General features: G+C 45.2%; 1 protein-coding gene, 126 non-coding genes and 1 pseudogene across 128 annotated transcripts in view; 1 reads left to right on the top strand and 127 right to left on the bottom strand.

The window, feature by feature from the left end:
* Positions 1-15,458: 15,458 nt before the first annotated feature.
* Positions 15,459-15,576, bottom strand: LOC143137156 (U4 spliceosomal RNA; annotated as a pseudogene).
* A 3,108-nt stretch (positions 15,577-18,684) lies between these two features.
* Positions 18,685-18,825, top strand: LOC143137134 (U4 spliceosomal RNA). The gene has a single exon (XR_012989707.1). It is a non-coding gene; the product is annotated as a U4 spliceosomal RNA (small nuclear RNA).
* Positions 18,826-19,984: 1,159 nt separating this feature from the next.
* LOC143137125 (U4 spliceosomal RNA) lies at positions 19,985-20,125 on the bottom strand. The gene has a single exon (XR_012989699.1). It is a non-coding gene; the product is annotated as a U4 spliceosomal RNA (small nuclear RNA).
* A 583-nt stretch (positions 20,126-20,708) lies between these two features.
* On the bottom strand, positions 20,709-20,849 carry LOC143137016 (U4 spliceosomal RNA). Its single transcript, XR_012989595.1, has one exon. It is a non-coding gene; the product is annotated as a U4 spliceosomal RNA (small nuclear RNA).
* Positions 20,850-21,432: 583 nt separating this feature from the next.
* LOC143137154 (U4 spliceosomal RNA) lies at positions 21,433-21,573 on the bottom strand. Its single transcript, XR_012989727.1, has one exon. It is a non-coding gene; the product is annotated as a U4 spliceosomal RNA (small nuclear RNA).
* Positions 21,574-22,156: 583 nt separating this feature from the next.
* LOC143137148 (U4 spliceosomal RNA) lies at positions 22,157-22,297 on the bottom strand. Its single transcript, XR_012989721.1, has one exon. It is a non-coding gene; the product is annotated as a U4 spliceosomal RNA (small nuclear RNA).
* A 583-nt stretch (positions 22,298-22,880) lies between these two features.
* On the bottom strand, positions 22,881-23,021 carry LOC143137014 (U4 spliceosomal RNA). The gene has a single exon (XR_012989594.1). It is a non-coding gene; the product is annotated as a U4 spliceosomal RNA (small nuclear RNA).
* A 583-nt stretch (positions 23,022-23,604) lies between these two features.
* LOC143137013 (U4 spliceosomal RNA) lies at positions 23,605-23,745 on the bottom strand. Its single transcript, XR_012989593.1, has one exon. It is a non-coding gene; the product is annotated as a U4 spliceosomal RNA (small nuclear RNA).
* Positions 23,746-24,328: 583 nt separating this feature from the next.
* Positions 24,329-24,469, bottom strand: LOC143137103 (U4 spliceosomal RNA). The gene has a single exon (XR_012989678.1). It is a non-coding gene; the product is annotated as a U4 spliceosomal RNA (small nuclear RNA).
* A 583-nt stretch (positions 24,470-25,052) lies between these two features.
* LOC143137075 (U4 spliceosomal RNA) lies at positions 25,053-25,193 on the bottom strand. Its single transcript, XR_012989652.1, has one exon. It is a non-coding gene; the product is annotated as a U4 spliceosomal RNA (small nuclear RNA).
* A 583-nt stretch (positions 25,194-25,776) lies between these two features.
* Positions 25,777-25,917, bottom strand: LOC143137147 (U4 spliceosomal RNA). Its single transcript, XR_012989720.1, has one exon. It is a non-coding gene; the product is annotated as a U4 spliceosomal RNA (small nuclear RNA).
* A 583-nt stretch (positions 25,918-26,500) lies between these two features.
* On the bottom strand, positions 26,501-26,641 carry LOC143137146 (U4 spliceosomal RNA). The gene has a single exon (XR_012989719.1). It is a non-coding gene; the product is annotated as a U4 spliceosomal RNA (small nuclear RNA).
* Positions 26,642-27,224: 583 nt separating this feature from the next.
* Positions 27,225-27,365, bottom strand: LOC143137012 (U4 spliceosomal RNA). The gene has a single exon (XR_012989592.1). It is a non-coding gene; the product is annotated as a U4 spliceosomal RNA (small nuclear RNA).
* Positions 27,366-27,948: 583 nt separating this feature from the next.
* On the bottom strand, positions 27,949-28,089 carry LOC143137010 (U4 spliceosomal RNA). Its single transcript, XR_012989590.1, has one exon. It is a non-coding gene; the product is annotated as a U4 spliceosomal RNA (small nuclear RNA).
* A 583-nt stretch (positions 28,090-28,672) lies between these two features.
* Positions 28,673-28,813, bottom strand: LOC143137145 (U4 spliceosomal RNA). Its single transcript, XR_012989718.1, has one exon. It is a non-coding gene; the product is annotated as a U4 spliceosomal RNA (small nuclear RNA).
* A 583-nt stretch (positions 28,814-29,396) lies between these two features.
* Positions 29,397-29,537, bottom strand: LOC143137144 (U4 spliceosomal RNA). Its single transcript, XR_012989717.1, has one exon. It is a non-coding gene; the product is annotated as a U4 spliceosomal RNA (small nuclear RNA).
* Positions 29,538-30,120: 583 nt separating this feature from the next.
* Positions 30,121-30,261, bottom strand: LOC143137009 (U4 spliceosomal RNA). Its single transcript, XR_012989589.1, has one exon. It is a non-coding gene; the product is annotated as a U4 spliceosomal RNA (small nuclear RNA).
* Positions 30,262-30,844: 583 nt separating this feature from the next.
* LOC143137008 (U4 spliceosomal RNA) lies at positions 30,845-30,985 on the bottom strand. Its single transcript, XR_012989588.1, has one exon. It is a non-coding gene; the product is annotated as a U4 spliceosomal RNA (small nuclear RNA).
* Positions 30,986-31,568: 583 nt separating this feature from the next.
* Positions 31,569-31,709, bottom strand: LOC143137007 (U4 spliceosomal RNA). Its single transcript, XR_012989587.1, has one exon. It is a non-coding gene; the product is annotated as a U4 spliceosomal RNA (small nuclear RNA).
* Positions 31,710-32,292: 583 nt separating this feature from the next.
* Positions 32,293-32,433, bottom strand: LOC143137143 (U4 spliceosomal RNA). Its single transcript, XR_012989716.1, has one exon. It is a non-coding gene; the product is annotated as a U4 spliceosomal RNA (small nuclear RNA).
* A 583-nt stretch (positions 32,434-33,016) lies between these two features.
* On the bottom strand, positions 33,017-33,157 carry LOC143137006 (U4 spliceosomal RNA). Its single transcript, XR_012989586.1, has one exon. It is a non-coding gene; the product is annotated as a U4 spliceosomal RNA (small nuclear RNA).
* A 583-nt stretch (positions 33,158-33,740) lies between these two features.
* On the bottom strand, positions 33,741-33,881 carry LOC143137005 (U4 spliceosomal RNA). The gene has a single exon (XR_012989585.1). It is a non-coding gene; the product is annotated as a U4 spliceosomal RNA (small nuclear RNA).
* Positions 33,882-34,464: 583 nt separating this feature from the next.
* On the bottom strand, positions 34,465-34,605 carry LOC143137074 (U4 spliceosomal RNA). The gene has a single exon (XR_012989651.1). It is a non-coding gene; the product is annotated as a U4 spliceosomal RNA (small nuclear RNA).
* A 583-nt stretch (positions 34,606-35,188) lies between these two features.
* On the bottom strand, positions 35,189-35,329 carry LOC143137003 (U4 spliceosomal RNA). The gene has a single exon (XR_012989584.1). It is a non-coding gene; the product is annotated as a U4 spliceosomal RNA (small nuclear RNA).
* Positions 35,330-35,916: 587 nt separating this feature from the next.
* LOC143137142 (U4 spliceosomal RNA) lies at positions 35,917-36,057 on the bottom strand. Its single transcript, XR_012989715.1, has one exon. It is a non-coding gene; the product is annotated as a U4 spliceosomal RNA (small nuclear RNA).
* A 583-nt stretch (positions 36,058-36,640) lies between these two features.
* LOC143137002 (U4 spliceosomal RNA) lies at positions 36,641-36,781 on the bottom strand. Its single transcript, XR_012989583.1, has one exon. It is a non-coding gene; the product is annotated as a U4 spliceosomal RNA (small nuclear RNA).
* A 583-nt stretch (positions 36,782-37,364) lies between these two features.
* Positions 37,365-37,505, bottom strand: LOC143136998 (U4 spliceosomal RNA). The gene has a single exon (XR_012989579.1). It is a non-coding gene; the product is annotated as a U4 spliceosomal RNA (small nuclear RNA).
* A 587-nt stretch (positions 37,506-38,092) lies between these two features.
* On the bottom strand, positions 38,093-38,233 carry LOC143137073 (U4 spliceosomal RNA). The gene has a single exon (XR_012989650.1). It is a non-coding gene; the product is annotated as a U4 spliceosomal RNA (small nuclear RNA).
* A 583-nt stretch (positions 38,234-38,816) lies between these two features.
* Positions 38,817-38,957, bottom strand: LOC143137072 (U4 spliceosomal RNA). The gene has a single exon (XR_012989649.1). It is a non-coding gene; the product is annotated as a U4 spliceosomal RNA (small nuclear RNA).
* Positions 38,958-39,540: 583 nt separating this feature from the next.
* LOC143137096 (U4 spliceosomal RNA) lies at positions 39,541-39,681 on the bottom strand. Its single transcript, XR_012989672.1, has one exon. It is a non-coding gene; the product is annotated as a U4 spliceosomal RNA (small nuclear RNA).
* Positions 39,682-40,268: 587 nt separating this feature from the next.
* Positions 40,269-40,409, bottom strand: LOC143137071 (U4 spliceosomal RNA). The gene has a single exon (XR_012989648.1). It is a non-coding gene; the product is annotated as a U4 spliceosomal RNA (small nuclear RNA).
* Positions 40,410-40,992: 583 nt separating this feature from the next.
* LOC143137089 (U4 spliceosomal RNA) lies at positions 40,993-41,133 on the bottom strand. The gene has a single exon (XR_012989665.1). It is a non-coding gene; the product is annotated as a U4 spliceosomal RNA (small nuclear RNA).
* A 583-nt stretch (positions 41,134-41,716) lies between these two features.
* Positions 41,717-41,857, bottom strand: LOC143137070 (U4 spliceosomal RNA). Its single transcript, XR_012989647.1, has one exon. It is a non-coding gene; the product is annotated as a U4 spliceosomal RNA (small nuclear RNA).
* Positions 41,858-42,440: 583 nt separating this feature from the next.
* On the bottom strand, positions 42,441-42,581 carry LOC143137068 (U4 spliceosomal RNA). The gene has a single exon (XR_012989645.1). It is a non-coding gene; the product is annotated as a U4 spliceosomal RNA (small nuclear RNA).
* Positions 42,582-43,164: 583 nt separating this feature from the next.
* Positions 43,165-43,305, bottom strand: LOC143137067 (U4 spliceosomal RNA). The gene has a single exon (XR_012989644.1). It is a non-coding gene; the product is annotated as a U4 spliceosomal RNA (small nuclear RNA).
* Positions 43,306-43,888: 583 nt separating this feature from the next.
* Positions 43,889-44,029, bottom strand: LOC143137102 (U4 spliceosomal RNA). Its single transcript, XR_012989677.1, has one exon. It is a non-coding gene; the product is annotated as a U4 spliceosomal RNA (small nuclear RNA).
* A 580-nt stretch (positions 44,030-44,609) lies between these two features.
* On the bottom strand, positions 44,610-44,724 carry LOC143137252 (U5 spliceosomal RNA). Its single transcript, XR_012989820.1, has one exon. It is a non-coding gene; the product is annotated as a U5 spliceosomal RNA (small nuclear RNA).
* Positions 44,725-45,486: 762 nt separating this feature from the next.
* Positions 45,487-45,627, bottom strand: LOC143137066 (U4 spliceosomal RNA). Its single transcript, XR_012989643.1, has one exon. It is a non-coding gene; the product is annotated as a U4 spliceosomal RNA (small nuclear RNA).
* Positions 45,628-46,210: 583 nt separating this feature from the next.
* LOC143137088 (U4 spliceosomal RNA) lies at positions 46,211-46,351 on the bottom strand. The gene has a single exon (XR_012989664.1). It is a non-coding gene; the product is annotated as a U4 spliceosomal RNA (small nuclear RNA).
* Positions 46,352-46,934: 583 nt separating this feature from the next.
* Positions 46,935-47,075, bottom strand: LOC143137095 (U4 spliceosomal RNA). The gene has a single exon (XR_012989671.1). It is a non-coding gene; the product is annotated as a U4 spliceosomal RNA (small nuclear RNA).
* Positions 47,076-47,658: 583 nt separating this feature from the next.
* Positions 47,659-47,799, bottom strand: LOC143136997 (U4 spliceosomal RNA). Its single transcript, XR_012989578.1, has one exon. It is a non-coding gene; the product is annotated as a U4 spliceosomal RNA (small nuclear RNA).
* A 580-nt stretch (positions 47,800-48,379) lies between these two features.
* LOC143137251 (U5 spliceosomal RNA) lies at positions 48,380-48,494 on the bottom strand. Its single transcript, XR_012989819.1, has one exon. It is a non-coding gene; the product is annotated as a U5 spliceosomal RNA (small nuclear RNA).
* A 762-nt stretch (positions 48,495-49,256) lies between these two features.
* Positions 49,257-49,397, bottom strand: LOC143137087 (U4 spliceosomal RNA). Its single transcript, XR_012989663.1, has one exon. It is a non-coding gene; the product is annotated as a U4 spliceosomal RNA (small nuclear RNA).
* Positions 49,398-49,980: 583 nt separating this feature from the next.
* On the bottom strand, positions 49,981-50,121 carry LOC143137065 (U4 spliceosomal RNA). Its single transcript, XR_012989642.1, has one exon. It is a non-coding gene; the product is annotated as a U4 spliceosomal RNA (small nuclear RNA).
* A 583-nt stretch (positions 50,122-50,704) lies between these two features.
* Positions 50,705-50,845, bottom strand: LOC143137064 (U4 spliceosomal RNA). The gene has a single exon (XR_012989641.1). It is a non-coding gene; the product is annotated as a U4 spliceosomal RNA (small nuclear RNA).
* Positions 50,846-51,428: 583 nt separating this feature from the next.
* Positions 51,429-51,569, bottom strand: LOC143137086 (U4 spliceosomal RNA). Its single transcript, XR_012989662.1, has one exon. It is a non-coding gene; the product is annotated as a U4 spliceosomal RNA (small nuclear RNA).
* Positions 51,570-52,152: 583 nt separating this feature from the next.
* LOC143137141 (U4 spliceosomal RNA) lies at positions 52,153-52,293 on the bottom strand. Its single transcript, XR_012989714.1, has one exon. It is a non-coding gene; the product is annotated as a U4 spliceosomal RNA (small nuclear RNA).
* A 580-nt stretch (positions 52,294-52,873) lies between these two features.
* Positions 52,874-52,988, bottom strand: LOC143137250 (U5 spliceosomal RNA). Its single transcript, XR_012989818.1, has one exon. It is a non-coding gene; the product is annotated as a U5 spliceosomal RNA (small nuclear RNA).
* Positions 52,989-53,750: 762 nt separating this feature from the next.
* LOC143137085 (U4 spliceosomal RNA) lies at positions 53,751-53,891 on the bottom strand. The gene has a single exon (XR_012989661.1). It is a non-coding gene; the product is annotated as a U4 spliceosomal RNA (small nuclear RNA).
* Positions 53,892-54,474: 583 nt separating this feature from the next.
* Positions 54,475-54,615, bottom strand: LOC143137104 (U4 spliceosomal RNA). The gene has a single exon (XR_012989679.1). It is a non-coding gene; the product is annotated as a U4 spliceosomal RNA (small nuclear RNA).
* A 587-nt stretch (positions 54,616-55,202) lies between these two features.
* On the bottom strand, positions 55,203-55,343 carry LOC143137084 (U4 spliceosomal RNA). Its single transcript, XR_012989660.1, has one exon. It is a non-coding gene; the product is annotated as a U4 spliceosomal RNA (small nuclear RNA).
* A 583-nt stretch (positions 55,344-55,926) lies between these two features.
* Positions 55,927-56,067, bottom strand: LOC143137139 (U4 spliceosomal RNA). The gene has a single exon (XR_012989712.1). It is a non-coding gene; the product is annotated as a U4 spliceosomal RNA (small nuclear RNA).
* Positions 56,068-56,650: 583 nt separating this feature from the next.
* Positions 56,651-56,791, bottom strand: LOC143137063 (U4 spliceosomal RNA). Its single transcript, XR_012989640.1, has one exon. It is a non-coding gene; the product is annotated as a U4 spliceosomal RNA (small nuclear RNA).
* Positions 56,792-57,371: 580 nt separating this feature from the next.
* On the bottom strand, positions 57,372-57,486 carry LOC143137249 (U5 spliceosomal RNA). The gene has a single exon (XR_012989817.1). It is a non-coding gene; the product is annotated as a U5 spliceosomal RNA (small nuclear RNA).
* Positions 57,487-58,248: 762 nt separating this feature from the next.
* LOC143137062 (U4 spliceosomal RNA) lies at positions 58,249-58,389 on the bottom strand. The gene has a single exon (XR_012989639.1). It is a non-coding gene; the product is annotated as a U4 spliceosomal RNA (small nuclear RNA).
* A 581-nt stretch (positions 58,390-58,970) lies between these two features.
* Positions 58,971-59,111, bottom strand: LOC143137101 (U4 spliceosomal RNA). Its single transcript, XR_012989676.1, has one exon. It is a non-coding gene; the product is annotated as a U4 spliceosomal RNA (small nuclear RNA).
* A 583-nt stretch (positions 59,112-59,694) lies between these two features.
* On the bottom strand, positions 59,695-59,835 carry LOC143137061 (U4 spliceosomal RNA). The gene has a single exon (XR_012989638.1). It is a non-coding gene; the product is annotated as a U4 spliceosomal RNA (small nuclear RNA).
* A 580-nt stretch (positions 59,836-60,415) lies between these two features.
* LOC143137248 (U5 spliceosomal RNA) lies at positions 60,416-60,530 on the bottom strand. Its single transcript, XR_012989816.1, has one exon. It is a non-coding gene; the product is annotated as a U5 spliceosomal RNA (small nuclear RNA).
* Positions 60,531-61,291: 761 nt separating this feature from the next.
* Positions 61,292-61,432, bottom strand: LOC143137060 (U4 spliceosomal RNA). The gene has a single exon (XR_012989637.1). It is a non-coding gene; the product is annotated as a U4 spliceosomal RNA (small nuclear RNA).
* A 583-nt stretch (positions 61,433-62,015) lies between these two features.
* Positions 62,016-62,156, bottom strand: LOC143137082 (U4 spliceosomal RNA). Its single transcript, XR_012989659.1, has one exon. It is a non-coding gene; the product is annotated as a U4 spliceosomal RNA (small nuclear RNA).
* A 583-nt stretch (positions 62,157-62,739) lies between these two features.
* Positions 62,740-62,880, bottom strand: LOC143137138 (U4 spliceosomal RNA). The gene has a single exon (XR_012989711.1). It is a non-coding gene; the product is annotated as a U4 spliceosomal RNA (small nuclear RNA).
* A 583-nt stretch (positions 62,881-63,463) lies between these two features.
* LOC143137059 (U4 spliceosomal RNA) lies at positions 63,464-63,604 on the bottom strand. Its single transcript, XR_012989636.1, has one exon. It is a non-coding gene; the product is annotated as a U4 spliceosomal RNA (small nuclear RNA).
* A 583-nt stretch (positions 63,605-64,187) lies between these two features.
* Positions 64,188-64,328, bottom strand: LOC143137081 (U4 spliceosomal RNA). The gene has a single exon (XR_012989658.1). It is a non-coding gene; the product is annotated as a U4 spliceosomal RNA (small nuclear RNA).
* Positions 64,329-64,911: 583 nt separating this feature from the next.
* Positions 64,912-65,052, bottom strand: LOC143137150 (U4 spliceosomal RNA). Its single transcript, XR_012989723.1, has one exon. It is a non-coding gene; the product is annotated as a U4 spliceosomal RNA (small nuclear RNA).
* A 583-nt stretch (positions 65,053-65,635) lies between these two features.
* Positions 65,636-65,776, bottom strand: LOC143137056 (U4 spliceosomal RNA). Its single transcript, XR_012989634.1, has one exon. It is a non-coding gene; the product is annotated as a U4 spliceosomal RNA (small nuclear RNA).
* A 580-nt stretch (positions 65,777-66,356) lies between these two features.
* Positions 66,357-66,471, bottom strand: LOC143137247 (U5 spliceosomal RNA). The gene has a single exon (XR_012989815.1). It is a non-coding gene; the product is annotated as a U5 spliceosomal RNA (small nuclear RNA).
* Positions 66,472-67,233: 762 nt separating this feature from the next.
* LOC143137055 (U4 spliceosomal RNA) lies at positions 67,234-67,374 on the bottom strand. The gene has a single exon (XR_012989633.1). It is a non-coding gene; the product is annotated as a U4 spliceosomal RNA (small nuclear RNA).
* A 581-nt stretch (positions 67,375-67,955) lies between these two features.
* On the bottom strand, positions 67,956-68,096 carry LOC143137149 (U4 spliceosomal RNA). Its single transcript, XR_012989722.1, has one exon. It is a non-coding gene; the product is annotated as a U4 spliceosomal RNA (small nuclear RNA).
* Positions 68,097-68,679: 583 nt separating this feature from the next.
* On the bottom strand, positions 68,680-68,820 carry LOC143137054 (U4 spliceosomal RNA). Its single transcript, XR_012989632.1, has one exon. It is a non-coding gene; the product is annotated as a U4 spliceosomal RNA (small nuclear RNA).
* Positions 68,821-69,400: 580 nt separating this feature from the next.
* LOC143137357 (U5 spliceosomal RNA) lies at positions 69,401-69,515 on the bottom strand. Its single transcript, XR_012989920.1, has one exon. It is a non-coding gene; the product is annotated as a U5 spliceosomal RNA (small nuclear RNA).
* A 765-nt stretch (positions 69,516-70,280) lies between these two features.
* Positions 70,281-70,421, bottom strand: LOC143137100 (U4 spliceosomal RNA). Its single transcript, XR_012989675.1, has one exon. It is a non-coding gene; the product is annotated as a U4 spliceosomal RNA (small nuclear RNA).
* Positions 70,422-71,004: 583 nt separating this feature from the next.
* LOC143137106 (U4 spliceosomal RNA) lies at positions 71,005-71,145 on the bottom strand. Its single transcript, XR_012989681.1, has one exon. It is a non-coding gene; the product is annotated as a U4 spliceosomal RNA (small nuclear RNA).
* Positions 71,146-71,725: 580 nt separating this feature from the next.
* On the bottom strand, positions 71,726-71,840 carry LOC143137246 (U5 spliceosomal RNA). Its single transcript, XR_012989814.1, has one exon. It is a non-coding gene; the product is annotated as a U5 spliceosomal RNA (small nuclear RNA).
* Positions 71,841-72,602: 762 nt separating this feature from the next.
* Positions 72,603-72,743, bottom strand: LOC143137053 (U4 spliceosomal RNA). The gene has a single exon (XR_012989631.1). It is a non-coding gene; the product is annotated as a U4 spliceosomal RNA (small nuclear RNA).
* A 583-nt stretch (positions 72,744-73,326) lies between these two features.
* LOC143137097 (U4 spliceosomal RNA) lies at positions 73,327-73,467 on the bottom strand. The gene has a single exon (XR_012989673.1). It is a non-coding gene; the product is annotated as a U4 spliceosomal RNA (small nuclear RNA).
* Positions 73,468-74,773: 1,306 nt separating this feature from the next.
* On the bottom strand, positions 74,774-74,914 carry LOC143136996 (U4 spliceosomal RNA). The gene has a single exon (XR_012989577.1). It is a non-coding gene; the product is annotated as a U4 spliceosomal RNA (small nuclear RNA).
* A 580-nt stretch (positions 74,915-75,494) lies between these two features.
* On the bottom strand, positions 75,495-75,609 carry LOC143137365 (U5 spliceosomal RNA). The gene has a single exon (XR_012989927.1). It is a non-coding gene; the product is annotated as a U5 spliceosomal RNA (small nuclear RNA).
* Positions 75,610-76,371: 762 nt separating this feature from the next.
* On the bottom strand, positions 76,372-76,512 carry LOC143137052 (U4 spliceosomal RNA). Its single transcript, XR_012989630.1, has one exon. It is a non-coding gene; the product is annotated as a U4 spliceosomal RNA (small nuclear RNA).
* A 578-nt stretch (positions 76,513-77,090) lies between these two features.
* LOC143137051 (U4 spliceosomal RNA) lies at positions 77,091-77,231 on the bottom strand. The gene has a single exon (XR_012989629.1). It is a non-coding gene; the product is annotated as a U4 spliceosomal RNA (small nuclear RNA).
* Positions 77,232-77,815: 584 nt separating this feature from the next.
* LOC143137245 (U5 spliceosomal RNA) lies at positions 77,816-77,930 on the bottom strand. The gene has a single exon (XR_012989813.1). It is a non-coding gene; the product is annotated as a U5 spliceosomal RNA (small nuclear RNA).
* A 761-nt stretch (positions 77,931-78,691) lies between these two features.
* Positions 78,692-78,832, bottom strand: LOC143137129 (U4 spliceosomal RNA). The gene has a single exon (XR_012989703.1). It is a non-coding gene; the product is annotated as a U4 spliceosomal RNA (small nuclear RNA).
* A 583-nt stretch (positions 78,833-79,415) lies between these two features.
* Positions 79,416-79,556, bottom strand: LOC143137050 (U4 spliceosomal RNA). The gene has a single exon (XR_012989628.1). It is a non-coding gene; the product is annotated as a U4 spliceosomal RNA (small nuclear RNA).
* A 580-nt stretch (positions 79,557-80,136) lies between these two features.
* On the bottom strand, positions 80,137-80,251 carry LOC143137364 (U5 spliceosomal RNA). Its single transcript, XR_012989926.1, has one exon. It is a non-coding gene; the product is annotated as a U5 spliceosomal RNA (small nuclear RNA).
* A 762-nt stretch (positions 80,252-81,013) lies between these two features.
* Positions 81,014-81,154, bottom strand: LOC143137049 (U4 spliceosomal RNA). Its single transcript, XR_012989627.1, has one exon. It is a non-coding gene; the product is annotated as a U4 spliceosomal RNA (small nuclear RNA).
* Positions 81,155-81,732: 578 nt separating this feature from the next.
* LOC143137048 (U4 spliceosomal RNA) lies at positions 81,733-81,873 on the bottom strand. The gene has a single exon (XR_012989626.1). It is a non-coding gene; the product is annotated as a U4 spliceosomal RNA (small nuclear RNA).
* Positions 81,874-82,453: 580 nt separating this feature from the next.
* Positions 82,454-82,568, bottom strand: LOC143137254 (U5 spliceosomal RNA). The gene has a single exon (XR_012989822.1). It is a non-coding gene; the product is annotated as a U5 spliceosomal RNA (small nuclear RNA).
* A 762-nt stretch (positions 82,569-83,330) lies between these two features.
* LOC143137047 (U4 spliceosomal RNA) lies at positions 83,331-83,471 on the bottom strand. The gene has a single exon (XR_012989625.1). It is a non-coding gene; the product is annotated as a U4 spliceosomal RNA (small nuclear RNA).
* Positions 83,472-84,054: 583 nt separating this feature from the next.
* LOC143137045 (U4 spliceosomal RNA) lies at positions 84,055-84,195 on the bottom strand. The gene has a single exon (XR_012989623.1). It is a non-coding gene; the product is annotated as a U4 spliceosomal RNA (small nuclear RNA).
* Positions 84,196-84,778: 583 nt separating this feature from the next.
* LOC143137079 (U4 spliceosomal RNA) lies at positions 84,779-84,919 on the bottom strand. Its single transcript, XR_012989656.1, has one exon. It is a non-coding gene; the product is annotated as a U4 spliceosomal RNA (small nuclear RNA).
* Positions 84,920-85,502: 583 nt separating this feature from the next.
* Positions 85,503-85,643, bottom strand: LOC143137044 (U4 spliceosomal RNA). Its single transcript, XR_012989622.1, has one exon. It is a non-coding gene; the product is annotated as a U4 spliceosomal RNA (small nuclear RNA).
* A 580-nt stretch (positions 85,644-86,223) lies between these two features.
* LOC143137243 (U5 spliceosomal RNA) lies at positions 86,224-86,338 on the bottom strand. Its single transcript, XR_012989811.1, has one exon. It is a non-coding gene; the product is annotated as a U5 spliceosomal RNA (small nuclear RNA).
* Positions 86,339-87,112: 774 nt separating this feature from the next.
* On the bottom strand, positions 87,113-87,253 carry LOC143137127 (U4 spliceosomal RNA). The gene has a single exon (XR_012989701.1). It is a non-coding gene; the product is annotated as a U4 spliceosomal RNA (small nuclear RNA).
* A 583-nt stretch (positions 87,254-87,836) lies between these two features.
* Positions 87,837-87,977, bottom strand: LOC143137043 (U4 spliceosomal RNA). The gene has a single exon (XR_012989621.1). It is a non-coding gene; the product is annotated as a U4 spliceosomal RNA (small nuclear RNA).
* Positions 87,978-88,557: 580 nt separating this feature from the next.
* Positions 88,558-88,672, bottom strand: LOC143137363 (U5 spliceosomal RNA). Its single transcript, XR_012989925.1, has one exon. It is a non-coding gene; the product is annotated as a U5 spliceosomal RNA (small nuclear RNA).
* Positions 88,673-89,434: 762 nt separating this feature from the next.
* LOC143137042 (U4 spliceosomal RNA) lies at positions 89,435-89,575 on the bottom strand. Its single transcript, XR_012989620.1, has one exon. It is a non-coding gene; the product is annotated as a U4 spliceosomal RNA (small nuclear RNA).
* Positions 89,576-90,153: 578 nt separating this feature from the next.
* Positions 90,154-90,294, bottom strand: LOC143137041 (U4 spliceosomal RNA). The gene has a single exon (XR_012989619.1). It is a non-coding gene; the product is annotated as a U4 spliceosomal RNA (small nuclear RNA).
* Positions 90,295-90,874: 580 nt separating this feature from the next.
* On the bottom strand, positions 90,875-90,989 carry LOC143137253 (U5 spliceosomal RNA). The gene has a single exon (XR_012989821.1). It is a non-coding gene; the product is annotated as a U5 spliceosomal RNA (small nuclear RNA).
* Positions 90,990-91,751: 762 nt separating this feature from the next.
* On the bottom strand, positions 91,752-91,892 carry LOC143137040 (U4 spliceosomal RNA). The gene has a single exon (XR_012989618.1). It is a non-coding gene; the product is annotated as a U4 spliceosomal RNA (small nuclear RNA).
* A 583-nt stretch (positions 91,893-92,475) lies between these two features.
* Positions 92,476-92,616, bottom strand: LOC143137039 (U4 spliceosomal RNA). The gene has a single exon (XR_012989617.1). It is a non-coding gene; the product is annotated as a U4 spliceosomal RNA (small nuclear RNA).
* Positions 92,617-93,196: 580 nt separating this feature from the next.
* LOC143137242 (U5 spliceosomal RNA) lies at positions 93,197-93,311 on the bottom strand. The gene has a single exon (XR_012989810.1). It is a non-coding gene; the product is annotated as a U5 spliceosomal RNA (small nuclear RNA).
* A 774-nt stretch (positions 93,312-94,085) lies between these two features.
* LOC143137078 (U4 spliceosomal RNA) lies at positions 94,086-94,226 on the bottom strand. Its single transcript, XR_012989655.1, has one exon. It is a non-coding gene; the product is annotated as a U4 spliceosomal RNA (small nuclear RNA).
* Positions 94,227-94,809: 583 nt separating this feature from the next.
* On the bottom strand, positions 94,810-94,950 carry LOC143137038 (U4 spliceosomal RNA). The gene has a single exon (XR_012989616.1). It is a non-coding gene; the product is annotated as a U4 spliceosomal RNA (small nuclear RNA).
* Positions 94,951-95,530: 580 nt separating this feature from the next.
* On the bottom strand, positions 95,531-95,645 carry LOC143137241 (U5 spliceosomal RNA). The gene has a single exon (XR_012989809.1). It is a non-coding gene; the product is annotated as a U5 spliceosomal RNA (small nuclear RNA).
* Positions 95,646-96,407: 762 nt separating this feature from the next.
* Positions 96,408-96,548, bottom strand: LOC143137037 (U4 spliceosomal RNA). The gene has a single exon (XR_012989615.1). It is a non-coding gene; the product is annotated as a U4 spliceosomal RNA (small nuclear RNA).
* Positions 96,549-97,131: 583 nt separating this feature from the next.
* On the bottom strand, positions 97,132-97,272 carry LOC143137000 (U4 spliceosomal RNA). The gene has a single exon (XR_012989581.1). It is a non-coding gene; the product is annotated as a U4 spliceosomal RNA (small nuclear RNA).
* A 580-nt stretch (positions 97,273-97,852) lies between these two features.
* On the bottom strand, positions 97,853-97,967 carry LOC143137239 (U5 spliceosomal RNA). The gene has a single exon (XR_012989808.1). It is a non-coding gene; the product is annotated as a U5 spliceosomal RNA (small nuclear RNA).
* A 761-nt stretch (positions 97,968-98,728) lies between these two features.
* LOC143137036 (U4 spliceosomal RNA) lies at positions 98,729-98,869 on the bottom strand. The gene has a single exon (XR_012989614.1). It is a non-coding gene; the product is annotated as a U4 spliceosomal RNA (small nuclear RNA).
* Positions 98,870-99,452: 583 nt separating this feature from the next.
* LOC143137034 (U4 spliceosomal RNA) lies at positions 99,453-99,593 on the bottom strand. Its single transcript, XR_012989612.1, has one exon. It is a non-coding gene; the product is annotated as a U4 spliceosomal RNA (small nuclear RNA).
* A 583-nt stretch (positions 99,594-100,176) lies between these two features.
* On the bottom strand, positions 100,177-100,317 carry LOC143137077 (U4 spliceosomal RNA). Its single transcript, XR_012989654.1, has one exon. It is a non-coding gene; the product is annotated as a U4 spliceosomal RNA (small nuclear RNA).
* A 583-nt stretch (positions 100,318-100,900) lies between these two features.
* LOC143137033 (U4 spliceosomal RNA) lies at positions 100,901-101,041 on the bottom strand. The gene has a single exon (XR_012989611.1). It is a non-coding gene; the product is annotated as a U4 spliceosomal RNA (small nuclear RNA).
* A 583-nt stretch (positions 101,042-101,624) lies between these two features.
* Positions 101,625-101,765, bottom strand: LOC143137076 (U4 spliceosomal RNA). The gene has a single exon (XR_012989653.1). It is a non-coding gene; the product is annotated as a U4 spliceosomal RNA (small nuclear RNA).
* Positions 101,766-102,348: 583 nt separating this feature from the next.
* On the bottom strand, positions 102,349-102,489 carry LOC143137032 (U4 spliceosomal RNA). Its single transcript, XR_012989610.1, has one exon. It is a non-coding gene; the product is annotated as a U4 spliceosomal RNA (small nuclear RNA).
* Positions 102,490-103,069: 580 nt separating this feature from the next.
* On the bottom strand, positions 103,070-103,184 carry LOC143137238 (U5 spliceosomal RNA). The gene has a single exon (XR_012989807.1). It is a non-coding gene; the product is annotated as a U5 spliceosomal RNA (small nuclear RNA).
* Positions 103,185-103,946: 762 nt separating this feature from the next.
* Positions 103,947-104,087, bottom strand: LOC143137030 (U4 spliceosomal RNA). Its single transcript, XR_012989609.1, has one exon. It is a non-coding gene; the product is annotated as a U4 spliceosomal RNA (small nuclear RNA).
* A 583-nt stretch (positions 104,088-104,670) lies between these two features.
* On the bottom strand, positions 104,671-104,811 carry LOC143137029 (U4 spliceosomal RNA). Its single transcript, XR_012989608.1, has one exon. It is a non-coding gene; the product is annotated as a U4 spliceosomal RNA (small nuclear RNA).
* A 580-nt stretch (positions 104,812-105,391) lies between these two features.
* LOC143137237 (U5 spliceosomal RNA) lies at positions 105,392-105,506 on the bottom strand. Its single transcript, XR_012989806.1, has one exon. It is a non-coding gene; the product is annotated as a U5 spliceosomal RNA (small nuclear RNA).
* Positions 105,507-106,268: 762 nt separating this feature from the next.
* LOC143137028 (U4 spliceosomal RNA) lies at positions 106,269-106,409 on the bottom strand. Its single transcript, XR_012989607.1, has one exon. It is a non-coding gene; the product is annotated as a U4 spliceosomal RNA (small nuclear RNA).
* Positions 106,410-106,992: 583 nt separating this feature from the next.
* Positions 106,993-107,133, bottom strand: LOC143137027 (U4 spliceosomal RNA). Its single transcript, XR_012989606.1, has one exon. It is a non-coding gene; the product is annotated as a U4 spliceosomal RNA (small nuclear RNA).
* A 580-nt stretch (positions 107,134-107,713) lies between these two features.
* On the bottom strand, positions 107,714-107,828 carry LOC143137236 (U5 spliceosomal RNA). Its single transcript, XR_012989805.1, has one exon. It is a non-coding gene; the product is annotated as a U5 spliceosomal RNA (small nuclear RNA).
* Positions 107,829-108,589: 761 nt separating this feature from the next.
* LOC143137126 (U4 spliceosomal RNA) lies at positions 108,590-108,730 on the bottom strand. Its single transcript, XR_012989700.1, has one exon. It is a non-coding gene; the product is annotated as a U4 spliceosomal RNA (small nuclear RNA).
* Positions 108,731-109,313: 583 nt separating this feature from the next.
* LOC143137133 (U4 spliceosomal RNA) lies at positions 109,314-109,454 on the bottom strand. Its single transcript, XR_012989706.1, has one exon. It is a non-coding gene; the product is annotated as a U4 spliceosomal RNA (small nuclear RNA).
* A 583-nt stretch (positions 109,455-110,037) lies between these two features.
* Positions 110,038-110,178, bottom strand: LOC143137026 (U4 spliceosomal RNA). Its single transcript, XR_012989605.1, has one exon. It is a non-coding gene; the product is annotated as a U4 spliceosomal RNA (small nuclear RNA).
* Positions 110,179-110,758: 580 nt separating this feature from the next.
* On the bottom strand, positions 110,759-110,873 carry LOC143137235 (U5 spliceosomal RNA). Its single transcript, XR_012989804.1, has one exon. It is a non-coding gene; the product is annotated as a U5 spliceosomal RNA (small nuclear RNA).
* A 752-nt stretch (positions 110,874-111,625) lies between these two features.
* On the bottom strand, positions 111,626-111,766 carry LOC143137025 (U4 spliceosomal RNA). The gene has a single exon (XR_012989604.1). It is a non-coding gene; the product is annotated as a U4 spliceosomal RNA (small nuclear RNA).
* A 583-nt stretch (positions 111,767-112,349) lies between these two features.
* Positions 112,350-112,490, bottom strand: LOC143137135 (U4 spliceosomal RNA). Its single transcript, XR_012989708.1, has one exon. It is a non-coding gene; the product is annotated as a U4 spliceosomal RNA (small nuclear RNA).
* Positions 112,491-113,046: 556 nt separating this feature from the next.
* On the bottom strand, positions 113,047-113,161 carry LOC143137233 (U5 spliceosomal RNA). Its single transcript, XR_012989802.1, has one exon. It is a non-coding gene; the product is annotated as a U5 spliceosomal RNA (small nuclear RNA).
* A 762-nt stretch (positions 113,162-113,923) lies between these two features.
* LOC143137024 (U4 spliceosomal RNA) lies at positions 113,924-114,064 on the bottom strand. Its single transcript, XR_012989603.1, has one exon. It is a non-coding gene; the product is annotated as a U4 spliceosomal RNA (small nuclear RNA).
* Positions 114,065-128,343: 14,279 nt separating this feature from the next.
* The window catches only part of LOC143136459 (N-acylneuraminate cytidylyltransferase-like), an 11,677-nt gene continuing 9,877 nt past the window's right edge, over positions 128,344-130,143 (bottom strand). For both annotated transcript variants that reach the window (XM_076297181.1, XM_076297182.1), the window contains exons 7-8: positions 130,108-130,143; positions 128,344-129,802 (exon numbers count right to left, since the gene is read on the bottom strand). The exon at positions 130,108-130,143 is cut by the window's right edge and continues 130 nt beyond it. In XM_076297181.1, coding sequence (XP_076153296.1) covers positions 129,594-129,802; positions 130,108-130,143 — 245 coding nt within the window. In that variant the 3' untranslated portion in view covers positions 128,344-129,593. The remainder of the gene's footprint in view (positions 129,803-130,107) is intronic.

The raw sequence follows: 130,143 nt of genomic DNA, 5'->3' as shown, positions 1-130,143 counted from the left end.
GAATGAATGGAGTCGGAGTTTCTTTAATATCGAGGCGTCATATTTGTCCGATGGCCTGCTAGGCTAGAAAAATGAATTGCGATGTCTGTCTGAAAAAGACGCGCTCGTGCAGTCAAAATGAATGGGAGTCTTCAGAACAGGCTTGTCAGTCAACCTGACATAACAGTGTGTAAAGTAGCCTATAATGTGAATGACTTGTTATTTTATCAAGGATTTCTTTCTTTTTGCAAAAAATAAAGTAGCCTACAATAGGCATTAATTAGTAGGCCAGAATTTATGTGGCTGAAATTATGTGGCAAATTGCGTTTTTAATTACAATGATAAAATTGTAAAAGGACGTGACCGAAGCTGAGGCAAGCCAGGCAATAGGCCTATAGGCCCGACGGTAATTGTAAAGCAATTTACAAAAGATTCACTGAACAAAAATGCTGATGTGGTACATGAAAATGTAGCTAAAAATGTGGAGAATGCAATGCAATCAAGCATTTTGGACGATATATTGTCACAAGCTGGCAGAATAGGCAACAGGCCGATGTGCGTTTTATTTGGAGACTGTTTTGCGCGACAGAGACTGAGTTTGCTGCTGATATTCTGGGGATAGGCCTAGCCAATGTACGACTTTTGCCTTTTAATATATTTGCTGCATTAGATCAGTCTTTCTAGAACAGGCAAGGGCTTTCTAGCCTCACGTCAGCAGCGCTGCATCACCCATATAGCTTACATTAAAACAACCAGCGGATGGCGGGTGCAGTTTTGAAAATTGGTCAACAAACTTTAGTGCTGATGGATGGCTGATGGATGATAAGTTTTGCTATGCAGTTATGGTTGAAATAATAGCCCATCAGCGCATCTCTAGTGTGTGTGCCTCTCTCGCTCAGAGGGGAGGGAGAGGCTGAGGGTCGATCCAGCATGGATTCTAAACTCTGTGGTGGATAGGATCTACAATTAGGTGTTAATAATATTATCACGCTAGGTCGAAGTACTCCCAAGTGCTATTGCGCCACACATTGTAGTTCTCATGTTTATTCGCTTGGAAAATTGTCACGTTTCATGTTGTGTGCCCTAACATTTTTCATCAACTACTCGTGCAACTGTATTTAAGTAGGTAAAACGTGGAGGTGTTTGAATACTGCTATGTGCCTCTCTCTACGGCCACGGCAGAGCCCGCTAGCATAGCAACATGCTAACACATTCGCGCCGCGCGACAGAGCGTTAGAGTGCACCTACCGACGCGGGAGAGGTACGACTCAACTCGTGAAAGTTACGGTAAGAACATATATCACTACTGATTTTGGTTGGCGTGTTCCTTTAACTCCTACTGCCATGAACGCTAGGTTACACATTAAGTGACGTGAATGACGCGGAATGATGATGTTTTCACTCGGAGAAAGGTTTTTCCAAAGCACATGAACGCTAGGTCACTCTTAGTTTGGGAGTTGTCATTTTTCCTTACTAAGGGACTGTACGATATTTAGGGGGGGGGGGGAGGGCCGGTCGCCAGACGATCGGGTTAAAAATGTTCTGCCTGGCCCTCCCCCCTGGTCAAATTTTTTTTTCCAGGGGCCTCCCCCCGGCTCAAAAAAATTCTCCTAGGCCCTCCCCCCTACGTGAATCAAATAAAACTGGTCGAAAAATGACGTTTACAAGGTTAAAACGGCCAGCAAATGTCATAAGCACACACACATACACACACACGGGGCTACAAACCAGTGTTGCACGGGTTTGGTCACAAGCGGCCCACGGTCGTCCGATATTTTAATCAACCCGACCGCAACTCGGACCGCGAATATTAATTAGGACAAAATTATACCCGACCCGCGATCCGACCCGCTTATTTACAAAATGTGTGCTTTTGGTTATAGCCTGCATGCAGTAGTCCATTTCTGTAAAACAAACTAATTTATTTGCGAAACTTTATCCAGTAGAACTACACGCAGGCATGCAGGACATAATGTTTGCGCAGGAGAGAGAATGAGAATAAGAGCGCAAGCACGCACGCAACCACCAAGGATTAGAACACTAGGATAAGATTTGGCCACGGACATACTTCTTTTGAAAATAGAAATGGGGAGGCAAGGTAGGCAAGAGAGATACATTGCTGGTCAAAACGTTAGCGTAAGAACTGGTTTAAAATGCTGAATGAAGCACAAAGCTTTACTAAAGCACATCCACTGTTTAAAGTCACAAACACAACGAACTAAGGTAACTTTTATGCATGCGCGAACCTATACATACCGGTAGATATGGCTGTGGTCTGTGCCATAAGATTTATTCCTGCAGGCTGCCCGTTTCGGCTGTCATACTTTTAAATGGCTTCGCAAGAAGTAGGCCTACATAGACCATAACTTGTACTGTCATCTTCTTTAAGAACGTTTCCCAATATTTCCCATAGCCTATATCGCTTTTCCTGAAGGAGTGTCTTTATTATTTTAACTCACGTCTTCAGCTTCTTTACTGTTGACTTACTGTATTGATGCTTTACTGTATTGATGCTAGCCTTCTCGTGATATTTTAAGTAGGCCTATTTGTAGAAAATATATATTTAATTATTTTTAACTGACCCTCCCGCAAATGACCCGAATATCATTAAAATATTTGGTTTATGACTCATAACCGCGGGTGACCTGCAAGCTTACGAGGGGAGTTGTGGGAGATTCAGGTACAGTACTCCTAGTGGTAAGATAAAAGGCTTTGTGAATACGGCCCCAGAACTCCAAGAGGCAGCTTTGATGCTACTGCACTAACATTCAAAGTAGCCAGAAAAAAACATTAAATGTGAAGAAAACTTCCATTCTGAACTGTTGATCATTCATAAAGAAAGCTACATGAAAAGTTTCCCCACAGATGCCACCTCAAAGTGTCCTGATCCTGAATCAAAATGCAGACACACACAAACACACACACCCATCCCTGTCTCCAGTCTGGGTTTTGCTTTGCCCTGACTACTGATTTAATTCAGGCTACTCAAGCGGAACAATTTAATCAACTCTGAACTTTTCAGGCAACATGTTCAAGGTTTCCAAACACGGAAGTTAATCAGTTGAAGACCTCTGAAATCATATGCAATGTGCAAGGTTCTGCTCGGGCTGCCACAGGGGTCCCTAAGCTCTGAGGGAAACCGTTTTCAATTATTAACTTTGCAACTTTGCAGCTTTTCTCTAACCAACAATGTAAGAGACAACGGTGACATGATTTTTCTTGGAAACCGGCAGCCAGTGCAGGGTATACAGCACTGTATGTGAAAGCTGCATTAGGCTGAGGATATACTAGCTCTTCATAGACCTCTGAAGTTCGCCTACAAAATCACCATCTTTGCCCACATAAGGAGATCCGGTATCTTGAGAATTTTCCTATGGGAAAATAACATGGGGATTTTGAATCATCACACCTGTTAAACTCTTCGAGTGGATACTGTGATCTTCGGTACATGAACAGACACACTTTGATCTTTGCTACCCCCAGAGCTAACTTACAATGCAACTTGCCATAGGTAGTTAGCTACAATTAACACCCGGATCTCCTTATATGGGCAAAGATGGTAGCTTTGGTTTCTTTTTGTAGGTGAACTTCAGAGGTCTATTCCCAATGCAGCCGGTTGTGTACACAAACGTACGTGAACGCTTGCATGGTCTATCTCCAGCCAAGTATATCCTCAGCTTTAGTGCTGTGTCTCTGGCTAACTCATTCTAGACTCCACCGCAGAGGTTCAGACTAGGAGTCAATTCCCATGTGGTGGTACTGAATTACTGAATTACTAATGTTCCTGATTGATTTATGCAGCTGAAATGTTTGAAGATAGTTACTTGAACTGAAAAGAACCCTGGGTGATTTTTTTTCTCATTCTCAGAACAACTTTTGTCATGATTGCAATCAGACTGTTAATTTAGCTATAGTGCAAGTATTACAACAGTAATCTCTTCCAGCAGCTTTTAGAGTCATAATATAAAGGAGGCTTTTGTCCAATGGTCCTCAAACAAAAACCATGCCATTGTCATTTTCTTTCCCTGAAATACTGTTCAGTAAAAAAACGTGATGAAAGCCCCTTATTGAGCAACAGTCAGAGGGTAATAATCAACATTATTGGGTTGTGCGGAGCGGGGCTGAATTATGAATAATATAATTGATTTTGTCATCTGCAAAGATAATTTTGTTTACATAGTCTTAAGGCCTTCATCCAATTAAGGAACTCACACTCAGGACTCTTTGTTCAAGTGAATGTTTCACCATATCACTGCTGATTAGGCAGGATTCAGTTTACTTATGAGTGTCATTGACATGTTATAAGTAAACTCACAAGTTTATTTATGAGTGTCATTGACACTCATACCCTGGCATGTCAACTGGGTGACATTTTATGGGATTAAGATAAGACCGGCAAAAAAGTCATCGTAGCAACCACCAACACACAGCACAGGGTGCTAAAACACCTCCTCTCAAAAGCAGGGAGTCACGAACACTAACGCAAACGCTCTGCTGCCTGTCACGCTCCCGTAAAACTCCACACCTCTGACTGTGAAGTACGAGGCTGTCAGTGGTAGGTCCAAATTGAAAGTGCGACCTCATGGGGTCTGAAAATACCAAAGGCTGCCATAACTCACCCTGGACAGGAGAATCATGCCGAGGCCACGGAATCAGAGATTGAGGGGGAGGGAGAGGGGAGCCCATTTGCAGCATAGATAAACAATATTCACTGACAGAGGATTGACTTACAGCATACACATTTCAGAATAAACTGTTGCGTTAGCTGCAGATATACAGACATACTGGACTGGTATGTTGTATGTCATTATGAGCACAAAACACAATTAGTAGTTCGGAATAGCCTACTGTAAAAACAGTTTCACTTCAAAGAACACCCTCTTTTACTCTCTACTGACTACTTACTTTCAGTAAGGGAAATCCAGGACAATACAACACTATACAAACTAAACAAACCAATATTTCACTTCCTTCACTTCAAAAACAACCCTTATACGCGTCAATGCCCACGACCACCATAACAGCAACTATACAAAAGCAGTCAAGAAAACGCCATACCCTTGCCCCTTAAAGATATCCAATGCCATTTTTTTATCTTTTCTTTTTTTTTTTGCTACTGGTCTCCCTTTGCAGTTGTGGAGTATTTGTATTTTACAAATGGCAGGGCTGCAAGGCTGCTTATCCGCAAACAAGTAAGATTTGGCCCTATTACGACTTAATTGTTATATTAAGTATATACATAGTTTTTTTAGAGGATCCCTCTGTGTCTTCCATTAAAACTTGAATGTATATTGGACCAGTACTTTTGAAGTACACTACCACCATGCTACATCAGATTCAGTAAGACAGTATATGACCCATTTTTACTCTCAGCGTGGGAAATACTGGAAAAAAAAAAAACAACACCAACTAAACACTTCAGTGTCCACTACTACCATAATACTAAATTAACAAGAACAGTCACACAACTGCAGGCCTTTGCCCCTGTCACAAATATTTCAAGTGAAACCAAATTCCAGTTTTTGTCTTCTGAAATATGATGATCATCTGCCTTGTATAGTAATTTGAAGTACATCAGAGCAGTAGACAAGATTGCATCAGTTATATTATGAATCAGCCAATTAATAAAGCGTTTTGGTTTAGTATTTTTCATCGCTTCTGGGATTTGTCACTTTCACCTTCCTACTGTGTTGCAAGTTTGAAGAACGCCGAACTCTTCCTGCTTTGGGGCAGCCGTGGCCTACTGTTTAGTGCTTCGGACTTGTAATCGGAGGGTTGCTGGTTTAAACCCCGACCAGTAGGCACAGCTGAAGTGCCGTTGAGCAAGGCACCTAACCCCTCACTGCTCCCCGAGCGCCGTTGTTGTTGCAGGCAGCTCACTGCGCCGGGATTAGTCTGTGCTTCACTTCACTGTGTGCTGAGTGTGTTTTACTAATTCACGGATTGGGATAAATGCAGAGACCAAATTTCCCTCACAGGATCAAAAGAGTATATATACTTATACTTTTACTTAGTTTCTTCACGTCGGACCAGTTCTTCTGAAGCCCACTATACCATCATCGCATTCTGGAACACATTACATCGCAGCCATATTCACTGGCTGTATGACCTCCTTTATTAATTCACTCAAGGCCTACACCACGGAGACCAGGGGGGAGGAGACGGAGGTGGATGTGGGTCAGGGAATGATGAATGGGAGACTGGGCATCATGGCAACTCATTGCCAGCGTGTAATAAATGTGTTCCCGCCATGTCCAAAGAGCCAGACAGCACATCAGTCATCATGTGAGTGCGTGTCATGTGTGTTCACATACTGACAGGTTGCCTTAAGCGTTGCCTGTCTAAAATTGTGAAGCACATTCAGCAGTACATCAACAATAGCAAGTCACCTCTCACTCACACTCACAATTACAAAAATGGAACATTTAAACATACATTTTAAAAGTACATTTTTGATTAATTTACAAACTTATGAATACAAATACATTAAAAAACTAATAAAACAATACATGAACAAGTGCCCCATTGGAAATCTTAATTAAATGATACATTAAATACCACCTTACTATTTCTGTTTAAATGTCTTGAGCTTCACATGAAGTGTACTGAAACCAATAATCCCACAGGGTGGCATTTTCATAGCAAGTCAGCTGAAAAATTACTCTTCTTGCAGCTTGTTCCTCTTCCAGCATCTCCATCAGTGACGAGACTCTTTCTCTCTTCAAGTGGCTGGCCTCTGGGGGTTATAAATATAACCCAATCCAAAACTCTATCCTCGTAATGTGCATGTCGCTCATCAAGCAAATCCCCTCTCCAACACCTGGGTCCCAGGCTGACAGTGATGACTGACTGGTTGGTGCGGCTGGTGTCAGAAGCGGCAAGTTCTTTTTTTTTACCCCTCTCCTTTCTAAGTTTGTAATAGGCAGACAGGAAGTTCTGCGACCTGACGACCCCAGGTGTCTCAACCAATCAGTTTTCACACCTGAGGCCCGCACATAGACACACAAATACACACACACATATACACTCACACCTGAGCCCCCCCCACACACATACACTCACTCTCTTTCTCTCTCTCACACACACACACACACACACACACACACACACAGGCATATACACTCTGCCGCATCAATTCCGTGTAATTTGTTCCAGCATGTGGGAAAATCAGCAGATGTGGAAGCGGCTCCAAGCGCCATCGATCCTTTGAGACAGTGCTGTTTTCAGCTGAAGCAGCCCATGTCCCAGATTGTCCCTCTATCCCTTTCTTACCATGGAAAAGGGGAGACTTTTATTCCACAGATGTGCACTAATGTGCTGTTGTGCGCTGCAGTCACGCAACTCATTTTGGTACTTGGGACGAAGGTTGACGAGGGGCTCAGTCCTAAAACACTGTAGTCTTCTCTGTTTGTTTCTGCAAGGTGTTCTTTAGTGTCAAGGGAAAAGAGTCAAAAGAAAAAAAAAGGATAGAAGAAAATGTTCCAAACCAAGGCACTCCTTAAATTAAAACATATTTATTCTGTGGACATGTCTTTAATGCACAGATTTAAAATAGTCACACGGAGACTTTTCTTCTCTTCTTTTTTCTTTCAACTTGTTTTGGTTGCTGTTGATTGCTCAACTAGCCTGAAAGAAAGACTAGCATTTTTGCCCTCTTGGTAATAAGACTAATGGAAAATGAAACGTAGCGATTGTCTAGGCTGATTTGACATGGAACTACACTCTCATTCCGGCGTAATAATCAAGGAACGTTGCGAACGTACCATGGGCACAGCAGCACAATGATATCACGCAGCACCTGAAAATAGTCCTCATAGACTATAACTTCCAGCAACAAGTTTGAGCTGCAGCAGACAAATTGGTTAGTGACTGGATTGTTACACCTGAATGAGAGTATAGTTACATGTCAAATCAGCCTAGAAAATCGCCACGTTTCCTTGTCTGTTAGTCTAATTACACTTTCTAACTTGAGAAGAGACGAGTTTTAAATAGGAGAATTACCAAAAATCTTAGTCACTTTTAAGCGTGATGCTAGCGGGCGAGATGCTAATGGTCTAATCCAATTCAATGATCTATGCTAGGCTGGAGTTAAAAGTGGTATCGTTAGAGTCAGAGAATGGCTGGATGAACTGGAGAAAGGTAAAACTGAATTGTTTAACTCGAGGGGAGGGTGAAAATGAGCGTTTTCCCCAAATGGTGGGGATACCTTTAAGTTTAATTTCACTGCTAGTTACGCCCCTGCTGGAAGTTGTAAGTCAATAAACTTTTTCCAGACCCACCCTCAATTACCATTGAGAAGGTCTGCGTGCTAACCAGTGCTAACACTGATGCCCTGAATCATTCCATATAAACACTGCAAGTCCAACACAACAAGTCCAACACAAAGCTCAATAATGAAGTTGGTCACACATTGATGAGTAATATTTCAATTAGCACTTTGAAGCAAAGAAATCAAAATGGGGACATTTAGGCATACACTTCACTGAAACAATTTAATCAGACTTCTCTGCAGAACAATTAAGATTTTATCTGTTCTCTGCATTACGTTTTATTGCATGGCTTGTCTTGGTTTTTAACCCATAAAGGTGTGTTGGAAAATGAGTGTTCTAAAGAATATCTGGGTTCATTGAATTCAACAATTTTAGAACCTTGAAATGTTGCGGAACAGAATCTTATGTTAGAATGTTCAAAAACCCACACCTTTTGATGTAACCAGAGGGAGAGCGAGGTTTGCTTCTTTGAATGCTGTAACTGCCTCACTTAACTATTACTGTGTAATATAGAGTGTGTGTGTGTGTGTGTGTGTGTGTGTGTGTGTGTGTGTGTGTGTGTGTGCTTGTCTCTCACTGGGGAATCCTTGAACACTAACAAGGATGAGTGCACAGTCTGCCAACTATGGTTTTCAGCAGTTAATTGAGTTCATCCTTGTTCATATGATGAAAAATAAGGGCTATGGCCTTAATTGAAAGAATAAATTGAAAGGCTAAATTGAACGACTAAACTAAGAGTTGTGGAGAAGTTTAATCACAACTGATTTGCAGAGATGATGAGTGGCTACCGGTGGGACCAATGAGGGACATCTCAGATCATCCGCTTCGCCATTAATCATTGCGAGATATTGTGAGATAATTGTCCACCTCAAACCTGGGAGAGAGTATCAGCTCCTTGGTTTCGGAATGTTTGAACATTCTGTAATAATAATCCAAGGGGTGAAACTGGGTTACCATGGTGACAGCATACAGCGTCACAAGGTTGCCAAGGCAGTGTCTTTTTTATGGTTATGGTTATGGTTATGGATTTAGCAGACGCCTTTGTCCAAAGCGAACGCCTTTGTCCAAAGCGACGTGTGTATTTTTAACGTGTGTTTGTCTTTTATTTCCCCTCCTAACCAGAGCCGTAGAGATTATTTCTGCGGCTCTGCTGCTAATAAAGAGATAGTGATCCTAAGGAGATTGCTAACATGCCATACACACCATACTCCAACAGTGTATGAAAGTAATCATATTTTATACTATGTAGACTATGTAGCCTAGGTAGGTACTACTAGGATACTGTTTTTTAGAATTGATTTAGATTAAGTGTTATTTGGTATAATTTGTATTTTAGTATATTTAGTATATTCTTTATCTTCCACTATCCTTATTGCTTAGTTGTGTTTATGTTATATACTTTTAATTACTTTTTCTGCTGTTAATGAATGTGTGTGTGTGTTGTCGGGATCAATAAAGTATCTATCTATCTAACTATCTATCTATCTACTTCATATGGTCTTAACTTGGAACAACTCAAGACTGTTCCACAAAGATCAACTGAAATGACGTATTACAACCCACTGTGGCACCAGCAAAGAATATAATTGTTTGTATTAATTACAGGAACTTATCATCTTCATGCATCTGGAGGTTACCTAACATTAACATAACAGGTTAATAACAGCGTTCAAAAGACCTGGCCAAGAATGCCAGCAGTACATATAGGCTAGTTTAAGATGCAACATAAAATCACAACAGAGAAATAGACACCTCACAATGCATTGTAGTGTGAATGGTGTGAGTAAATATGGTGAACTATATTATATAACTTGGTCACTGTTGATGTTAAAGGGACACCAGGCAAGCCTGATGCTTTTTCTCTACGAAACTCCCCCTAGCGTTTGTACGTGTCGATACGTGTGCGAGCCCTCACTCAGTCTAAAGCTCTTTTCCTTTTCTTTGCATCTTCCGTCAAGGGTTTTTCGCTTCTTCTTCACCGGCTCTGCCATTATACACACGTTTGCAACAATCGCTAGCGTTTCGTTAGACTGCCTCTGTGCTGTGGATGCAGAATGTAAACTGACTCTTCTCGCGATGTCTGAGACTTTGAGAGACTGAAGATCGGCGGGTACAATACACTGAACTTGCAAGCGGGATATTCTTCCTACAGGCAATAGGGGCGGGTGTGAGAGTCTTCATTCGCCCTGTAATGAGTCATTTAACCATATAACGACTTACGAAGATGATTAATTAACACGAAAACGTTGCCTGTGGGGTGTACTACGAATCTCGATTAGTGGGTTAGTGAGGTATGTTGCGCTCAAAGCCAGGCTATGCTGTGACGTGAAAGTGGATCTGTTTTAGCGTCGCTATATCACTATGGTATCTTATGCTGTCAACCAAACCTGGTCGGGAGGAGGTTATGTGCTAAGTTATAGCTCAAATCGTGTAATCTACCGCACACTGACCAATCAATTGTCTTAAAAATGAAGTTATCTCACATGTAGGATTCTGTCATATATCTTACAGGTGGAGCTCCGCCACTCCTAAGTCAGCTGATGTCGTTGACATTTGTCCATTGGGAGCTTGCTATGGCTAGCTTTTGCCCTAGCTGGGCATCGGACATCCTTCCATCTATCCGTGAGCGGTGCAGCACTTCACTGTCTGGTCGAGGGGATCTCTCGGGACAGCTGGACCTAGGCTACTCTGCGAAAGATCTGCCGTGGCCGCCGAGCTGTTGCTGACCTGCGAGCTGCCATGCCAACTGCAGACTAACTGGGCCTCTGACATCCTTCCATCCATCCGTGAACAGTGCACTTCACTGTCTGGTCGAGTGGATCTCTCGGGACAGCCGGACCTAGGCTCTACTCTGCGAAAGATCTACCTTGCCCGCCGAGCTGTTGCTGACCTGCGAGCTGCCTTGCCAACTGCAAACTAACGTTAACGGTGAAGACCTGCATTCTCACAGAGCAACAAAGTCGCTGTTAAGTCCACCGAATTGCGGATCTACACGATCGCTCAGTACTTTGGACTGTGCTTCCATCATCTCCAGACTGCAGTCTAGCAGGCCTAGCTTCTAACGTTAACGTTATCTCCAGAATGCCAGTGAATTCACTGGGTTGGTCAGTTGCTAAAGAACTTTGTTGGCATTGCATCGGTTGTAAAGACACAGCTCTGTGCGCAGTTTTCACGGATCATCATTGCCCTTGGACATTTTCAGCTGGTTTGGAAATTGGACTAATTTTAACATCACTTTTTCCCCTTTTAAAATATATTTTCTTTTTTTTATTTGTTTATTTGTTTTGTTGTCTGTCTTGTATGTCTTGGTGTCACGGGTACGCTGGCGACTACGCCGCTCCGTCCCGCATTTTTTGTATTTGTTATTTTTTAAATGTATTTGTCTTGTCTTGATGTCATGGGTACTCTGGCGACTATGCCGCTCCATCCGGCATCTTTTGTCTTGTTGTTATGTGTCTTGTTTGTGGAGCGCTTTGGATTGCACTATGTGCATGTTAAATGCACTTTAAAAATAAATCTGACTTGACTTGACTTGACTACTAACATTTTGGATCTCGAATGCGCTTTAATAGTGCTGTACGTGCAAATATCCCACTATGGAATGGCATACCATACAACAACTGATGACAATTGATTTATTTGATGTTATAGGTTAGACACAAAAAATGACCGCAGTGTAGATTAAGCTATAGCTCATGAATGCGGAAGTAATTGTTTTAAAATAGAGGCGGTCTTGTGCGTCTCCACGTTTCACGATTGGCCAACGTCATCCCAACACCGTGAACACGCACAGATCTGAGCTGAAGGCCTAGTTTGACAAATATATCACATAACTGCAATCGTAGTATCACTTAACGTATACCCCTGAGTCAAGGCTTTGTCAAGCCTCGATATGTCTACATAGCCTAGATATGTCTAACGTGCTTCGTAGTATACCCCACTGGTGTCCCTTTAACTGTTGACTGTGGTTACCTGAGGTAATCTACGGCAGGATGTGTGCTGTGCTTTGCCTCCTTTATGTTGACATGCAATGAAACACTGCCCTCTTCAGTAAGATCCTCACACTACACCAACAGAGCAGAGAGAGTGGGGAAATGAGAAGCTGGCTTACATGACAAATAATGAATGCATAGTTTGCAACAGCTTTCATCTGATGTGATGTAAACTCTGTCTGCTACGTAGGATCTTTCTAAATCCACCAATTCTATTAAAGGACAATTCCGGTGATTTTTCACATAGATCTCTGTTTGGTCACCGAGTAGCCTACTGTCAGTGAGTGAGTGTGTGTGTGTGTGTGTGTGGGGGGGGGTCGCGTTCATTTTCATGCCCCCAGAGTAAGGTGACCAGATTTCTGAGACAAAATCTGGGGACATTTTCAGTTCAGAAGCGTAAATACCTCCAAAACGTGTAATGTTTTATTTGTAAACTTACAGTAAAACAGGGACACTGCCCTTACCATTCATAAAGCAGTTTATCTTACCACTAGTTCTCCTAAAATTCAAAGGCAGTGATGAACAAAGAGTTTCCTTCTCTGATCACAAAGTAGCTGAGATCAAGTACATTGATAACTTTGAAAATCAGCTTTAATGAACAAGTGTCTACGGAAACCCGTGAAAGGTCATGGTGGGAATTCACTGTACTTAGAGCAAAGTTTTTGCACTCCCTCGGAATAACTTTTGGATTCTCTTGCCATGCTTTTGCGTTCCCTCGTAATAACTTTTTGCGTTCCCTCGCAATAAAGTTAGTGTTCCCTCACAATACCGCCTATTTCATTAACCTAGCCTACAAGCAAATCAACTTGGCTAGCCTACTTTATGGAAAATACTTTGACGTTCCCTTTGATTTGGATCTACTCCAAACATGAATGGGTTTTCCTTAGCCTGTGCTAAAGTTTTGCAAAAATTGTGATAAATGGAAGCTCTGGCTGTCTTGACCCTGTGTGTGTAGGATGCGCAACTTTATGTTTGGTCAGTGTTTTCTTTCCTTTTTTTATTCCAATTTTGGGTCTGTCAGTCACAGGGAAAACCGGGGACATTTCCGGGGACAGGTCACCAAAACCGGGTCTGGTCACCCTACCTCAGAGTGTCCCTGTCATTTTTTTTTTTTACAGACAGTACTCGATGACCTCGAGAAACAGAGAAAAATCGCTGGAATTCTCCATTATGTAATGTGGGCTGTTTATTGGAATACCAGATTAGACAAATGTCAGATTGTTACTTGTGCATGATTAAATGTGAGTGAATCTGGACTCATGAATACTATGCAAGGTATGCAGGTGAATAACATTGACAGTGCTGGCCTATCAGAGCCATGTGCCATCTATGATACAGTATTGCCATCTAGTGGAAATTCATCACAATTGCATGAGATCTATCAAGAAATTAAAGAAATGCCAGACATGATAAGCCAATAATTGAACAGACATTCCTCATATTGGTGGTCCATTTTTTCCCATACATGTTTATCTTCAACCAACCAGATAGCACATTTTTCGGTGAAGTAGTAATACAAAATAATGATTGACATGCAGACATTCTTCATATTGATTTGTGCATGCATGACTCAAGTGACACTGTAAGCCAGTTTCATTCTTCCTAACAACCATGTCTGTAGTCAGACCAAGACTACTTTTAAAATCTAAAATTCTCAGATGTATATATAAATATCATGATAAATGGCTAAACACACACACACACACACACACACACACACACACACACAACATATCACAAAACATCACAATAAAATTCAGTGTTATCAACCAAGTCTATGTGTCTGTTAGGCCTATGTCATTCGGCCACTGTTACATCTTCCCATAGATTGTTGCACTAACTTTTAGTGATCATTTTCCTATTAGCAAGACAAGGCAAGTATGACCCAGTAACTGGGCTGCACCAGAGCCATATAAAGGTAGAGTTGCAACAACTCCGTTGACGCTAATGTTCCATTTTTTCCAACAATGGTAGCTCATGGAAGCCTCAAATAGTTCCCGGAAGTTAACAATTAATAATAGCAGCAGTGCAGTTACAGCAGTATAGACTGTTTGTAGCCAACTTTTACACGTTTACACAATAATTACACTGTGTTATAAATATTGTATATCAATGCATTTATTGGCTGTCAATTACCCAAAATTGTGGCTCTGTCTCTCATTGAACAGTAGCCTATTTAATGCATTCTAATCCATTGTCCACCCACCTCTTATTTTACCACTACATCCCTGGCGCAAATGTACGTTTCCTCTCCTAAACGAGGGCAATTGGACATTTTATGGTGAATATTAGATTGGTGAGAACACTAAATATACTAAATCACATGCAAGAATGTTTCAGTCATTCTATCGTAGGTCTTGGTGTTTTTTTTTAGATATTATGAAATAAGTAAGCTATACGTTTTTCACTTTCTTAAGTGGGCTATAGTTCTTATTAGCAGTGTATGCCAAACCATGAAACATTAAGCCGCGTCCAAAAACGACAATATCTTCTGATATTGATCGATCATGCATATGGCAAAGAAAGACATGAGATCGTTGGTCTTGGAATTTTGAAAATGCATTGCACTTAGACCTCAGATTACTTGCAGTACCCCGGCATTGCCACAAGGAAATGATTGTACATCAAGTTTGAACCTGACGTGGAGATAAGCACTTTTCCATGTCAAAGACGTTTTTTATAAATCTGAGCGTTGGCATGGATCTGAGCGTACGCACAAATCTGTGCGTAAGAACGCTTTATAAATGAGGCCCCTGGGATGGACCCGCTGTGTCTTCATCCATTGTTTCGTCCATGGTTTTGTGTCTTATCTAAATCTGACCATGGAGTTGACTTTGGCGGAAAGCTAAAGGTGATTGCTGATAGGTTGTCCCAATCAGTGGCGCCTGCACAATCCAATCATGTTGGAGAGGTAAACAACAAATTGAGGGTTTCCGAGAATTTTCTTTTTTCCTTTTTTTTTAGAAGAAGTAATGAAGTAAACACATACTTAGGTAGTGAAGTTATTATTGCATCCTCAGTGTCCACTTAGATCCACAGGAAGTATTAGGACAACAAGTAATTTTAAATATAAAAAATAAATATTGTTTTTTTCTTTTTTCTTTTACAGTCATCAATTTTGTTCAATGATTCCTGGGTTGCTGAAATAACACAGAACATGAAACTTGGTGGCCACTCCCCCACCATGCTGGGCTAAATAACTAGCCCTACCTGAACCATTGCACGCAAGAAGACAAAAAGTTGTGTACGCGCTCGGGTAGGGTAAAGTTTTCAACTAGCAATATTCACGCCTCGGATAAACCTCTTCGGCTACGATACTGCCACTGCGCAAAGAGACTAGAGAAGACAGGTAGGCTATTCATACCTCACTGTTCGGAAGGTCATAACAGATCATTTTTTCACCCGACCGTTGCATGATGGGATGCTGAAATGCAGTCGCACAAGTAGGCGGAGACTGAGTATGATCAGGGGAGTAAGGGCCGAGGTTAAGGTGGGGGTGGGGCGAGTATGACGGGCAGTGTTGGGCAAGTTACTTCAAAATCGTAATGTACTATGCATTACTTATTACTGTCATTTTAAAGTAATTTGTTACATTATAATATTACTGTCTCTGAATTGTAAGACATTACTTTTAAGTTACTTTCACCAAAATATCTAGAAATATGGATTTGCCATTCTAAATGCAGTTTATTACGCTCAATGCAGCTCATTGCTCTTCCAATGGAGGGAGATGTGGTATAGCATAATGACTGAGCTAGGCTTAAGGCTAACAACATACAGTAAGAATGCAATAGGCGCAGTGCTCATGATGCAAAACAAGGAACAATCAGTCAAAATTTTGTTAAAAACCGACAAAAGGTCAAAGTCTGGTAAATTGTGATATAAATACTGTAACTTTAAGGCCTAGGCCTGCTCAATAGAGAGCCTATTGTAAATCAAAGCTTAATAAAGACATGTCAAGATGGTGGCCTACTGGCCATTTCGGTGCCCTAAGTGAGTGGCTTTGAGTGAGTGACATTTAAATGGTAACTCAAACACCTAAAGTAAAATAAAAGGCCTATTATACAGACCATTACTGTGTGTTTTTAACATTAATTTCTGAAGAAATGCTGTTTTCTTATAAATGGTGCACCGTCACTTTAAGAGCAATGCCCTTTTGCCAGCTCTTGTTTACAAGCCTTGTTTGTTGAGTTACATTGATAGCACAATAATAACAATAATATGCACAATGTTAAGTTGTTTTAAGCAGCCTTCATTGCTTTGGAAAGTATGCAATGACATGTTGCTTCACATTTCATTTTGCAAATAAAAGTGAATTATGAGCCTGGGGCCTCATTTATAAAGCGTTCTTACGCACAGATTTGATCTTAGATCGTGCGTACGCTCAAATCCATGCCAACGATCAGATTTATAAAAACCGTCTTTGACGTGGAAAAGTGCTTATCTCCACGTCAGGTTCAAACTTGACGTACGACCACGATTGTGGTAATGCCGGGGTACTGCAAGTAATCTGAGGTCTAAGTGCGATGCATTTTCAGAATTCCAATGTTAAAAGTGAATAAACTTTTTTGAGAGGTGGATAAACTCTAATAAGAGGTGGGTAGGCCTAAACTCTATTTCTGAAATTTCAGGTGGATAAACTGCGTTTATTCGCGTTTAGCCTCCACTACATCCTTATTTGCGCTCATAGGCCTATTCCCAGCTTCGTAACAGAAAGGTAATATTTGACTGTAAGCTATACAATGTAGGCTATAGATATTTTATATCATATATAGCCTACACAACCAGGAACGGAAGTTATCCTCTGAAAGCAAGAAATGTAGTGTTGCGTAGTGCAGAGCGCGCACCTGTTTGCTTTTTTTGACTGGCAGTGCCCAAGATCAGATGACAATACGTGAGTTGAATAATGTAGGATAAAATATAAAGGTAAGCCTAAAGCAAACAATAAAGGACAATGTTTAAGCCATTGGACATTATTGAAAGAAAATGATAGCAAAGATATGCAGAATGAATGAAAAATGAACGGCGAACTAGGCTACTTTTTCAGCAAAAACATAGCCTACCCTAAAAGAAACGTTAAGCCTACATGACATATAACGCTTATAATTTAGTCCTCTGTTTTGTAGGCTAAATCAGCATATTACCCTGGGTCATGTTGGAAACGTACAGTAGCCTACTGTACCATAACGTACAGGATTATATAGGCCTAGAGGTCTTTCCTTCATAAGCTAGCCCTGCTGGCATTTCAACATTAATTCAACGGTGAATAAACGTTATAAACGTTTAAAAAAAAACCTTATAACGGGTGAATCAACGTTGAATTATGTGTTGGATTTGCAAATTGAATCAACGTTGATATCGCAACATTATTTCAACATCCGCCATTTCAACATTGGTGCTGATTTCCTTGATTTCTTATTTTACAACCATTTGTCAACATTTTACAATTAGCATTAAAACAGTGTTTCAACATTGACACAACAACTGACATTATTTCACCTATAATTCAACATTGATTTTCTTGACCTTTTTACAACCAACGTTGTTTCAATGTTTGTCTACATACCCTTTTACAACCATTTAGCATTAAACATTGTTTCAACATTGTTTCAACATTGACGCAACAACTGACGTTATTTCCCCTATATTTCAACGTTGAAGGTCGGTCGTGTGCCGGCTGGGAGGCCTACCCATTTTTTTTCTACAAAGTAGGCCTAAACATACGAAATGTTGATTATTCACATTACTGCAAGCAAAAGGAATGAAAGCGAGCAGAGGACAATGGACATGGATGCATACGATCTCTTTCCAGAAAAACATAATTAGTTAAGCTATTCGAACTGAAGCATGATGGCATAGGCTAGGCCTATACAATGTTTTCAATATATAATTTTACATAAGCTACAATTTTTAGGCCATTGATTTCATTAAAACATATGCTAATGATATTGATGAGGGGGTGTTACAAGGCGGAGACCTAAAACCATCCGTCTGCGCAGAAGTTTACGTTAATTTGTGATTTATAATGGGCACATCTGGAAGGGTGGCGTACGCACGTTTTTTTGTGCGTACGTTCGTTTTCTCTGAATCACACGTACGATCATTTCAGAAATTATCTCAAATCAAATGAAGGATGGTTTCTACGCAACCATTTTATAAATGAGGCCCCTGATCATACTCAGTCTCCGCCTACTTGTGCGACTGCATTTCAGCATCCCAGCATGCAACGGTCGGGTGAAAAAATGATCTGTCATATGCTGTAGTAATTGCTGTATTTTGATGTCATCTTGTGGTGCCCACTGCTCTACAACAGCACTTGGGTTGTACTTGTACATGGTTTAGCATAGCATAGGATGGATGATATTCTTTAGATAGTTGAGCTCACCAGCTTTGTGATGACTGTTGCCCACACCCGGTCCCAGAACACATTCCCATCTCCAGTCATCTCTGCGCAGTGGCAGTATCGTAGCCTATGAGGTTTATCTGAGGCGCGATTATTGCTAGTTGAAAACTTTACCCAATACCCCGCCTTGACGACTTGAAATATAGTCGGTAATGGCAATTTTTGGTGGTCTCCAAGGAGACTGTTTGGCTGTTGAAAGAAGCGTAAATCAGTGTTCTTGTCAGGTTCAGCACTTTGTGGGCTGTGCGACTTTGGTGACCTTCCGAACAGTGACGTAGAAATAGCCTACCTGGTCGTCAACTCTCCGGCGCTTTTTGGGCAGGTCAGAGCAGCAAATTTAGTCTCGGTTCTATTTGGCAATGTACCAGCTGAAGGGAGATATGCATCTAAATATTTTCCCTTTACTCTGGATGTAGTATAGCAAGCAAGTATTGTGTAGTGGCCCGTCATACTCGCCCCACCCCCACCTTAACCTCGGCCCTTACTCCCCTGATCATACTCAGTCTCCGCCTACTTGTGCGACTGCATTTCAGCATCCCAGCATGCAACGGTCGGGTGAAAAAATGATCTGTCATATGCTGTAGTAATTGCTGTATTTTGATGTCATCTTGTGGTGCCCACTGCTCTACAACAGCAATTGGATTGTACTTGTACTACAGCATATAACAGATCATTTTTTCACCCGACCGTTGCATGCTGGACCGTTGCATGCCTCGGATAAACCTCATAGGCTACGATACTGCCACTGCGCAGAGATGACTGGAGATGGGAATGTGTTCTGGGACCGGGTGTGGGCAACAGTCATCACAAAGCTGGTGAGCTCAACTATCTAAAGAATATCATCCATCCTATGTTATGCTAAACCATGTACAAGAACAATCCAATTGCTGTTGTAGAGCAGTGGGCACCACAAGATGACATCAAAATACAGCAATTACTACAGCATATGACAGATCATTTTTTCACCCGACCGTTGCATGCTGGGATGCTGAAATGCAGTCGCACAAGTAGGCGGAGACTGAGTATGATCAGGGGAGTAAGGGCCGAGGTTAAGGTGGGGGTGGGGCGAGTATGACGGGCCACTACACAATACTTGCTTGCTATACTACATCCAGAGTAAAGGGAAAACATTTAGATGCAAATTTCCCTTCAGCTGGTACATTGCCAAATAGAACCGAGACGAAATTTGCTGCTCTGACCTGCCCAAAAAGCGCCGGAGAGTTGACGACCAGGTAGGCTATTCCTACCTCACTGTTCGGAAGGTCACCAAAGTCGCACAGCCCACAAAGCGCTGAACCCGACAAGAACACTGATTTACGCTTCTTTCAACAACCAAACAGTCTCCTTGAAGACCACCAAAAATTGCCATTGCCGACTATATTTCAAGTCGTCAAGGCGGGGTATTGGGTAAAGTTTTCAACCAGCAATAATCGCGCCTCGGATAAACCTCATAGGCTACGATACTGCCACTGCGCAGAGATGACTGGAGATGGGAATGTGTTCTGGGACAGGATGTGGGCAACAGTCATCACAAAGCTGGTGAGTTCAACTATCTAAAGAATATCATACATCCTATGCTATGCTAAACCATGTACAAGTACAATCCAATTGCTGTTGTAGAGCAGTGGGCACCACAAGATGACATCAAAATACAGCAATTACTACAGCATGTGACAGATCATTTTTTCACCCGACCGTTGGATGCTGGGATGCTGAAATGCAGTCGCACAAGTAGGCGGAGACTGAGTATGATCAGGGGAGTAAGGGCCGAGGTTAAGGTGGGGGTGGGGCGAGTATGACGGGCCACTACACAATACTTGCTTGCTATACTACATCCAGAGTAAAGGGAAAATATTTAGATGCAAATTTCCCTTCAGCTGGTACATTGCCAAATAGAACCGAGACGAAATTTGCTGCTCTGACCTGCCCAAAAAGCGCCGGAGAGTTGACGACCAGGTAGGCTATTCCTACCTCACTGTTCGGAAGGTCACCAAAGTCGCACAGCCCACAAAGCGCTGAACCCGACAAGAACACTGATATACGCTTCTTTCAACAACCAAACAGTCTCCTTGGAGATCACCAAAAATTGCCATTGCCGACTATATTTCAAGTCGTCAAGGCGGGGTATTGGGTAAAGTTTTCAACTAGCAATAATCGCGCCTCGGATAAACCTCATAGGCTACGATACTGCCACTGCGCAGAGATGACTGGAGATGGGAATGTGTTCTGGGACCGGGTGTGGGCAACAGTCATCACAAAGCTGGTGAGCTCAACTATCTAAAGAATATCATCCATCCTATGCTATGCTAAACCATGTACAAGTACAACCCAAGTGCTGTTGTAGAGCAGTGGGCACCACAAGATGACATCAAAATACAACAATTACTACAGCATATGACAGATCATTTTTTCACCCGACCGTTGCATGCTGGGATGCTGAAATGCAGTCGCACAAGTAGGCGGAGACTGAGTATGATCAGGGGAGTAAGGGCCAAGGTTAAGGTGGGGGTGGGGCGAGTATGACGAGCAACTACACAATACTTGCTTGCTATACTACATCCAGAGTAAAGGGAAAATATTTAGATGCATATCTCCTTTCAGCTGGTACATTGCCAAATACAACAGAGACGAAATTTGCTGCTCTGATCTGCCCAAAAAGCACCGGAGAGTTGACGACCAGGTAGGCTATTACTACCTAACTGTTCGGAAGGTCACCAAAGTCACAGAGCCCACAAAGCGCTGAACCCGACAAGAACACTGATTTACGCTTCTTTTAACAGCCAAACAGTCTCCTTGGAGAACACCAGAAATTGCCATTGCCGACTATATTTCAAGTCGTCAAGGTGGGGTATTGGGTAAAGTTTTCAACTAGCAATAATTGCGCCTCGGATAAACCTCATAGGCTACGATACTGCCACTGCGCAGAGATGACTGGAGATGGGAATGTGTTCTGGGACCGGGTGTGGGCAACAGTCATCACAAAGCTGGTGAGCTCAACTATCTAAAGAATATCATCCATCCTATGCTATGCTAAACCATGTACAAGTACAACCCAAGTGCTGTTGTAGAGCAGTGGGCACCACAAGATGACATCAAAATACAACAATTACTACAGCATATGACAGATCATTTTTTCACCCGACCGTTGCATGCTGGGATGCTGAAATGCAGTCGCACAAGTAGGCGGAGACTGAGTATGATCAGGGGAGTAAGGGCCAAGGTTAAGGTGGGGGTGGGGCGAGTATGACGAGCAACTACACAATACTTGCTTGCTATACTACATCCAGAGTAAAGGGAAAATATTTAGATGCATATCTCCTTTCAGCTGGTACATTGCCAAATACAACAGAGACGAAATTTGCTGCTCTGACCTGCCCAAAAAGCACCGGAGAGTTGACGACCAGGTAGGCTATTACTACATAACTGTTCGGAAGGTCACCAAAGTCACAGAGCCCACAAAGCGCTGAACCCGACAAGAACACTGATTTACGCTTCTTTTAACAGCCAAACAGTCTCCTTGGAGACCACCAGAAATTGCCATTGCCGACTATATTTCAAGTCGTCAAGGCGGGGTATTGGGTAAAGTTTTCAACTAGCAATAATTGCGCCTCGGATAAACCTCATAGGCTACGATACTGCCACTGCGCAGAGATGACTGGAGATGGGAATGTGTTCTGGGACCGGGTGTGGGCAACAGTCATCACAAAGCTGGTGAGCTCAACTATCTAAAGAATATCATCCATCCTATGCTATGCTAAACCATGTACAAGTACAATCCAATTGCTGTTGTAGAGCAGTGGGCACCACAAGATGACATCAAAATACAGCAATTACTACAGCAAATGACAGATCATTTTTTCACCCGACCGTTGCATGCTGGGATGCTGAAATGCAGTCGCACAAGTAGGCGGAGACTGAGTATGATCAGGGGAGTAAGGGCCGAGGTTAAGGTGGGGGTGGGGCGAGTATGACGGGCCACTACACAATACTTGCTTGCTATACTACATCCAGAGTAAAGGGAAAATATTTAGATGCAAATTTCCCTTCAGCTGGTACATTGCCAAATAGAACCGAGACGAAATTTGCTGCTCTGACCTGCCCAAAAAGCGCGGGAGAGTTGACGACCAGGTAGGCTATTCCTACCTCACTGTTCGGAAGGTCACCAAAGTCGCACAGCCCACAAAGCGCTGATCCCGACAAGAACACTGATTTACGCTTCTTTCAACAACCAAACAGTCTCCTTGGAGACCACCAAAAATTGCCATTGCCGACTATATTACAAGTCGTCAAGGCGGGGTATTGGGTAAAGTTTTCAACTAGCAATAATCGCGCCTCGGATAAACCTCATAGGCTACGATACTGCCACTGCGCAGAGATGACTGGAGATGGGAATGTGTTCTGGGACCGGGTGTGGGCAACAGTCATCACAAAGCTGGTGAGCTCAACTATCTAAAGAATATCATCCATCCTATGCTATGCTAAACCATGTACAAGTACAATCCAAGTGCTGTTGTAGAGCAGCGGGCACCACAAGATGACATCAAAATACAGCAATTACTACAGCATATGACAGATCATTTTTTCACCCGACCGTTGCATGCTGGGATGCTGAAATGCAGTCGCACAAGTAGGCGGAGACTGAGTATGATCAGGGGAGTAAGGGCCGAGGTTAAGGTGGGGGTGGGGCGAGTATGACGGGCCACTACACAATACTTGCTTGCTATACTACATCCAGAGTAAAGGGAAAATATTTAGATGCAAATTTCCCTTCAGCTGGAACATTGCCAAATAGAACCGAGACGAAATTTGCTGCTCTGACCTGCCCAAAAAGCGCGGGAGAGTTGACGACCAGGTAGGCTATTCCTACCTCACTGTTCGGAAGGTCACCAAAGTCGCACAGCCCACAAAGCGCTGAACCCGTCAAGAACACTGATTTACGCTTCTTTCAACAACCAAACAGTCTCCTTGGAGACCACCAAAAATTGCCATTGCCGACTATATTACAAGTCGTCAAGGCGGGGTATTGGGTAAAGTTTTCAACTAGCAATAATCGCGCCTCGGATAAACCTCATAGGCTACGATACTGCCACTGCGCAGAGATGACTGGAGACGGGAATGTGTTCTGGGCCCGGGTGTGGGCAACAGTCATCACAAAGCTGGTGAGCTCAACTATCTAAAGAATATCATCCATCCTATGCTATGCTAAACCATGTACAAGTACAACCCAAGTGCTGTTGTAGAGCAGTGGGCACCACAAGATGACATCAAAATACAGCAATTACTACAGCATATGACAGATCATTTTTTCACCCGACCGTTGCATGCTGGGATGCTGAAATGCAGTCGCACAAGTAGGCGGAGACTGGGTATGATCAGGGGAGTAAGGGCCGAGGTTAAGGTGGGGGTGGGGCGAGTATGACGGGCCACTACACAATACTTGCTTGCTATACTACATCCAGAGTAAAGGGAAAATATTTAGATGCAAATTTCCCTTCAGCTGGTACATTGCCAAATAGAACCGAGACGAAATTTGCTGCTCTGACCTGCCCAAAAAGCGCCGGAGAGTTGACGACCAGGTAGGCTATTCCTACCTCACTGTTCGGAAGGTCACCAAAGTCGCACAGCCCACAAAGCGCTGAACCCGACAAGAACACTGATTTACGCTTCTTTCAACAACCAAACAGTCTCCTTGAAGACCACCAAAAATTGCCATTGCCGACTATATTTCAAGTCGTCAAGGCGGGGTATTGGGTAAAGTTTTCAACTAGCAATAATCGCGCCTCGGATAAACCTCATAGGCTACGATACTGCCACTGCGCAGAGATGACTGGAGATGGGAATGTGTTCTGGGACAGGATGTGGGCAACAGTCATCACAAAGCTGGTGAGTTCAACTATCTAAAGAATATCATACATCCTATGCTATGCTAAACCATGTACAAGTACAATCCAATTGCTGTTGTAGAGCAGTGGGCACCACAAGATGACATCAAAATACAGCAATTACTACAGCATGTGACAGATCATTTTTTCACCCGACCGTTGGATGCTGGGATGCTGAAATGCAGTCGCACAAGTAGGCGGAGACTGAGTATGATCAGGGGAGTAAGGGCCGAGGTTAAGGTGGGGGTGGGGCGAGTATGACGGGCCACTACACAATACTTGCTTGCTATACTACATCCAGAGTAAAGGGAAAATATTTAGATGCAAATTTCCCTTCAGCTGGTACATTGCCAAATAGAACCGAGACGAAATTTGCTGCTCTGACCTGCCCAAAAAGCGCCGGAGAGTTGACGACCAGGTAGGCTATTCCTACCTCACTGTTCGGAAGGTCACCAAAGTCGCACAGCCCACAAAGCGCTGAACCCGACAAGAACACTGATTTACGCTTCTTTCAACAACCAAACAGTCTCCTTGGAGACCACCAAAAATTGCCATTGCCGACTATATTTCAAGTCGTCAAGGCGGGGTATTGGGTAAAGTTTTCAACTAGCAATAATCGCGCCTCGGATAAACCTCATAGGCTACGATACTGCCACTGCGCAGAGATGACTGGAGATGGGAATGTGTTCTGGGACCGGGTGTGGGCAACAGTCATCACAAAGCTGGTGAGCTCAACTATCTAAAGAATATCATCCATCCTATGCTATGCTAAACCATGTACAAGTACAACCCAAGTGCTGTTGTAGAGCAGTGGGCACCACAAGATGACATCAAAATACAACAATTACTACAGCATATGACAGATCATTTTTTCACCCGACCGTTGCATGCTGGGATGCTGAAATGCAGTCGCACAAGTAGGCGGAGACTGAGTATGATCAGGGGAGTAAGGGCCAAGGTTAAGGTGGGGGTGGGGCGAGTATGACGAGCAACTACACAATACTTGCTTGCTATACTACATCCAGAGTAAAGGGAAAATATTTAGATGCATATCTCCTTTCAGCTGGTACATTGCCAAATACAACAGAGACGAAATTTGCTGCTCTGACCTGCCCAAAAAGCACCGGAGAGTTGACGACCAGGTAGGCTATTACTACCTAACTGTTCGGAAGGTCACCAAAGTCACAGAGCCCACAAAGCGCTGAACCCGACAAGAACACTGATTTACGCTTCTTTTAACAGCCAAACAGTCTCCTTGGAGACCACCAGAAATTGCCATTGCCGACTATATTTCAAGTCGTCAAGGCGGGGTATTGGGTAAAGTTTTCAACTAGCAATAATTGCGCCTCGGATAAACCTCATAGGCTACGATACTGCCACTGCGCAGAGATGACTGGAGATGGGAATGTGTTCTGGGACCGGGTGTGGGCAACAGTCATCACAAAGCTGGTGAGCTCAACTATCTAAAGAATATCATCCATCCTATGCTATGCTAAACCATGTACAAGTACAACCCAAGTGCTGTTGTAGAGCAGTGGGCACCACAAGATGACATCAAAATACAACAATTACTACAGCATATGACAGATCATTTTTTCACCCGACCGTTGCATGCTGGGATGCTGAAATGCAGTCGCACAAGTAGGCGGAGACTGAGTATGATCAGGGGAGTAAGGGCCAAGGTTAAGGTGGGGGTGGGGCGAGTATGACGAGCAACTACACAATACTTGCTTGCTATACTACATCCAGAGTAAAGGGAAAATATTTAGATGCATATCTCCTTTCAGCTGGTACATTGCCAAATACAACAGAGACGAAATTTGCTGCTCTGACCTGCCCAAAAAGCACCGGAGAGTTGACGACCAGGTAGGCTATTACTACCTAACTGTTCGGAAGGTCACCAAAGTCACAGAGCCCACAAAGCGCTGAACCCGACAAGAACACTGATTTACGCTTCTTTTAACAGCCAAACAGTCTCCTTGGAGACCACCAGAAATTGCCATTGCCGACTATATTTCAAGTCGTCAAGGCGGGGTATTGGGTAAAGTTTTCAACTAGCAATAATTGCGCCTCGGATAAACCTCATAGGCTACGATACTGCCACTGCGCAGAGATGACTGGAGATGGGAATGTGTTCTGGGACCGGGTGTGGGCAACAGTCATCACAAAGCTGGTGAGCTCAACTATCTAAAGAATATCATCCATCCTATGCTATGCTAAACCATGTACAAGTACAATCCAAGTGCTGTTGTAGAGCAGCGGGCACCACAAGATGACATCAAAATACAGCAATTACTACAGCATATGACAGATCATTTTTTCACCCGACCGTTGCATGCTGGGATGCTGAAATGCAGTCGCACAAGTAGGCGGAGACTGAGTATGATCAGGGGAGTAAGGGCCGAGGTTAAGGTGGGGGTGGGGCGAGTATGACGGGCCACTACACAATACTTGCTTGCTATACTACATCCAGAGTAAAGGGAAAATATTTAGATGCATATCTCCCTTCAGCTGGTACATTGCCAAATAGAACCGAGACGAAATTTGCTGCTCTGACCTGCCCAAAAAGCGCGGGAGAGTTGACGACCAGGTAGGCTATTCCTACCTCACTGTTCGGAAGGTCACCAAAGTCGCACAGCCCACAAAGCGCTGAACCCGACAAGAACACTGATTTACGCTTCTTTCAACAACCAAACAGTCTCCTTGGAGACCACCAAAAATTGCCATTGCCGACTATATTACAAGTCGTCAAGGCGGGGTATTGGGTAAAGTTTTCAACTAGCAATAATCGCGCCTCGGATAAACCTCATAGGCTACGATACTGCCACTGCGCAGAGATGACTGGAGATGGGAATGTGTTCTGGGACCGGGTGTGGGCAACAGTCATCACAAAGCTGGTGAGCTCAACTATCTAAAGAATATCATCCATCCTATGCTATGCTAAACCATGTACAAGTACAATCCAAGTGCTGTTGTAGAGCAGCGGGCACCACAAGATGACATCAAAATACAGCAATTACTACAGCATATGACAGATCATTTTTTCACCCGACCGTTGCATGCTGGGATGCTGAAATGTAGTCGCACAAGTAGGCGGAGACTGAGTATGATCAGGGGAGTAAGGGCCGAGGTTAAGGTGGGGGTGGGGCGAGTATGACGGGCAACTACACAATACTTGCTTGCTATACTACATCCAGAGTAAAGGGAAAATATTTAGATGCATATTTCCCTTCAGCTGGTACATTGCCAAATAGAACCGAGACGAAATTTGCTGCTCTGACCTGCCCAAAAAGCGCCGGAGAGTTGACGACCAGGTAGGCTATTCCTACCTCACTGTTCAGAAGGTCACCAAAGTCGCACAGCCCACAAAGCGCTGAACCCGACAAGAACACTGATTTACGCTTCTTTCAACAACCAAACAGTCTCCTTGGAGACCACCAAAAATTGCCATTGCCGACTATATTACAAGTCGTCAAGGCGGGGTATTGGGTAAAGTTTTCAACTAGCAATAATCGCGCCTCGGATAAACCTCATAGGCTACGATACTGCCACTGCGCAGAGATGACTGGAGATGGGAATGTGTTCTGGGACCGGGTGTGGGCAACAGTCATCACAAAGCTGGTGAGCTCAACTATCTAAAGAATATCATCCATCCTATGCTATGCTAAACCATGTACAAGTACAATCCAAGTGCTGTTGTAGAGCAGCGGGCACCACAAGATGACATCAAAATACAGCAATTACTACAGCATATGACAGATCATTTTTTCACCCGACCGTTGCATGCTGGGATGCTGAAATGCAGTCGCACAAGTAGGCGGAGACTGAGTATGATCAGGGGAGTAAGGGCCGAGGTTAAGGTGGGGGTGGGGCGAGTATGATGGGCCACTACACAATACTTGCTTGCTATACTACATCCAGAGTAAAGGGAAAATATTTAGATGCATATTTCCCTTCAGCTGGTAAATTGCCAAATAGAACCGAGACGAAATTTGCTGCTCTGACCTGCCCAAAAAGCGCCGGAGAGTTGACGACCAGGTAGGCTATTCCTACCTCACTGTTCGGAAGGTCACCAAAGTCGCACAGCCCACAAAGCGCTGAACCCGACAAGAACACTGATTTACGCTTCTTTTAACAGTCAAACAGTCTCCTTGGAGACCACCAGAAATTGCCATTGCCGACTATATTTCAAGTCGTCAAGGCGGGGTATTGGGTAAAGTTTTCAACTAGCAATAATTGCGCCTCGGATAAACCTCATAGGCTACGATACTGCCACTGCGCAGAGATGACTGGAGATGGGAATGTGTTCTGGGACCGGGTGTGGGCAACAGTCATCACAAAGCTGGTGAGCTCAACTATCTAAAGAATATCATCCATCCTATGCTATGCTAAACCATGTACAAGTACAATCCAAGTGCTGTTGTAGAGCAGCGGGCACCACAAGATGACATCAAAATACAGCAATTACTACAGCATATGACAGATCATTTTTTCACCCGACCGTTGCATGCTGGGATGCTGAAATGCAGTCGCACAAGTAGGCGGAGACTGAGTATGATCAGGGGAGTAAGGGCCAAGGTTAAGGTGGGGGTGGGGCGAGTATGACGAGCAACTACACAATACTTGCTTGCTATACTACATCCAGAGTAAAGGGAAAATATTTAGATGCATATCTCCTTTCAGCTGGTACATTGCCAAATACAACAGAGACGAAATTTGCTGCTCTGACCTGCCCAAAAAGCACCGGAGAGTTGACGACCAGGTAGGCTATTACTACCTAACTGTTCGGAAGGTCACCAAAGTCACAGAGCCCACAAAGTGCTGAACCCGACAAGAACACTGATTTACGCTTCTTTTAACAGCCAAACAGTCTCCTTGGAGACCACCAGAAATTGCCATTGCCGACTATATTTCAAGTCGTCAAGGCGGGGTATTGGGTAAAGTTTTCAACTAGCAATAATTGCGCCTCGGATAAACCTCATAGGCTACGATACTGCCACTGCGCAGAGATGACTGGAGATGGGAATGTGTTCTGGGACCGGGTGTGGGCAACAGTCATCACAAAGCTGGTGAGCTCAACTATCTAAAGAATATCATCCATCCTATGCTATGCTAAACCATGTACAAGTACAATCCAAGTGCTGTTGTAGAGCAGCGGGCACCACAAGATGACATCAAAATACAGCAATTACTACAGCATATGACAGATCATTTTTTCACCCGACCGTTGCATGCTGGGATGCTGAAATGCAGTCGCACAAGTAGGCGGAGACTGAGTATGATCAGGGGAGTAAGGGCCGAGGTTAAGGTGGGGGTGGGGCGAGTATGACGGGCCACTACACAATACTTGCTTGCTATACTACATCCAGAGTAAAGGGAAAATATTTAGATGCATATCTCCCTTCAGCTGGTACATTGCCAAATAGAACCGAGACGAAATTTGCTGCTCTGACCTGCCCAAAAAGCGCGGGAGAGTTGACGACCAGGTAGGCTATTCCTACCTCACTGTTCGGAAGGTCACCAAAGTCGCACAGCCCACAAAGCGCTGAACCCGTCAAGAACACTGATTTACGCTTCTTTCAACAACCAAACAGTCTCCTTGGAGACCACCAAAAATTGCCATTGCCGACTATATTACAAGTCGTCAAGGCGGGGTATTGGGTAAAGTTTTCAACTAGCAATAATCGCGCCTCGGATAAACCTCATAGGCTACGATACTGCCACTGCGCAGAGATGACTGGAGATGGGAATGTGTTCTGGGACCGGGTGTGGGCAACAGTCATCACAAAGCTGGTGAGCTCAACTATCTAAAGAATATCATCCATCCTATGCTATGCTAAACCATGTACAAGTACAATCCAAGTGCTGTTGTAGAGCAGCGGGCACCACAAGATGACATCAAAATACAGCAATTACTACAGCATATGACAGATCATTTTTTCACCCGACCGTTGCATGCTGGGATGCTGAAATGTAGTCGCACAAGTAGGCGGAGACTGAGTATGATCAGGGGAGTAAGGGCCGAGGTTAAGGTGGGGGTGGGGCGAGTATGACGGGCAACTACACAATACTTGCTTGCTATACTACATCCAGAGTAAAGGGAAAATATTTAGATGCATATTTCCCTTCAGCTGGTACATTGCCAAATAGAACCGAGACGAAATTTGCTGCTCTGACCTGCCCAAAAAGCGCCGGAGAGTTGACGACCAGGTAGGCTATTCCTACCTCACTGTTCAGAAGGTCACCAAAGTCGCACAGCCCACAAAGCGCTGAACCCGACAAGAACACTGATTTACGCTTCTTTCAACAACCAAACAGTCTCCTTGGAGACCACCAAAAATTGCCATTGCCGACTATATTACAAGTCGTCAAGGCGGGGTATTGGGTAAAGTTTTCAACTAGCAATAATCGCGCCTCGGATAAACCTCATAGGCTACGATACTGCCACTGCGCAGAGATGACTGGAGATGGGAATGTGTTCTGGGACCGGGTGTGGGCAACAGTCATCACAAAGCTGGTGAGCTCAACTATCTAAAGAATATCATCCATCCTATGCTATGCTAAACCATGTACAAGTACAATCCAAGTGCTGTTGTAGAGCAGCGGGCACCACAAGATGACATCAAAATACAGCAATTACTACAGCATATGACAGATCATTTTTTCACCCGACCGTTGCATGCTGGGATGCTGAAATGCAGTCGCACAAGTAGGCGGAGACTGAGTATGATCAGGGGAGTAAGGGCCGAGGTTAAGGTGGGGGTGGGGCGAGTATGACGGGCCACTACACAATACTTGCTTGCTATACTACATCCAGAGTAAAGGGAAAATATTTAGATGCAAATTTCCCTTCAGCTGGAACATTGCCAAATAGAACCGAGACGAAATTTGCTGCTCTGACCTGCCCAAAAAGCGCGGGAGAGTTGACGACCAGGTAGGCTATTCCTACCTCACTGTTCGGAAGGTCACCAAAGTCGCACAGCCCACAAAGCGCTGAACCCGTCAAGAACACTGATTTACGCTTCTTTCAACAACCAAACAGTCTCCTTGGAGACCACCAAAAATTGCCATTGCCGACTATATTACAAGTCGTCAAGGCGGGGTATTGGGTAAAGTTTTCAACTAGCAATAATCGCGCCTCGGATAAACCTCATAGGCTACGATACTGCCACTGCGCAGAGATGACTGGAGATGGGAATGTGTTCTGGGACCGGGTGTGGGCAACAGTCATCACAAAGCTGGTGAGCTCAACTATCTAAAGAATATCATCCATCCTATGCTATGCTAAACCATGTACAAGTACAATCCAAGTGCTGTTGTAGAGCAGCGGGCACCACAAGATGACATCAAAATACAGCAATTACTACAGCATATGACAGATCATTTTTTCACCCGACCGTTGCATGCTGGGATGCTGAAATGCAGTCGCACAAGTAGGCGGAGACTGAGTATGATCAGGGGAGTAAGGGCCGAGGTTAAGGTGGGGGTGGGGCGAGTATGACGGGCCACTACACAATACTTGCTTGCTATACTACATCCAGAGTAAAGGGAAAATATTTAGATGCATATTTCCCTTCAGCTGGTAAATTGCCAAATAGAACCGAGACGAAATTTGCTGCTCTGACCTGCCCAAAAAGCGCCGGAGAGTTGACGACCAGGTAGGCTATTCCTACCTCACTGTTCGGAAGGTCACCAAAGTCGCACAGCCCACAAAGCGCTGAACCCGACAAGAACACTGATTTACGCTTCTTTTAACAGCCAAACAGTCTCCTTGGAGACCACCAGAAATTGCCATTGCCGACTATATTTCAAGTCGTCAAGGCGGGGTATTGGGTAAAGTTTTCAACTAGCAATAATTGCGCCTCGGATAAACCTCATAGGCTACGATACTGCCACTGCGCAGAGATGACTGGAGATGGGAATGTGTTCTGGGACCGGGTGTGGGCAACAGTCATCACAAAGCTGGTGAGCTCAACTATCTAAAGAATATCATCCATCCTATGCTATGCTAAACCATGTACAAGTACAATCCAAGTGCTGTTGTAGAGCAGCGGGCACCACAAGATGACATCAAAATACAGCAATTACTACAGCATATGACAGATCATTTTTTCACCCGACCGTTGCATGCTGGGATGCTGAAATGCAGTCGCACAAGTAGGCGGAGACTGAGTATGATCAGGGGAGTAAGGGCCGAGGTTAAGGTGGGGGTGGGGCGAGTATGACGGGCCACTACACAATACTTGCTTGCTATACTACATCCAGAGTAAAGGGAAAATATTTAGATGCAAATTTCCCTTCAGCTGGAACATTGCCAAATAGAACCGAGACGAAATTTGCTGCTCTGACCTGCCCAAAAAGCGCGGGAGAGTTGACGACCAGGTAGGCTATTCCTACCTCACTGTTCGGAAGGTCACCAAAGTCGCACAGCCCACAAAGCGCTGAACCCGTCAAGAACACTGATTTACGCTTCTTTCAACAACCAAACAGTCTCCTTGGAGACCACCAAAAATTGCCATTGCCGACTATATTACAAGTCGTCAAGGCGGGGTATTGGGTAAAGTTTTCAACTAGCAATAATCGCGCCTCGGATAAACCTCATAGGCTACGATACTGCCACTGCGCAGAGATGACTGGAGATGGGAATGTGTTCTGGGACCGGGTGTGGGCAACAGTCATCACAAAGCTGGTGAGCTCAACTATCTAAAGAATATCATCCATCCTATGCTATGCTAAACCATGTACAAGTACAATCCAAGTGCTGTTGTAGAGCAGCGGGCACCACAAGATGACATCAAAATACAGCAATTACTACAGCATATGACAGATCATTTTTTCACCCGACCGTTGCATGCTGGGATGCTGAAATGTAGTCGCACAAGTAGGCGGAGACTGAGTATGATCAGGGGAGTAAGGGCCGAGGTTAAGGTGGGGGTGGGGCGAGTATGACGGGCAACTACACAATACTTGCTTGCTATACTACATCCAGAGTAAAGGGAAAATATTTAGATGCATATTTCCCTTCAGCTGGTACATTGCCAAATAGAACCGAGACGAAATTTGCTGCTCTGACCTGCCCAAAAAGCGCCGGAGAGTTGACGACCAGGTAGGCTATTCCTACCTCACTGTTCAAAAGGTCACCAAAGTCGCACAGCCCACAAAGCGCTGAACCCGACAAGAACACTGATTTACGCTTCTTTCAACAACCAAACAGTCTCCTTGGAGACCACCAAAAATTGCCATTGCCGACTATATTACAAGTCGTCAAGGCGGGGTATTGGGTAAAGTTTTCAACTAGCAATAATCGCGCCTCGGATAAACCTCATAGGCTACGATACTGCCACTGCGCAGAGATGACTGGAGATGGGAATGTGTTCTGGGACCGGGTGTGGGCAACAGTCATCACAAAGCTGGTGAGCTCAACTATCTAAAGAATATCATCCATCCTATGCTATGCTAAACCATGTACAAGTACAATCCAAGTGCTGTTGTAGAGCAGCGGGCACCACAAGATGACATCAAAATACAGCAATTACTACAGCATATGACAGATCATTTTTTCACCCGACCGTTGCATGCTGGGATGCTGAAATGCAGTCGCACAAGTAGGCGGAGACTGAGTATGATCAGGGGAGTAAGGGCCGAGGTTAAGGTGGGGGTGGGGCGAGTATGACGGGCCACTACACAATACTTGCTTGCTATACTACATCCAGAGTAAAGGGAAAATATTTAGATGCATATTTCCCTTCAGCTGGTAAATTGCCAAATAGAACCGAGACGAAATTTGCTGCTCTGACCTGCCCAAAAAGCGCCGGAGAGTTGACGACCAGGTAGGCTATTCCTACCTCACTGTTCGGAAGGTCACCAAAGTCGCACAGCCCACAAAGCACTGAACCCGACAAGAACACTGATTTACGCTTCTTTCAACAACCAAACAGTCTCCTTGGAGACCACCAAAAATTGCCATTGCCGACTATATTTCAAGTCGTCAAGGCGGGGTATTGGGTAAAGTTTTCAACTAGCAATAATCGCGCCTCGGATAAACCTCATAGGCTACGATACTGCCACTGCGCAGAGATGACTGGAGACGGGAATGTGTTCTGGGACCGGGTGTGGGCAACAGTCATCACAAAGCTGGTGAGCTCAACTATCTAAAGAATATCATCCATCCTATGCTATGCTAAACCATGTACAAGTACAATCCAAGTGCCGTTGTAGAGCAGCGGGCACCACAAGATGACATCAAAATACAGCAATTACTACAGCATATGACAGATCATTTTTTCACCCGACCGTTGCATGCTGGGATGCTGAAATGCAGTCGCACAAGTAGGCGGAGACTGAGTATGATCAGGGGAGTAAGGGCCGAGGTTAAGGTGGGGGTGGGGCGAGTATGACGGGCCACTACACAATACTTGCTTGCTATACTACATCCAGAGTAAAGGGAAAATATTTAGATGCATATTTCCCTTCAGCTGGTACATTGCCAAATAGAACCGAGACGAAATTTGCTGCTCTGACCTGCCCAAAAAGCGCCGGAGAGTTGACGACCAGGTAGGCTATTCCTACCTCACTGTTCAGAAGGTCACCAAAGTCGCACAGCCCACAAAGCGCTGAACCCGACAAGAACACTGATTTACGCTTCTTTCAACAACCAAACAGTCTCCTTGGAGACCACCAAAAATTGCCATTGCCGACTATATTACAAGTCGTCAAGGCGGGGTATTGGGTAAAGTTTTCAACTAGCAATAATCGCGCCTCGGATAAACCTCATAGGCTACGATACTGCCACTGCGCAGAGATGACTGGAGATGGGAATGTGTTCTGGGACCGGGTGTGGGCAACAGTCATCACAAAGCTGGTGAGCTCAACTATCTAAAGAATATCATCCATCCTATGCTATGCTAAACCATGTACAAGTACAATCCAAGTGCTGTTGTAGAGCAGCGGGCACCACAAGATGACATCAAAATACAGCAATTACTACAGCATATGACAGATCATTTTTTCACCCGACCGTTGCATGCTGGGATGCTGAAATGCAGTCGCACAAGTAGGCGGAGACTGAGTATGATCGATCAGGGGAGTAAGGGCCGAGGTTAAGGTGGGGGTGGGGCGAGTATGATGGGCCACTACACAATACTTGCTTGCTATACTACATCCAGAGTAAAGGGAAAATATTTAGATGCATATTTCCCTTCAGCTGGTAAATTGCCAAATAGAACCGAGACGAAATTTGCTGCTCTGACCTGCCCAAAAAGCGCCGGAGAGTTGACGACCAGGTAGGCTATTCCTACCTCACTGTTCGGAAGGTCACCAAAGTCGCACAGCCCACAAAGCGCTGAACCCGACAAGAACACTGATTTACGCTTCTTTTAACAGCCAAACAGTCTCCTTGGAGACCACCAGAAATTGCCATTGCCGACTATATTTCAAGTCGTCAAGGCGGGGTATTGGGTAAAGTTTTCAACTAGCAATAATTGCGCCTCGGATAAACCTCATAGGCTACGATACTGCCACTGCGCAGAGATGACTGGAGATGGGAATGTGTTCTGGGACCGGGTGTGGGCAACAGTCATCACAAAGCTGGTGAGCTCAACTATCTAAAGAATATCATCCATCCTATGCTATGCTAAACCATGTACAAGTACAATCCAAGTGCTGTTGTAGAGCAGCGGGCACCACAAGATGACATCAAAATACAGCAATTACTACAGCATATGACAGATCATTTTTTCACCCGACCGTTGCATGCTGGGATGCTGAAATGCAGTCGCACAAGTAGGCGGAGACTGAGTATGATCAGGGGAGTAAGGGCCGAGGTTAAGGTGGGGGTGGGGCGAGTATGACGGGCCACTACACAATACTTGCTTGCTATACTACATCCAGAGTAAAGGGAAAATATTTAGATGCAAATTTCCCTTCAGCTGGAACATTGCCAAATAGAACCGAGACGAAATTTGCTGCTCTGACCTGCCCAAAAAGCGCGGGAGAGTTGACGACCAGGTAGGCTATTCCTACCTCACTGTTCGGAAGGTCACCAAAGTCGCACAGCCCACAAAGCGCTGAACCCGTCAAGAACACTGATTTACGCTTCTTTCAACAACCAAACAGTCTCCTTGGAGACCACCAAAAATTGCCATTGCCGACTATATTACAAGTCGTCAAGGCGGGGTATTGGGTAAAGTTTTCAACTAGCAATAATCGCGCCTCGGATAAACCTCATAGGCTACGATACTGCCACTGCGCAGAGATGACTGGAGATGGGAATGTGTTCTGGGACCGGGTGTGGGCAACAGTCATCACAAAGCTGGTGAGCTCAACTATCTAAAGAATATCATCCATCCTATGCTATGCTAAACCATGTACAAGTACAATCCAAGTGCTGTTGTAGAGCAGCGGGCACCACAAGATGACATCAAAATACAGCAATTACTACAGCATATGACAGATCATTTTTTCACCCGACCGTTGCATGCTGGGATGCTGAAATGTAGTCGCACAAGTAGGCGGAGACTGAGTATGATCAGGGGAGTAAGGGCCGAGGTTAAGGTGGGGGTGGGGCGAGTATGACGGGCAACTACACAATACTTGCTTGCTATACTACATCCAGAGTAAAGGGAAAATATTTAGATGCATATTTCCCTTCAGCTGGTACATTGCCAAATAGAACCGAGACGAAATTTGCTGCTCTGACCTGCCCAAAAAGCGCCGGAGAGTTGACGACCAGGTAGGCTATTCCTACCTCACTGTTCAGAAGGTCACCAAAGTCGCACAGCCCACAAAGCGCTGAACCCGACAAGAACACTGATTTACGCTTCTTTCAACAACCAAACAGTCTCTTTGGAGACCACCAAAAATTGCCATTGCCGACTATATTACAAGTCGTCAAGGCGGGGTATTGGGTAAAGTTTTCAACTAGCAATAATCGCGCCTCGGATAAACCTCATAGGCTACGATACTGCCACTGCGCAGAGATGACTGGAGATGGGAATGTGTTCTGGGACCGGGTGTGGGCAACAGTCATCACAAAGCTGGTGAGCTCAACTATCTAAAGAATATCATCCATCCTATGCTATGCTAAACCATGTACAAGTACAATCCAAGTGCTGTTGTAGAGCAGCGGGCACCACAAGATGACATCAAAATACAGCAATTACTACAGCATATGACAGATCGATCATTTTTTCACCCGACCGTTGCATGCTGGGATGCTGAAATGAAGTCGCACAAGTAGGCGGAGACTGAGTATGATCAGGGGAGTAAGGGCCGAGGTTAAGGTGGGGGTGGGGCGAGTATGACGGGCCACTACACAATACTTGCTTGCTATACTACATCCAGAGTAAAGGGAAAATATTTAGATGCATATTTCCCTTCAGCTGGTAAATTGCCAAATAGAACCGAGACGAAATTTGCTGCTCTGACCTGCCCAAAAAGCGCCGGAGAGTTGACGACCAGGTAGGCTATTCCTACCTCACTGTTCGGAAGGTCACCAAAGTCGCACAGCCCACAAAGCACTGAACCCGACAAGAACACTGATTTACGCTTCTTTCAACAACCAAACAGTCTCCTTGGAGACCACCAAAAATTGCCATTGCCGACTATATTTCAAGTCGTCAAGGCGGGGTATTGGGTAAAGTTTTCAACTAGCAATAATCGCGCCTCGGATAAACCTCATAGGCTACGATACTGCCACTGCGCAGAGATGACTGGAGACGGGAATGTGTTCTGGGACCGGGTGTGGGCAACAGTCATCACAAAGCTGGTGAGCTCAACTATCTAAAGAATATCATCCATCCTATGCTATGCTAAACCATGTACAAGTACAATCCAAGTGCCGTTGTAGAGCAGCGGGCACCACAAGATGACATCAAAATACAGCAATTACTACAGCATATGACAGATCATTTTTTCACCCGACCGTTGCATGCTGGGATGCTGAAATGCAGTCGCACAAGTAGGCGGAGACTGAGTATGATCAGGGGAGTAAGGGCCGAGGTTAAGGTGGGGGTGGGGCGAGTATGACGGGCCACTACACAATACTTGCTTGCTATACTACATCCAGAGTAAAGGGAAAATATTTAGATGCATATTTCCCTTCAGCTGGTACATTGCCAAATAGAACCGAGACGAAATTTGCTGCTCTGACCTGCCCAAAAAGCGCCGGAGAGTTGACGACCAGGTAGGCTATTCCTACCTCACTGTTCGGAAGGTCACCAAAGTCGCACAGCCCACAAAGCGCTGAACCCGACAAGAACACTGATTTACGCTTCTTTCAACAACCAAACAGTCTCCTTGGAGACCACCAAAAATTGCCATTGCCGACTATATTTCAAGTCGTCAAGGCGGGGTATTGGGTAAAGTTTTCAACTAGCAATAATCGCGCCTCGGATAAACCTCATAGGCTACGATACTGCCACTGCGCAGAGATGACTGGAGACGGGAATGTGTTCTGGGACCGGGTGTGGGCAACAGTCATCACTAAGCTGGTGAGCTCAACTATCTAAAGAATATCATCCATCCTATGCTATGCTAAACCATGTACAAGTATAACCCAAGTGCTGTTGTAGAGCAGTGGGCACCACAAGATGACATCAAAATACAGCAATTACTACAGCATATGACAGATCATTTTTTCACCCGACCGTTGCATGCTGGGATGGTGAAATGCAGTCGCACAAGTAGGCGGAGACTGAGTATGATCAGGGGAGTAAGGGCCAAGGTTAAGGTGGGCGTGGGGCGAGTATGACGAGCCACTACACAATACTTTCTTGCTATACTACATCCAGAGTAAATGGAAAATATTTAGATGCATATCTCCCTTCAGCTGGTACATTGCCAAATAGAACCGAGACGAAATTTGCTGCTCTGACCTGCCCAAAAAGCGCCGGAGAGTTGATGACTAGGTAGGCTATTCCTACCTCACTGTTCGGAAGGTCACCAAAGTCACACAGCCCACAAAGCGCTGAACCCGACAAGAACACTGATTTACGCTTCTTTCAACAACCAAACAGTCTCCTTGGAGACCACCAAAAATTGCCATTGCCGACTATGTTTCAAGTCGTCAAGGCGGGGTATTGGGTAAAGTTTTCAACTAGCAATAATCGCGCCTCGGATAAACCTCATAGGCTACGATACTGCCAGTGCGCAGAGATGACTGGAGATGGGAATGTGTTCTGGGACCGGATGTGGGCAACAGTCATCACAAAGCTGGTGAGTTCAACTATCTAAAGAATATCATACATCCTATGCTATGCTAAACCATGTACAAGTACAATCCAATTGCTGTTGTAGAGCAGTGGGCACCACAAGATGACATCAAAATACAGCAATTACTACAGCATATGACAGATCGATCATTTTTTCACCCGACCGTTGCATGCTGGGATGCTGAAATGAAGTCGCACAAGTAGGCGGAGACTGAGTATGATCAGGGGAGTAAGGGCCGAGGTTAAGGTGGGGGTGGGGCGAGTATGACGAGCAACTACACAATACTTGCTTGCTATACTACATCCAGAGTAAAGGGAAAATATTTAGATGCATATCTCCTTTCAGCTGGTACATTGCCAAATACAACAGAGACGAAATTTGCTGCTCTGACCTGCCCAAAAAGCACCGGAGAGTTGACGACCAGGTAGGCTATTACTACCTAACTGTTCGGAAGGTCACCCAAGTCACAGAGCCCACAAAGCGCTGAACCCGACAAGAACACTGATTTACGCTTCTTTTAACAGCCAAACAGTCTCCTTGGAGACCACCAAAAATTGCCATTGCCGACTATATTTCAAGTCGTCAAGGCGGGGTATTGGGTAAAGTTTTCAACTAGCAATAATCGCGCCTCGGATAAACCTCATAGGCTACGATACTGCCACTGCGCAGAGATAACTGGAGATGGGAATGTGTTCTGGGACCGGGTGTGGGCAACAGTCATCACAAAGCTGGTGAGCTCAACTATCTAAAGAATATCATCCATCCTATGCTATGCTAAACCATGTACAAGTACAATCCAATTGCTGTTGTAGAGCAGTGGGCACCACAAGATGACATCAAAATACAGCAATTACTACAGCATATGACAGATCATTTTTTCACCCGACCGTTGCATGCTGGGATGGTGAAATGCAGTCGCACAAGTAGGCAGAGACTGAGTATGATCAGGGGAGTAAGGGCCAAGGTTAAGGTGGGCGTGGGGCGAGTATGACGAGCCACTACACAATACTTTCTTGCTATACTACATCCAGAGTAAATGGAAAATATTTAGATGCATATCTCCCTTCAGCTGGTACATTGCCAAATAGAACCGAGACGAAATTTGCTGCTCTGACCTGCCCAAAAAGCGCCGGAGAGTTGATGACTAGGTAGGCTATTCCTACCTCACTGTTCGGAAGGTCACCAAAGTCACACAGCCCACAAAGCGCTGAACCCGACAAGAACACTGATTTACGCTTCTTTCAACAACCAAACAGTCTCCTTGGAGACCACCAAAAATTGCCATTGCCGACTATGTTTCAAGTCGTCAAGGCGGGGTATTGGGTAAAGTTTTCAACTAGCAATAATCGCGCCTCGGATAAACCTCATAGGCTACGATACTGCCACTGCGCAGAGATGACTGGAGATGGGAATGTGTTCTGGGACCGGATGTGGGCAACAGTCATCACAAAGCTGGTGAGTTCAACTATCTAAAGAATATCATACATCCTATGCTATGCTAAACCATGTACAAGTACAATCCAATTGCTGTTGTAGAGCAGTGGGCACCACAAGATGACATCAAAATACAGCAATTACTACAGCATATGACAGATCATTTTTTCACCCGACCGTTGCATGCTGGGATGCTGAAATGAAGTCGCACAAGTAGGCGGAGACTGAGTATGATCAGGGGAGTAAGGGCCGAGGTTAAGGTGGGGGTGGGGCGAGTATGACGAGCAACTACACAATACTTGCTTGCTATACTACATCCAGAGTAAAGGGATAATATTTAGATGCATATCTCCTTTCAGCTGGTACATTGCCAAATACAACAGAGACGAAATTTGCTGCTCTGACCTGCCCAAAAAGCACCGGAGAGTTGACGACCAGGTAGGCTATTACTACCTAACTGTTCGGAAGGTCACCCAAGTCACAGAGCCCACAAAGCGCTGAACCCGACAAGAACACTGATTTACGCTTCTTTTAACAGCCAAACAGTCTCCTTGGAGACCACCAAAAATTGCCATTGCCGACTATATTTCAAGTCGTCAAGGCGGGGTATTGGGTAAAGTTTTCAACTAGCAATAATCGCGCCTCGGATAAACCTCATAGGCTACGATACTGCCACTGCGCAGAGATAACTGGAGATGGGAATGTGTTCTGGGACCGGGTGTGGGCAACAGTCATCACAAAGCTGGTGAGCTCAACTATCTAAAGAATATCATCCATCCTATGCTATGCTAAACCATGTACAAGTACAATCCAATTGCTGTTGTAGAGCAGTGGGCACCACAAGATGACATCAAAATACAGCAATTACTACAGCATATGACAGATCATTTTTTCACCCGACCGTTGCATGCTGGGATGCTGAAATGCATTCGCACAAGTAGGCGGAGACTGGCTATGATCAGGGGAGTAAGGGCCGAGGTTAAGGTGGGGGTGGGGCGAGTATGACGGGCAACTACACAATACTTGCTTGCTATACTACATCCAGAGTAAAGGGAAAATATTTAGATGCATATCTCCCTTCAGCTGGTACATTGCCAAATAGAACCGAGACGAAATTTGCTGCTCTGATCTGCCCAAAAAGCGCCGGAGAGTTGACGACCAGGTAGGCTACTCCTACCTCACTGTTCGGAAGGTCACCAAAGTCGCACAGCCCACAAAGCGCTGAACCCGACAAGAACACTGATTTACGCTTCTTTCAACAACCAAACAGTCTCCTTGGAGACCACCAAAAATTGCCATTGCCGACTATATTTCAAGTCGTCAAGGCGGGGTATTGGGTAAAGTTTTCAACTAGCAATAATCGCGCCTCGGATAAACCTCATAGGCTACGATACTGCCACTGCGCAGAGATGACTGGAGATGGGAATGTGTTCTGGGACAGGATGTGGGCAACAGTCATCACAAAGCTGGTGAGTTCAACTATCTAAAGAATATCATACATCCTATGCTATGCTAAACCATGTACAAGTACAATCCAATTGCTGTTGTAGAGCAGTGGGCACCACAAGATGACATCAAAATACAGCAATTACTACAGCATGTGACAGATCATTTTTTCACCCGACCGTTGCATGCTGGGATGCTGAAATGCAGTCGCACAAGTAGGCGGAGACTGAGTATGATCAGGGAAGTAGGGGCCGAGGTTAAGGTGGGGGTGGGGCGAGTATGACGGGCCACTACACAATACTTGCTTGCTATACTACATCCAGAGTAAAGGGAAAATATTTAGATGCATATCTCCCTTCAGCTGGTACATTGCCAAATAGAACCGAGACGAAATTTGCTGCTCTGACCTGCCCAAAAAGCGCCGGAGAGTTGACGACCAGGTAGGCTATTCCTACCTCACTGTTCGGAAGGTCACCAAAGTCGCACAGCCCACAAAGCGCTGAACCCGACAAGAACACTGATTTACGCTTCTTTCAACAACCAAACAGTCTCCTTGGAGACCACCAAAAATTGCCATTGCCGACTATATTTCAAGTCGTCAAGGCGGGGTATTGGGTAAAGTTTTCAACTAGCAATAATCGCGCCTCGGATAAACCTCATAGGCTACGATACTGCCACTGCGCAGAGATGACTGGAGATGGGAATGTGTTCTGGGACAGGATGTGGGCAACAGTCATCACAAAGCTGGTGAGTTCAACTATCTAAAGAATATCATACATCCTATGCTATGCTAAACCATGTACAAGTACAATCCAATTGCTGTTGTAGAGCAGTGGGCACCACAAGATGACATCAAAATACAGCAATTACTACAGCATATGACAGATCATTTTTTCACCCGACCGTTGCATGCTGGGATGCTGAAATGAAGTCGCACAAGTAGGCGGAGACTGAGTATGATCAGGGGAGTAAGGGCCGAGGTTAAGGTGGGGGTGGGGAGAGTATGACGAGCAACTACACAATACTTGCTTGCTATACTACATCCAGAGTAAAGGGAAAATATTTAGATGCATATCTCCTTTCAGCTGGTACATTGCCAAATACAACAGAGACAAAATTTGCTGCTCTGACCTGCCCAAAAAGCACCGGAGAGTTGACGACCAGGTAGGCTATTACTACCTAACTGTTCGGAAGGTCACCCAAGTCACAGAGCCCACAAAGCGCTGAACCCGACAAGAACACTGATTTACGCTTCTTTTAACAGCCAAACAGTCTCCTTGGAGACCACCAGAAATTGCCATTGCCGACTATATTTCAAGTCGTCAAGGCGGGGTATTGGGTAAAGTTTTCAACTAGCAATAATCGCGCCTCGGATAAACCTCATAGGCTACGATACTGCCACTGCGCAGAGATGACTGGAGATGGGAATGTGTTCTGGGACCGGGTGTGGGCAACAGTCATCACAAAGCTGGTGAGCTCAACTATCTAAAGAATATCATCCATCCTATGCTATGCTAAACCATGTACAAGTACAACCCAAGTGCTGTTGTAGAGTAGTGGGCACCACAAGATCTTTGCTTCCGAAATCGGACGAGATCGGGCGTGCTCAGCGTGGTATGGCCGTAAGCAACTGCACACCGACAACGTTGATCTGATAAACCTCCAACAGCTGGGCATAAGAGCTCCCGGTATGATTTCAGGCTTGAGCCACTTACTCATTCAGAAAAAAGGCTGTATCAGGGAATAAAGACACACACGAGGGGGTTGCTATATTTCAGACGGGCATAGGCTACTTGAAGAGAGAGCTCCAAAAGAGAACGAGGACAAAAGTGATCAGAGTTTCAGAAATCTACCTGTCCTAAGAACGTTCGACCACACGTGAACAACAGGCCGTGCTGCTACCGTGTAAGCTCCTCCCTCTCGTTCGTCGTTATCAGCAGTACACGTCGGCGCACGAACAAACAGAGGGCACTTCTTTTTCACAGATCGAGGGACCCCACCGTATGGTGGGGCATCAAAAAATTCATATCAACTCATAGTGGTCCTTTCCACGGAAATCTTTAGTAAAAGGCGAAAGATTTATACGATATGAAGAGAACCATGAGTGTTCTGCCAGTCTGGAACATGACTTGAGCTAGCCACCGCCAGCGCCACAGGTCACTATCAGAGTTACAGGTAGCCTAAACACCACGCACAGACCTTCAACGTATTGCTTTACCTTCATGCAAATGTTGAAGTTATCAGCATACGGCCTACTCATTTTCAGAAGTGGCCCATGAAAAGTATTTTTTTTCCCTTTTTTTTTCTTTTCAAAGGCCAGAAAACCAACAAAGCATGCTGGGAAGCTGTCGTACATCGGCTACTAGACGAGAACCTCTTGGGGGTTTCATTCATTACTATGCTGGGTTTAATGCGGTTCAGAGTCAGACAATGATGTTACAGCAATTACAGCAATTATACAGCAATACTACAGCATATAACAGATCATTTTTTCACCCGACCGTTGCATGCTGGGATGCTGAAATGCAGTCGCACAAGTAGGTGGAGACTGAGTATGATCAGGGAAGTAGGGGCCGAGGTTAAGGTGGGGGTGGGGCGAGTATGACGGGCCACTACACAATACTTGCTTGCTATACTACATCCAGAGTAAAGGGAAAATATTTAGATGCATATCTCCCTTCAGCTGGTACATTGCCAAATAGAACCGAGACGAAATTTGCTGCTCTGACCTGCCCAAAAAGCGCCGGAGAGTTGACGACCAGGTAGGCTATTCCTACCTCACTGTTCGGAAGGTCACCAAAGTCGCACAGCCCACAAAGCGCTGAACCCGACAAGAACACTGATTTACGCTTCTTTCAACAACCAAACAGTCTCCTTGGAGACCACCAAAAATTGCCATTGCCGACTATATTTCAAGTCGTCAAGGCGGGGTATTGGGTAAAGTTTTCAACTAGCAATAATCGCGCCTCGGATAAACCTCATAGGCTACGATACTGCCACTGCGCAGAGATGACTGGAGATGGGAATGTGTTCTGGGACAGGATGTGGGCAACAGTCATCACAAAGCTGGTGAGTTCAACTATCTAAAGAATATCATACATCCTATGCTATGCTAAACCATGTACAAGTACAATCCAATTGCTGTTGTAGAGCAGTGGGCACCACAAGATGACATCAAAATACAGCAATTACTACAGCATGTGACAGATCATTTTTTCACCCGACCGTTGCATGCTGGGATGCTGAAATGCAGTCGCACAAGTAGGCGGAGACTGAGTATGATCAGGGGAGTAAGGGCCGAGGTTAAGGTGGGGGTGGGGCGAGTATGACGGGCCACTACACAATACTTGCTTGCTATACTACATCCAGAGTAAAGGGAAAATATTTAGATGCAAATTTCCCTTCAGCTGGTACATTGCCAAATAGAACCGAGACGAAATTTGCTGCTCTGACCTGCCCAAAAAGCGCCGGAGAGTTGATGACTAGGTAGGCTATTCCTACCTCACTGTTCGGAAGGTCACCAAAGTCGCACAGCCCACAAAGCGCTGAACCCGACAAGAACACTGATTTACGCTTCTTTCAACAACCAAACAGTCTCCTTGGAGACCACCAAAAATTGCCATTGCCGACTATGTTTCAAGTCGTCAAGGCGGGGTATTGGGTAAAGTTTTCAACTAGCAATAATCGCGCCTCGGATAAACCTCATAGGCTACGATACTGCCACTGCGCAGAGATGACTGGAGATGGGAATGTGTTCTGGGACCGGATGTGGGCAACAGTCATCACAAAGCTGGTGAGTTCAACTATCTAAAGAATATCATACATCCTATGCTATGCTAAACCATGTACAAGTACAATCCAATTGCTGTTGTAGAGCAGTGGGCACCACAAGATGACATCAAAATACAGCAATTACTACAGCATATGACAGATCATTTTTTCACCCGACCGTTGCATGCTGGGATGCTGAAATGAAATCGCACAAGTAGGCGGAGACTGAGTATGATCAGGGGAGTAAGGGCCGAGGTTAAGGTGGGGGTGGGGCGAGTATGACGAGCAACTACACAATACTTGCTTGCTATACTACATCCAGAGTAAAGGGAAAATATTTAGATGCATATCTCCTTTCAGCTGGCACATTGCCAAATACAACAGAGACAAAATTTGCTGCTCTGACCTGCCCAAAAAGCACCGGAGAGTTGACGACCAGGTAGGCTATTACTACCTAACTGTTCGGAAGGTCACCCAAGTCACAGAGCCCACAAAGCGCTGAACCCGACAAGAACACTGATTTACGCTTCTTTTAACAGCCAAACAGTCTCCTTGGAGACCACCAGAAATTGCCATTGCCGACTATATTTCAAGTCGTCAAGGCGGGGTATTGGGTAAAGTTTTCAACTAGCAATAATCGTGCCTCGGATAAACCTCATAGGCTACGATACTGCCACTGCGCAGAGATGACTGGAGATGGGAATGTGTTCTGGGACCGGGTGTGGGCAACAGTCATCACAAAGCTGGTGAGCTCAACTATCTAAAGAATATCATCCATCCTATGCTATGCTAAACCATGTACAAGTACAATCCAATTGCTGTTGTAGAGCAGTGGGCACCACAAGATGACATCAAAATACAGCAATTACTACAGCATATGACAGATCATTTTTTCACCCGACCGTTGCATGCTGGGATGCTGAAATGCAGTCGCACAAGTAGGCGGAGACTGGGTATGATCAGGGGAGTAAGGGCCGAGGTTAAGGTGGGGGTGGGGCGAGTATGACGGGCCACTACACAATACTTGCTTGCTATACTACATCCAGAGTAAAGGGAAAATATTTAGATGCATATCTCCCTTCAGCTGGTACATTGCCAAATAGAACCGAGACGAAATTTGCTGCTCTGACCTGCCCAAAAAGCGCCGGAGAGTTGACGACCAGGTAGGCTATTCCTACCTCACTGTTCGGAAGGTCACCAAAGTCGCACAGCCCACAAAGCGCTGAACCCGACAAGAACACTGATTTACGCTTCTTTCAACAACCAAACAGTCTCCTTGGAGACTACCAAAAATTGCCATTGCCGACTATATTTCAAGTCGTCAAGGCGGGGTATTGGGTAAAGTTTTCAACTAGCAATAATCGCGCCTCGGATAAACCTCATAGGCTACGATACTGCCACTGCGCAGAGATGACTGGAGATGGGAATGTGTTCTGGGACCGGGTGTGGGCAACAGTCATCACAAAGCTGGTGAGCTCAACTATCTAAAGAATATCATCCATCCTATGCTATGCTAAACCATGTACAAGTACAACCCAAGTGCTGTTGTAGAGTAGTGGGCACCACAAGATCTTTGCTTCCGAAATCGGACGAGATCGGGCGTGCTCAGCGTGGTATGGCCGTAAGCAACTGCACACCGACAACGTTGATCTGATAAACCTCCAACAGCTGGGCATAAGAGCTCCCGGTATGATTTCAGGCTTGAGCCACTTACTCATTCAGAAAAAAGGCTGTATCAGGGAATAAAGACACACACGAGGGGGTTGCTATATTTCAGACGGGCATAGGCTACTTGAAGAGAGAGCTCCAAAAGAGAACGAGGACAAAAGTGATCAGAGTTTCAGAAATCTACCTGTCCTAAGAACGTTCGACCACACGTGAACAACAGGCCGTGCTGCTACCGTGTAAGCTCCTCCCTCTCGTTCGTCGTTATCAGCAGTACACGTCGGCGCACGAACAAACAGAGGGCACTTCTTTTTCACAGATCGAGGGACCCCACCGTATGGTGGGGCATCAAAAAATTCATATCAACTCATAGTGGTCCTTTCCACGGAAATCTTTAGTAAAAGGCGAAAGATTTATACGATATGAAGAGAACCATGAGTGTTCTGCCAGTCTGGAACATGACTTGAGCTAGCCACCGCCAGCGCCACAGGTCACTATCAGAGTTACAGGTAGCCTAAACACCACGCACAGACCTTCAACGTATTGCTTTACCTTCATGCAAATGTTGAAGTTATCAGCATACGGCCTACTCATTTTCAGAAGTGGCCCATGAAAAGTATTTTTTTTCCCTTTTTTTTTCTTTTCAAAGGCCAGAAAACCAACAAAGCATGCTGGGAAGCTGTCGTACATCGGCTACTAGACGAGAACCTCTTGGGGGTTTCATTCATTACTATGCTGGGTTTAATGCGGTTCAGAGTCAGACAATGATGTTACAGCAATTACAGCAATTATACAGCAATACTACAGCATATAACAGATCATTTTTTCACCCGACCGTTGCATGCTGGGATGCTGAAATGCAGTCGCACAAGTAGGCGGAGACTGAGTATGATCAGGGGAGTAAGGGCCAAGGTTAAGGTGGGCGTGGGGCGAGTATGACGAGCCACTACACAATACTTTCTTGCTATACTACATCCAGAGTAAATGGAAAATATTTAGATGCATATCTCCCTTCAGCTGGTACATTGCCAAATAGAACCGAGACGAAATTTGCTGCTCTGACCTGCCCAAAAAGCGCCGGAGAGTTGATGACTAGGTAGGCTATTCCTACCTCACTGTTCGGAAGGTCACCAAAGTCACACAGCCCACAAAGCGCTGAACCCGACAAGAACACTGATTTACGCTTCTTTCAACAACCAAACAGTCTCCTTGGAGACCACCAAAAATTGCCATTGCCGACTATGTTTCAAGTCGTCAAGGCGGGGTATTGGGTAAAGTTTTCAACTAGCAATAATCGCGCCTCGGATAAACCTCATAGGCTACGATACTGCCACTGCGCAGAGATGACTGGAGATGGGAATGTGTTCTGGGACCGGATGTGGGCAACAGTCATCACAAAGCTGGTGAGCTCAACTATCTAAAGAATATCATCCATCCTATGCTATGCTAAACCATGTACAAGTACAACCCAAGTGCTGTTGTAGAGCAGTGGGCACCACAAGATGACATCAAAATACAGCAATTACTACAGCATATGACAGATCATTTTTTCACCCGACCGTTGCATGCTGGGATGCTGAAATGAAGTCGCACAAGTAGGCGGAGACTGAGTATGATCAGGGGAGTAAGGGCCGAGGTTAAGGTGGGGGTGGGGCGAGTATGACGAGCAACTACACAATACTTGCTTGCTATACTACATCCAGAGTAAAGGGAAAATATTTAGATGCATATCTCTTTTCAGCTGGTACATTGCCAAATACAACAGAGACGAAATTTGCTGCTCTGACCTGCCCAAAAAGCACCGGAGAGTTGACGACCAGGTAGGCTATTACTACCTAACTGTTCGGAAGGTCACCCAAGTCACAGAGCCCACAAAGCGCTGAACCCGACAAGAACACTGATTTACGCTTCTTTTAACAGCCAAACAGTCTCCTTGGAGACCACCAAAAATTGCCATTGCCGACTATATTTCAAGTCGTCAAGGCGGGGTATTGGGTAAAGTTTTCAACTAGCAATAATCGCGCCTCGGATAAACCTCATAGGCTACGATACTGCCACTGCGCAGAGATGACTGGAGATGGGAATGTGTTCTGGGACCGGGTGTGGGCAACAGTCATCACAAAGCTGGTGAGCTCAACTATCTAAAGAATATCATCCATCCTATGCTATGCTAAACCATGTACAAGTACAATCCAATTGCTGTTGTAGAGCAGTGGGCACCACAAGATGACATCAAAATACAGCAATTACTACAGCATATGACAGATCATTTTTTCACCCGACCGTTGCATGCTGGGATGCTGAAATGCAGTCGCACAAGTAGGCGGAGACTGGCTATGATCAGGGGAGTAAGGGCCGAGGTTAAGGTGGGGGTGGGGCGAGTATGACGGGCAACTACACAATACTTGCTTGCTATACTACATCCAGAGTAAAGGGAAAATATTTAGATGCATATTTCCCTTCAGCTGGTACATTGCCAAATAGAACCGAGACGAAATTTGCTGCTCTGATCTGCCCAAAAAGCGCCGGAGAGTTGACGACCAGGTAGGCTATTCCTACCTCACTGTTCGGAAGGTCACCAAAGTCGCACAGCCCACAAAGCGCTGAACCCGACAAGAACACTGATTTACGCTTCTTTCAACAACCAAACAGTCTCCTTGGAGACCACCAAAAATTGCCATTGCCGACTATATTTCAAGTCGTCAAGGCGGGGTATTGGGTAAAGTTTTCAACTAGCAATAATCGCGCCTCGGATAAACCTCATAGGCTACGATACTGCCACTGCGCAGAGATGACTGGAGATGGGAATGTGTTCTGGGACCGGGTGTGGGCAACAGTCATCACAAAGCTGGTGAGTTCAACTATCTAAAGAATATCATCCATCCTATGCTATGCTAAACCATGTACAAGTACAATCCAATTGCTGTTGTAGAGCAGTGGGCACCACAAGATGACATCAAAATACAGCAATTACTACAGCATGTGACAGATCATTTTTTCACCCGACCGTTGCATGCTGGGATGCTGAAATGCAGTCGCACAAGTAGGCGGAGACTGAGTATGATCAGGGGAGTAAGGGCCGAGGTTAAGGTGGGGGTGGGGCGAGTATGACGGGCCACTACACAATACTTGCTTGCTATACTACATCCAGAGTAAAGGGAAAATATTTAGATGCAAATTTCCCTTCAGCTGGTACATTGCCAAATAGAACCGAGACGAAATTTGCTGCTCTGACCTGCCCAAAAAGCGCCGGAGAGTTGATGACTAGGTAGGCTATTCCTACCTCACTGTTCGGAAGGTCACCAAAGTCGCACAGCCCACAAAGCGCTGAACCCGACAAGAACACTGATTTACGCTTCTTTCAACAACCAAACAGTCTCCTTGGAGACCACCAAAAATTGCCATTGCCGACTATGTTTCAAGTCGTCAAGGCGGGGTATTGGGTAAAGTTTTCAACTAGCAATAATCGCGCCTCGGATAAACCTCATAGGCTACGATACTGCCACTGCGCAGAGATGACTGGAGATGGGAATGTGTTCTGGGACCGGATGTGGGCAACAGTCATCACAAAGCTGGTGAGTTCAACTATCTAAAGAATATCATACATCCTATGCTATGCTAAACCATGTACAAGTACAATCCAATTGCTGTTGTAGAGCAGTGGGCACCACAAGATGACATCAAAATACAGCAATTACTACAGCATATGACAGATCATTTTTTCACCCGACCGTTGCATGCTGGGATGCTGAAATGAAGTCGCACAAGTAGGCGGAGACTGAGTATGATCAGAGGAGTAAGGGCCGAGGTTAAGGTGGGGGTGGGGCGAGTATGACGAGCAACTACACAATACTTGCTTGCTATACTACATCCAGAGTAAAGGGAAAATATTTAGATGCATATCTCCTTTCAGCTGGTACATTGGCAAATACAACAGAGACGAAATTTGCTGCTCTGACCTGCCCAAAAAGCACCGGAGAGTTGGCGACCAGGTAGGCTATTACTACCTAACTGTTCGGAAGGTCACCAAAGTCACAGAGCCCACAAAGCGCTGAACCCGACAAGAACACTGATTTACGCTTCTTTTAACAGCCAAACAGTCTCCTTGGAGACCACCAGAAATTGCCATTGCCGACTATATTTCAAGTCGTCAAGGCGGGGTATTGGGTAAAGTTTTCAACTAGCAATAATTGCGCCTCGGATAAACCTCATAGGCTACGATACTGCCACTGCGCAGAGATGACTGGAGATGGGAATGTGTTCTGGGACCGGGTGTGGGCAACAGTCATCACAAAGCTGGTGAGCTCAACTATCTAAAGAATATCATCCATCCTATGCTATGCTAAACCATGTACAAGTACAACCCAAGTGCTGTTGTAGAGCAGTGGGCACCACAAGATCTTTGCTTCCGAAATCGGACGAGATCGGGCGTGCTCAGCGTGGTATGGCCGTAAGCAACTGCACACCGACAACGTTGATCTGATAAACCTCCAACAGCTGGGCATAAGAGCTCCCGGTATGATTTCAGGCTTGAGCCACTTACTCATTCAGAAAAAAGGCTGTATCAGGGAATAAAGACACACACGAGGGGGTTGCTATATTTCAGACGGGCATAGGCTACTTGAAGAGAGAGCTCCAAAAGAGAACGAGGACAAAAGTGATCAGAGTTTCAGAAATCTACCTGTCCTAAGAACGTTCGACCACACGTGAACAACAGGCCGTGCTGCCAACGTGTAAGCTCCTCCCTCTCGTTCGTCGTTATCAGCAGTACACGTCGGCGCACGAACAAACAGAGGGCACTTCTTTTTCACAGATCGAGGGACCCCACCGTATGGTGGGGCATCAAAAAATTCATATCAACTCATAGTGGTCCTTTCCACGGAAATCTTTAGTAAAAGGCGAAAGATTTATACGATATGAAGAGAACCATGAGTGTTCTGCCAGTCTGGAACATGACTTGAGCTAGCCACCGCCAGCGCCACAGGTCACTATCAGAGTTACAGGTAGCCTAAACACCACGCACAGACCTTCAACGTATTGCTTTACCTTCATGCAAATGTTGAAGTTATCAGCATACGGCCTACTCATTTTCAGAAGTGGCCCATGAAAAGTATTTTTTTTCCCTTTTTTTTTCTTTTCAAAGGCCAGAAAACCAACAAAGCATGCTGGGAAGCTGTCGTACATCGGCTACTAGACGAGAACCTCTTGGGGGTTTCATTCATTACTATGCTGGGTTTAATGCGGTTCAGAGTCAGACAATGATGTTACAGCAATTACAGCAATTATACAGCAATACTACAGCATATAACAGATCATTTTTTCACCCGACCGTTGCATGCTGGGATGCTGAAATGCAGTCGCACAAGTAGGCGGAGACTGAGTATGATCAGGGGAGTAAGGGCCGAGGTTAAGGTGGGGGTGGGGCGAGTATGACGGGCAACTACACAATACTTGCTTGCTATACTACATCCAGAGTAAAGGGAAAATATTTAGATGCAAATTTCCCTTCAGCTGGTACATTGCCAAATAGAACCGAGACGAAATTTGCTGCTCTGACCTGCCCAAAAAGCGCCGGAGAGTTGATGACTAGGTAGGCTATTCCTACCTCACTGTTCGGAAGGTCACCAAAGTCGCACAGCCCACAAAGCGCTGAACCCGACAAGAACACAGATTTACGCTTCTTTCAACAACCAAACAGTCTCCTTGGAGACCACCAAAAATTGCCATTGCCGACTATGTTTCAAGTCGTCAAGGCGGGGTATTGGGTAAAGTTTTCAACTAGCAATAATCGCGCCTCGGATAAACCTCATAGGCTACGATACTGCCACTGCGCAGAGATGACTGGAGATGGGAATGTGTTCTGGGACCGGATGTGGGCAACAGTCATCACAAAGCTGGTGAGTTCAACTATCTAAAGAATATCATACATCCTATGCTATGCTAAACCATGTACAAGTACAATCCAATTGCTGTTGTAGAGCAGTGGGCACCACAAGATGACATCAAAATACAGCAATTACTACAGCATATGACAGATCATTTTTTCACCCGACCGTTGCATGCTGGGATGCTGAAATGAAGTCGCACAAGTAGGCGGAGACTGAGTATGATCAGGGGAGTAAGGGCCGAGGTTAAGGTGGGGGTGGGGCGAGTATGACGAGCAACTACACAATACTTGCTTGCTATACTACATCCAGAGTAAAGGGAAAATATTTAGATGCATATCTCCTTTCAGCTGGTACATTGCCAAATACAACAGAGACGAAATTTGCTGCTCTGACCTGCCCAAAAAGCACCGGAGAGTTGGCGACCAGGTAGGCTATTACTACCTAACTGTTCGGAAGGTCACCAAAGTCACAGAGCCCACAAAGCGCTGAACCCGACAAGAACACTGATTTACGCTTCTTTTAACAGCCAAACAGTCTCCTTGGAGACCACCAGAAATTGCCATTGCCGACTATATTTCAAGTCGTCAAGGCGGGGTATTGGGTAAAGTTTTCAACTAGCAATAATTGCGCCTCGGATAAACCTCATAGGCTACAATACTGCCACTGCGCAGAGATGACTGGAGATGGGAATGTGTTCTGGGACCGGGTGTGGGCAACAGTCATCACAAAGCTGGTGAGCTCAACTATCTAAAGAATATCATCCATCCTATGCTATGCTAAACCATGTACAAGTACAATCCAATTGCTGTTGTAGAGCAGTGGGCACCACAAGATGACATCAAAATACAGCAATTACTACAGCATATGACAGATCGATCATTTTTTCACCCGACCGTTGCATGCTGGGATGCTGAAATGCAGTCGCACAAGTAGGCGGAGACTGGGTATGATCAGGGGAGTAAGGGCCGAGGTTAAGGTGGGGGTGGGGCGAGTATGACGGGCAACTACACAATACTTGCTTGCTATACTACATCCAGAGTAAAGGGAAAATATTTAGATGCATATCTCCCTTCAGCTGGTACATTGCCAAATAGAACCGAGACGAAATTTGCTGCTCTGACCTGCCCAAAAAGCGCCGGAGAGTTGACGACCAGGTAGGCTATTCCTACCTCACTGTTCGGAAGGTCACCAAAGTCGCACAGCCCACAAAGCGCTGAACCCGACAAGAACACTGATTTACGCTTCTTTCAACAACCAAACAGTCTCCTTGGAGACCACCAAAAATTGCCATTGCCGACTATGTTTCAAGTCGTCAAGGCGGGGTATTGGGTAAAGTTTTCAACTAGCAATAATCGCGCCTCGGATAAACCTCATAGGCTACGATACTGCCACTGCGCAGAGATGACTGGAGATGGGAATGTGTTCTGGGACCGGATGTGGGCAACAGTCATCACAAAGCTGGTGAGTTCAACTATCTAAAGAATATCATACATCCTATGCTATGCTAAACCATGTACAAGTACAATCCAATTGCTGTTGTAGAGCAGTGGGCACCACAAGATGACATCAAAATACAGCAATTACTACAGCATATGACAGATCATTTTTTCACCCGACCGTTGCATGCTGGGATGCTGAAATGAAGTCGCACAAGTAGGCGGAGACTGAGTATGATCAGGGGAGTAAGGGCCGAGGTTAAGGTGGGGGTGGGGCGAGTATGACGAGCAACTACACAATACTTGCTTGCTATACTACATCCAGAGTAAAGGGAAAATATTTAGATGCATATCTCCTTTCAGCTGGTACATTGCCAAATACAACAGAGACGAAATTTGCTGCTCTGACCTGCCCAAAAAGCACCGGAGAGTTGGCGACCAGGTAGGCTATTACTACCTAACTGTTCGGAAGGTCACCAAAGTCACAGAGCCCACAAAGCGCTGAACCCGACAAGAACACTGATTTACGCTTCTTTTAACAGCCAAACAGTCTCCTTGGAGACCACCAGAAATTGCCATTGCCGACTATATTTCAAGTCGTCAAGGCGGGGTATTGGGTAAAGTTTTCAACTAGCAATAATTGCGCCTCGGATAAACCTCATAGGCTACGATACTGCCACTGCGCAGAGATGACTGGAGATGGGAATGTGTTCTGGGACCGGGTGTGGGCAACAGTCATCACAAAGCTGGTGAGCTCAACTATCTAAAGAATATCATCCATCCTATGCTATGCTAAACCATGTACAAGTACAATCCAATTGCTGTTGTAGAGCAGTGGGCACCACAAGATGACATCAAAATACAGCAATTACTACAGCATATGACAGATCATTTTTTCACCCGACCGTTGCATGCTGGGATGCTGAAATGCAGTCGCACAAGTAGGCGGAGACTGGGTATGATCAGGGGAGTAAGGGCCGAGGTTAAGGTGGGGGTGGGGCGAGTATGACGGGCAACTACACAATACTTGCTTGCTATACTACATCCAGAGTAAAGGGAAAATATTTAGATGCATATCTCCCTTCAGCTGGTACATTGCCAAATAGAACCGAGACGAAATTTGCTGCTCTGACCTGCCCAAAAAGCGCCGGAGAGTTGACGACCAGGTAGGCTATTCCTACCTCACTGTTCGGAAGGTCACCAAAGTCGCACAGCCCACAAAGCGCTGAACCCGACAAGAACACTGATTTACGCTTCTTTCAACAACCAAACAGTCTCCTTGGAGACCACCAAAAATTGCCATTGCCGACTATATTTCAAGTCGTCAAGGCGGGGTATTGGGTAAAGTTTTCAACTAGCAATAATCGCGCCTCGGATAAACCTCATAGGCTACGATACTGCCACTGCGCAGAGATGACTGGAGATGGGAATGTGTTCTGGGACCGGGTGTGGGCAACAGTCATCACAAAGCTGGTGAGCTCAACTATCTAAAGAATATCATCCATCCTATGCTATGCTAAACCATGTACAAGTACAACCCAAGTGCTGTTGTAGAGCAGTGGGCACCACAAGATCTTTGCTTCCGAAATCGGACGAGATCGGGCGTGCTCAGCGTGGTATGGCCGTAAGCAACTGCACACCGACAACGTTGATCTGATAAACCTCCAACAGCTGGGCATAAGAGCTCCCGGTATGATTTCAGGCTTGAGCCACTTACTCATTCAGAAAAAAGGCTGTATCAGGGAATAAAGACACACACGAGGGGGTTGCTATATTTCAGACGGGCATAGGCTACTTGAAGAGAGAGCTCCAAAAGAGAACGAGGACAAAAGTGATCAGAGTTTCAGAAATCTACCTGTCCTAAGAACGTTCGACCACACGTGAACAACAGGCCGTGCTGCCAACGTGTAAGCTCCTCCCTCTCGTTCGTCGTTATCAGCAGTACACGTCGGCGCACGAACAAACAGAGAGCACTTCTTTTTCACAGATCGAGGGACCCCACCGTATGGTGGGGCATCAAAAAATTCATATCAACTCATAGTGGTCCTTTCCACGGAAATCTTTAGTAAAAGGCGAAAGATTTATACGATATGAAGAGAACCATGAGTGTTCTGCCAGTCTGGAACATGACTTGAGCTAGCCACCGCCAGCGCCACAGGTCACTATCAGAGTTACAGGTAGCCTAAACACCACGCACAGACCTTCAACGTATTGCTTTACCTTCATGCAAATGTTGAAGTTATCAGCATACGGCCTACTCATTTTCAGAAGTGGCCCATGAAAAGTATTTTTTTTCCCTTTTTTTTTCTTTTCAAAGGCCAGAAAACCAACAAAGCATGCTGGGAAGCTGTCGTACATCGGCTACTAGACGAGAACCTCTTGGGGGTTTCATTCATTACTATGCTGGGTTTAATGCGGTTCAGAGTCAGACAATGATGTTACAGCAATTACAGCAATTATACAGCAATACTACAGCATATAACAGATCATTTTTTCACCCGACCGTTGCATGCTGGGATGCTGAAATGCAGTCGCACAAGTAGGCGGAGACTGAGTATGATCAGGGAAGTAGGGGCCGAGGTTAAGGTGGGGGTGGGGCGAGTATGACGGGCCACTACACAATACTTGCTTGCTATACTACATCCAGAGTAAAGGGAAAATATTTAGATGCATATCTCCCTTCAGCTGGTACATTGCCAAATAGAACCGAGACGAAATTTGCTGCTCTGACCTGCCCAAAAAGCGCCGGAGAGTTGACGACCATGTAGGCTATTCCTACCTCACTGTTCGGAAGGTCACCAAAGTCGCACAGCCCACAAAGCGCTGAACCCGACAAGAACACTGATTTACGCTTCTTTCAACAACCAAACAGTCTCCTTGGAGACCACCAAAAATTGCCATTGCCGACTATATTTCAAGTCGTCAAGGCGGGGTATTGGGTAAAGTTTTCAACTAGCAATAATCGCGCCTCGGATAAACCTCATAGGCTACGATACTGCCACTGCGCAGAGATGACTGGAGATGGGAATGTGTTCTGGGACAGGATGTGGGCAACAGTCATCACAAAGCTGGTGAGTTCAACTATCTAAAGAATATCATACATCCTATGCTATGCTAAACCATGTACAAGTACAATCCAATTGCTGTTGTAGAGCAGTGGGCACCACAAGATGACATCAAAATACAGCAATTACTACAGCATATGACATCATTTTTTCACCCGACCGTTGCATGCTGGGATGCTGAAATGAAGTCGCACAAGTAGGCGGAGACTGAGTATGATCAGGGGAGTAAGGGCCGAGGTTAAGGTGGGGGTGGGGCGAGTATGACGAGCAACTACACAATACTTGCTTGCTATACTACATCCAGAGTAAAGGGAAAATATTTAGATGCATATCTCCTTTCAGCTGGTACATTGCCAAATACAACAGAGACAAAATTTGCTGCTCTGACCTGCCCAAAAAGCACCGGAGAGTTGACGACCAGGTAGGCTATTACTACCTAACTGTTCGGAAGGTCACCCAAGTCACAGAGCCCACAAAGCGCTGAACCCGACAAGAACACTGATTTACGCTTCTTTTAACAGCCAAACAGTCTCCTTGGAGACCACCAGAAATTGCCATTGCCGACTATATTTCAAGTCGTCAAGGCGGGGTATTGGGTAAAGTTTTCAACTAGCAATAATCGCGCCTCGGATAAACCTCATAGGCTACGATACTGCCACTGCGCAGAGATGACTGGAGATGGGAATGTGTTCTGGGACCGGGTGTGGGCAACAGTCATCACAAAGCTGGTGAGCTCAACTATCTAAAGAATATCATCCATCCTATGCTATGCTAAACCATGTACAAGTACAATCCAATTGCTGTTGTAGAGCAGTGGGCACCACAAGATGACATCAAAATACAGCAATTACTACAGCATATGACAGATCATTTTTTCACCCGACCGTTGCATGCTGGGATGCTGAAATGCAGTCGCACAAGTAGGCGGAGACTGGGTATGATCAGGGGAGTAAGGGCCGAGGTTAAGGTGGGGGTGGGGCGAGTATGACGGGCCACTACACAATACTTGCTTGCTATACTACATCCAGAGTAAAGGGAAAATATTTAGATGCATATCTCCCTTCAGCTGGTACATTGCCAAATAGAACCGAGACGAAATTTGCTGCTCTGACCTGCCCAAAAAGCGCCGGAGAGTTGACGACCAGGTAGGCTATTCCTACCTCACTGTTCGGAAGGTCACCAAAGTCGCACAGCCCACAAAGCGCTGAACCCGACAAGAACACTGATTTACGCTTCTTTCAACAACCAAACAGTCTCCTTGGAGACCACCAAAAATTGCCATTGCCGACTATATTTCAAGTCGTCAAGGCGGGGTATTGGGTAAAGTTTTCAACTAGCAATAATCGCGCCTCGGATAAACCTCATAGGCTACGATACTGCCACTGCGCAGAGATGACTGGAGATGGGAATGTGTTCTGGGACCGGGTGTGGGCAACAGTCATCACAAAGCTGGTGAGCTCAACTATCTAAAGAATATCATCCATCCTATGCTATGCTAAACCATGTACAAGTACAACCCAAGTGCTGTTGTAGAGCAGTGGGCACCACAAGATCTTTGCTTCCGAAATCGGACGAGATCGGGCGTGCTCAGCGTGGTATGGCCGTAAGCAACTGCACACCGACAACGTTGATCTGATAAACCTCCAACAGCTGGGCATAAGAGCTCCCGGTATGATTTCAGGCTTGAGCCACTTACTCATTCAGAAAAAAGGCTGTATCAGGGAATAAAGACACACACGAGGGGGTTGCTATATTTCAGACGGGCATAGGCTACTTGAAGAGAGAGCTCCAAAAGAGAACGAGGACAAAAGTGATCAGAGTTTCAGAAATCTACCTGTCCTAAGAACGTTCGACCACACGTGAACAACAGGCCGTGCTGCCAACGTGTAAGCTCCTCCCTCTCGTTCGTCGTTATCAGCAGTACACGTCGGCGCACGAACAAACAGAGGGCACTTCTTTTTCACAAATCGAGGGACCCCACCGTATGGTGGGGCATCAAAAAATTCATATCAACTCATAGTGGTCCTTTCCACGGAAATCTTTAGTAAAAGGCGAAAGATTTATACGATATGAAGAGAACCATGAGTGTTCTGCCAGTCTGGAACATGACTTGAGCTAGCCACCGCCAGCGCCACAGGTCACTATCAGAGTTACAGGTAGCCTAAACACCACGCACAGACCTTCAACGTATTGCTTTACCTTCATGCAAATGTTGAAGTTATCAGCATACGGCCTACTCATTTTCAGAAGTGGCCCATGAAAAGTATTTTTTTTCCCTTTTTTTTCTTTTCAAAGGCCAGAAAACCAACAAAGCATGCTGGGAAGCTGTCGTACATCGGCTACTAGACGAGAACCTCTTGGGGGTTTCATTCATTACTATGCTGGGTTTAATGCGGTTCAGAGTCAGACAATGATGTTACAGCAATTACAGCAATTATACAGCAATACTACAGCATATAACAGATCATTTTTTCACCCGACCGTTGCATGCTGGGATGCTGAAAAGCAGTCGCACAAGTAGGCGGAGACTGAGTATGATCAGGGAAGTAGGGGCCGAGGTTAAGGTGGGGGTGGGGCGAGTATGACGGGCCACTACACAATACTTGCTTGCTATACTACATCCAGAGTAAAGGGAAAATATTTAGATGCATATCTCCCTTCAGCTGGTACATTGCCAAAAAGAACCGAGACGAAATTTGCTGCTCTGACCTGCCCAAAAAGCGCCAGAGAGGTGACGACCAGGTAGGCTATTCCTACCTCACTGTTCGGAAGGTCACCAAAGTCGCACAGCCCACAAAGCGCTGAACCCGACAAGAACACTGATTTACGCTTCTTTCAACAACCAAACAGTCTCCTTGGAGACCACCAAAAATTGCCATTGCCGACTATATTTCAAGTCGTCAAGGCGGGGTATTGGGTAAAGTTTTCAACTAGCAATAATCGCGCCTCGGATAAACCTCATAGGCTACGATACTGCCACTGCGCAGAGATGACTGGAGATGGGAATGTGTTCTGGGACCGGGTGTGGGCAACAGTCATCACAAAGCTGGTGAGTTCAACTATCTAAAGAATATCATCCATCCTATGCTATGCTAAACCATGTACAAGTACAATCCAATTGCTGTTGTAGAGCAGTGGGCACCACAAGATGACATCAAAATACAGCAATTACTACAGCATGTGACAGATCATTTTTTCACCCGACCGATGCATGCTGGGATGCTGAAATGCAGTCGCACAAGTAGGCGGAGACTGAGTATGATCAGGGGAGTAAGGGCCGAGGTTAAGGTGGGGGTGGGGCGAGTATGACGGGCAACTACACAATACTTGCTTGCTATACTACATCCAGAGTAAAGGGAAAATATTTAGATGCAAATTTCCCTTCAGCTGGTACATTGCCAAATAGAACCGAGACGAAATTTGCTGCTCTGACCTGCCCAAAAAGCGCCGGAGAGTTGATGACTAGGTAGGCTATTCCTACCTCACTGTTCGGAAGGTCACCAAAGTCGCACAGCCCACAAAGCGCTGAACCCGACAAGAACACAGATTTACGCTTCTTTCAACAACCAAACAGTCTCCTTGGAGACCACCAAAAATTGCCATTGCCGACTATGTTTCAAGTCGTCAAGGCGGGGTATTGGGTAAAGTTTTCAACTAGCAATAATCGCGCCTCGGATAAACCTCATAGGCTACGATACTGCCACTGCGCAGAGATGACTGGAGATGGGAATGTGTTCTGGGACCGGATGTGGGCAACAGTCATCACAAAGCTGGTGAGTTCAACTATCTAAAGAATATCATACATCCTATGCTATGCTAAACCATGTACAAGTACAATCCAATTGCTGTTGTAGAGCAGTGGGCACCACAAGATGACATCAAAATACAGCAATTACTACAGCATATGACAGATCATTTTTTCACCCGACCGTTGCATGCTGGGATGCTGAAATGAAGTCGCACAAGTAGGCGGAGACTGAGTATGATCAGGGGAGTAAGGGCCGAGGTTAAGGTGGGGGTGGGGCGAGTATGACGAGCAACTACACAATACTTGCTTGCTATACTACATCCAGAGTAAAGGGAAAATATTTAGATGCATATCTCCTTTCAGCTGGTACATTGCCAAATACAACAGAGACGAAATTTGCTGCTCTGACCTGCCCAAAAAGCACCGGAGAGTTGGCGACCAGGTAGGCTATTACTACCTAACTGTTCGGAAGGTCACCAAAGTCACAGAGCCCACAAAGCGCTGAACCCGACAAGAACACTGATTTACGCTTCTTTTAACAGCCAAACAGTCTCCTTGGAGACCACCAGAAATTGCCATTGCCGACTATATTTCAAGTCGTCAAGGCGGGGTATTGGGTAAAGTTTTCAACTAGCAATAATTGCGCCTCGGATAAACCTCATAGGCTACGATACTGCCACTGCGCAGAGATGACTGGAGATGGGAATGTGTTCTGGGACCGGGTGTGGGCAACAGTCATCACAAAGCTGGTGAGCTCAACTATCTAAAGAATATCATCCATCCTATGCTATGCTAAACCATGTACAAGTACAATCCAATTGCTGTTGTAGAGCAGTGGGCACCACAAGATGACATCAAAATACAGCAATTACTACAGCATATGACAGATCATTTTTTCACCCGACCGTTGCATGCTGGGATGCTGAAATGCAGTCGCACAAGTAGGCGGAGACTGGGTATGATCAGGGGAGTAAGGGCCGAGGTTAAGGTGGGGGTGGGGCGAGTATGACGGGCAACTACACAATACTTGCTTGCTATACTACATCCAGAGTAAAGGGAAAATATTTAGATGCATATCTCCCTTCAGCTGGTACATTGCCAAATAGAACCGAGACGAAATTTGCTGCTCTGACCTGCCCAAAAAGCGCCGGAGAGTTGACGACCAGGTAGGCTATTCCTACCTCACTGTTCGGAAGGTCACCAAAGTCGCACAGCCCACAAAGCGCTGAACCCGACAAGAACACTGATTTACGCTTCTTTCAACAACCAAACAGTCTCCTTGGAGACCACCAAAAATTGCCATTGCCGACTATATTTCAAGTCGTCAAGGCGGGGTATTGGGTAAAGTTTTCAACTAGCAATAATCGCGCCTCGGATAAACCTCATAGGCTACGATACTGCCACTGCGCAGAGATGACTGGAGATGGGAATGTGTTCTGGGACCGGGTGTGGGCAACAGTCATCACAAAGCTGGTGAGTTCAACTATCTAAAGAATATCATCCATCCTATGCTATGCTAAACCATGTACAAGTACAATCCAATTGCTGTTGTAGAGCAGTGGGCACCACAAGATGACATCAAAATACAGCAATTACTACAGCATGTGACAGATCATTTTTTCACCCGACCGTTGCATGCTGGGATGCTGAAATGCAGTCGCACAAGTAGGCGGAGACTGAGTATGATCAGGGGAGTAAGGGCCGAGGTTAAGGTGGGGGTGGGGCGAGTATGACGGGCAACTACACAATACTTGCTTGCTATACTACATCCAGAGTAAAGGGAAAATATTTAGATGCAAATTTCCCTTCAGCTGGTACATTGCCAAATAGAACCGAGACGAAATTTGCTGCTCTGACCTGCCCAAAAAGCGCCGGAGAGTTGATGACTAGGTAGGCTATTCCTACCTCACTGTTCGGAAGGTCACCAAAGTCGCACAGCCCACAAAGCGCTGAACCCGACAAGAACACAGATTTACGCTTCTTTCAACAACCAAACAGTCTCCTTGGAGACCACCAAAAATTGCCATTGCCGACTATGTTTCAAGTCGTCAAGGCGGGGTATTGGGTAAAGTTTTCAACTAGCAATAATCGCGCCTCGGATAAACCTCATAGGCTACGATACTGCCACTGCGCAGAGATGACTGGAGATGGGAATGTGTTCTGGGACCGGATGTGGGCAACAGTCATCACAAAGCTGGTGAGTTCAACTATCTAAAGAATATCATACATCCTATGCTATGCTAAACCATGTACAAGTACAATCCAATTGCTGTTGTAGAGCAGTGGGCACCACAAGATGACATCAAAATACAGCAATTACTACAGCATATGACAGATCATTTTTTCACCCGACCGTTGCATGCTGGGATGCTGAAATGAAGTCGCACAAGTAGGCGGAGACTGAGTATGATCAGGGGAGTAAGGGCCGAGGTTAAGGTGGGGGTGGGGCGAGTATGACGAGCAACTACACAATACTTGCTTGCTATACTACATCCAGAGTAAAGGGAAAATATTTAGATGCATATCTCCTTTCAGCTGGTACATTGCCAAATACAACAGAGACGAAATTTGCTGCTCTGACCTGCCCAAAAAGCACCGGAGAGTTGGCGACCAGGTAGGCTATTACTACCTAACTGTTCGGAAGGTCACCAAAGTCACAGAGCCCACAAAGCGCTGAACCCGACAAGAACACTGATTTACGCTTCTTTTAACAGCCAAACAGTCTCCTTGGAGACCACCAGAAATTGCCATTGCCGACTATATTTCAAGTCGTCAAGGCGGGGTATTGGGTAAAGTTTTCAACTAGCAATAATGGCGCCTCGGATAAACCTCATAGGCTACGATACTGCCACTGCGCAGAGATGACTGGAGATGGGAATGTGTTCTGGGACCGGGTGTGGGCAACAGTCATCACAAAGCTGGTGAGCTCAACTATCTAAAGAATATCATCCATCCTATGCTATGCTAAACCATGTACAAGTACAATCCAATTGCTGTTGTAGAGCAGTGGGCACCACAAGATGACATCAAAATACAGCAATTACTACAGCATATGACAGATCATTTTTTCACCCGACCGTTGCATGCTGGGATGCTGAAATGCAGTCGCACAAGTAGGCGGAGACTGGGTATGATCAGGGGAGTAAGGGCCGAGGTTAAGGTGGGGGTGGGGCGAGTATGACGGGCAACTACACAATACTTGCTTGCTATACTACATCCAGAGTAAAGGGAAAATATTTAGATGCATATCTCCCTTCAGCTGGTACATTGCCAAATAGAACCGAGACGAAATTTGCTGCTCTGACCTGCCCAAAAAGCGCCGGAGAGTTGACGACCAGGTAGGCTATTCCTACCTCACTGTTCGGAAGGTCACCAAAGTCGCACAGCCCACAAAGCGCTGAACCCGACAAGAACACTGATTTACGCTTCTTTCAACAACCAAACAGTCTCCTTGGAGACCACCAAAAATTGCCATTGCCGACTATATTTCAAGTCGTCAAGGCGGGGTATTGGGTAAAGTTTTCAACTAGCAATAATCGCGCCTCGGATAAACCTCATAGGCTACGATACTGCCACTGCGCAGAGATGACTGGAGATGGGAATGTGTTCTGGGACCGGGTGTGGGCAACAGTCATCACAAAGCTGGTGAGCTCAACTATCTAAAGAATATCATCCATCCTATGCTATGCTAAACCATGTACAAGTACAACCCAAGTGCTGTTGTAGAGCAGTGGGCACCACAAGATCTTTGCTTCCGAAATCGGACGAGATCGGGCGTGCTCAGCGTGGTATGGCCGTAAGCAACTGCACACCGACAACGTTGATCTGATAAACCTCCAACAGCTGGGCATAAGAGCTCCCGGTATGATTTCAGGCTTGAGCCACTTACTCATTCAGAAAAAAGGCTGTATCAGGGAATAAAGACACACACGAGGGGGTTGCTATATTTCAGACGGGCATAGGCTACTTGAAGAGAGAGCTCCAAAAGAGAACGAGGACAAAAGTGATCAGAGTTTCAGAAATCTACCTGTCCTAAGAACGTTCGACCACACGTGAACAACAGGCCGTGCTGCCAACGTGTAAGCTCCTCCCTCTCGTTCGTCGTTATCAGCAGTACACGTCGGCGCACGAACAAACAGAGAGCACTTCTTTTTCACAGATCGAGGGACCCCACCGTATGGTGGGGCATCAAAAAATTCATATCAACTCATAGTGGTCCTTTCCACGGAAATCTTTAGTAAAAGGCGAAAGATTTATACGATATGAAGAGAACCATGAGTGTTCTGCCAGTCTGGAACATGACTTGAGCTAGCCACCGCCAGCGCCACAGGTCACTATCAGAGTTACAGGTAGCCTAAACACCACGCACAGACCTTCAACGTATTGCTTTACCTTCATGCAAATGTTGAAGTTATCAGCATACGGCCTACTCATTTTCAGAAGTGGCCCATGAAAAGTATTTTTTTTCCCTTTTTTTTTCTTTTCAAAGGCCAGAAAACCAACAAAGCATGCTGGGAAGCTGTCGTACATCGGCTACTAGACGAGAACCTCTTGGGGGTTTCATTCATTACTATGCTGGGTTTAATGCGGTTCAGAGTCAGACAATGATGTTACAGCAATTACAGCAATTATACAGCAATACTACAGCATATAACAGATCATTTTTTCACCCGACCGTTGCATGCTGGGATGCTGAAATGCAGTCGCACAAGTAGGCGGAGACTGAGTATGATCAGGGAAGTAGGGGCCGAGGTTAAGGTGGGGGTGGGGCGAGTATGACGGGCCACTACACAATACTTGCTTGCTATACTACATCCAGAGTAAAGGGAAAATATTTAGATGCATATCTCCCTTCAGCTGGTACATTGCCAAATAGAACCGAGACGAAATTTGCTGCTCTGACCTGCCCAAAAAGCGCCGGAGAGTTGACGACCATGTAGGCTATTCCTACCTCACTGTTCGGAAGGTCACCAAAGTCGCACAGCCCACAAAGCGCTGAACCCGACAAGAACACTGATTTACGCTTCTTTCAACAACCAAACAGTCTCCTTGGAGACCACCAAAAATTGCCATTGCCGACTATATTTCAAGTCGTCAAGGCGGGGTATTGGGTAAAGTTTTCAACTAGCAATAATCGCGCCTCGGATAAACCTCATAGGCTACGATACTGCCACTGCGCAGAGATGACTGGAGATGGGAATGTGTTCTGGGACAGGATGTGGGCAACAGTCATCACAAAGCTGGTGAGTTCAACTATCTAAAGAATATCATACATCCTATGCTATGCTAAACCATGTACAAGTACAATCCAATTGCTGTTGTAGAGCAGTGGGCACCACAAGATGACATCAAAATACAGCAATTACTACAGCATATGACATCATTTTTTCACCCGACCGTTGCATGCTGGGATGCTGAAATGAAGTCGCACAAGTAGGCGGAGACTGAGTATGATCAGGGGAGTAAGGGCCGAGGTTAAGGTGGGGGTGGGGCGAGTATGACGAGCAACTACACAATACTTGCTTGCTATACTACATCCAGAGTAAAGGGAAAATATTTAGATGCATATCTCCTTTCAGCTGGTACATTGCCAAATACAACAGAGACAAAATTTGCTGCTCTGACCTGCCCAAAAAGCACCGGAGAGTTGACGACCAGGTAGGCTATTACTACCTAACTGTTCGGAAGGTCACCCAAGTCACAGAGCCCACAAAGCGCTGAACCCGACAAGAACACTGATTTACGCTTCTTTTAACAGCCAAACAGTCTCCTTGGAGACCACCAGAAATTGCCATTGCCGACTATATTTCAAGTCGTCAAGGCGGGGTATTGGGTAAAGTTTTCAACTAGCAATAATGGCGCCTCGGATAAACCTCATAGGCTACGATACTGCCACTGCGCAGAGATGACTGGAGATGGGAATGTGTTCTGGGACCGGGTGTGGGCAACAGTCATCACAAAGCTGGTGAGCTCAACTATCTAAAGAATATCATCCATCCTATGCTATGCTAAACCATGTACAAGTACAATCCAATTGCTGTTGTAGAGCAGTGGGCACCACAAGATGACATCAAAATACAGCAATTACTACAGCATATGACAGATCATTTTTTCACCCGACCGTTGCATGCTGGGATGCTGAAATGCAGTCGCACAAGTAGGCGGAGACTGGGTATGATCAGGGGAGTAAGGGCCGAGGTTAAGGTGGGGGTGGGGCGAGTATGACGGGCCACTACACAATACTTGCTTGCTATACTACATCCAGAGTAAAGGGAAAATATTTAGATGCATATCTCCCTTCAGCTGGTACATTGCCAAATAGAACCGAGACGAAATTTGCTGCTCTGACCTGCCCAAAAAGCGCCGGAGAGTTGACGACCAGGTAGGCTATTCCTACCTCACTGTTCGGAAGGTCACCAAAGTCGCACAGCCCACAAAGCGCTGAACCCGACAAGAACACTGATTTACGCTTCTTTCAACAACCAAACAGTCTCCTTGGAGACCACCAAAAATTGCCATTGCCGACTATATTTCAAGTCGTCAAGGCGGGGTATTGGGTAAAGTTTTCAACTAGCAATAATCGCGCCTCGGATAAACCTCATAGGCTACGATACTGCCACTGCGCAGAGATGACTGGAGATGGGAATGTGTTCTGGGACCGGGTGTGGGCAACAGTCATCACAAAGCTGGTGAGCTCAACTATCTAAAGAATATCATCCATCCTATGCTATGCTAAACCATGTACAAGTACAACCCAAGTGCTGTTGTAGAGCAGTGGGCACCACAAGATCTTTGCTTCCGAAATCGGACGAGATCGGGCGTGCTCAGCGTGGTATGGCCGTAAGCAACTGCACACCGACAACGTTGATCTGATAAACCTCCAACAGCTGGGCATAAGAGCTCCCGGTATGATTTCAGGCTTGAGCCACTTACTCATTCAGAAAAAAGGCTGTATCAGGGAATAAAGACACACACGAGGGGGTTGCTATATTTCAGACGGGCATAGGCTACTTGAAGAGAGAGCTCCAAAAGAGAACGAGGACAAAAGTGATCAGAGTTTCAGAAATCTACCTGTCCTAAGAACGTTCGACCACACGTGAACAACAGGCCGTGCTGCCAACGTGTAAGCTCCTCCCTCTCGTTCGTCGTTATCAGCAGTACACGTCGGCGCACGAACAAACAGAGGGCACTTCTTTTTCACAGATCGAGGGACCCCACCGTATGGTGGGGCATCAAAAAATTCATATCAACTCATAGTGGTCCTTTCCGCGGAAATCTTTAGTAAAAGGCGAAAGATTTATACGATATGAAGAGAACCATGAGTGTTCTGCCAGTCTGGAACATGACTTGAGCTAGCCACCGCCAGCGCCACAGGTCACTATCAGAGTTACAGGTAGCCTAAACACCACGCACAGACCTTCAACGTATTGCTTTACCTTCATGCAAATGTTGAAGTTATCAGCATACGGCCTACTCATTTTCAGAAGTGGCCCATGAAAAGTATTTTTTTTCCCTTTTTTTTCTTTTCAAAGGCCAGAAAACCAACAAAGCATGCTGGGAAGCTGTCGTACATCGGCTACTAGACGAGAACCTCTTGGGGGTTTCATTCATTACTATGCTGGGTTTAATGCGGTTCAGAGTCAGACAATGATGTTACAGCAATTACAGCAATTATACAGCAATACTACAGCATATAACAGATCATTTTTTCACCCGACCGTTGCATGCTGGGATGCTGAAATGCAGTCGCACAAGTAGGCGGAGACTGAGTATGATCGATCAGGGAAGTAGGGGCCGAGGTTAAGGTGGGGGTGGGGCGAGTATGACGGGCCACTACACAATACTTGCTTGCTATACTACATCCAGAGTAAAGGGAAAATATTTAGATGCATATCTCCCTTCAGCTGGTACATTGCCAAATAGAACCGAGACGAAATTTGCTGCTCTGACCTGCCCAAAAAGCGCCGGAGAGTTGACGACCAGGTAGGCTATTCCTACCTCACTGTTCGGAAGGTCACCAAAGTCGCACAGCCCACAAAGCGCTGAACCCGACAAGAACACTGATTTACGCTTCTTTCAACAACCAAACAGTCTCCTTGGAGACCACCAGAAATTGCCATTGCCGACTATATTTCAAGTCGTCAAGGCGGGGTATTGGGTAAAGTTTTCAACTAGCAATAATCGCGCCTCGGATAAACCTCATAGGCTACGATACTGCCACTGCGCAGAGATGACTGGAGATGGGAATGTGTTCTGGGACCGGGTGTGGGCAACAGTCATCACAAAGCTGGTGAGCTCAACTATCTAAAGAATATCATCCATCCTATGCTATGCTAAACCATGTACAAGTACAATCCAATTGCTGTTGTAGAGCAGTGGGCACCACAAGATGACATCAAAATACAGCAATTACTACAGCATATGACAGATCATTTTTTCACCCGACCGTTGCATGCTGGGATGCTGAAATGCAGTCGCACAAGTAGGCGGAGACTGGGTATGATCAGGGGAGTAAGGGCCGAGGTTAAGGTGGGGGTGGGGCGAGTATGACGGGCCACTACACAATACTTGCTTGCTATACTACATCCAGAGTAAAGGGAAAATATTTAGATGCATATCTCCCTTCAGCTGGTACATTGCCAAATAGAACCGAGACGAAATTTGCTGCTCTGACCTGCCCAAAAAGCGCCGGAGAGTTGACGACCAGGTAGGCTATTCCTACCTCACTGTTCGGAAGGTCACCAAAGTCGCACAGCCCACAAAGCGCTGAACCCGACAAGAACACTGATTTACGCTTCTTTCAACAACCAAACAGTCTCCTTGGAGACCACCAAAAATTGCCATTGCCGACTATATTTCAAGTCGTCAAGGCGGGGTATTGGGTAAAGTTTTCAACTAGCAATAATCGCACCTCGGATAAACCTCATAGGCTACGATACTGCCACTGCGCAGAGATGACTGGAGATGGGAATGTGTTCTGGGACCGGGTGTGGGCAACAGTCATCACAAAGCTGGTGAGCTCAACTATCTAAAGAATATCATCCATCCTATGCTATGCTAAACCATGTACAAGTACAACCCAAGTGCTGTTGTAGAGCAGTGGGCACCACAAGATCTTTGCTTCCGAAATCGGACGAGATCGGGCGTGCTCAGCGTGGTATGGCCGTAAGCAACTGCACACCGACAACGTTGATCTGATAAACCTCCAACAGCTGGGCATAAGAGCTCCCGGTATGATTTCAGGCTTGAGCCACTTACTCATTCAGAAAAAAGGCTGTATCAGGGAATAAAGACACACACGAGGGGGTTGCTATATTTCAGACGGGCATAGGCTACTTGAAGAGAGAGCTCCAAAAGAGAACGAGGACAAAAGTGATCAGAGTTTCAGAAATCTACCTGTCCTAAGAACGTTCGACCACACGTGAACAACAGGCCGTGCTGCCAACGTGTAAGCTCCTCCCTCTCGTTCGTCGTTATCAGCAGTACACGTCGGCGCACGAACAAACAGAGGGCACTTCTTTTTCACAGATCGAGGGACCCCACCGTATGGTGGGGCATCAAAAAATTCATATCAACTCATAGTGGTCCTTTCCACGGAAATCTTTAGTAAAAGGCGAAAGATTTATACGATATGAAGAGAACCATGAGTGTTCTGCCAGTCTGGAACATGACTTGAGCTAGCCACCGCCAGCGCCACAGGTCACTATCAGAGTTACAGGTAGCCTAAACACCACGCACAGACCTTCAACGTATTGCTTTACCTTCATGCAAATGTTGAAGTTATCAGCATACGGCCTACTCATTTTCAGAAGTGGCCCATGAAAAGTATTTTTTTTCCCTTTTTTTTTCTTTTCAAAGGCCAGAAAACCAACAAAGCATGCTGGGAAGCTGTCGTACATCGGCTACTAGACGAGAACCTCTTGGGGGTTTCATTCATTACTATGCTGGGTTTAATGCGGTTCAGAGTCAGACAATGATGTTACAGCAATTACAGCAATTATACAGCAATACTACAGCATATAACAGATCATTTTTTCACCCGACCGTTGCATGCTGGGATGCTGAAATGCAGTCGCACAAGTAGGCGGAGACTGAGTATGATCAGGGAAGTAGGGGCCGAGGTTAAGGTGGGGGTGGGGCGAGTATGACGGGCCACTACACAATACTTGCTTGCTATACTACATCCAGAGTAAAGGGAAAATATTTAGATGCATATCTCCCTTCAGCTGGTACATTGCCAAAAAGAACCGAGACGAAATTTGCTGCTCTGACCTGCCCAAAAAGCGCCAGAGAGTTGACGACCAGGTAGGCTATTCCTACCTCACTGTTCGGAAGGTCACCAAAGTCGCACAGCCCACAAAGCGCTGAACCCGACAAGAACACTGATTTACGCTTCTTTCAACAACCAAACAGTCTCCTTGGAGACCACCAAAAATTGCCATTGCCGACTATATTTCAAGTCGTCAAGGCGGGGTATTGGGTAAAGTTTTCAACTAGCAATAATCGCGCCTCGGATAAACCTCATAGGCTACGATACTGCCACTGCGCAGAGATGACTGGAGATGGGAATGTGTTCTGGGACCGGGTGTGGGCAACAGTCATCACAAAGCTGGTGAGTTCAACTATCTAAAGAATATCATCCATCCTATGCTATGCTAAACCATGTACAAGTACAATCCAATTGCTGTTGTAGAGCAGTGGGCACCACAAGATGACATCAAAATACAGCAATTACTACAGCATGTGACAGATCATTTTTTCACCCGACCGTTGCATGCTGGGATGCTGAAATGCAGTCGCACAAGTAGGCGGAGACTGAGTATGATCAGGGGAGTAAGGGCCGAGGTTAAGGTGGGGGTGGGGCGAGTATGACGGGCAACTACACAATACTTGCTTGCTATACTACATCCAGAGTAAAGGGAAAATATTTAGATGCATATCTCCCTTCAGCTGGTACATTGCCAAATAGAACCGAGACGAAATTTGCTGCTCTGACCTGCCCAAAAAGCGCCGGAGAGTTGACGACCAGGTAGGCTATTACTACCTAACTGTTCGGAAGGTCACCCAAGTCACAGAGCCCACAAAGCGCTGAACCCGACAAGAACACTGATTTACGCTTCTTTTAACAGCCAAACAGTCTCCTTGGAGACCACCAGAAATTGCCATTGCCGACTATATTTCAAGTCGTCAAGGCGGGGTATTGGGTAAAGTTTTCAACTAGCAATAATCGCGCCTCGGATAAACCTCATAGGCTACGATACTGCCACTGCGCAGAGATGACTGGAGATGGGAATGTGTTCTGGGACCGGGTGTGGGCAACAGTCATCACAAAGCTGGTGAGTTCAACTATCTAAAGAATATCATACATCCTATGCTATGCTAAACCATGTACAAGTACAATCCAATTGCTGTTGTAGAGCAGTGGGCACCACAAGATGACATCAAAATACAGCAATTACTACAGCATGTGACAGATCATTTTTTCACCCGACCGTTGCATGCTGGGATGCTGAAATGCAGTCGCACAAGTAGGCGGAGACTGAGTATGATCAGGGGAGTAAGGGCCGAGGTTAAGGTGGGGGTGGGGCGAGTATGACGGGCCACTACACAATACTTGCTTGCTATACTACATCCAGAGTAAAGGGAAAATATTTAAGGCGGCCTTACATTGTACGATTTTGGCCTGTTTTCACAGTCGGCGACTAAATTTCCAAAGTCGGACAGAAATCATGGGAGTTGTACTGGAATCGCGGCGCGCTCCCGTCAACTAGATCGTTAAGTGTAAGGTGCCAATCTTAGCGGTTTTAAGTCAGTCGGAGTCAGTCCTTTTCTAGTTTTGCCGTTACGACAATATCAAACATGTTTGATATTATCGCAAGTCTTTCTAGTCGTGGCTCATGCAAATAGTGACGTGAACTATAAAAACCAATAGTGACCTCTCTCCAACACCAAACAGGAAGGGGCAAAGTATAGGCGACAGCTGTAGCCTATAATTATTTGTTATTCTTACAATATTTGTCATTTCTTATACATTTTTATTTGGCTCTTCCACGTGACAGAACAACTCTATATCGGTTAGGGATGTCACGCATGAAACAATACTGCAGAAACACGAAAATACAACTTTGAGTTTAGTAGGCTATCATTTCAGTTCCTGTTTATCTATTGCATGATGGGTAATAATTTAAAGGAATCTAGTTGCAGTCTTGTAAATAGTGACCCTGCAAGATCCCTAGTCATTGCAAAATCATAGTCTGTGACTTAAAACCTCTACTACTTGTCTTTAGATGTGAGAGGGTCTGAGACTGTAGTCTTTCAAAAATCTTTTCCAAATCTTTGCAAATCTTTACAAAGTCTGTCAGTGTAAGGAGGGCTTTAGATGCAAATTTCCCTTCAGCTGGTACATTGCCAAATAGAACCGAGACGAAATTTGCTGCTCTGACCTGCCCAAAAAGCGCCGGAGAGTTGACGACCAGGTAGGCTATTCCTACCTCACTGTTCGGAAGGTCACCAAAGTCGCACAGCCCACAAAGCGCTGAACCCGACAAGAACACTGATTTACGCTTCTTTCAACAACCAAACAGTCTCCTTGGAGACTACCAAAAATTGCCATTGCCGACTATATTTCAAGTCGTCAAGGCGGGGTATTGGGTAAAGTTTTCAACTAGCAATAATCGCGCCTCGGATAAACCTCATAGGCTACGATACTGCCACTGCGCAGAGATGACTGGAGATGGGAATGTGTTCTGGGACCGGGTGTGGGCAACAGTCATCACAAAGCTGGTGAGCTCAACTATCTAAAGAATATCATCCATCCTATGCTATGCTAAACCATGTACAAGTACAACCCAAGTGCTGTTGTAGAGTAGTGGGCACCACAAGATCTTTGCTTCCGAAATCGGACGAGATCGGGCGTGCTCAGCGTGGTATGGCCGTAAGCAACTGCACACCGACAACGTTGATCTGATAAACCTCCAACAGCTGGGCATAAGAGCTCCCGGTATGATTTCAGGCTTGAGCCACTTACTCATTCAGAAAAAAGGCTGTATCAGGGAATAAAGACACACACGAGGGGGTTGCTATATTTCAGACGGGCATAGGCTACTTGAAGAGAGAGCTCCAAAAGAGAACGAGGACAAAAGTGATCAGAGTTTCAGAAATCTACCTGTCCTAAGAACGTTCGACCACACGTGAACAACAGGCCGTGCTGCTACCGTGTAAGCTCCTCCCTCTCGTTCGTCGTTATCAGCAGTACACGTCGGCGCACGAACAAACAGAGGGCACTTCTTTTTCACAGATCGAGGGACCCCACCGTATGGTGGGGCATCAAAAAATTCATATCAACTCATAGTGGTCCTTTCCACGGAAATCTTTAGTAAAAGGCGAAAGATTTATACGATAGGAAGAGAACCATGAGTGTTCTGCCAGTCTGGAACATGACTTGAGCTAGCCACCGCCAGCGCCACAGGTCACTATCAGAGTTACAGGTAGCCTAAACACCACGCACAGACCTTCAACGTATTGCTTTACCTTCATGCAAATGTTGAAGTTATCAGCATACGGCCTACTCATTTTCAGAAGTGGCCCATGAAAAGTATTTTTTTTCCCTTTTTTTTTCTTTTCAAAGGCCAGAAAACCAACAAAGCATGCTGGGAAGCTGTCGTACATCGGCTACTAGACGAGAACCTCTTGGGGGTTTCATTCATTACTATGCTGGGTTTAATGCGGTTCAGAGTCAGACAATGATGTTACAGCAATTACAGCAATTATACAGCAATACTACAGCATATAACAGATCATTTTTTCACCCGACCGTTGCATGCTGGGATGCTGAAATGCAGTCGCACAAGTAGGCGGAGACTGAGTATGATCAGGGGAGTAAGGGCCGAGGTTAAGGTGGGGGTGGGGCGAGTATGACGGGCCACTACACAATACTTGCTTGCTATACTACATCCGGAGTAAAGGGAAAATATTTAGATGCAAATTTCCCTTCAGCTGGTACATTGGCAAATAGAACCGAGATGAAATTTGCTGCTCTGACCTGCCCAAAAAGCGCCGGAGAGTTGACGACCAGGTAGGCTATTCCTACCTCACTGTTCGGAAGGTCACCAAAGTCGCACAGCCCACAAAGCGCTGAACCCGACAAGAACACTGATTTACGCTTCTTTCAACAACCAAACAGTCTCCTTGGAGACCACCAAAAATTGCCATTGCCGACTATATTTCAAGTCGTCAAGGCGGGGTATTGGGTAAAGTTTTCAACTAGCAATAATCGCGCCTCGGATAAACCTCATAGGCTACGATACTGCCACTGCGCAGAGATGACTGGAGATGGGAATGTGTTCTGGGACCGGGTGTGGGCAACAGTCATCACAAAGCTGGTGAGCTCAACTATCTAAAGAATATCATCCATCCTATGCTATGCTAAACCATGTACAAGTACAATCCAATTGCTGTTGTAGAGCAGTGGGCACCACAAGATGACATCAAAATACAGCAATTACTACAGCATATGACAGATCATTTTTTCACCCGACCGTTGCATGCTGGGATGCTGAAATGCAGTCGCACAAGTAGGCGGAGACTGGGTATGATCAGGGGAGTAAGGGCCGAGGTTAAGGTGGGGGTGGGGCGAGTATGACGGGCAACTACACAATACTTGCTTGCTATACTACATCCAGAGTAAAGGGAAAATATTTAGATGCATATCTCCCTTCAGCTGGTACATTGCCAAATAGAACCGAGATGAAATTTGCTGCTCTGACCTGCCCAAAAAGCGCCGGAGAGTTGACGACCAGGTAGGCTATTCCTACCTCACTGTTCGGAAGGTCACCAAAGTCGCACAGCCCACAAAGCGCTGAACCCGACAAGAACACTGATTTACTTTCAACAACCAAACAGTCTCCTTGGAGACCACCAAAAATTGCCATTGCCGACTATATTTCAAGTCGTCAAGGCGGGGTATTGGGTAAAGTTTTCAACTAGCAATAATCGCGCCTCGGATAAACCTCATAGGCTACGATACTGCCACTGCGCAGAGATGACTGGAGATGGGAATGTGTTCTGGGACCGGGTGTGGGCAACAGTCATCACAAAGCTGGTGAGCTCAACTATCTAAAGAATATCATCCATCCTATACTATGCTAAACCATGTACAAGTACAACCCAAGTGCTGTTGTAGAGTAGTGGGCACCACAAGATCTTTGCTTCCGAAATCGGACGAGATCGGGCGTGCTCAGCGTGGTATGGCCGTAAGCAACTGCACACCGACAACGTTGATCGATCTGATAAACCTCCAACAGCTGGGCATAAGAGCTCCCGGTATGATTTCAGGCTTGAGCCACTTACTCATTCAGAAAAAAGGCTGTATCAGGGAATAAAGACACACACGAGGGGGTTGCTATATTTCAGACGGGCATAGGCTACTTGAAGAGAGAGCTCCAAAAGAGAACGAGGACAAAAGTGATCAGAGTTTCAGAAATCTACCTGTCCTAAGAACGTTCGACCACACGTGAACAACAGGCCGTGCTGCCAACGTGTAAGCTCCTCCCTCTCGTTCGTCGTTATCAGCAGTACACGTCGGCGCACGAACAAACAGAGGGCACTTCTTTTTCACAGATCGAGGGACCCCACCGTATGGTGGGGCATCAAAAAATTCATATCAACTCATAGTGGTCCTTTCCACGGAAATCTTTAGTAAAAGGCGAAAGATTTATACGATATGAAGAGAACCATGAGTGTTCTGCCAGTCTGGAACATGACTTGAGCTAGCCACCGCCAGCGCCACAGGTCACTATCAGAGTTACAGGTAGCCTAAACACCACGCACAGACCTTCAACGTATTGCTTTACCTTCATGCAAATGTTGAAGTTATCAGCATACGGCCTACTCATTTTCAGAAGTGGCCCATGAAAAGTATTTTTTTTCCCTTTTTTTTCTTTTCAAAGGCCAGAAAACCAACAAAGCATGCTGGGAAGCTGTCGTACATCGGCTACTAGACGAGAACCTCTTGGGGGTTTCATTCATTACTATGCTGGGTTTAATGCGGTTCAGAGTCAGACAATGATGTTACAGCAATTACAGCAATTATACAGCAATACTACAGCATATAACAGATCATTTTTTCACCCGACCGTTGCATGCTGGGATGCTGAAATGCAGTCGCACAAGTAGGCGGAGACTGAGTATGATCAGGGAAGTAGGGGCCGAGGTTAAGGTGGGGGTGGGGCGAGTATGACGGGCCACTACACAATACTTGCTTGCTATACTACATCCAGAGTAAAGGGAAAATATTTAGATGCATATCTCCCTTCAGCTGGTACATTGCCAAATAGAACCGAGACGAAATTTGCTGCTCTGACCTGCCCAAAAAGCGCCGGAGAGTTGACGACCAGGTAGGCTATTCCTACCTCACTGTTCGGAAGGTCACCAAAGTCGCACAGCCCACAAAGCGCTGAACCCGACAAGAACACTGATTTACGCTTCTTTCAACAACCAAACAGTCTCCTTGGAGACCACCAAAAGTTGCCATTGCCGACTATATTTCAAGTCGTCAAGGCGGGGTATTGGGTAAAGTTTTCAACTAGCAATAATCGCGCCTCGGATAAACCTCATAGGCTACGATACTGCCACTGCGCAGAGATGACTGGAGATGGGAATGTGTTCTGGGACAGGATGTGGGCAACAGTCATCACAAAGCTGGTGAGTTCAACTATCTAAAGAATATCATACATCCTATGCTATGCTAAACCATGTACAAGTACAATCCAATTGCTGTTGTAGAGCAGTGGGCACCACAAGATGACATCAAAATACAGCAATTACTACAGCATATGACAGATCATTTTTTCACCCGACCGTTGCATGCTGGGATGCTGAAATGAAGTCGCACAAGTAGGCGGAGACTGAGTATGATCAGGGGAGTAAGGGCCGAGGTTAAGGTGGGGGTGGGGCGAGTATGACGGGCCACTACACAATACTTGCTTGCTATACTACATCCAGAGTAAAGGGAAAATATTTAGATGCATATCTCCCTTCAGCTGGTACATTGCCAAATAGAACCGAGACGAAATTTGCTGCTCTGACCTGCCCAAAAAGCGCCGGAGAGTTGACGACCAGGTAGGCTATTCCTACCTCACTGTTCGGAAGGTCACCAAAGTCGCACAGCCCACAAAGCGCTGAACCCGACAAGAACACTGATTTACGCTTCTTTCAACAACCAAACAGTCTCCTTGGAGACCACCAAAAATTGCCATTGCCGACTATATTTCAAGTCGTCAAGGCGGGGTATTGGGTAAAGTTTTCAACTAGCAATAATCGCGCCTCGGATAAACCTCATAGGCTACGATACTGCCACTGCGCAGAGATGACTGGAGATGGGAATGTGTTCTGGGACCGGGTGTGGGCAACAGTCATCACAAAGCTGGTGAGCTCAACTATCTAAAGAATATCATCCATCCTATGCTATGCTAAACCATGTACAAGTACAACCCAAGTGCTGTTGTAGAGCAGTGGGCACCACAAGATCTTTGCTTCCGAAATCGGACGAGATCGGGCGTGCTCAGCGTGGTATGGCCGTAAGCAACTGCACACCGACAACGTTGATCTGATAAACCTCCAACAGCTGGGCATAAGAGCTCCCGGTATGATTTCAGGCTTGAGCCACTTACTCATTCAGAAAAAAGGCTGTATCAGGGAATAAAGACACACACGAGGGGGTTGCTATATTTCAGACGGGCATAGGCTACTTGAAGAGAGAGCTCCAAAAGAGAACGAGGACAAAAGTGATCAGAGTTTCAGAAATCTACCTGTCCTAAGAACGTTCGACCACACGTGAACAACAGGCCGTGCTGCCAACGTGTAAGCTCCTCCCTCTCGTTCGTCGTTATCAGCAGTACACGTCGGCGCACGAACAAACAGAGGGCACTTCTTTTTCACAGATCGAGGGACCCCACCGTATGGTGGGGCATCAAAAAATTCATATCAACTCATAGTGGTCCTTTCCACGGAAATCTTTAGTAAAAGGCGAAAGATTTATACGATAGGAAGAGAACCATGAGTGTTCTGCCAGTCTGGAACATGACTTGAGCTAGCCACCGCCAGCGCCACAGGTCACTATCAGAGTTACAGGTAGCCTAAACACCACGCACAGACCTTCAACGTATTGCTTTACCTTCATGCAAATGTTGAAGTTATCAGCATACGGCCTACTCATTTTCAGAAGTGGCCCATGAAAAGTATTTTTTTTCCCTTTTTTTTTCTTTTCAAAGGCCAGAAAACCAACAAAGCATGCTGGGAAGCTGTCGTACATCGGCTACTAGACGAGAACCTCTTGGGGGTTTCATTCATTACTATGCTGGGTTTAATGCGGTTCAGAGTCAGACAATGATGTTACAGCAATTACAGCAATTATACAGCAATACTACAGCATATAACAGATCATTTTTTCACCCGACCGTTGCATGCTGGGATGCTGAAATGCAGTCGCACAAGTAGGCGGAGACTGAGTATGATCAGGGGAGTAAGGGCCGAGGTTAAGGTGGGGGTGGGGCGAGTATGACGGGCCACTACACAATACTTGCTTGCTATACTACATCCGGAGTAAAGGGAAAATATTTAGATGCAAATTTCCCTTCAGCTGGTACATTGGCAAATAGAACCGAGATGAAATTTGCTGCTCTGACCTGCCCAAAAAGCGCCGGAGAGTTGACGACCAGGTAGGCTATTCCTACCTCACTGTTCGGAAGGTCACCAAAGTCGCACAGCCCACAAAGCGCTGAACCCGACAAGAACACTGATTTACGCTTCTTTCAACAACCAAACAGTCTCCTTGGAGACCACCAAAAATTGCCATTGCCGACTATATTTCAAGTCGTCAAGGCGGGGTATTGGGTAAAGTTTTCAACTAGCAATAATCGCGCCTCGGATAAACCTCATAGGCTACGATACTGCCACTGCGCAGAGATGACTGGAGATGGGAATGTGTTCTGGGACCGGGTGTGGGCAACAGTCATCACAAAGCTGGTGAGCTCAACTATCTAAAGAATATCATCCATCCTATGCTATGCTAAACCATGTACAAGTACAATCCAATTGCTGTTGTAGAGCAGTGGGCACCACAAGATGACATCAAAATACAGCAATTACTACAGCATATGACAGATCATTTTTTCACCCGACCGTTGCATGCTGGGATGCTGAAATGCAGTCGCACAAGTAGGCGGAGACTGGGTATGATCAGGGGAGTAAGGGCCGAGGTTAAGGTGGGGGTGGGGCGAGTATGACGGGCAACTACACAATACTTGCTTGCTATACTACATCCAGAGTAAAGGGAAAATATTTAGATGCATATCTCCCTTCAGCTGGTACATTGCCAAATAGAACCGAGATGAAATTTGCTGCTCTGACCTGCCCAAAAAGCGCCGGAGAGTTGACGACCAGGTAGGCTATTCCTACCTCACTGTTCGGAAGGTCACCAAAGTCGCACAGCCCACAAAGCGCTGAACCCGACAAGAACACTGATTTACTTTCAACAACCAAACAGTCTCCTTGGAGACCACCAAAAATTGCCATTGCCGACTATATTTCAAGTCGTCAAGGCGGGGTATTGGGTAAAGTTTTCAACTAGCAATAATCGCGCCTCGGATAAACCTCATAGGCTACGATACTGCCACTGCGCAGAGATGACTGGAGATGGGAATGTGTTCTGGGACCGGGTGTGGGCAACAGTCATCACAAAGCTGGTGAGCTCAACTATCTAAAGAATATCATCCATCCTATACTATGCTAAACCATGTACAAGTACAACCCAAGTGCTGTTGTAGAGTAGTGGGCACCACAAGATCTTTGCTTCCGAAATCGGACGAGATCGGGCGTGCTCAGCGTGGTATGGCCGTAAGCAACTGCACACCGACAACGTTGATCTGATAAACCTCCAACAGCTGGGCATAAGAGCTCCCGGTATGATTTCAGGCTTGAGCCACTTACTCATTCAGAAAAAAGGCTGTATCAGGGAATAAAGACACACACGAGGGGGTTGCTATATTTCAGACGGGCATAGGCTACTTGAAGAGAGAGCTCCAAAAGAGAACGAGGACAAAAGTGATCAGAGTTTCAGAAATCTACCTGTCCTAAGAACGTTCGACCACACGTGAACAACAGGCCGTGCTGCTACCGTGTAAGCTCCTCCCTCTCGTTCGTCGTTATCAGCAGTACACGTCGGCGCACGAACAAACAGAGGGCACTTCTTTTTCACAGATCGAGGGACCCCACCGTATGGTGGGGCATCAAAAAATTCATATCAACTCATAGTGGTCCTTTCCACGGAAATCTTTAGTAAAAGGCAAAAGATTTATACGATATGAAGAGAACCATGAGTGTTCTGCCAGTCTGGAACATGACTTGAGCTAGCCACCGCCAGCGCCACAGGTCACTATCAGAGTTACAGGTAGCCTAAACACCACGCACAGACCTTCAACGTATTGCTTTACCTTCATGCAAATGTTGAAGTTATCAGCATACGGCCTACTCATTTTCAGAAGTGGCCCATGAAAAGTATTTTTTTTCCCTTTTTTTTTCTTTTCAAAGGCCAGAAAACCAACAAAGCATGCTGGGAAGCTGTCGTACATCGGCTACTAGACGAGAACCTCTTGGGGGTTTCATTCATTACTATGCTGGGTTTAATGCGGTTCAGAGTCAGACAATGATGTTACAGCAATTACAGCAATTATACAGCAATACTACAGCATATAACAGATCATTTTTTCACCCGACCGTTGCATGCTGGGATGCTGAAATGCAGTCGCACAAGTAGGCGGAGACTGAGTATGATCAGGGGAGTAAGGGCCGAGGTTAAGGTGGGGGTGGGGCGAGTATGACGGGCCACTACACAATACTTGCTTGCTATACTACATCCAGAGTAAAGGGAAAATATTTAGATGCAAATTTCCCTTCAGCTGGTACATTGCCAAATAGAACCGAGATGAAATTTGCTGCTCTGACCTGCCCAAAAAGCGCCGGAGAGTTGACGACCAGGTAGGCTATTCCTACCTCACTGTTCGGAAGGTCACCAAAGTCGCACAGCCCACAAAGCGCTGAACCCGACAAGAACACTGATTTACGCTTCTTTCAACAACCAAACAGTCTCCTTGGAGACCACCAAAAATTGCCATTGCCGACTATATTTCAAGTCGTCAAGGCGGGGTATTGGGTAAAGTTTTCAACTAGCAATAATCGCGCCTCGGATAAACCTCATAGGCTACGATACTGCCACTGCGCAGAGATGACTGGAGATGGGAATGTGTTCTGGGACCGGGTGTGGGCAACAGTCATCACAAAGCTGGTGAGCTCAACTATCTAAAGAATATCATCCATCCTATGCTATGCTAAACCATGTACAAGTACAATCCAATTGCTGTTGTAGAGCAGTGGGCACCACAAGATGACATCAAAATACAGCAATTACTACAGCATATGACAGATCATTTTTTCACCCGACCGTTGCATGCTGGGATGCTGAAATGCAGTCGCACAAGTAGGCGGAGACTGGGTATGATCAGGGGAGTAAGGGCCGAGGTTAAGGTGGGGGTGGGGCGAGTATGACGGGCAACTACACAATACTTGCTTGCTATACTACATCCAGAGTAAAGGGAAAATATTTAGATGCATATCTCCTTTCAGCTGGTACATTGCCAAATAGAACCGAGACGAAATTTGCTGCTCTGACCTGCCCAAAAAGCGCCGGAGAGTTGACGACCAGGTAGGCTATTCCTACCTCACTGTTCGGAAGGTCACCAAAGTCGCACAGCCCACAAAGCGCTGAACCCGACAAGAACACTGATTTACGCTTCTTTCAACAACCAAACAGTCTCCTTGGAGACCACCAAAAATTGCCATTGCCGACTATATTTCAAGTCGTCAAGGCGGGGTATTGGGTAAAGTTTTCAACTAGCAATAATCGCGCCTCGGATAAACCTCATAGGCTACGATACTGCCACTGCGCAGAGATGACTGGAGATGGGAATGTGTTCTGGTACCGGGTGTGGGCAACAGTCATCACAAAGCTGGTGAGTTCAACTATCTAAAGAATATCATCCATCCTATGCTATGCTAAACCATGTACAAGTACAATCTAATTGCTGTTGTAGAGCAGTGGGCACCACAAGATGACATCAAAATACAGCAATTACTACAGCATGTGACAGATCATTTTTTCACCCGACCGTTGCATGCTGGGATGCTGAAATGCAGTCGCACAAGTAGGCGGAGACTGAGTATGATCAGGGGAGTAAGGGCCGAGGTTAAGGTGGGGGTGGGGCGAGTATGACGGGCAACTACACAATACTTGCTTGCTATACTACATCCAGAGTAAAGGGAAAATATTTAGATGCAAATTTCCCTTCAGCTGGTACATTGCCAAATAGAACCGAGACGAAATTTGCTGCTCTGACCTGCCCAAAAAGCGCCGGAGAGTTGATGACTAGGTAGGCTATTCCTACCTCACTGTTCGGAAGGTCACCAAAGTCGCACAGCCCACAAAGCGCTGAACCCGACAAGAACACTGATTTACGCTTCTTTCAACAACCAAACAGTCTCCTTGGAGACCACCAAAAATTGCCATTGCCGACTATGTTTCAAGTCGTCAAGGCGGGGTATTGGGTAAAGTTTTCAACTAGCAATAATCGCGCCTCGGATAAACCTCATAGGCTACGATACTGCCACTGCGCAGAGATGACTGGAGATGGGAATGTGTTCTGGGACCGGATGTGGGCAACAGTCATCACAAAGCTGGTGAGTTCAACTATCTAAAGAATATCATACATCCTATGCTATGCTAAACCATGTACAAGTACAATCCAATTGCTGTTGTAGAGCAGTGGGCACCACAAGATGACATCAAAATACAGCAATTACTACAGCATATGACAGATCATTTTTTCACCCGACCGTTGCATGCTGGGATGCTGAAATGAAGTCGCACAAGTAGGCGGAGACTGAGTATGATCAGGGGAGTAAGGGCCGAGGTTAAGGTGGGGGTGGGGCGAGTATGACGAGCAACTACACAATACTTGCTTGCTATACTACATCCAGAGTAAAGGGAAAATATTTAGATGCATATCTCCTTTCAGCTGGTACATTGCCAAATACAACAGAGACGAAATTTGCTGCTCTGACCTGCCCAAAAAGCACCGGAGAGTTGGCGACCAGGTAGGCTATTCCTACCTAACTGTTCGGAAGGTCACCAAAGTCGCACAGCCCACAAAGCGCTGAACCCGACAAGAACACTGATTTACGCTTCTTTCAACAACCAAACAGTCTCCTTGGAGACCACCAAAAATTGCCATTGCCGACTATATTTCAAGTCGTCAAGGCGGGGTATTGGGTAAAGTTTTCAACTAGCAATAATCGCGCCTCGGATAAACCTCATAGGCTACGATACTGCCACTGCGCAGAGATGACTGGAGATGGGAATGTGTTCTGGGACCGGGTGTGGGCAACAGTCATCACAATGCTGGTGAGCTCAACTATCTAAAGAATATCATCCATCCTATGCTATGCTAAACCATGTACAAGTACAACCCAAGTGCTGTTGTAGAGCAGTGGGCACCACAAGATCTTTGCTTCCGAAATCGGACGAGATCGGGCGTGCTCAGCGTGGTATGGCCGTAAGCAACTGCACACCGACAATGTTGATCTGATAAACCTCCAACAGCTGGGCATAAGAGCTCCCGGTATGATTTCAGGCTTGAGCCACTTACTCATTCAGAAAAAAGGCTGTATCAGGGAATAAAGACACACACGAGGGGGTTGCTATATTTCAGACGGGCATAGGCTACTTGAAGAGAGAGCTCCAAAAGAGAACGAGGACAAAAGTGATCAGAGTTTCAGAAATCTACCTGTCCTAAGAACGTTCAACCACACGTGAACAACAGGCCGTGCTGCCAACGTGTAAGCTCCTCCCTCTCGTTCGTCGTTATCAGCAGTACACGTCGGCGCATGAACAAACAGAGAGCACTTCTTTTTCACAGATCGAGGGACCCCACCGTATGGTGGGGCATCAAAAAATTCATATCAACTCATAGTGGTCCTTTCCACGGAAATCTTTAGTAAAAGGCGAAAGATTTATACGATATGAAGAGAACCATGAGTGTTCTGCCAGTCTGGAACATGACTTGAGCTAGCCACCGCCAGCGCCACAGGTCACTATCAGAGTTACAGGTAGCCTAAACACCACGCACAGACCTTCAACGTATTGCTTTACCTTCATGCAAATGTTGAAGTTATCAGCATACGGCCTACTCATTTTCAGAAGTGGCCCATGAAAAGTATTATTTTTCCCTTTTTTTTTCTTTTCAAAGGCCAGAAAACCAACAAAGCATGCTGGGAAGCTGTCGTACATCGGCTACTAGACGAGAACCTCTTGGGGGTTTCATTCATTACTATGCTGGGTTTAATGCGGTTCAGAGTCAGACAATGATGTTACAGCAATTACAGCAATTATACAGCAATACTACAGCATATAACAGATCATTTTTTCACCCGACCGTTGCATGCTGGGATGCTGAAATGCAGTCGCACAAGTAGGCGGAGACTGAGTATGATCAGGGAAGTAGGGGCCGAGGTTAAGGTGGGGGTGGGGCGAGTATGACGGGCCACTACACAATACTTGCTTGCTATACTACATCCAGAGTAAAGGGAAAATATTTAGATGCATATCTCCCTTCAGCTGGTACATTGCCACAGCTGGTACATTGCCAAATAGAACCGAAATTTGCTGCTCTGACCTGCCCAAAAAGCGCCGGAGAGTTGACGACCAGGTAGGCTATTCCTACCTCACTGTTCGGAAGGTCACCAAAGTCGCACAGCCCACAAAGCGCTGAACCCGACAAGAACACTGATTTACGCTTCTTTCAACAACCAAACAGTCTCCTTGGAGACCACCAAAAGTTGCCATTGCCGACTATATTTCAAGTCGTCAAGGCGGGGTATTGGGTAAAGTTTTCAACTAGCAATAATCGCGCCTCGGATAAACCTCATAGGCTACGATACTGCCACTGCGCAGAGATGACTGGAGATGGGAATGTGTTCTGGGACAGGATGTGGGCAACAGTCATCACAAAGCTGGTGAGTTCAACTATCTAAAGAATATCATACATCCTATGCTATGCTAAACCATGTACAAGTACAATCCAATTGCTGTTGTAGAGCAGTGGGCACCACAAGATGACATCAAAATACAGCAATTACTACAGCATATGACAGATCATTTTTTCACCCGACCGTTGCATGCTGGGATGCTGAAATGAAGTCGCACAAGTAGGCGGAGACTGAGTATGATCAGGGGAGTAAGGGCCGAGGTTAAGGTGGGGGTGGGGCGAGTATGACGGGCCACTACACAATACTTGCTTGCTATACTACATCCAGAGTAAAGGGAAAATATTTAGATGCATATCTCCCTTCAGCTGGTACATTGCCAAATAGAACCGAGACGAAATTTGCTGCTCTGACCTGCCCAAAAAGCGCCGGAGAGTTGACGACCAGGTAGGCTATTCCTACCTCACTGTTCGGAAGGTCACCAAAGTCGCACAGCCCACAAAGCGCTGAACCCGACAAGAACACTGATTTACGCTTCTTTCAACAACCAAACAGTCTCCTTGGAGACCACCAAAAATTGCCATTGCCGACTATATTTCAAGTCGTCAAGGCGGGGTATTGGGTAAAGTTTTCAACTAGCAATAATCGCGCCTCGGATAAACCTCATAGGCTACGATACTGCCACTGCGCAGAGATGACTGGAGATGGGAATGTGTTCTGGGACCGGGTGTGGGCAACAGTCATCACAAAGCTGGTGAGCTCAACTATCTAAAGAATATCATCCATCCTATGCTATGCTAAACCATGTACAAGTACAACCCAAGTGCTGTTGTAGAGCAGTGGGCACCACAAGATCTTTGCTTCCGAAATCGGACGAGATCGGGCGTGCTCAGCGTGGTATGGCCGTAAGCAACTGCACACCGACAACGTTGATCTGATAAACCTCCAACAGCTGGGCATAAGAGCTCCCGGTATGATTTCAGGCTTGAGCCACTTACTCATTCAGAAAAAAGGCTGTATCAGGGAATAAAGACACACACGAGGGGGTTGCTATATTTCAGACGGGCATAGGCTACTTGAAGAGAGAGCTCCAAAAGAGAACGAGGACAAAAGTGATCAGAGTTTCAGAAATCTACCTGTCCTAAGAACGTTCGACCACACGTGAACAACAGGCCGTGCTGCCAACGTGTAAGCTCCTCCCTCTCGTTCGTCGTTATCAGCAGTACACGTCGGCGCACGAACAAACAGAGGGCACTTCTTTTTCACAGATCGAGGGACCCCACCGTATGGTGGGGCATCAAAAAATTCATATCAACTCATAGTGGTCCTTTCCACGGAAATCTTTAGTAAAAGGCGAAAGATTTATACGATAGGAAGAGAACCATGAGTGTTCTGCCAGTCTGGAACATGACTTGAGCTAGCCACCGCCAGCGCCACAGGTCACTATCAGAGTTACAGGTAGCCTAAACACCACGCACAGACCTTCAACGTATTGCTTTACCTTCATGCAAATGTTGAAGTTATCAGCATACGGCCTACTCATTTTCAGAAGTGGCCCATGAAAAGTATTTTTTTTCCCTTTTTTTTTCTTTTCAAAGGCCAGAAAACCAACAAAGCATGCTGGGAAGCTGTCGTACATCGGCTACTAGACGAGAACCTCTTGGGGGTTTCATTCATTACTATGCTGGGTTTAATGCGGTTCAGAGTCAGACAATGATGTTACAGCAATTACAGCAATTATACAGCAATACTACAGCATATAACAGATCATTTTTTCACCCGACCGTTGCATGCTGGGATGCTGAAATGCAGTCGCACAAGTAGGCGGAGACTGAGTATGATCAGGGGAGTAAGGGCCGAGGTTAAGGTGGGGGTGGGGCGAGTATGACGGGCCACTACACAATACTTGCTTGCTATACTACATCCGGAGTAAAGGGAAAATATTTAGATGCAAATTTCCCTTCAGCTGGTACATTGGCAAATAGAACCGAGATGAAATTTGCTGCTCTGACCTGCCCAAAAAGCGCCGGAGAGTTGACGACCAGGTAGGCTATTCCTACCTCACTGTTCGGAAGGTCACCAAAGTCGCACAGCCCACAAAGCGCTGAACCCGACAAGAACACTGATTTACGCTTCTTTCAACAACCAAACAGTCTCCTTGGAGACCACCAAAAATTGCCATTGCCGACTATATTTCAAGTCGTCAAGGCGGGGTATTGGGTAAAGTTTTCAACTAGCAATAATCGCGCCTCGGATAAACCTCATAGGCTACGATACTGCCACTGCGCAGAGATGACTGGAGATGGGAATGTGTTCTGGGACCGGGTGTGGGCAACAGTCATCACAAAGCTGGTGAGCTCAACTATCTAAAGAATATCATCCATCCTATGCTATGCTAAACCATGTACAAGTACAATCCAATTGCTGTTGTAGAGCAGTGGGCACCACAAGATGACATCAAAATACAGCAATTACTACAGCATATGACAGATCATTTTTTCACCCGACCGTTGCATGCTGGGATGCTGAAATGCAGTCGCACAAGTAGGCGGAGACTGGGTATGATCAGGGGAGTAAGGGCCGAGGTTAAGGTGGGGGTGGGGCGAGTATGACGGGCAACTACACAATACTTGCTTGCTATACTACATCCAGAGTAAAGGGAAAATATTTAGATGCATATCTCCCTTCAGCTGGTACATTGCCAAATAGAACCGAGATGAAATTTGCTGCTCTGACCTGCCCAAAAAGCGCCGGAGAGTTGACGACCAGGTAGGCTATTCCTACCTCACTGTTCGGAAGGTCACCAAAGTCGCACAGCCCACAAAGCGCTGAACCCGACAAGAACACTGATTTACTTTCAACAACCAAACAGTCTCCTTGGAGACCACCAAAAATTGCCATTGCCGACTATATTTCAAGTCGTCAAGGCGGGGTATTGGGTAAAGTTTTCAACTAGCAATAATCGCGCCTCGGATAAACCTCATAGGCTACGATACTGCCACTGCGCAGAGATGACTGGAGATGGGAATGTGTTCTGGGACCGGGTGTGGGCAACAGTCATCACAAAGCTGGTGAGCTCAACTATCTAAAGAATATCATCCATCCTATACTATGCTAAACCATGTACAAGTACAACCCAAGTGCTGTTGTAGAGTAGTGGGCACCACAAGATCTTTGCTTCCGAAATCGGACGAGATCGGGCGTGCTCAGCGTGGTATGGCCGTAAGCAACTGCACACCGACAACGTTGATCTGATAAACCTCCAACAGCTGGGCATAAGAGCTCCCGGTATGATTTCAGGCTTGAGCCACTTACTCATTCAGAAAAAAGGCTGTATCAGGGAATAAAGACACACACGAGGGGGTTGCTATATTTCAGACGGGCATAGGCTACTTGAAGAGAGAGCTCCAAAAGAGAACGAGGACAAAAGTGATCAGAGTTTCAGAAATCTACCTGTCCTAAGAACGTTCGACCACACGTGAACAACAGGCCGTGCTGCTACCGTGTAAGCTCCTCCCTCTCGTTCGTCGTTATCAGCAGTACACGTCGGCGCACGAACAAACAGAGGGCACTTCTTTTTCACAGATCGAGGGACCCCACCGTATGGTGGGGCATCAAAAAATTCATATCAACTCATAGTGGTCCTTTCCACGGAAATCTTTAGTAAAAGGCAAAAGATTTATACGATATGAAGAGAACCATGAGTGTTCTGCCAGTCTGGAACATGACTTGAGCTAGCCACCGCCAGCGCCACAGGTCACTATCAGAGTTACAGGTAGCCTAAACACCACGCACAGACCTTCAACGTATTGCTTTACCTTCATGCAAATGTTGAAGTTATCAGCATACGGCCTACTCATTTTCAGAAGTGGCCCATGAAAAGTATTTTTTTTCCCTTTTTTTTTCTTTTCAAAGGCCAGAAAACCAACAAAGCATGCTGGGAAGCTGTCGTACATCGGCTACTAGACGAGAACCTCTTGGGGGTTTCATTCATTACTATGCTGGGTTTAATGCGGTTCAGAGTCAGACAATGATGTTACAGCAATTACAGCAATTATACAGCAATACTACAGCATATAACAGATCATTTTTTCACCCGACCGTTGCATGCTGGGATGCTGAAATGCAGTCGCACAAGTAGGCGGAGACTGAGTATGATCAGGGGAGTAAGGGCCGAGGTTAAGGTGGGGGTGGGGCGAGTATGACGGGCCACTACACAATACTTGCTTGCTATACTACATCCAGAGTAAAGGGAAAATATTTAGATGCAAATTTCCCTTCAGCTGGTACATTGCCAAATAGAACCGAGATGAAATTTGCTGCTCTGACCTGCCCAAAAAGCGCCGGAGAGTTGACGACCAGGTAGGCTATTCCTACCTCACTGTTCGGAAGGTCACCAAAGTCGCACAGCCCACAAAGCGCTGAACCCGACAAGAACACTGATTTACGCTTCTTTCAACAACCAAACAGTCTCCTTGGAGACCACCAAAAATTGCCATTGCCGACTATATTTCAAGTCGTCAAGGCGGGGTATTGGGTAAAGTTTTCAACTAGCAATAATCGCGCCTCGGATAAACCTCATAGGCTACGATACTGCCACTGCGCAGAGATGACTGGAGATGGGAATGTGTTCTGGGACCGGGTGTGGGCAACAGTCATCACAAAGCTGGTGAGCTCAACTATCTAAAGAATATCATCCATCCTATGCTATGCTAAACCATGTACAAGTACAATCCAATTGCTGTTGTAGAGCAGTGGGCACCACAAGATGACATCAAAATACAGCAATTACTACAGCATATGACAGATCATTTTTTCACCCGACCGTTGCATGCTGGGATGCTGAAATGCAGTCGCACAAGTAGGCGGAGACTGGGTATGATCAGGGGAGTAAGGGCCGAGGTTAAGGTGGGGGTGGGGCGAGTATGACGGGCAACTACACAATACTTGCTTGCTATACTACATCCAGAGTAAAGGGAAAATATTTAGATGCATATCTCCTTTCAGCTGGTACATTGCCAAATAGAACCGAGACGAAATTTGCTGCTCTGACCTGCCCAAAAAGCGCCGGAGAGTTGACGACCAGGTAGGCTATTCCTACCTCACTGTTCGGAAGGTCACCAAAGTCGCACAGCCCACAAAGCGCTGAACCCGACAAGAACACTGATTTACGCTTCTTTCAACAACCAAACAGTCTCCTTGGAGACCACCAAAAATTGCCATTGCCGACTATATTTCAAGTCGTCAAGGCGGGGTATTGGGTAAAGTTTTCAACTAGCAATAATCGCGCCTCGGATAAACCTCATAGGCTACGATACTGCCACTGCGCAGAGATGACTGGAGATGGGAATGTGTTCTGGGACCGGGTGTGGGCAACAGTCATCACAATGCTGGTGAGCTCAACTATCTAAAGAATATCATCCATCCTATGCTATGCTAAACCATGTACAAGTACAACCCAAGTGCTGTTGTAGAGCAGTGGGCACCACAAGATCTTTGCTTCCGAAATCGGACGAGATCGGGCGTGCTCAGCGTGGTATGGCCGTAAGCAACTGCACACCGACAATGTTGATCTGATAAACCTCCAACAGCTGGGCATAAGAGCTCCCGGTATGATTTCAGGCTTGAGCCACTTACTCATTCAGAAAAAAGGCTGTATCAGGGAATAAAGACACACACGAGGGGGTTGCTATATTTCAGACGGGCATAGGCTACTTGAAGAGAGAGCTCCAAAAGAGAACGAGGACAAAAGTGATCAGAGTTTCAGAAATCTACCTGTCCTAAGAACGTTCAACCACACGTGAACAACAGGCCGTGCTGCCAACGTGTAAGCTCCTCCCTCTCGTTCGTCGTTATCAGCAGTACACGTCGGCGCATGAACAAACAGAGAGCACTTCTTTTTCACAGATCGAGGGACCCCACCGTATGGTGGGGCATCAAAAAATTCATATCAACTCATAGTGGTCCTTTCCACGGAAATCTTTAGTAAAAGGCGAAAGATTTATACGATATGAAGAGAACCATGAGTGTTCTGCCAGTCTGGAACATGACTTGAGCTAGCCACCGCCAGCGCCACAGGTCACTATCAGAGTTACAGGTAGCCTAAACACCACGCACAGACCTTCAACGTATTGCTTTACCTTCATGCAAATGTTGAAGTTATCAGCATACGGCCTACTCATTTTCAGAAGTGGCCCATGAAAAGTATTATTTTTCCCTTTTTTTTTCTTTTCAAAGGCCAGAAAACCAACAAAGCATGCTGGGAAGCTGTCGTACATCGGCTACTAGACGAGAACCTCTTGGGGGTTTCATTCATTACTATGCTGGGTTTAATGCGGTTCAGAGTCAGACAATGATGTTACAGCAATTACAGCAATTATACAGCAATACTACAGCATATAACAGATCATTTTTTCACCCGACCGTTGCATGCTGGGATGCTGAAATGCAGTCGCACAAGTAGGCGGAGACTGAGTATGATCAGGGAAGTAGGGGCCGAGGTTAAGGTGGGGGTGGGGCGAGTATGACGGGCCACTACACAATACTTGCTTGCTATACTACATCCAGAGTAAAGGGAAAATATTTAGATGCATATCTCCCTTCAGCTGGTACATTGCCACAGCTGGTACATTGCCAAATAGAACCGAAATTTGCTGCTCTGACCTGCCCAAAAAGCGCCGGAGAGTTGACGACCAGGTAGGCTATTCCTACCTCACTGTTCGGAAGGTCACCAAAGTCGCACAGCCCACAAAGCGCTGAACCCGACAAGAACACTGATTTACGCTTCTTTCAACAACCAAACAGTCTCCTTGGAGACCACCAAAAATTGCCATTGCCGACTATGTTTCAAGTCGTCAAGGCGGGGTATTGGGTAAAGTTTTCAACTAGCAATAATCGCGCCTCGGATAAACCTCATAGGCTACGATACTGCCACTGCGCAGAGATGACTGGAGATGGGAATGTGTTCTGGGACCGGATGTGGGCAACAGTCATCACAAAGCTGGTGAGTTCAACTATCTAAAGAATATCATACATCCTATGCTATGCTAAACCATGTACAAGTACAATCCAATTGCTGTTGTAGAGCAGTGGGCACCACAAGATGACATCAAAATACAGCAATTACTACAGCATATGACAGATCATTTTTTCACCCGACCGTTGCATGCTGGGATGCTGAAATGAAGTCGCACAAGTAGGCGGAGACTGAGTATGATCAGGGGAGTAAGGGCCGAGGTTAAGGTGGGGGTGGGGCGAGTATGACGAGCAACTACACAATACTTGCTTGCTATACTACATCCAGAGTAAAGGGAAAATATTTAGATGCATATCTCCTTTCAGCTGGTACATTGCCAAATACAACAGAGACGAAATTTGCTGCTCTGACCTGCCCAAAAAGCACCGGAGAGTTGGCGACCAGGTAGGCTATTCCTACCTAACTGTTCGGAAGGTCACCAAAGTCGCACAGCCCACAAAGCGCTGAACCCGACAAGAACACTGATTTACGCTTCTTTCAACAACCAAACAGTCTCCTTGGAGACCACCAAAAATTGCCATTGCCGACTATATTTCAAGTCGTCAAGGCGGGGTATTGGGTAAAGTTTTCAACTAGCAATAATCGCGCCTCGGATAAACCTCATAGGCTACGATACTGCCACTGCGCAGAGATGACTGGAGATGGGAATGTGTTCTGGGACCGGGTGTGGGCAACAGTCATCACAATGCTGGTGAGCTCAACTATCTAAAGAATATCATCCATCCTATGCTATGCTAAACCATGTACAAGTACAACCCAAGTGCTGTTGTAGAGCAGTGGGCACCACAAGATCTTTGCTTCCGAAATCGGACGAGATCGGGCGTGCTCAGCGTGGTATGGCCGTAAGCAACTGCACACCGACAATGTTGATCTGATAAACCTCCAACAGCTGGGCATAAGAGCTCCCGGTATGATTTCAGGCTTGAGCCACTTACTCATTCAGAAAAAAGGCTGTATCAGGGAATAAAGACACACACGAGGGGGTTGCTATATTTCAGACGGGCATAGGCTACTTGAAGAGAGAGCTCCAAAAGAGAACGAGGACAAAAGTGATCAGAGTTTCAGAAATCTACCTGTCCTAAGAACGTTCAACCACACGTGAACAACAGGCCGTGCTGCCAACGTGTAAGCTCCTCCCTCTCGTTCGTCGTTATCAGCAGTACACGTCGGCGCATGAACAAACAGAGAGCACTTCTTTTTCACAGATCGAGGGACCCCACCGTATGGTGGGGCATCAAAAAATTCATATCAACTCATAGTGGTCCTTTCCACGGAAATCTTTAGTAAAAGGCGAAAGATTTATACGATATGAAGAGAACCATGAGTGTTCTGCCAGTCTGGAACATGACTTGAGCTAGCCACCGCCAGCGCCACAGGTCACTATCAGAGTTACAGGTAGCCTAAACACCACGCACAGACCTTCAACGTATTGCTTTACCTTCATGCAAATGTTGAAGTTATCAGCATACGGCCTACTCATTTTCAGAAGTGGCCCATGAAAAGTATTATTTTTCCCTTTTTTTTTCTTTTCAAAGGCCAGAAAACCAACAAAGCATGCTGGGAAGCTGTCGTACATCGGCTACTAGACGAGAACCTCTTGGGGGTTTCATTCATTACTATGCTGGGTTTAATACGGTTCAGAGTCAGACAATGATGTTACAGCAATTACAGCAATTATACAGCAATACTACAGCATATAACAGATCATTTTTTCACCCGACCGTTGCATGCTGGGATGCTGAAATGCAGTCGCACAAGTAGGCGGAGACTGAGTATGATCAGGGAAGTAGGGGCCGAGGTTAAGGTGGGGGTGGGGCGAGTATGACGGGCCACTACACAATACTTGCTTGCTATACTACATCCAGAGTAAAGGGAAAATATTTAGATGCATATCTCCCTTCAGCTGGTACATTGCCAAATAGAACCGAGACGAAATTTGCTGCTCTGACCTGCCCAAAAAGCGCCGGAGAGTTGACGACCAGGTAGGCTATTCCTACCTCACTGTTCGGAAGGTCACCAAAGTCGCACAGCCCACAAAGCGCTGAACCCGACAAGAACACTGATTTACGCTTCTTTCAACAACCAAACAGTCTCCTTGGAGACCACCAAAAATTGCCATTGCCGACTATATTTCAAGTCGTCAAGGCGGGGTATTGGGTAAAGTTTTCAACTAGCAATAATCGCGCCTCGGATAAACCTCATAGGCTACGATACTGCCACTGCGCAGAGATGACTGGAGATGGGAATGTGTTCTGGGACCGGGTGTGGGCAACAGTCATCACAAAGCTGGTGAGCTCAACTATCTAAAGAATATCATCCATCCTATGCTATGCTAAACCATGTACAAGTACAATCCAATTGCTGTTGTAGAGCAGTGGGCACCACAAGATGACATCAAAATACAGCAATTACTACAGCATATGACAGATCATTTTTTCACCCGACCGTTGCATGCTGGGATGCTGAAATGCAGTCGCACAAGTAGGCGGAGACTGGGTATGATCAGGGGAGTAAGGGCCGAGGTTAAGGTGGGGGTGGGGCGAGTATGACGGGCAACTACACAATACTTGCTTGCTATACTACATCCAGAGTAAAGGGAAAATATTTAGATGCATATCTCCCTTCAGCTGGTACATTGCCAAATAGAACCGAGACGAAATTTGCTGCTCTGACCTGCCCAAAAAGCGCCGGAGAGTTGACGACCAGGTAGGCTATTCCTACCTCACTGTTCGGAAGGTCACCAAAGTCGCACAGCCCACAAAGCGCTGAACCCGACAAGAACACTGATTTACGCTTCTTTCAACAACCAAACAGTCTCTTTGGAGACCACCAAAAATTGCCATTGCCGACTATATTTCAAGTCGTCAAGGCGGGGTATTGGGTAAAGTTTTCAACTAGCAATAATCGCGCCTCGGATAAACCTCATAGGCTACGATACTGCCACTGCGCAGAGATGACTGGAGATGGGAATGTGTTCTGGGACCGGGTGTGGGCAACAGTCATCACAAAGCTGGTGAGCTCAACTATCTAAAGAATATCATCCATCCTATGCTATGCTAAACCATGTACAAGTACAACCCAAGTGCTGTTGTAGAGTAGTGGGCACCACAAGATCTTTGCTTCCGAAATCGGACGAGATCGGGCGTGCTCAGCGTGGTATGGCCGTAAGCAACTGCACACCGACAACGTTGATCTGATAAACCTCCAACAGCTGGGCATAAGAGCTCCCGGTATGATTTCAGGCTTGAGCCACTTACTCATTCAGAAAAAAGGCTGTATCAGGGAATAAAGACACACACGAGGGGGTTGCTATATTTCAGACGGGCATAGGCTACTTGAAGAGAGAGCTCCAAAAGAGAACGAGGACAAAAGTGATCAGAGTTTCAGAAATCTACCTGTCCTAAGAACGTTCGACCACACGTGAACAACAGGCCGTGCTGCTACCGTGTAAGCTCCTCCCTCTCGTTCGTCGTTATCAGCAGTACACGTCGGCGCACGAACAAACAGAGGGCACTTCTTTTTCACAGATCGAGGGACCCCACCGTATGGTGGGGCATCAAAAAATTCATATCAACTCATAGTGGTCCTTTCCACGGAAATCTTTAGTAAAAGGCGAAAGATTTATACGATATGAAGAGAACCATGAGTGTTCTGCCAGTCTGGAACATGACTTGAGCTAGCCACCGCCAGCGCCACAGGTCACTATCAGAGTTACAGGTAGCCTAAACACCACACACAGACCTTCAACGTATTGCTTTACCTTCATGCAAATGTTGAAGTTATCAGCATACGGCCTACTCATTTTCAGAAGTGGCCCATGAAAAGTATTTTTTTTCCCTTTTTTTTTCTTTTCAAAGGCCAGAAAACCAACAAAGCATGCTGGGAAGCTGTCGTACATCGGCTACTAGACGAGAACCTCTTGGGGGTTTCATTCATTACTATGCTGGGTTTAATGCGGTTCAGAGTCAGACAATGATGTTACAGCAATTACAGCAATTATACAGCAATACTACAGCATATAACAGATCATTTTTTCACCCGACCGTTGCATGCTGGGATGCTGAAATGCAGTCGCACAAGTAGGCGGAGACTGAGTATGATCAGGGGAGTAAGGGCCGAGGTTAAGGTGGGGGTGGGGCGAGTATGACGGGCCACTACACAATACTTGCTTGCTATACTACATCCAGAGTAAAGGGAAAATATTTAGATGCAAATTTCCCTTCAGCTGGTACATTGCCAAATAGAACCGAGATGAAATTTGCTGCTCTGACCTGCCCAAAAAGCGCCGGAGAGTTGCAACCAGGTAGGCTATTCCTACCTCACTGTTCGGAAGGTCACCAAAGTCGCACAGCCCACAAAGCGCTGAACCCGACAAGAACACTGATTTACGCTTCTTTCAACAACCAAACAGTCTCCTTGGAGACCACCAAAAATTGCCATTGCCGACTATATTTCAAGTCGTCAAGGCGGGGTATTGGGTAAAGTTTTCAACTAGCAATAATCGCGCCTCGGATAAACCTCATAGGCTACGATACTGCCACTGCGCAGAGATGACTGGAGATTGGAATGTGTTCTGGGACCGGGTGTGGGCAACAGTCATCACAAAGCTGGTGAGCTCAACTATCTAAAGAATATCATCCATCCTATGCTATGCTAAACCATGTACAAGTACAATCCAATTGCTGTTGTAGAGCAGTGGGCACCACAAGATGACATCAAAATACAGCAATTACTACAGCATATGACAGATCATTTTTTCACCCGACCGTTGCATGCTGGGATGCTGAAATGCAGTCGCACAAGTAGGCGGAGACTGGGTATGATCAGGGGAGTAAGGGCCGAGGTTAAGGTGGGGGTGGGGCGAGTATGACGGGCAACTACACAATACTTGCTTGCTATACTACATCCAGAGTAAAGGGAAAATATTTAGATGCATATCTCCCTTCAGCTGGTACATTGCCAAATAGAACCGAGACGAAATTTGCTGCTCTGACCTGCCCAAAAAGCGCCGGAGAGTTGACGACCAGGTAGGCTATTCCTACCTCACTGTTCGGAAGGTCACCAAAGTCGCACAGCCCACAAAGCGCTGAACCCGACAAGAACACTGATTTACGCTTCTTTCAACAACCAAACAGTCTCCTTGGAGACCACCAAAAATTGCCATTGCCGACTATATTTCAAGTCGTCAAGGCGGGGTATTGGGTAAAGTTTTCAACTAGCAATAATCGCGCCTCGGATAAACCTCATAGGCTACGATACTGCCACTGCGCAGAGATGACTGGAGATGGGAATGTGTTCTGGGACCGGGTGTGGGCAACAGTCATCACAAAGCTGGTGAGTTCAACTATCTAAAGAATATCATCCATCCTATGCTATGCTAAACCATGTACAAGTACAATCCAATTGCTGTTGTAGAGCAGTGGGCACCACAAGATGACATCAAAATACAGCAATTACTACAGCATGTGACAGATCATTTTTTCACCCGACCGTTGCATGCTGGGATGCTGAAATGCAGTCGCACAAGTAGGCGGAGACTGAGTATGATCAGGGGAGTAAGGGCCGAGGTTAAGGTGGGGGTGGGGCGAGTATGACGGGCAACTACACAATACTTGCTTGCTATACTACATCCAGAGTAAAGGGAAAATATTTAGATGCAAATTTCCCTTCAGCTGGTACATTGCCAAATAGAACCGAGACGAAATTTGCTGCTCTGACCTGCCCAAAAAGCGCCGGAGAGTTGATGACTAGGTAGGCTATTCCTACCTCACTGTTCGGAAGGTCACCAAAGTCGCACAGCCCACAAAGCGCTGAACCCGACAAGAACACTGATTTACGCTTCTTTCAACAACCAAACAGTCTCCTTGGAGACCACCAAAAATTGCCATTGCCGACTATGTTTCAAGTCGTCAAGGCGGGGTATTGGGTAAAGTTTTCAACTAGCAATAATCGCGCCTCGGATAAACCTCATAGGCTACGATACTGCCACTGCGCAGAGATGACTGGAGATGGGAATGTGTTCTGGGACCGGGTGTGGGCAACAGTCATCACAAAGCTGGTGAGCTCAACTATCTAAAGAATATCATCCATCCTATGCTATGCTAAACCATGTACAAGTACAATCCAATTGCTGTTGTAGAGCAGTGGGCACCACAAGATGACATCAAAATACAGCAATTACTACAGCATATGACAGATCATTTTTTCACCCGACCGTTGCATGCTGGGATGCTGAAATGCAGTCGCACAAGTAGGCGGAGACTGGGTATGATCAGGGGAGTAAGGGCCGAGGTTAAGGTGGGGGTGGGGCGAGTATGACGGGCAACTACACAATACTTGCTTGCTATACTACATCCAGAGTAAAGGGAAAATATTTAGATGCATATCTCCCTTCAGCTGGTACATTGCCAAATAGAACCGAGACGAAATTTGCTGCTCTGACCTGCCCAAAAAGCGCCGGAGAGTTGACGACCAGGTAGGCTATTCCTACCTCACTGTTCGGAAGGTCACCAAAGTCGCACAGCCCACAAAGCGCTGAACCCGACAAGAACACTGATTTACGCTTCTTTCAACAACCAAACAGTCTCCTTGGAGACCACCAAAAATTGCCATTGCCGACTATATTTCAAGTCGTCAAGGCGGGGTATTGGGTAAAGTTTTCAACTAGCAATAATCGCGCCTCGGATAAACCTCATAGGCTACGATACTGCCACTGCGCAGAGATGACTGGAGATGGGAATGTGTTCTGGGACCGGGTGTGGGCAACAGTCATCACAAAGCTGGTGAGTTCAACTATCTAAAGAATATCATCCATCCTATGCTATGCTAAACCATGTACAAGTACAATCCAATTGCTGTTGTAGAGCAGTGGGCACCACAAGATGACATCAAAATACAGCAATTACTACAGCATGTGACAGATCATTTTTTCACCCGACCGTTGCATGCTGGGATGCTGAAATGCAGTCGCACAAGTAGGCGGAGACTGAGTATGATCAGGGGAGTAAGGGCCGAGGTTAAGGTGGGGGTGGGGCGAGTATGACGGGCAACTACACAATACTTGCTTGCTATACTACATCCAGAGTAAAGGGAAAATATTTAGATGCAAATTTCCCTTCAGCTGGTACATTGCCAAATAGAACCGAGACGAAATTTGCTGCTCTGACCTGCCCAAAAAGCGCCGGAGAGTTGATGACTAGGTAGGCTATTCCTACCTCACTGTTCGGAAGGTCACCAAAGTCGCACAGCCCACAAAGCGCTGAACCCGACAAGAACACTGATTTACGCTTCTTTCAACAACCAAACAGTCTCCTTGGAGACCACCAAAAATTGCCATTGCCGACTATGTTTCAAGTCGTCAAGGCGGGGTATTGGGTAAAGTTTTCAACTAGCAATAATCGCGCCTCGGATAAACCTCATAGGCTACGATACTGCCACTGCGCAGAGATGACTGGAGATGGGAATGTGTTCTGGGACCGGATGTGGGCAACAGTCATCACAAAGCTGGTGAGTTCAACTATCTAAAGAATATCATACATCCTATGCTATGCTAAACCATGTACAAGTACAATCCAATTGCTGTTGTAGAGCAGTGGGCACCACAAGATGACATCAAAATACAGCAATTACTACAGCATATGACAGATCATTTTTTCACCCGACCGTTGCATGCTGGGATGCTGAAATGAAGTCGCACAAGTAGGCGGAGACTGAGTATGATCAGGGGAGTAAGGGCCGAGGTTAAGGTGGGGGTGGGGCGAGTATGACGAGCAACTACACAATACTTGCTTGCTATACTACATCCAGAGTAAAGGGAAAATATTTAGATGCATATCTCCTTTCAGCTGGTACATTGCCAAATACAACAGAGACGAAATTTGCTGCTCTGACCTGCCCAAAAAGCACCGGAGAGTTGGCGACCAGGTAGGCTATTCCTACCTAACTGTTCGGAAGGTCACCAAAGTCGCACAGCCCACAAAGCGCTGAACCCGACAAGAACACTGATTTACGCTTCTTTCAACAACCAAACAGTCTCCTTGGAGACCACCAAAAATTGCCATTGCCGACTATATTTCAAGTCGTCAAGGCGGGGTATTGGGTAAAGTTTTCAACTAGCAATAATCGCGCCTCGGATAAACCTCATAGGCTACGATACTGCCACTGCGCAGAGATGACTGGAGATGGGAATGTGTTCTGGGACCGGGTGTGGGCAACAGTCATCACAATGCTGGTGAGCTCAACTATCTAAAGAATATCATCCATCCTATGCTATGCTAAACCATGTACAAGTACAACCCAAGTGCTGTTGTAGAGCAGTGGGCACCACAAGATCTTTGCTTCCGAAATCGGACGAGATCGGGCGTGCTCAGCGTGGTATGGCCGTAAGCAACTGCACACCGACAACGTTGATCTGATAAACCTCCAACAGCTGGGCATAAGAGCTCCCGGTATGATTTCAGGCTTGAGCCACTTACTCATTCAGAAAAAAGGCTGTATCAGGGAATAAAGACACACACGAGGGGGTTGCTATATTTCAGACGGGCATAGGCTACTTGAAGAGAGAGCTCCAAAAGAGAACGAGGACAAAAGTGATCAGAGTTTCAGAAATCTACCTGTCCTAAGAACGTTCAACCACACGTGAACAACAGGCCGTGCTGCCAACGTGTAAGCTCCTCCCTCTCGTTCGTCGTTATCAGCAGTACACGTCGGCGCATGAACAAACAGAGAGCACTTCTTTTTCACAGATCGAGGGACCCCACCGTATGGTGGGGCATCAAAAAATTCATATCAACTCATAGTGGTCCTTTCCACGGAAATCTTTAGTAAAAGGCGAAAGATTTATACGATATGAAGAGAACCATGAGTGTTCTGCCAGTCTGGAACATGACTTGAGCTAGCCACCGCCAGCGCCACAGGTCACTATCAGAGTTACAGGTAGCATAAACACCACGCACAGACCTTCAACGTATTGCTTTACCTTCATGCAAATGTTGAAGTTATCAGCATACGGCCTACTCATTTTCAGAAGTGGCCCATGAAAAGTATTTTTTTTCCCTTTTTTTTTCTTTTCAAAGGCCAGAAAACCAACAAAGCATGCTGGGAAGCTGTCGTACATCGGCTACTAGACGAGAACCTCTTGGGGGTTTCATTCATTACTATGCTGGGTTTAATGCGGTTCAGAGTCAGACAATGATGTTACAGCAATTACAGCAATTATACAGCAATACTACAGCATATAACAGATCATTTTTTCACCCGACCGTTGCATGCTGGGATGCTGAAATGCAGTCGCACAAGTAGGCGGAGACTGAGTATGATCAGGGAAGTAGGGGCCGAGGTTAAGGTGGGGGTGGGGCGAGTATGACGGGCCACTACACAATACTTGCTTGCTATACTACATCCAGAGTAAAGGGAAAATATTTAGATGCATATCTCCCTTCAGCTGGTACATTGCCAAATAGAACCGAGACGAAATTTGCTGCTCTGACCTGCCCAAAAAGCGCCGGAGAGTTGACGACCAGGTAGGCTATTCCTACCTCACTGTTCGGAAGGTCACCAAAGTCGCACAGCCCACAAAGCGCTGAACCCGACAAGAACACTGATTTACGCTTCTTTCAACAACCAAACAGTCTCCTTGGAGACCACCAAAAATTGCCATTGCCGACTATATTTCAAGTCGTCAAGGCGGGGTATTGGGTAAAGTTTTCAACTAGCAATAATCGCGCCTCGGATAAACCTCATAGGCTACGATACTGCCACTGCGCAGAGATGACTGGAGATGGGAATGTGTTCTGGGACAGGATGTGGGCAACAGTCATCACAAAGCTGGTGAGTTCAACTATCTAAAGAATATCATACATCCTATGCTATGCTAAACCATGTACAAGTACAATCCAATTGCTGTTGTAGAGCAGTGGGCACCACAAGATGACATCAAAATACAGCAATTACTACAGCATATGACAGATCATTTTTTCACCCGACCGTTGCATGCTGGGATGCTGAAATGAAGTCGCACAAGTAGGCGGAGACTGAGTATGATCAGGGGAGTAAGGGCCGAGGTTAAGGTGGGGGTGGGGCGAGTATGACGAGCAACTACACAATACTTGCTTGCTATACTACATCCAGAGTAAAGGGAAAATATTTAGATGCATATCTCCTTTCAGCTGGTACATTGCCAAATACAACAGAGACGAAATTTGCTGCTCTGACCTGCCCAAAAAGCACCGGAGAGTTGGCGACCAGGTAGGCTATTCCTACCTAACTGTTCGGAAGGTCACCAAAGTCGCACAGCCCACAAAGCGCTGAACCCGACAAGAACACTGATTTACGCTTCTTTCAACAACCAAACAGTCTCCTTGGAGACCACCAAAAATTGCCATTGCCGACTATATTTCAAGTCGTCAAGGCGGGGTATTGGGTAAAGTTTTCAACTAGCAATAATCGCGCCTCGGATAAACCTCATAGGCTACGATACTGCCACTGCGCAGAGATGACTGGAGATGGGAATGTGTTCTGGGACCGGGTGTGGGCAACAGTCATCACAATGCTGGTGAGCTCAACTATCTAAAGAATATCATCCATCCTATGCTATGCTAAACCATGTACAAGTACAACCCAAGTGCTGTTGTAGAGCAGTGGGCACCACAAGATCTTTGCTTCCGAAATCGGACGAGATCGGGCGTGCTCAGCGTGGTATGGCCGTAAGCAACTGCACACCGACAACGTTGATCTGATAAACCTCCAACAGCTGGGCATAAGAGCTCCCGGTATGATTTCAGGCTTGAGCCACTTACTCATTCAGAAAAAAGGCTGTATCAGGGAATAAAGACACACACGAGGGGGTTGCTATATTTCAGACGGGCATAGGCTACTTGAAGAGAGAGCTCCAAAAGAGAACGAGGACAAAAGTGATCAGAGTTTCAGAAATCTACCTGTCCTAAGAACGTTCAACCACACGTGAACAACAGGCCGTGCTGCCAACGTGTAAGCTCCTCCCTCTCGTTCGTCGTTATCAGCAGTACACGTCGGCGCATGAACAAACAGAGAGCACTTCTTTTTCACAGATCGAGGGACCCCACCGTATGGTGGGGCATCAAAAAATTCATATCAACTCATAGTGGTCCTTTCCACGGAAATCTTTAGTAAAAGGCGAAAGATTTATACGATATGAAGAGAACCATGAGTGTTCTGCCAGTCTGGAACATGACTTGAGCTAGCCACCGCCAGCGCCACAGGTCACTATCAGAGTTACAGGTAGCATAAACACCACGCACAGACCTTCAACGTATTGCTTTACCTTCATGCAAATGTTGAAGTTATCAGCATACGGCCTACTCATTTTCAGAAGTGGCCCATGAAAAGTATTTTTTTTCCCTTTTTTTTTCTTTTCAAAGGCCAGAAAACCAACAAAGCATGCTGGGAAGCTGTCGTACATCGGCTACTAGACGAGAACCTCTTGGGGGTTTCATTCATTACTATGCTGGGTTTAATGCGGTTCAGAGTCAGACAATGATGTTACAGCAATTACAGCAATTATACAGCAATACTACAGCATATAACAGATCATTTTTTCACCCGACCGTTGCATGCTGGGATGCTGAAATGCAGTCGCACAAGTAGGCGGAGACTGAGTATGATCAGGGAAGTAGGGGCCGAGGTTAAGGTGGGGGTGGGGCGAGTATGACGGGCCACTACACAATACTTGCTTGCTATACTACATCCAGAGTAAAGGGAAAATATTTAGATGCATATCTCCCTTCAGCTGGTACATTGCCAAATAGAACCGAGACGAAATTTGCTGCTCTGACCTGCCCAAAAAGCGCCGGAGAGTTGACGACCAGGTAGGCTATTCCTACCTCACTGTTCGGAAGGTCACCAAAGTCGCACAGCCCACAAAGCGCTGAACCCGACAAGAACACTGATTTACGCTTCTTTCAACAACCAAACAGTCTCCTTGGAGACCACCAAAAATTGCCATTGCCGACTATATTTCAAGTCGTCAAGGCGGGGTATTGGGTAAAGTTTTCAACTAGCAATAATCGCGCCTCGGATAAACCTCATAGGCTACGATACTGCCACTGCGCAGAGATGACTGGAGATGGGAATGTGTTCTGGGACAGGATGTGGGCAACAGTCATCACAAAGCTGGTGAGTTCAACTATCTAAAGAATATCATACATCCTATGCTATGCTAAACCATGTACAAGTACAATCCAATTGCTGTTGTAGAGCAGTGGGCACCACAAGATGACATCAAAATACAGCAATTACTACAGCATATGACAGATCATTTTTTCACCCGACCGTTGCATGCTGGGATGCTGAAATGAAGTCGCACAAGTAGGCGGAGACTGGGTATGATCAGGGGAGTAAGGGCCGAGGTTAAGGTGGGGGTGGGGCGAGTATGACGGGCCACTACACAATACTTGCTTGCTATACTACATCCAGAGTAAAGGGAAAATATTTAGATGCATATCTCCCTTCAGCTGGTACATTGCCAAATAGAACCGAGACGAAATTTGCTGCTCTGACCTGCCCAAAAAGCGCCGGAGAGTTGACGACCAGGTAGGCTATTCCTACCTCACTGTTCGGAAGGTCACCAAAGTCGCACAGCCCACAAAGCGCTGAACCCGACAAGAACACTGATTTACGCTTCTTTCAACAACCAAACAGTCTCCTTGGAGACCACCAAAAATTGCCATTGCCGACTATATTTCAAGTCGTCAAGGCGGGGTATTGGGTAAAGTTTTCAACTAGCAATAATCGCGCCTCGGATAAACCTCATAGGCTACGATACTGCCACTGCGCAGAGATGACTGGAGATGGGAATGTGTTCTGGGACCGGGTGTGGGCAACAGTCATCACAAAGCTGGTGAGCTCAACTATCTAAAGAATATCATCCATCCTATGCTATGCTAAACCATGTACAAGTACAACCCAAGTGCTGTTGTAGAGCAGTGGGCACCACAAGATCTTTGCTTCCGAAATCGGACGAGATCGGGCGTGCTCAGCGTGGTATGGCCGTAAGCAACTGCACACCGACAACGTTGATCTGATAAACCTCCAACAGCTGGGCATAAGAGCTCCCGGTATGATTTCAGGCTTGAGCCACTTACTCATTCAGAAAAAAGGCTGTATCAGGGAATAAAGACACACACGAGGGGGTTGCTATATTTCAGACGGGCATAGGCTACTTGAAGAGAGAGCTCCAAAAGAGAACGAGGACAAAAGTGATCAGAGTTTCAGAAATCTACCTGTCCTAAGAACGTTCGACCACACGTGAACAACAGGCCGTGCTGCCAACGTGTAAGCTCCTCCCTCTCGTTCGTCGTTATCAGCAGTACACGTCGGCGCACGAACAAACAGAGGGCACTTCTTTTTCACAGATCGAGGGACCCCACCGTATGGTGGGGCATCAAAAAATTCATATCAACTCATAGTGGTCCTTTCCACGGAAATCTTTAGTAAAAGGCGAAAGATTTATACGATATGAAGAGAACCATGAGTGTTCTGCCAGTCTGGAACATGACTTGAGCTAGCCACCGCCAGCGCCACAGGTCACTATCAGAGTTACAGGTAGCCTAAACACCACGCACAGACCTTCAACGTATTGCTTTACCTTCATGCAAATGTTGAAGTTATCAGCATACGGCCTACTCATTTTCAGAAGTGGCCCATGAAAAGTATTTTTTTTCCCTTTTTTTTCTTTTCAAAGGCCAGAAAACCAACAAAGCATGCTGGGAAGCTGTCGTACATCGGCTACTAGACGAGAACCTCTTGGGGGTTTCATTCATTACTATGCTGGGTTTAATGCGGTTCAGAGTCAGACAATGATGTTACAGCAATTACAGCAATTATACAGCAATACTACAGCATATAACAGATCATTTTTTCACCCGACCGTTGCATGCTGGGATGCTGAAATGCAGTCGCACAAGTAGGCGGAGACTGAGTATGATCAGGGAAGTAGGGGCCGAGGTTAAGGTGGGGGTGGGGCGAGTATGACGGGCCACTACACAATACTTGCTTGCTATACTACATCCAGAGTAAAGGGAAAATATTTAGATGCATATCTCCCTTCAGCTGGTACATTGCCAAATAGAACCGAGACGAAATTTGCTGCTCTGACCTGCCCAAAAAGCGCCGGAGAGTTGACGACCAGGTAGGCTATTCCTACCTCACTGTTCGGAAGGTCACCAAAGTCGCACAGCCCACAAAGCGCTGAACCCGACAAGAACACTGATTTACGCTTCTTTCAACAACCAAACAGTCTCCTTGGAGACCACCAAAAGTTGCCATTGCCGACTATATTTCAAGTCGTCAAGGCGGGGTATTGGGTAAAGTTTTCAACTAGCAATAATCGCGCCTCGGATAAACCTCATAGGCTACGATACTGCCACTGCGCAGAGATGACTGGAGATGGGAATGTGTTCTGGGACAGGATGTGGGCAACAGTCATCACAAAGCTGGTGAGTTCAACTATCTAAAGAATATCATACATCCTATGCTATGCTAAACCATGTACAAGTACAATCCAATTGCTGTTGTAGAGCAGTGGGCACCACAAGATGACATCAAAATACAGCAATTACTACAGCATATGACAGATCATTTTTTCACCCGACCGTTGCATGCTGGGATGCTGAAATGAAGTCGCACAAGTAGGCGGAGACTGAGTATGATCAGGGGAGTAAGGGCCGAGGTTAAGGTGGGGGTGGGGCGAGTATGACGAGCAACTACACAATACTTGCTTGCTATACTACATCCAGAGTAAAGGGAAAATATTTAGATGCATATCTCCTTTCAGCTGGTACATTGCCAAATACAACAGAGACAAAATTTGCTGCTCTGACCTGCCCAAAAAGCACCGGAGAGTTGACGACCAGGTAGGCTATTACTACCTAACTGTTCGGAAGGTCACCCAAGTCACAGAGCCCACAAAGCGCTGAACCCGACAAGAACACTGATTTACGCTTCTTTTAACAGCCAAACAGTCTCCTTGGAGACCACCAGAAATTGCCATTGCCGACTATATTTCAAGTCGTCAAGGCGGGGTATTGGGTAAAGTTTTCAACTAGCAATAATCGCGCCTCGGATAAACCTCATAGGCTACGATACTGCCACTACGCAGAGATGACTGGAGATGGGAATGTGTTCTGGGACCGGGTGTGGGCAACAGTCATCACAAAGCTGGTGAGCTCAACTATCTAAAGAATATCATCCATCCTATGCTATGCTAAACCATGTACAAGTACAATCCAATTGCTGTTGTAGAGCAGTGGGCACCACAAGATGACATCAAAATACAGCAATTACTACAGCATATGACAGATCATTTTTTCACCCGACCGTTGCATGCTGGGATGCTGAAATGCAGTCGCACAAGTAGGCGGAGACTGGGTATGATCAGGGGAGTAAGGGCCGAGGTTAAGGTGGGGGTGGGGCGAGTATGACGGGCCACTACACAATACTTGCTTGCTATACTACATCCAGAGTAAAGGGAAAATATTTAGATGCATATCTCCCTTCAGCTGGTACATTGCCAAATAGAACCGAGACGAAATTTGCTGCTCTGACCTGCCCAAAAAGCGCCGGAGAGTTGACGACCAGGTAGGCTATTCCTACCTCACTGTTCGGAAGGTCACCAAAGTCGCACAGCCCACAAAGCGCTGAACCCGACAAGAACACTGATTTACGCTTCTTTCAACAACCAAACAGTCTCCTTGGAGACCACCAAAAATTGCCATTGCCGACTATATTTCAAGTCGTCAAGGCGGGGTATTGGGTAAAGTTTTCAACTAGCAATAATCGCGCCTCGGATAAACCTCATAGGCTACGATACTGCCACTGCGCAGAGATGACTGGAGATGGGAATGTGTTCTGGGACCGGGTGTGGGCAACAGTCATCACAAAGCTGGTGAGCTCAACTATCTAAAGAATATCATCCATCCTATGCTATGCTAAACCATGTACAAGTACAACCCAAGTGCTGTTGTAGAGCAGTGGGCACCACAAGATCTTTGCTTCCGAAATCGGACGAGATCGGGCGTGCTCAGCGTGGTATGGCCGTAAGCAACTGCACACCGACAACGTTGATCTGATAAACCTCCAACAGCTGGGCATAAGAGCTCCCGGTATGATTTCAGGCTTGAGCCACTTACTCATTCAGAAAAAAGGCTGTATCAGGGAATAAAGACACACACGAGGGGGTTGCTATATTTCAGACGGGCATAGGCTACTTGAAGAGAGAGCTCCAAAAGAGAACGAGGACAAAAGTGATCAGAGTTTCAGAAATCTACCTGTCCTAAGAACGTTCGACCACACGTGAACAACAGGCCGTGCTGCCAACGTGTAAGCTCCTCCCTCTCGTTCGTCGTTATCAGCAGTACACGTCGGCGCACGAACAAACAGAGGGCACTTCTTTTTCACAGATCGAGGGACCCCACCGTATGGTGGGGCATCAAAAAATTCATATCAACTCATAGTGGTCCTTTCCACGGAAATCTTTAGTAAAAGGCGAAAGATTTATACGATATGAAGAGAACCATGAGTGTTCTGCCAGTCTGGAACATGACTTGAGCTAGCCACCGCCAGCGCCACAGGTCACTATCAGAGTTACAGGTAGCCTAAACACCACGCACAGACCTTCAACGTATTGCTTTACCTTCATGCAAATGTTGAAGTTATCAGCATACGGCCTACTCATTTTCAGAAGTGGCCCATGAAAAGTATTTTTTTTCCCTTTTTTTTCTTTTCAAAGGCCAGAAAACCAACAAAGCATGCTGGGAAGCTGTCGTACATCGGCTACTAGACGAGAACCTCTTGGGGGTTTCATTCATTACTATGCTGGGTTTAATGCGGTTCAGAGTCAGACAATGATGTTACAGCAATTATACAGCAATACTACAGCATGTGACAGATCATTTTTTCACCCGACCGTTGCATGCTGGGATGCTGAAATGCAGTCGCACAAGTAGGCGGAGACTGAGTATGATCAGGGGAGTAAGGGCCGAGGTTAAGGTGGGGGTGGGGCGAGTATGACGGGCCACTACACAATACTTGCTTGCTATACTACATCCAGAGTAAAGGGAAAATATTTAGATGCAAATTTCCCTTCAGCTGGTACATTGCCAAATAGAACCGAGACGAAATTTGCTGCTCTGACCTGCCCAAAAAGCGCCGGAGAGTTGACGACCAGGTAGGCTATTCCTACCTCACTGTTCGGAAGGTCACCAAAGTCGCACAGCCCACAAAGTGCTGAACCCGACAAGAACACTGATTTACGCTTCTTTCAACAACCAAACAGTCTCCTTGGAGACCACCAAAAATTGCCATTGCCGACTATATTTCAAGTCGTCAAGGCGGGGTATTGGGTAAAGTTTTCAACTAGCAATAATCGCGCCTCGGATAAACCTCATAGGCTACGATACTGCCACTGCGCAGAGATGACTGGAGATGGGAATGTGTTCTGGGACCGGGTGTGGGCAACAGTCATCACAAAGCTGGTGAGTTCAACTATCTAAAGAATATCATCCATCCTATGCTATGCTAAACCATGTACAAGTACAATCCAATTGCTGTTGTAGAGCAGTGGGCACCACAAGATGACATCAAAATACAGCAATTACTACAGCATGTGACAGATCATTTTTTCACCCGACCGTTGCATGCTGGGATGCTGAAATGCAGTCGCACAAGTAGGCGGAGACTGAGTATGATCAGGGAAGTAGGGGCCGAGGTTAAGGTGGGGGTGGGGCGAGTATGACGGGCCACTACACAATACTTGCTTGCTATACTACATCCAGAGTAAAGGGAAAATATTTAGATGCAAATTTCCCTTCAGCTGGTACATTGCCAAATAGAACCGAGACGAAATTTGCTGCTCTGACCTGCCCAAAAAGCGCCGGAGAGTTGACGACCAGGTAGGCTATTCCTACCTCACTGTTCGGAAGGTCACCAAAGTCGCACAGCCCACAAAGCGCTGAACCCGACAAGAACACTGATTTACGCTTCTTTCAACAACCAAACAGTCTCCTTGGAGACCACCAAAAATTGCCATTGCCGACTATATTTCAAGTCGTCAAGGCGGGGTATTGGGTAAAGTTTTCAACTAGCAATAATTGCGCCTCGGATAAACCTCATAGGCTACGATACTGCCACTGCGCAGAGATGACTGGAGATGGGAATGTGTTCTGGGACCGGGTGTGGGCAACAGTCATCACAAAGCTGGTGAGCTCAACTATCTAAAGAATATCATCCATCCTATGCTATGCTAAACCATGTACAAGTACAATCCAATTGCAATCCAATCTTTGCTTCCGAAATCGGACGAGATCGGGCGTGCTCAGCGTGGTATGGCCGTAAGCAACTGCACACCGACAACGTTGATCTGATAAACCTCCAACAGCTGGGCATAAGAGCTCCCGGTATGATTTCAGGCTTGAGCCACTTACTCATTCAGAAAAAAGGCTGTATCAGGGAATAAAGACACACACGAGGGGGTTGCTATATTTCAGACGGGCATAGGCTACTTGAAGAGAGAGCTCCAAAAGAGAACGAGGACAAAAGTGATCAGAGTTTCAGAAATCTACCTGTCCTAAGAACATTCGACCACACGTGAACAACAGGCCGTGCTGCCAACGTGTAAGCTCCTCCCTCTCGTTCGTCGTTATCAGCAGTACACATCGGCGCACGAACAGAGGGCACTTCTTTTTCACAGATCGAGGGACCCCACCGTAAGGTGGGGCATCAAAAAATTCATATCAACTCATAGTGGTCCTTTCCACGGAAATCTTTAGTAAAAGGCGAAAGATTTATACGATATGAAGAGAACCATGAGTGTTCTGCCAGTCTGGAACATGACTTGAGCTAGCCACCGCCAGCGCCACAGGTCACTATCAGAGTTACAGGTAGCATAAACACCACGCACAGACCTTCAACGTATTGCTTTACCTTCATGCAAATGTTGAAGTTATCAGCATACGGCCTACTCATTTTCAGAAGTGGCCCATGAAAAGTATTTTTTTTCCCTTTTTTTTTCTTTTCAAAGGCCAGAAAACCAACAAAGCATGCTGGGAAGCTGTCGTACATCGGCTACTAGACGAGAACCTCTTGGGGGTTTCATTCATTACTATGCTGGGTTTAATGCGGTTCAGAGTCAGACAATGATGTTACAGCAATTACAGCAATTATACAGCAATACTACAGCATATAACAGATCATTTTTTCACCCGACCGTTGCATGCTGGGATGCTGAAATGCAGTCGCACAAGTAGGCGGAGACTGAGTATGATCAGGGAAGTAGGGGCCGAGGTTAAGGTGGGGGTGGGGCGAGTATGACGGGCCACTACACAATACTTGCTTGCTCTACTACATCCAGAGTAAAGGGAAAATATTTAGATGCATATCTCCCTTCAGCTGGTACATTGCCAAATAGAACCGAGACGAAATTTGCTGCTCTGACCTGCCCAAAAAGCGCCAGAGAGTTGACGACTAGGTAGGCTATTCCTACCTCACTGTTCGGAAGGTCACCAAAGTCACACAGCCCACAATGCGCTGAACCCGACAAGAACACTGATTTACGCTTCTTTCAACAACCAAACAGTCTCCTTGGAGACCACCAAAAATTGCCATTGCCGACTATATTTCAAGTCGTCAAGGCGGGGTATTGGGTAAAGTTTTCAACTAGCAATAATCGCGCCTCGGATAAACCTCATAGGCTACGATACTGCCACTGCGCAGAGATGACTGGAGATGGGAATGTGTTCTGGGACAGGATGTGGGCAACAGTCATCACAAAGCTGGTGAGTTCAACTATCTAAAGAATATCATACATCCTATGCTATGCTAAACCATGTACAAGTACAATCCAATTGCTGTTGTAGAGCAGTGGGCATCACAAGATCTTTACATCCAGAGTAAAGGGAAAATATTTAGATGCATATCTCCCTTGATGGGAGGGAGATATGCATCTAATCTAATCCCATGTTTCTAATAGATTCTCCCCCTTAGCTAGAGAAACCGAGAAACCTGCTACTCTGGTCATTGGCGCTTCTACTATACGAAACGTGATGCTAGCGACTCCATCGGCCATAGTAAAATCGATATCTGGGGCCAACGACATCGAATCAAATTTGAAAGTGCTGGCTAAAGCTAATCGTAAATACTCGAAAATAGTTATCCACACTGGCACTAATGACGTCCGATTGCATCAATCGGAGATCACCATACAAAACGTTATCTCCGTGTGCAGGTTCGCGCAACAGATGTCTGACTCTGTAACTTTCTCTGGACCCATACCCATTAAAAGAGGTGATGAAATGCTCAGCAGAATTTCGGACCTCAACCGATGGCTGTCAAAGTGGTGTGCCAATAACAATGTGGGCTTCATAGATAACTTTAGCTCCTTCTGGGGGAAACCTGGACTGTTGAAAAGAGACGGTATCCATCCCACATGGGAGGGTACTGCCCTCCTTTCAAGGAACATAGACCGTCACTTAACCGAGGCTAGTTCCTGACGAACCAGAGATCCAGGAAGCAGAGATAAGGTCTTACACAGATCTCTGCCGTCCTAACAGTCACCCAGGTATACAGGGCACACAAGGCCAAATAGAGAGGGTGTCTGTACCAAGACTGTCAACTCTTACTCGACCCACTAGGGGAATTATTCGTAGCAATCTTATTACGATAAAAACTTCTTCGGTGAAGCAAATTCCTCCAAAAACGCAACTTACACTTGCTTTACTTAATATTCGATCACTGTCAAGTAAAACTGCCTTGGTTAATGAAATTATTACTGACAATCATATAGATGTTATGTGTCTTACTGAAACCTGGCTTAAACCAGATGAATACCTTCCATTAAATGAGTCTACACCTCCCTCCCATTTGAATTATCATGTACCACGCCACACTGGCAGGGGAGGTGGAGTAGCTACAATCTATCTATCTAGTCTTCTCACATCTCCCAAGCTCACACACAAGTTTAAATCTTTTGAAGTTCTAGTCCTCAATTTTTTACCGCCAGACTGGAAAACTGATCAGCCTGTAACCGTGGTCACATTGTACAGACCCCCTGGCCCCTACACTGATTTCTTAGAGGAATTTTCTGATTTCCTTTCTACTTTAACTATCCAAACAGAAAAAATACTTATATTGGGTGATTTTAATATTCATATGGATAATGTGCACGATTGTCTCACAATTGCATTTCAATCCCTAATTGACCATGTCGGGTTCTGCCAAAATTTTAATTCGCCCACGCACCGACATAACCATACTATTGATCTAGTCTTATCATACGGCATAAACATAGAGCAGTTAACAATCTTGCCACAACACTCGACCTTAACTGACCACCATCTAATTACTTTTACAATGACATTACAACATGCAGTACCCAATTTAGCTGAATACTACAGCCGCGGCTTATCTGAAAAAACTAATGCAGACTTTCTAGAAAAAATTTCGCTTACGCTTGCCCCATTCCGGACTCATGTGGTAGGCCTATCAGAAGGCCCATTCCTTAATCCAGCCGAGGTCGACTTGTTAACTGATAATGTGATGAACTCATTACGCTCAACCCTTGATTCAGTAGCACCACTCAAAAAGAGAATGAGAAAACAAGTAAGGCGTGCTCCATGGTATACCACACAGACAAAAACACTCAAACAAACAGCGCGTAAACTTGAACAAAAATGGCGTACCACTAAATTGGAAGTTTTTCGCCAAGCATGGAAAGATAGCCTTATCACCTACAAAAAAGCACTCAACGAAGCCAAGTCAACTTACTACTCCTCGCTGATCGAAGAAAACAAAAACAATACAAAATTTCTCTTTACCACAATCTCCCGCCTGACGAAGAGCCACACCGAAGTAACCGAATCTATCCCTATTTGCCTAAACAGTAATGAATTCATGAACTTTTTCAATGACAAAATTGAAACAATTAGAGATAAGATTAATATCCAGTCAGTCTCACCAAATATTTATACTCCATTGCTGAACGGTAGCGAAAACATAATTGAATCACAGATGAGACGAACAACGTTGAATTCATTTACACCTATTGACATATTAGACCTCACTTCCACAATCTCTTCATCAAAATCTACAAGTAGTCTACTAGATCCTATTCCTACTCATCTTCTGAAGACTGCTCTTCCTTTCTTGAATAATGCTTTGCTCCAGATTATAAATAACTCACTGCTATCAGGCCATGTACCACAGTCGTTTAAGTTATCTGTCATTAAGACATCCCTCAAAAAGCCTACCCTTGACCCTAACAACCTGGCCAACTATAGGCCTATATCTAATCTCCCTTTTTTGTCAAAAATACTAGAAAAAATAGTGTCGAAACAAATTGGTACCTTCTTGCATATGAATAAAATCCAAGAATTATATCAGTCTGGTTTCAGAGCTCACCACAGTACTGAATCAGCCTTAGTTAAAGTTTTTAATGACCTCCTCATCGCTGCCGATAATGGACATATATCAATATTGGTCCTCCTGGACCTCAGTGCTGCCTTTGACACCATAGACCACAACATACTACTCCACAGGCTTGAACATTCGATAGGCAATAAAGACTCAGCACTCGCTTGGTTTAGATCATACCTTTCCAACCGCAGACAATTTGTACAGGTTCACAATGAACCATCTACCCAGACTATGGTAAAATATGGGGTGCCTCAAGGCTCAGTACTAGGGCCCCTGTTATTTTCTCTCTATATGCTTCCTCTAGGCTCAGAAATTAGGAAACATGGCATTAAATTTCATTCTTATGCAGACGATACACAACTATACCTTTCCATAAAACCTGACGAATTGACTCCGTTAGCCAAACTTGACACATGTATACGAGACATAAAGACATGGATGACAAACAATTTCCTGCTTTTGAACTCCGATAAAACAGAAGTCATGGTTTTAGGTCCTAAAAAGATGAGGGATATCCTATCCTCATCACAGGCTACATTTACTGATCTCCGACTATCCTCATCCACATGTGTTAAAAATCTAGGAGTTACAATTGACCAAGACCTATCACTAAGTAATCACATAAAACAGATTACCAAAGTTTCATTCTATCATTTAAGGAACATTTCAAAGATAAGGAAGTCTTTATCCCTACCAGACGCTGAGAAATTAATCCATGCTTTTGTCACCTCAAGGATTGATTATTGCAATGCTCTATACGCTGGCTGCAATAACACCTGTCTAAAGAGCTTACAGCTTATACAAAATGCAGCTGCTCGCACACTCACTAGAACTAAAAAATATGAACATATTTCCCCTATCCTGGCATCTCTACACTGGCTGCCTGTTAGAAGTCGCATTGACTTCAAAATATTACTTCTAACATACAAAGCCATTAATGGCCAGGCACCAGAATATATTAAAGATCTCCTAGTCCCATATAACCCACCCAGACCGCTACGATCACAGAATACTGGCCTTCTTGTAATTCCAAGAATCTCAAAAACTACAGTAGGAGGCAGAGCTTTCAGCTATCGCGCACCCCTCCTCTGGAATAATCTTCTTACCTCAATTCGACTAGCAGACACCCTCGCTATTTTTAAGTCTAGACTTAAAACATACCTCTTTACTGCCTCCCATAGTTAGGTATGGTGCGTGGAAATTCACCCACCTCAGGGTTTTTTGGAATGGACCACCCTGCTGAGTCCTCGTGTGACTGGCACCCCAGTCGCGCGTGCGATGGTGGTCACTGACCATACCTGCGCTGGTGTCGACTACCCCTCACCATGCCTTAGTTATGCTGCTATAGCATAGTGCTGTCATGGACTTTTCATGTGTCACGCCGTACAACCCCCCCCCCCCTCTCCTCTCCCCCCTTCTCTCTCTCTCTCTCTCAACTCTCCCTCTCTTGCCTATTCCCACCATGATATACTGTAACAATATATAGTACTACTGATTACTTATTGACATTAACCATTTTGATTTTCAGTAATACTAACCCACTATACATCTCTCTTTCTTCCCCCTTACTGTACCTCACTTGTGAGGTATATCATCACCAGTCATCAACCATCCGTGTGTTGGCCCTCCTCTCACCCATCTCACCTGAAGTCCCATCCTCGACTGCCCTATTACTGCCCCCTATCTGGACTCCTGGCCCGTACAGCCTAGCGACCCACCACCAGCCTATGACAACTCTGCCCGGATTACTGGCCCATCCGCCATCCCACCACATGCCCCTCGAAAACTCCCTTCCCCTGGACAATCCCAACGCTGGACTATTGAACTTTCTGTCACTAAATCAGGAATAATGAATTACCATAACGGATACGTAATCATCCCACCTCTTGTAACTTTCAGCTCAAGTGCTTAACACCATGTCTTATTCTCTACACCCGACTATCATATGCATTTGTCATGTATACAGACCTTACTGTCATGTACTGACCCTAGGCAGATGGGTCAGGCCCTTGAGTCGTGGATCTGCTCGAGGTTTCTTCCTATATCTCCAATTCTAGGGAGTTTTTCCTCGCCCCTGTTACCCATGGGCCTCTCTCTTGCTTTCCTTTTCTTCCTTTCTTTCCTTCTTTCTCTGATTGCCTACATTCTGTAAAGCGCCATGATACATGTGTTATGTTTTGGCACTCTATAAGCACAATAAATTGAAATTGAAATTGATGGTAATTTTGATACCATAGATTAGAGACCTAGTCAGACCAATAGTATGAAAAATCAGGAACAGAGTTTATTTACAATGATGCGCATCAAGGGAGATACAGCATGACTTCACCTAAATATCCATCAGCTGCTCTAACTAGACAAGGAAATAGTTAGGGTTTACAGTTTTTTACAATTGTTTACACACATTTTCAAAACTCTGTGTCTATTTTTCAAAACTCCACACACAAAACCCTAGCCTGGCGAGCCAGACCCACATTATAATGTAGGGTCTGGGCACTCACCGTTCGCAGTGCTCAGTCCGAGGGTCGGGATAATCATCAGTTGTCTTTCAAATTCCCTCTGCAATAGGACGCAATAGGATATTTCTTTTCAAGTAGCAGGGAATTCAAGCCAAACCGTTGCAACTCTGCCATCAATCATTATGTTAAGCCCAACAAACGACTCTATACACGATTTCAATGCCAGATTTAGTTTCGATTTCTAGAGCTCACAAGTCAACGGAGAGTTGCTAGACTAGCCCCGGCAGCAAATGTAATTTGCTGCCGCTAGGGGCGCGTCTAGATTTCTAGGCTAACAAAACCCACAATTGCGCACACAAAATGCAAAATGCCTCAAATCTCCAGCAAAATGACACAAAACATTCAAAATGTCAAAAACACATCTTTAAAGCAAACATTCGCCTCACATTACAAACACTTTTGTCAATATGACATTTTGGATACATCATGTACACACTGTTGCTCAAAACCTAAAGCTCTTCTGTCTTAGGCTTTCTATATGTATTTCCATACAAGAGTGAAAGTTACGGTATCAACAAAGAGAAGTTGAAATACACAGTAAAAATGCAAGCAATATTGAAACCAAAAATAGTGATTTTTCCCAAATAATTTGCTGTTGCGAATACAGTATTTTACAGCAAACAAGAAAAAAAACAAAGAAGAATACAGTGACCACCAGATGTACATGGAGTTTTGAAAACACAGTTTTTTTTTTTTTGGTTTGTTTTTTTCCAAAGACAAGTGTGTGTGTGTGTGGGGGGGGGGGGGGGGGTCAAATAAAAATAGAATAAAAAGAAAATTTTTACATAAAGTCAACTTTTTGTAGAACATTACTGTAAGCTAAAGTCCGATTACTGTAATTTTCAAAGTATCTGCATTGGTTCTGAATATTTCAACCGGAAATCCTCTAGGAGCAGATTGAAAGGGTCCATACTTATAGAGAGTATATCTATTCATAGAACTATACTAAGACAATGATTGGATGGTGTTCAGTAAAGTAAAGAGTGTTTACACATGTGAAGAGAAAGAGTGAAGCACTGGTGATTTAGTGTGGCATTTTGATGGGTTGTGTTTGAAGAACGAAATCAAGTTACTTCCTGTTAGATTTTTGTGTAGAAAATTGTGTGTGATGTTTTGCAAAATGTGTTTTAGTCAATTGAAAACTGAGTCAAACACTGAGAATTAATGTATGGTTTTGCAGATTTGGTGTCGGGTTATGATGTTTGGAGGACATGTTTAGAAAATTGTGTGACAAGCAAAGATTTAGTGTGTAAGCAGTTGAAAAAAACTGTAAGTATCCCTCCAGACTGACGGGAGATGGCGTTGGTCATCCCATCTCCATGGACTACACTGAATCAGACCCAGATTAGTGGCAACCTGGCATTCCGGAGCAGATAGCTACTGACGCAGCCATGCAGAACAGTGAAACACTGCAAAGTCATAATATTCCCGCTTATCTCTAAATACAGTCACAAACAGATATACACAGGGACAGTACAGATATCATACAGTCATTACATAGAATCCTACTTTTAGTATCAAAGTGACCCACTACTGAGAAATGCAGAACATTAAACCACATATTGGAATATTGGACATAATGTTCTATCCACTTTCTCTCAGTCCCCCTTTTTCAGCCTTTATGGCTGGAACATTTCATCAAATATTGCCACTATATAAAATATAAATGATTATATAATTGTTTCATTAAAGTTAGTCAGATCAAAATAAGCAGGTACATGACTCAATACATGATTTAACTGATTTCTTCATAAGTCATGAAAAATAGCTACACATGATTGGTGTACAATAACAACCACAGTAAATCAAAAAGCAAACCATCATGACAATCAGAACAAGAGCTAGTAAATCAAAAATAATATATTTGGTCCATCCCCCTAAACTATCCAGAAACTCGTCTATATCATTTCTATATCAGGTTGGGTTAATCCCATTGGTGTACCACCTTTTCAGATAAACAACCGATTTAGAGGCATCAGGACATAAATCACATATATATAAAAATAATAAGTTCTGAATCCAATACTCTCAGGTCCCCCTTTAAAAGACTTGAAGCTTTTGACACCAAACAATAGCACAAATCTGATTGAATCAGAATAAGCCTACTAATTACATTTTTTTCTGAATGCTTAAACACAACCGTGATTCTTATAGCACAATTTCTAAAACTATTAATTCATATAGCAAAACCACTCACTGAGTTCGCAAAACCAAAATCACAAACCCTGCTTTGCACTCAGTTTGCAATTTTGTAACACACACTTTGCACAACTGGAGGCACAATCCACTGCACAGCACTCTTTTTGCGGAACTGTAAACACAACTCACTGCTTTACATTCAATTTCCAAATGATCAACACACTCCTAGCAAATCTATACACATTATTTACACTATTTTGCCAACTCTCTGGCACACTTTCTCACGTGAAAACTGTTTTAGATAATTAGTTCACTTTGCAATCAGCCTAAGCACTATAAATAAGCCACAGGTAATGTACAATGGGTACAATGGAGAGTGCAGGAAGAGTGAGAAGAGTAAGAATTAGAGGAGGCCGAAGAATAGGACGTGGAGGTGAAGAAGTAGGAGGAAGAAGAGGAGGAAGAGGATGCAGAGGTGAAGAAGTGAGAGGGAGAGGGTGACAAGGACAAGAAGGTGAAGTTAGAGGAAGAGGACAAGGAGGAGCAAGAGGAGGACGAGGAGGGGGAAGAGGAAGGGTAAGAAGAGAAAGAAATAGCCCTTTTACAGGCAAAAAATCAGTCTACATGTGGGGTTATTGTCATGTCAGGCCTGGATACGGCATTACAGAATATATTTTCTCTGGTGCCTTGGACTAGGACATTGCATGTGATGTAGACAAAATTTTGAGAGAGACGACACAATGTAGACTGATTTTTTTGTCTCAGTGAAATTGCTATTTTGTGTTTTGACTTGGTGCACAGAGAAAGCAAAAGCCAGATGTGTTTTTTATTCATACCATCAGTGTGTAGTTGGCACATTGTGTGCTTATTATTGTGATGGCTTGTGTTTACTGTTAGATACGAAAACACCATTTTTACGAAGGTGTGAAGAGTTAAGCAAGGTGTGTTGGATTTTGCAAGAGAACTAGAATGTTTTGCTGATTGGGTGAAAGGTTTTCCTATTTGTGTGTAGAGTTTTGCAAAAAAAAGCTATAGTTACAAAAAAATGTGCTTAAGCAATCAGAAAAAAATGTAACTGAGAGTAATGCAGCAATTGTCTCTTTACCATGTGTATAATACTTAGGCAAAGCTGAATATAAAACCAAAACATATAAGAAATGTCTCTCAGCAATTCTCAAATAGAACCCAATAAAGGAAATGACTCAAATTAAACAACATGATTACATGTTTAAAAGTGGCCCTGATTGTCTTGATTTCTCACAGGGTGTGAAGAAAAAAATATTACATACCACAGAGTACCAGTGATAAAACAATAACCAAACAGTTCTAGGGGAAAATGACAAAAGAAAAAAAAGAAAAAAAGAGTAGTCTGTAAGGCTCCCCCTTTTAACCACTGATTGCACCTGAAACAAAACACAGAAATATACACATCTGGGCCCAAGGCCCCAGTATAGTGCTTCCTAAGTTTCAGCTAACATCATTAAAACGATTTCAATTGCAATACTGCTCTATGGTCAGTCACCAAATTAGTAATTAGCAATGAAATATAAATTCATATGATCATGGATACTCTTTTTTGATATCAAAAATTGTTTATCATACAGCAAAGCTATAAATAACTCTTTTTTTCCCCGACATTGTTTAAAGCAGGCCTAAAGGCGTGTTTTAAAGAATTTGGTTAGCACTTTATTCTGAACATATTCTGAACGTCTGAAACAAATGAAAGTTGTATTTTATTTTATTGCATTGCTGTATCAAAAATAATTGTAAACAATATAGTCTAGTATATATGCCATCATACCACATTATCATCTTGACACTGGTTTGCATAGCTGTAAAAACAGTTGTAAAAACATTTTCCATGTCAGTGATTAGAAAAAAATAATAATACCAATATAACAACTGCGGGTGTGTTGTTACTGTAATAAACATATGAACCTATTAGTTCAATATTAGTTCAGAATAGTGAAGTGAACATCAACAACCTCTTATGCTCCATGAAAGAAAAAGCTATCTTTAATCATAACTTGATACACAGAGCTAGCTGTCTATGTTATCAGACTACTCTTACTGTAATCAGATTCCCCCTTATGATATGATTCCCTTAGCTAAAATGTTGTGGCATTGGCGTATAACACTGTGTCCTATTAAGAGCTAAGTGCGTCATAGCATCAACAATTTGATAAATTCACTGCTGTTGGTAAGATTACAACTTTGCTAAACTGGCCGCCAAGTATGAATTTAACTGATATGCTTCAACTCTTGTCAGTGTTGTCACTGCCAGAAGCACGAGATTGTGGAGCAATGCTTACAGTTTTTTCTGATTGCTTAAGCACATTTTTTGCATGGCTTTTTTTGCAAAACTCTACACACAAATAGGAAAACCTTTCACCCAATCAGCAAAACATTCTAGTTCTCTTGCAAAAGCCAACACACCTTGCTTAACTCTTCACACCTTCGTAAAAATGGTGTTTTCGTATCAAACAGTAAACACAAGCCATCACAATAATAAGCACACAATGTGCCAACTACACACTGATGGTATGAATAAAAAACACATCTGGCTTTTGCTTTCTCTGTGCACAAGGTAGACTATGTCAGTTTGAGGTCATACTTTTGTCATAGTTGTATAAACATACAGGGATCCAAACTTTAAGTATTGATGTTTATTTACACACATCAAAACAAACACAAGTGTGTTTTTCCAAGTCAAATCACAAAATAGCAATTTCACTGAGACAAAAAAAAATCAGTCTACATCATGTCGTCTCTCTCCAAATTTCATCTACATCACATGCAATGTCCTAGTCCAAGGCACCAGGGAAAAAATATTCTGGAATGCCGTATCCAGGCCTGACATGACAATAACCCCACATTTAGACTGATTTTTTTGCCTGTAAAAGGGCTATTTCTTTCTCTTCTTACCCTTCCTCTTCCCCTCCTCGTCCTCTTCTTGCTCCTCCTTGTCCTCTTCCTCTAACTTCACCTCCTTGTCCTTGTCATCCTCTCCCTCTCACTTCTTCACCTCTACATCCTCTTCCTCCTCTTTCACATGTTCACACAGTTTTCACATGAGAAAGTGTGCCAGAGAGTTGGCAAAATAGTGTAAATAATAGCCATACACGTGTACAGATTTGCTAGGAGTGTGTTGATAATTTGGAAATTGAGTGTAAAGCAGTGAGTTGTGTTTACAGTTCCGCAAAAAGAGTGCTGTGCAGTGGATTGTGCCTCCAGTTGTGCAAAGTGTGTGTTACAAAATTGCAAACTGAGTGCAAAGCAGTGTTTGTGCTTTTGGTTTTGCGAACTCAGTGAGTGGTTTTGCTATAAGAATTAATAGTTTTAGAAATTGTGCTATAAGAATAACAGTTGTGTTTAAGCATTCAGAAAAAAATGTAATACATATGTCCAAGCTATAAGTTCTGCCACTTGTGCCCCTCTCCAGAACCTTCTCTGCCCTCAGAAACTGTCTGTCTTCCACTGTCGCCCATTCAGCCAGTCGCTCACCATACTGTATGGTGGCCTCACTCAAAGCAGGATTTGGCAGGGCTCACGGCCTACACACCTAGCCAATCAACAGTCAAAACACATCTGTGTCTACCTTGAAGCAGGTACATAGCGTCCGCATGGCTTCCAGTGTTTGCGGCCTACACGTGGAACAGGATAACTTGGGTCAGGTTCTATTAGCATGGGGAGCAGGAAGCTTGGAGAAACAATTAGCCTGTATTTAAGCAAAATGGTCATACTTTCTATGGGGCCTTCAAATGGAAAATCTAAACCAAAACTGGAATATGTAATCTGATATAATTCACATACCCATCGCCTCGCATATGTGCTCCTGTGACTTGTAGTGGATTGGGGAGAGCAAGAATGGCCTTGATGCTTTGGTCCAGGCATCCATCACTCTTTATAACACAGCACACAGTATTTAATTTTTCCTGCAAAGCTTCACTCAATTTAATTAAAACAACAGATATTCCTAGGCGGAGATATCAGATATCAAAATGTATATAAAACACTGGAGGATGATGTAGGAGGTTGTGAGCCTATGACATTTTAGTCGTTGATTAATTCAATTTAATTTGAGGCTAACCATGTAAATATACACTTTAGATCATCACAAATAACATGTAAAACTGTTACTTTCCTCACCAATGAGCACTACGCAGAGGTCCTTATAAATATCAAAAGGATCTTATAAACTTAGGATTTTCTATTATTATTATTTATTTATTTAGAATGATTCACCCCTGAGCGAGTGTTTGAGTTTTTTTTTTCTTCCAAAGACTACTGCTACCAAATAGCCCTAGTTTTTCTATTTAGGGTGAATCAACCCTGAGCCTGCTCGCTCTGGTTTTCTTTTCATCCAAAGACTACTACTACAAAATAGTCTTGACTCCCTACGGAGGAGATTTTTTATTTTTTTTATTTTACTCACCAAACATTTGCCTTTTGGTTGATCACTGGTTCTCGCTCTGACGTCTTAGGTGAATTCCCTTTCAGTAGGATCCCGTCACCGGGAGTCAGAAGATCAGCCATCTCGCCTTGCTGTCTCAGACAACCAAGGGCTTTCAGGATTCCAAATCCAAGGTCCCAGACCTCACCGTGTACGGTTTTTCAGCTGGTTCTGACCCCAGATGTTGGGATCCTGGGACCTCTCGCAATTCTGTTAGGTAAATCAATTCGGAATCAAGAAGATGAGACAGGAGCCAGTGATCAAAATCATCCAATTATATTGAATCTTTGCAAAGAGTGAGGATAGTATGACACAGCTGGTTGAAACAAGGAGCTTTACATTCTAAGAGTGCTTATATACTTCAGTGGCTACATAAGTCAAGCGTAACTACACCCATAGTCATATAATTCAAGCGTGACTAAACACCCAATGGGTAGTCACTTAATCAAATGTTGGTGGTTTGTTACCTTACTTGTTGTGAGCAGGGTCTAGCACCCTTGCCGACAGATCTCTCATATTTTAGAATCTCAGGCTTCTCTAAGTATATCTTATTCTAAGGCTAGGGCCTGAATCACCAGGGGGGAAAAAATAAGATGGGCTGTAGCAACCTAACAGCCCTGGTCTGCCTGCCGGTTTACCTGTTGCTGCGTGTTCAGCTCCCTTACAGGTGTTTCCAGAGGCCCACCCCAGAACCAGGACTGAAAGATCACCCCCCTCCATTTTGTTCCAGAAGAAAAACAACTAGGACTGTACAAATTATTCAATGACAATTCTAATTCAATGGCATATAATTTTCCAAACTGACAAATCTAACAAAAATATATCAAACAAGGGCTGTACGTGTCTCTTTTAGCATTGACAGGAAAACAAACAAAATAAAATAATTAAGGCATGTTGACCAAACACAAACTAAAACAAAACATGTTGCCACTCTGTAAGAGAAGTAACTCTTGACTGAATTAATATGGTATGCTATCAACGTCAAAGCGTCATTTTAATAGAGAAGTTAAGACTCCTCTGACAAGCAACACTTTCAAATTGGTCGAACTTAGATATAAAATATCTTTAACTTCATAATTCAAGTGTAATAAATGTATTTTCTCTTCTCCACTCTCTCTCTCTCTTTACACTGGCTCCCTGACCTTCAAGTGCAGAGATAACAACCACTCACACACACACAGCTAAGTCAGAGAAGATCTGTACCCGTGTTAGTGTTTTCCGTACCAGCAAGAGTGCCCTCAATGGTGACCACAGAATATCCTTTACCTTTGTGAAAAGGAACAACTCAACAGGAGAGAAGGAGTTAGACTTCAGACACTTAACAAAATCTTGGCTTCAGTTTAGTTGAGAATAGTTCAGTAAATCAAACAAGTTTGAATCCCAAGCAAAAACAAAAATAATTATCTTATTGAGAGGAAGCAAAAAAAACAATTCAATAGAGTTAACAGTCAGATGCATCTCTCTTATGTGTATTCTCAGTTACAGTCTGTAACAGATATGTGACCTTCATGCAAATCAGCTGGCCAACACACACACACTCTCTCACTCAGGCCTCATGTCGACTGACAGGAGAGAAGACAAACACAAAACGGACTCAGTCTTTAGTTGCAATACATACAACACACATAACATGTAGCCTATATTTTTAGACACATTCTTTCTCCTAATTATTTTGTGGTATATTTGATTGGCTGACACACAATGTTGATGTTTTGAATAGGCGCCCCCACCTTTATCTTAGTTTGGCCCAACTAATGCTGCTGACCATGTGTGGCTGCCACAGACAGACAAAGCTGCCAAGTAAGTTAACTTTCCCTTAACGCAGATGAGGCGGATGTTTTTCTTAGATTCAAATAGCTTTGCAGCTCCGAACAAACTATGCCAAATAGTAGTTCAAGCAGGGACAGGTTGACACTCTGACATGTTAGTATCAGAGAGCACCTTTAGCAGACAATTGCGAAGCACACATACACATAACCCATAGGTCAGAAACATACATAGACATAGACATACCTAGACATACATGTTGAGACAAAAACTCATAGACTCATGTTCCTGATTGGTTATCTTAAAGTGACTGGTCTCAAACTTTGACAGATTGTCCAATTTAGCAAACCCAGTGATGGTGATCCCCCACCCAGACCCAGCATCGAACATCTGTAACTCTCCGGAGATTCGTTAACGTAGGCCCGTTTGTGTGCGCACACAATCTGTTCCTTGTTTCGGGAGCCAAAATGCCCAATTCTGTCAGGGGCTGGATAGCTCACCCTTCAGCTGGTACATTGCAAAATAGAACCGAGACGAAATGACTGCTCTGACCTGCCCAAAAAGTGCCGGAGAGTTGACGACCAGGTAGGCTATTCCTTGTCTTGTCTTCTAAATTGTCATCTATGATGCAGTATGGCCATTTAGTGATAATTTAGCACATCTGCATGAGATTTATCAAGAAAAGAAATGCCAGATATGACCAGCCAGTCAAATTCAAAGAAATACATGTTTATTGAACAGACATTATTAATATATAGATTGCCCATTTTTCCCATAAATATTGTCAACAAACTCCAAAATGAACATGACCAATCATCATCATCTTCTGTGTGTTTTTTTGTTTACCCTACAGCCTCAAATTCAGTACATCCATCCACTCAACTAAAATCAACATTGTTCTATGACAACTTTTTAAAGACAGTGCATCAGCCAATACATCTGGCATCGTTTCACAGATGAAGTGGTAACAAAAAATAATGATTGACATTCAGACATTCTTCACATTGATTTGTGCATGCATGATTCAAGTGACACTGTAAGCCCAATAAAAAAATCAAATAATAAAGGGCAGTTTAGTTTGGTTTATCAACCAAGTCTAAGGTGTCAGTGATGTAGACCTATGTCCCTCTGCCATTTGGCTGCTGTTGCATCCCCCCATAGATTGTTGGACTGACTTTTAGTGATCATTTTACTATTAGCTCTCTTATCAAGCCATGCTCACAGAAAGCCAGGCAAGGCAAGTATGACCCAGTAACTGAAGGTTGCACTATTCAGCAAGGAAACTGGTTATCCCGGGTAACTTTGGGAGTAACCGTTGATCTCTAAAAGAACACTGCACTAAGCACCTATTGTTTGTAAAAAAGCATGTTGTTTGGAGATCAGCGGTTACTCCTGAAGTTGCTTGCCTTACTACAAACCTTGCTTTGTAGTATTCACCTCTGGGCATTTGGTGGAAGGCTGAGTAACATTGCACTTACAAACTCTGGGCCCTTATTAGGGACTATCTCGCTGACTCAAATTATAGTGAGAAACAGAAATCATGACACAAGGTACAAATGAGGTAAAAAAAAATGATTAAAAAAAAACAAGCCAACATTCAAAAAATTTAAGTTATTTCACCCAACATTCTCAGGTTGTAGTAGAGGATGTAGAACAGCAGTGATGCTTATTATTGCACAATTACATTCTGAATCCCAAAGAGCTAAGACAAACAGACAAACCATTATATCTTTGGGTAAACAGAAACACTTTCATAGTTCATAAACATGCTTTTTAAATTAACAGGCATCCCCACAAAACCTTCATGAAAAAAGGTTTTTTTTTTTTTTAAATCCATAGAAAATGAAACAAAATCATCTCTCTGGACTTTAACCACGTATCTTTCTGAATTTGAAACCTCTTAGCTCTCTGCACTTCAAACCAGCGTTTGTGTATGACATTCTGTAGAATACGGTTCTCTAGTCCCGGAGAATACGGTCCTGTTCCATCTGAGATTTCGCCTTCTTCTTGAGCAGGAGGATGTGCTCGGCGAACTCACGGAGCGCTCCACGCCCGGCTGCACTGTGGCAGGCGTACTTGGCGGCGTTGCGCGACACCAATGGGGCATCCTGTGGTACTGCACTCAGGCCTGACAGGTTCAGACACTGCACGTCAGGCTCGTCATTCCCTACCGTCAGGACATAGACAACATCAGATATCAAACCGCACAACCAGTGTCTGCTGACATGAGAGCATCCAGTAATATTGATCCATTAATATAAATGTTGAGTTGTTTATGGAAGACTGGAGACAAACATAATGTAAACACCATCTTTGCTGTAGAACATACACCAGCCACGGACAGATAACTGAGAACATTCACCATTCACTCAATAGCAAATCATTATTTTGTCTCTGAAATCTACCAGCCACTTTCATATTTTACCAGCATTTGGCTGGTGGCTGATGCTAATTTCCATCCCTGGAACGTACCCATATAGGCAACTTCCTTCCACACCAATTCACGCT

This window comes from Alosa pseudoharengus, unplaced genomic scaffold, assembly GCF_046254945.1.
Source record: "Alosa pseudoharengus isolate Yale_2024_CS ecotype anadromous, Long Island Sound unplaced genomic scaffold, YU_APseudo_1.1 YU_APseudo_1.1_scf_20, whole genome shotgun sequence".
NCBI classification, from domain to species: Eukaryota; Metazoa; Chordata; class Actinopteri; order Clupeiformes; family Clupeidae; genus Alosa; species Alosa pseudoharengus.
The sequence above is the reverse complement of the archived record's forward strand: the minus strand, read 5'-3'. Positions and strand labels throughout refer to the sequence as shown.